At 45.5% G+C, this 106,255-nt stretch overlaps 1 protein-coding gene and 2 pseudogenes across 2 annotated transcripts; 1 reads left to right on the top strand and 2 right to left on the bottom strand.

Moving 5' to 3' along the window:
- Positions 1 to 16,447: 16,447 nt before the first annotated feature.
- On the top strand, positions 16,448 to 56,439 carry C1h10orf143 (similar to human chromosome 10 open reading frame 143). 2 transcript variants are annotated; one of them, XR_005499517.2, is made up of 4 exons: positions 16,448 to 18,579; positions 44,275 to 44,436; positions 44,543 to 44,723; positions 55,887 to 56,024. XR_005499517.2 is itself a non-coding variant. In NM_001401704.1 (4 exons), the coding sequence occupies exons 1-4, from the start codon at positions 18,511 to 18,513 to the stop codon at positions 55,914 to 55,916; spliced, it is 324 nt and encodes a 107-aa protein (NP_001388633.1). In that variant the 5' UTR covers positions 18,463 to 18,510; the 3' UTR covers positions 55,917 to 56,439. The 2 variants fall into 2 exon arrangements, 1 of the variants encoding a protein (NP_001388633.1); NM_001401704.1 differs by having other exon boundaries at positions 18,463 to 18,579; positions 44,543 to 44,605; positions 55,887 to 56,439.
- Positions 56,440 to 58,855: 2,416 nt separating this feature from the next.
- Ncl-ps6 (nucleolin, pseudogene 6) lies at positions 58,856 to 59,675 on the bottom strand (annotated as a pseudogene).
- A 1,837-nt stretch (positions 59,676 to 61,512) lies between these two features.
- On the bottom strand, positions 61,513 to 62,400 carry Ncl-ps4 (nucleolin, pseudogene 4; annotated as a pseudogene).
- Positions 62,401 to 106,255: the final 43,855 nt, after the last annotated feature.

The following is a 106,255-nucleotide window of genomic DNA, read 5'->3' as shown; positions in this document are numbered from 1 at the left end:
GTCATATTGGCAGCCCTGCTCTTGTGATTGCGAACAGCCCTGGGAGCCGTGTCACACACACCTCGAGAAACACAGCTCCTAAAAATGTACATCACAGCACTCCAAATGCAACAGGACAAATTGTTTTGCTTCTTGGCTGGGTGCTAGAAACCCAAACTTTGGACTGTAAGAAATAAAAATACACAAATACCAGTAAAGCCACAGAAACCTCAGAAAGGCATCAGGATCACACACAGACATTATCATTCTGATTATAATATTGTATTATAGGTTTACAAGGTGTGATGGTTTGTGTATACTTAGCCCAGGGAGTGGCACTATTAGTAGACATGGCCTTGGAGTAGGTGTGGCCTTATTGGAGTAGGTGTGTCACTGTGGGCATGGGCTTTAAGACCCTCCTCTTAGCTTCCTACAAGCCAGTCTTCTCCTAGCTGCCTACAGAACAAGAGGTGGAACTCTCAGCTCCTCCAGCCCCATGTCTGCCTGGACACTACCAAGCTCCCACCTTGATAATAATGGACTGAACCTCTGAACCTGTAAACCAGCCACAATTAAATGTTGTCCTTTATAAGACTTGCCTTGGTTATGGTGTCTGTTCCTAGCAGTAAAACCCTAAGACACAAGGTTTTATCAGTGGGAGACAGTACACACATTATCTCTGTGTCTTGCTCCCCCCAACTCACCCCAGCTTTTATTTTGAAAGATGGCCTAGAGTTGACTATGAAGTCAAGGTTGGCCTTGAACTCATGATCCACTTGCTTCTACCTCCCAAATGTTGGAGTTATATATATGTGCCACCTAGTTGACAATAAACTTACTACGAGGTGTGTCTAGTCAATCATAAATTTATTATTGTTTTTAATTGAAATACATACTTAAGTGTCACAGGCTGGCCTCCAACTTGCTGAAGTTGTTGCTGAAGTTTATTGTGTTCTCCTGATCCTCCTGCCCCCACCACCTAAGTACTGGGATTACAAGTATGTGCTCCTAGACCCAGCATTCTTCTTTTCACCTTAAGTATATATGAATCTACATTTTTTTAAAATAAAGAGTGGGTTGACTGAAAGCAAAAACTGTGGGCGAACACTTTGGAGGTAAAATGCACTAGAAAGGAGAAAACCATGTTGCAGAAACAGGATGGGGTAGGCCAGGAATCCCAGCTCTCTGAAAGCTAAGGCAGGAGAATCAAGAGTTTGAGCTCCCCTGTGTTACATGGTAAGTTCCAGAGGGCCTGGGCTTCATTATGAAACTTGGCCTTAATAAAAGAATAAAAAATAAAATTAAGACAGGTTACCCACTCTGATTACTTTATTTAAGTATATAAACTATATAGCTGAATGTGGCATTTAAAAAGGTCTCCCGAAAGTTCCCCAAAGTGTAAGAGCTCGATATGAAAGAACAAGAAGAGCTGGGGTGCTAATGAGAGGCCTTCATTCTCTAACCCAGCAGTTTCCAACCTGTGCAGTTCCCACTCCTTTGGGGTCGCATATCAAATAGCCTACATATCAGATACTTAGATTATAATTCATAACAGCAAAATTACAGTTATGATGTAGCAATGAAATAATTTCATGGTTGGGGGTCATTACAGCATAAGGAACTGTGTTAAGAGGTCCCAGCATTAGGAAGTTTGAAGACCACTGCACTCACTGTACCTGCTTCTGCCTGCCTCGGAAGAACTCAGACTGCTTCTGTGGGTTGAGATTAGTAACATTGTAATTCAGCGAGGCGATGTGTTACAGAGTTACAGAGTTTTGTTGTTTTTTTGTTTGTTTGTTTGTTTGTTTTTTGTTTTTTTTTTTGTTTTTTTTTTTTTAGGATGTGGCCCCACTTCTCACCTGGCAGTTTTAACTCTGACTTTCCCTCTGAATGGAATGTGCTGCACATGGCAGTGGCAGATACCAGCTCCAGAGGAAAACAGCAGGACATATCCTGAGAAACTCTCCCACCACCCTTTCTGCAGTTACCACTGCCAATATTGATAACCCAGGAGGCAGCAGGCGCCTCAATGCCTAGAAAATGCTCTGACTTCAGCATTTAAGACTAGTGAGCTCAGGATGGGTGGGAACAGGCTGCATTTTAGAAAACTGATGTGCTCAAGTTACATCTGTATACAGATCTATGCTGGTCGAGGGGGTAGAGGCTTTTTGCCCCTCAAGGCAGTTAGATGGAGTGCATATTTCTCCCTCAGCATCCCTCAAGCTCTCGCCCCATTTATAGCTAAGGAAGCTGACCACTCACAGCAGTGAGGACAATACCAGAATTCCCCTTGTAACCACTGCAAACTCTCCTCAAGTCAAACCTTTTCCTTCAGACAACCTTGGGGAAACACTGACCACTTTTAGGTTCAGTGGTTTGTGCCTGTTCAGAACAACCCACACTTATAGTGTGCTGGCTAATTTTATGTCAACTTGAAACACACTAAAATTACTTGAGAGGTAGAAACATCAGTTTTAAAAAATGCTCCCAAAAAATCAGGCTCTGGGTGAGCCTGGAGAGCATTTTCTTAGTTAGTGATTAATGGGGCAGAGCTCAGCCCATGGTGGGTTGTGCTATCCCTAGGCTGGGTTCCGTAGGAAAGCACACTGAACAAGCCATGTTGAACAAGCCAGTAAGTAGCATCCCTCCATGGTCTCTGCATCAGCTCCTGCCTCCAGGATCATGTCCTGTTTGAGTTCCTGTTCTGACTTCCACCAGGGATGAACAGTGATATAGAACTGAGTTAAGCAAACCCTTTCTTTCCCAACTTGCTTTGATCATGGTGTTTTATCACAGCAATAGTAACCCTAACTAGAAGCTATTATTGTAAAAGAAAATGGCCAAATGGCCTTTCTCTATGCAGGTGGGGGAAAAAATAGGAAAGCAAGAGATTGGAGTTGATCTGGGCCTATGTCCCTGTAGAGTCATTCTGGGTATAACACTCACTGGTGTCAGATGCCTTTTTAAGGCACTGGGACTCCTAACTGAGAGCCACCTGAGATTGACACCTGAACCTTCAACCCCCCTCTGCTAAGATGCTATCCTGAACTGTTGGATTTGCCTGACCAGAAACAGCCCTCCCAGCACATCAGCTGCTTTTACCTGTAGATTAAGACAATGAAGCTTCCCCAGGAGTGCTGTGAGGTACTTCTGAACATAGAAACAGGACCTGGGATTCTGGCCAGGGAGCTAAAATCCTTGCCTAGGAGAGAGAATGCTTCAATGGGAAGGCAGCCAGGGAACTCCATCTTGTGTTTGCAATCAACTGAAGGACATATGCATGTGTGTACTCCTCTGTGTGTGTGTGTGTGTGTGTGTGTGTGTGTGTCTGTCTGTCTGTCTGTCTGTCTGTCTGTGTGACATGCGTGTGCATGTTCTTGTAAAGACCAGGGGACAACCTTTTCTGCTGGTCCTCAGGAGCTATCCACCTTAGTTTCTGAGACAAAGCCTCACTGACTTGAACTCTCTAAGAAGGCTGCTAGGCTGACTAGACAGTGAACTCCAAGGATCTGAATGTCTGTCTCCCCAGCACTGGGATTATAAGTGGGCCACCACAGCCAGCTTTTTTCTTCTTCTTCTTCTTCTTCTTCTTCTTCTTCTTCTTCTTCTTCTTCTTCTTCTTCTTCTTCTTCTTCTTCTTCTCTCTTCTTCTTCTTCTTCTTCTTCTTCTTTTCTTTTTTTTTTCTTTTTTTCTTTTTTTCGGAGCTGGGGACCGAACCCAGGGCCTTGCGCTTGCTAGGCAAATGCTCTACCACTGAGCTAAATCCCCGACCCCATAGCCAGCTTTTTTCAAGTGAGTTCTGGGCATAGAATTTAGGCCCTCATGCTTGAGGCAAGCTTTGAGCACCTTACCCACTTAGTTGTCACTCAGCCTTCAACTGTGTTATAAACTTGCAGGGGTGCAGGGCTTTGCTGGGTTAGACAGTGACAGCTGATATTTACTGCTCCTGAACAGCCAAGCTCTTTTTAGTTACTGTTGTTAGTGCAGTATTTTAACCACCAGCTTTTAATGATTTGTCCTGCGTTCCTATGGTCAAATCTTACTCAGCGTGCCCAGTGCCAGGACTGCGAGGCCACGAACAAACCATTCAAGGACCATGTCAAGGACCATACCCATCCCATGGGTAGAAATCTGTAAACCCTACCTAGAGAATCAACAAGCATAAAGGGGGAGTTGGGGGGGAAGAGAAACTATGGCACTGAAAAGGGCTGCCGCTCAAGTAAAATGGCCAAGGTTTCCCTTCTTTTAAGAGAGACTCTTAAATTCCAATTACTCCGCCCCCCCAAAGACCAGTTGAGAATAACCCCAACTGGAGGGAATTAATTTCCTTAGGAATTTCACTGGTGCGAGATTAATGGAGCCCCCCGCTGAGCAGCGGTAAAGCTGTTAGTACAGGATTTGCACCTGAAGGATACATATTTTAATTTCAGTTCTCAAGCTGCGATAACATCTTGTGAGCTACCATAAAAGCATAAATGAGCCCCAATGAGCCCTGCAAGTCTGCTGGGGACTTGCAACACACAGCTCCCCAGGAGAAGCCTGGAGCCCACTTGGCCCAGCAGGATCTTTTCTCCCCCACCCCAGCCGGATGCTGCCCACCAGTTTGGGCACAGTGAGAGGCAGCCTGAGCTCTTAGCTGGGAAAGGCCTGAAGAAATCTCCCTCTCCCAGAGTCCTGGAAAGGTGAGGATCAGGTTGACCCAGCCATGAGCAGAATCCTGAGGTGGGAGTCTTCTAGAGAGGCTATTCTTGTTCCACACATAGGTATAGCCGTCCAGACCTTGTGTGACATCTGGCCTGAACTGACAGTGAGCGTGGCCAAAGGCTGGGGTCCTCATATGGCCCCTCTGGAGTCCTATGGGGAATTTTACCCCACAATGGACCCGGAGAGGCAGGTGTCACCAAACCATGTAGGTATATTCGTTGTACATTGCCCAGCCGTGAGGCCAGACTCCTCCTCCTTACCCCACGGCCATTCTGGCGGCTAGACAGTCTGCCTGCCACGCCGATAGACACTTCTGTAGCACAGATGTGGAAAGTAGCTGTGAGCAGTCTCTGGATTCTCAGGAGGAGGAGCTCTGTCTGGGGACAAGACAGCCAATTTCGCCGCTCCCTTCTCGGCATAGGGGCTTTTATTGGAGTGCTCGATGTATGGGCCTGCTATAAAGGTTGTTTATGCTGTCATCGCTAGATGTTTATTGGTTATATTTCTGCTGCACTTGCTTGAAAAATAATTATTTCCAAAGAAAAGAAGAATTACATATCCAGTAAACTAAATAAGGCTCAGTGTTTATTAGGGACCTCTGACAGCTCCTCGAATGTGAACAACAACAACAAAAAAAAGCAGGTTTCCAAGCTGAGAATGGACAATTTATGTGCGAGTTTATTTGTAAAACAGATTTCAAGACATACTTCATCTTGGCTGTGCCAATAAAACGTGTTCCATTTCTTCTCAGGAGCAGGTGCTGTCTGACGGGCTCCGCATAATCTGGCTTCCCCGAAGTAGGTAAGACGGGCTGAATGAGCGGGCATATCCTCCACCAGGAGCTCGTGCTGAACACTGGGGCTGGACGGGGTTGAATGATCAGATCCCAAAAGGCCAACTCAGGAAGAGTCCGTCAGTGAGAATGCAGCTCAGCATACTTAACCCAGCTGCTGCAGTTCCCGCCCCCCACCCCGCCCTGTCCCCGAAGTCTTCAGTTAAAACCATTTAATGGGTCTACAAGTCTTCCATCCTCAGCCTGAATCACCCATATCCTCTCTCTACCCTGGCCCAGAAGGAACTGTGTGGTGTAGAGCCGGCTTCCAAGCTGCAGGTGACATCAGCCTCCACCCGAGACTGAAGAGTGTCTTTGTTGAGTGGATTCTCTCGTCAACCTAAGAGGCCCAGGAAGGATTAACACAAACACCTCCAAGGCTCTGTCCATGCTTGTGGTACTTCCTGCTTTTTTTCTTGACCTACGAGGTTTTAATACCTTCCCCGACCCTTCCCATTCCAGTCAGCTAAGTACTTGAGATCTTACGAATGCCACCACATCTGGACTGCATATTTGAAAGCACTGCCAGCACAGAGATGGAAAGGGTGAGAAAAGGAAGAACTCCTCGCACAATCACTGGCACACACATTTCCATGTGCAAAGCTACTTTCCAGGGGTCCATGCCCAAGGGACCACCCCAGACATACGGCTCAGGATACTGCACAGCCTAAGCTTGCAGCCGTGCATCCTGTCTTTTCTGAGTCAAAGTGCTTTACATATAAACAGTGTACACAGATGCATTTATTCCCCTAGTCCACTGAACATTAATGTTCTGTTCTTATTTGTAAGTCTTGTTTCTTTCTCTTCTCAGACAGGATCTCACCATATAGTCCTGACTGTCTTGGAACGCACTACGTAGACTGGGCTGGTCTCGAACTCACAGAGATCTGCTTGCCTCTGCCTGCTTCAGCTTCCTAAGTTCTGGAACTAAAGGTGTGTGGCAGCTGTAATTTTTGTTCCTTTTCTAAGAAACAAGGACATAGGTGAGCCCACCCTTGTCACAGGCAATAGCGTGTATAGTGGTTTGAATCAGGAGTTTCCCAAAAGCTGCGTTGTTGGAGACTTGGTTGCCTGCTGATGGGCTTTGAAAATTGGCTGGAATAACCCCTTCACGGATTCCAAATATGATGCACGGAGAGGCTGGGCCTAGAAGTGGGAGTGTTCAATGGGCACGTGCCCTGAAAAGACATCCTCTATTCCTGGTCCTTCTTTGCCGCTCTCTGATTCCTGGCTGCTACAAAGTGAGCTGCAAAGCTCTGCCTTGCCCCCGCCCCCACCATGATGCACTCCCTCACGGAAGTCCTCACAGCAATGGCCCTAGTGGACCACAAACTCCAACCTCTGAAACCAAGAGAAAATAATAAATCTTCCCTGCTTGGATTTCCCCCCCCCCCTCAGATATTTATCCTAACAGCAAAACACAAACTAACACAGCCTGTGGAGCTAGAAGTAATTCCTTACAAAGCTAAGAAGCACTAGCCAGCCAGACTCAGGCTAGTGGCTCAAAGAGTTCACATTTCTGCCAGAACCTTCCAGATGCAGGGTTCTGGTCAGCTACTTGAATACACAAGTGTAATGGTTTGTATATGGCCCACGGAATGGCACTATTAGAAAGTGTGGCCCTGGGCTGGAGAGATGGCTCAGTGGTTAAGAGCACCGACTGCTCTTCCCGAGGTCCTGAGTTCAATTCCCAGCAACCACATGGTGGCTTACGACCATCTGTAATGAGATCTGATGCCCTCTTCTGGTGTGTCTGAAGACAGCTGCAGTGTACTCGTCGTATACATAAAATAAATAAATAAATATTAAAAAAAAAAAGAAAGTGTGGCCCTTTTGAAGTAGGTGTGGCCTTGTTGGAGTAGGTGTGCTTCTGTGGGTGTGGGCTTTAAGACCCTCATCCTAGCTGTCTGGAAGCCAGTGTTCTGCCAGCAGCCTTCAGATGAAGATGTAGAACTCTCAGCAGCTTCTAGATCTCACCTGCCTGGATGCTGCCATGTTCCTGCCCTGATGATAATGGACTGAACCTCTGAACCTGTAAGCCATCCCCAATGAAATGTTGTCCTTTGTAAGACTCGCTTTGGTCATGGTGTCTGTGCACAGCAGTAAACCCTAAGACAACAAAACTCTCGCTTGCTGTGTGCGTTCAGAGATACCATCTCCCTGAGTAGATTCCCGGAGCAGCCAAAGGAGACCCAACTCCTGCCCAGTCCTGCTAGCAGAAGGATTCAAAGTAGATATTGTGAGGAACACACTCTCTCTCTCTCTCTCTCTCTCTCTCTCTCTCTCTCTCTCTCCCTTTCTCTCTCTCTCTCTCCAACTCACTGTATGGGCACTCTGTAGACAGAGGCCAACCAATCAGTCATTGACTGATTCTTCTGTAGCAGACACCATCCTAGCATAGAAATCAGATCCGCTGAGACTGAACTAAGCCGATGACCTCAGTCATCATTGCCACATTCCTCAAACATCCACTACCATCACAAGAGCTTCCTCTCTAATAAACAAGAGAAATTTCTCTAGGGTGCAAGAAAAGAAATAAGGACTTCTTGTTCTTGGTTTTTTTTTGGGGGGGGTGGATTCTTCTCCCCAACCCCCAATCCTAGGGCTAGAATCCAGAGCTTCAGCATCCTAGGCAAACACCCTACCACAGCTAAAATCCAGCTGTTTTACCCTGTGAGATAGGCCTTCCCAAATAGCCCAGGGTGGCACTGAACCCTTAATCCTCCTGCCTCTGCCTCCTAGGTACCTAGCATTTCAGGTTTGTGCCACCAGGCCCAAGGAATAGTGATTGATCCTTTGCTACTATTCATTACTGTCATCTGAATTTTTATCCATCCTGAGCTCCCTAGAGTCTGCTGGGCAGATCGGGCAGGAATGTGTCATCCTTAGCACTCCTCATGCAACTCCATGGCCTCGGCAGCAGGGCAGCATTGACTGAAGGAAGTTTGGAAGCAGTGTCATCAGATGACCTGGGCAAGCAGGAGGTGTTTGGACCTGCATTCCCATGGGAAGCTCTCCAGACTGGAGCCCCACCCTGGACTTAAACAGCCAGGATGTTTTCTGTGGTTTTGTTCTATAAAACTTCACTGACAGAGTTCCTTCTTCGAGGATATGAAAACAAGCTTCAGGCAAGATAACCCAGGCCTGTGATGGCAGCTGTCAGGTGGGAGGCAAGAGGATCAGCAGTTTGAGACCAGGGTGGGTAACATGAGGCCTTTTCTCAAAAACAAAAACAAACAAAAATCAACTTGGGGCTGGAGAGACCTAAGAGTGGTTAAGACCTCCTGCTACTCTTTCAGAGGATCTGCATGCATTCCCCAGCATTCCTATGGCGGCTTACAATTGTCCATAACTCCAGTTCTAGGATATCCGGTGCCTTCTGGCCTCCTCAGGTGCCAGGCTCCCACATACTGCAAATGCGTACATCCATGCTGGCAAAACACTCACACACATAAACATACAAATCATTTTTCTTTTTGATGAGAAGAAAAAGTTGTGTGTGGTATCCAACCCTTGGGATCCCACTCAGGAGGAGGAAGCCTGATCAGGAATTCAAGGTCAGCCTCCATTACTTAAGCGAATTTGAAGCCAGTCTAAACTACAAAAAAATATGGGAAACTCACAGAACCCAGCAAGAGAGGAAGGGAGGAGATTGGAATTTTAAGAATGCAGAGTCCTGGGCTGGAAAGATGGCTGTGTTTAAGAGCACTGACTGCTCTTCCAGAGGTCCTGAGTTCAAATCCCAGCAGCCACATGGCGGTTCACAACCATCTGTAATGAGATCTGATGCCCTCTTCTGGTGTGTCTGAAGACAGCTACAGCATACTTATAAATAAATAAATCTTTAAAAAAAAAAAAAGAATTCAGAGTCCTTAGAGAGATCACTCAGCAGTTTAAGATCACTGGCTGCTCTTCCAGAGGACCTGGGTTCAATTCTCAGTACCCACATGACAGATCACAACTATCTATAGCTCCAATTCCAGGAGGTCTGGCATGTTCACAGATATACACGAAGGCAAACCACCAGTGGGGCTAGGCAGATGGCTCACTGGTTAAGAGCACACAATGCTCCTCCAGAGGACCTGGGTTCAATTCCCAGTAACCCACATCAGGAGACTTAGAACAGCCTGTAACTCTAGCTCCAGGGAATTTAATATATCTGACCTCTGGGCACATGCATTCACGTGCATATAGCACCCCCCACACACACACATATGCACATAATTAAGATAATAACTCTTTTTTAAAAAGGACGCACAGTCTCCAATAGCCGGGAGTGTATCTAAATAAATGAATTGCTATGTAATTTTCTTACAATCTCAAGATGAAGTTGCTCACTTCCTAACAATTACACACTCACAGGGGTTCTGAGAGGCACCTGAGTGGGAGGCACGGCCCATTACTTGCTCAGGAACAGGTTTTTGTTTAGCCACTATTTACCTTTCTAGGCTTAGAGACAGGCGGGGAGGGCCCCCAGATGGGTGGTCTTTTCCTTCATGAAGCTGAGGGAAAGAGCAGTGCCCAGCCCTGTTCTGCCAAGTCTACTCTGCTGTCTGGTCAACTGTATAGAGTCAGGTCAGTGACTATTCCTCTGGGTACCAAGTCCATCATAAGAAGTCTGCCTTTGAAGAAGCAGCAATTGCCCTAGCAGTGAATAGCAAGAGGCACAGAGCTGCCTAAAGCCTCGAGGGGTTTCAGGAGCCTGTTACTCAACTCCTCTCTTTCACACCAGAGCTGTGTCTGGTCCCATCTTCTAAGCTAGGTTTCGTTTTGTTTTATTTTTTATGTAATGCTGGGGATTGAACCTAGAGCCTTGTGTGTGCAAAAGCAAGCGCTCTACCACCAAGCTATACCCTCGGCCTTGCAAGTTTGTATCTAATTTTAAATAGTAACCAGTTTGGGGTGGGGGTTAAATTTGTATTTTGTGTACGGGTGTCTTTCTTGCATGTACTGCTTGTGCTTCATTATCTCTGCTTGGTGCCCTCAGAAGAGAGAGTCAGACTGTCTAGGATTGGAGTTACAGAGGATTACAGAGCTTCTATATGGATGCTAGGAATCAAAACTAGGCCCCCTGGAAGAATAGCCAGAGTTTTTAACAACCAATTTTTAAATCATTTGTACGTGTGTGGGTATATGCATATGTATGTGGGTGTGTGCACACATGTGCAGTGCCCTCAGAGGCCAAAGGCATCAGAGTTCCCTGGAGCTGGAGTTTTAGTTGTAATGCATTTGAAGCAGATGCTGGGGACTGAACTCAGGTCCTCTGCGAGAGCAGTATAGGTTCCTAGCCCTGAGCCAGCTCTCCTGCCCCAGGTTTTATTCCTATTGTCCCAAATTCTCTGACCATCTACTTAGACAAGTGGAGATCAAAAGAAATCTTCTCACCAATTTGATGGAAATCTTTATTTTCTGATTTCTCCCCTCTGTAAATCACTGTACAAGTGACATTACAAATGACCAGACCCCCTCTTGGGGTAGTGAGTCACAGATGTGTCCCTCGTCACCCAGTTTCCTCTCCTCGAGAATTGGATTATTAGACCATCATTCCTTATACAGAGCCATTATTATTGGGTATAACTGTATTTACCCTACAGAAATATGTTCTTTTACGACGGAATATAAATATTAACTAACAATGTCTGGCATACCTGGTCACCAGCACAGCTGGGAGAGGTGGGAGTCCCAGACAATCTTGAGGCCCAGCCTTCTACCTAAATGAATGCTCTGTTTTGAAAGATGCTTGTAATCTTTAACATTATTTAACAATCTCTCCAGGAAAGGTTGATCTCTTAGTTACCAGAGATGTGGAATGTGGCCTTGCATGTCTTTGATTTTGTTTTATAATTTTAAACAGTCAGGAAATATTGCATTCTCCAGCAATCAATTTATTTTGATTGATAAAAAGGGGTTAATAAAAACTCCCTTAGAAATAAAAGGAAGGTGAAAAGCAATATATCTTTCATGGTGCCTTCTCTCAGCTGTGCATAAAGAGAGCAAGCTCTTTACTTCTCCTCAATAAGTCTTCTCCCCTTATTTTCTATACCTAGTGAGTCATTTATAATCCTTATTATTTCCAACCCACATGCGAACATAGCATCAGTCATATTTCCACATGCTGGAGATTTCCCTTTCTTATGTGAGAGAGCCGAAAGGCAAAAATACCCCATAATTTATATGAAAATGCATGCCCAAAATGGATTATCTGACATAACTAATGTGACTGCGTATCCTTGCAAGTAAAAAAATTTAGGACAAAATATAAAACCTTGTGTTAAAGTTCCCATCTATTCCCGAAACAAAAGTATAACCCAGAAAGTGCAGGGGCATGTGGCATTTGACAAATGCCACCCGGTGATTAAAGGCAAGGCTAGGTCAAAAATGGGATATAATTAATGCGTTCCACTCAAATATGAAGCCATGATTTTGGAAGACACATTTGTGACTGATTAATATTCTTATGTATTGACAGCACCTGTGACGAAAACACAAGATGACAGGCTGTGGAAGGCTGTCCTTCTGTGTGCAGTCAGTGTCTACTGTGATACTGTAGAATGGATACACCCAACACACAGAGTACACTCTTCTACAGCTCCAGTGTGCATTGTTATCTGTAATGTATTTTCTCAAACGTTAAATCTGATATGTTGAAGTCGCTTTGTCAAGCATATTTGCAGAGACAGAAAATCTTTTAGGAAGTAGCTAAACTCACAAAGGTCTACAGAAAAGTGGAAGCACCACGGGCTGTTTATTATCCTGAGGTTTGCCATTAGGAAGTCTTCCTGGGGGTTGGGGATTTAGCTCAGCGGTAGAGCGCTTGCCTAGGAAGCGCAAGGCCCTGGGTTCGGTCCCCAGCTCCGGAAAAAAAAAAAAAAAAAAAAAAAAAAAGATCCAAAAAGGAAGTCTTCCTGGTCATGAGGACTATGTGTAGGATTTGAAGTCTCACCGGAGGCGGAAGTAGTTTAGAAGCTGTGTCGCTGGTGTTTTTTTGTCAGCTTGACACAATCTGGGAAGAGGGGGCCTCGGGTGAGCAATCTCCATCGGACTGGTCTGTAGGCAAAAGTATAGGGACATTTTCCTCATTAAAGATCGATATAGGAGCACCCAGCCAACTGTCAACAGTGCCACTACTGGACAGGTGACCCTATGCTGTATCACAAAATGGGCTGAGGGAGCCGTGGAGAACAAGCCAGGAAGCAATATTCCACCGCAGTCTCTGCTTCAGTTCCTGCTTCCAGGTTCTTGCCTTGAAAACCTGCCCTGGCTTCCTAGGGAGTTGTAAGATGAAATCAACTCTTTCCTCCCCAAATTAATTTTGGTGATAGTGTTTTATTACAACAATTGGAAGTCAAACTAGCACTGAAGCCAAAACTGAAGGTTCACTGCTAGAGGTTTAACACTTGAGAGGCTGAGGCAGGAGGATTACCATAAGCTGCAGTGTGAGACACTGTCTGGGGGGAAAAAACTGATTTACAATGGCATAGGAAGAAAGCTGTGTCCTTCCTCAGCACAAGTTTAGGAAGAAGGGCAGCTTCCGATCTAACTAACACTCTCGGATGGAATGACTGTCCTGTCTGAGGGGAGAGAACAGAGCCAAAGGTTAGGCTAGAGATGAGCACAGAGTATGAGGTCACCAGTGTGCATCCCAGCCATTTAAGATATGGTGATGGAGACCAGCTGGGGTGTGCCAGGTCTTCTCATTTAATACTCCAGCAGTATCTGTGCTACATGGGTGCTTATGGCACAGAGAACAGGCCATATTGATAGGGCCAATAGAGGAGTAAAGTGGACCCTGGCACACAAAGGGCTCCTTCCTGGTCCCTGAAGTGCTGGCTAACCCCAGGTTTGTGAGTGAGGGGCAGGGAGCAGGGCAGCAAGGACCCACCAGAGTCAGAGATGAAAGCTCTCAGTAGCCACTGCCACCCTGGCACTCCAGCTGGGCTTCAGGGACAAAGGAGGAAAATGAAGTTATTTTAAGTTTTCTCAAATCCACTTGTTTTTGACATGCAGACCAGAAGTCCACAGAGAAGCGGGAAGTAAAAAGGGTCTAGCTTACAATCAGGCGTGTTACTTGATCTTTTTTGCAGATTTGGGCACCTCTGTGCCTCAACTTCTTTTTCCCTCCTTACTCCTTCTTCCTTTCCTTTAAAGTCTCCTGAATCCCAGCAGGCTTGTCTCAGACTCACGATGACCTTGGATTGCTGACCCTGCCCCCAACCTCCACTTCTGGTCACCACATGTGTAGTCACCATGGCTGGTTTTGTTTGTTTTGTTTTGTTGTCGTTTTGATCTAAACATGAGGACAGTCCTGAAATGTCTCGTGGGGATATAGTGAAGTCACAGATGGTAAAGTAAGAAACGAAGCTTGCAGTTGGGAGAGTCCATTCCTGAGTGCCCACTGTATACCTGGCCCTGGTCAGTGGGAATGATCTGTTTGTGGTGTGCGGTCAAGGACATGGGACCTCAAACATTGAACAAGAAAACAACTGTAGCTCTCTTTGTTCTCTTCTCTTCCCTGCTCTTCCTCTCTTCCCTGTCCTTTCTCTCTACCCCCACCCCTTCCCTCCACGTGCTCATGGCCGGCCTTTCCTCTCCTCTCCTCTTCTTCTCTCATTAAACCTCTCCACGTGGAAAAAAAAAAAAAGAAAAAAGAAAACTACTGTACAGTGATCAGTGTCAGAGAGCTGAGATGGGGTCAGGCAGAGGACCAGGACTTTAGGTCAGGTAGTCAGAACTCCTCTGAGGAAGGGACCTTCAGTTAAGGCCTGGAGAATGAAAGGATCAGGCACAGTATAAAGAAGGGAGGCATCCTAAGAAAAGATAATGTCACCTCCATATCGCAAGCAACTGTGAGCATCAAAGGTAGAGCATCCTTAGACTAGCATCTGAAGAGCTGAAACAAGGAAAGCAGGAACATTATTAAACACCTACTGCAAGCTAGACTCCTCACTAGCAGACACTGTAGGTGTCATCTGTCATCTCTCAGAGGGAAGGGCTGAAACGGCAGCTCTTTGTCCAAAAGTCACTGGAATTTGAAGGGTTCTATAAATATGGGGCTATAAATATGCAGCCACTACACACACACACACACACACACACACACACACACACACACACACAGAGAGAGAGAGAGAGAGAGAGAGAGAGAGAGAGAACTGGGACTTTAAGTATGCACAAACACACACACACACATACACACACACACACACACACACACAATCAGCAAGACAGCTCATTGGTAAAAGTAGTTGCTGTCCAAGTCTGATGACCTGAATTGGATCTCCAGAACCCATGGTTGAAATAGGGAACTGACTACTGGAAGCTGTCCCTCCTCTGACCTTCACACATTTGTGGAGAAACTTATCCACTTGAGTTCACAGTCACAACACACATACAACAATAAGTAAGTAAGTAAGTAAGTAAGTTAATACATAAAATAAATAAATAGATTCCCAAACATAAGATTTACATTAAGAGCAAAGACCTTGGTGTGCTGGCTAATTTTATGTCTACTTGACACATCTAAAGTGATCCCAGAGGAGTCTCAGAAAATGCTTTTTAAGATCAGGCTATAGGGGGTTGGGGATTTAGCTCAGTGGTAGAGCGCTTGCCTAGCAAGCGCAAGGCCCTGGGTTCAGTCCCCAGCTCTGAAAAAAAGAAAAAAGAAAAAGAGGAGAAGAAGAAGAAGAAGAAGGAGAAGGAGAAGGAGAAGGAGAAGGAGAAGGAGAAGGAGAAGGAGAAGGAGAAGGAGAAGGAGAAGGAGAAGGAGAAGGAGAAGGAGAAGGAGAAGGAAGGAGAAGGAGAAGGAGAAGGAGAAGGAGAAGGAGAAGGAGAAGGAGAAGGAGAAGGAGAAGGAGAAGAAGAAGAAGAAGAAGAAGAAGAAGAAGAAGAAGAAGAAGAAGAAGAAGAAGAAGAAGAAGAAGAAGAAGAAAAGATCAGGCTATAGGCAAGCCTGCTGGGCATTTTCTAAATTAGTGATCCATGGGGAAGGGGCCAGCCCACTGTGTGGTGTCATCCCTGGGCAGGTGGTTCTGGGTGCTATAAGAAAGCAGGCCGAGCAAGCTAGTAAGCAATATTTCTCCATGGCATCTGTATCAGCCAGAGATCCATCTGCTTCTGCCTCCAAGTTCTGAGATTAAAGGTGTGCTCCACCACTGACTGGCATTATCTTTTTTATTTTTTTTTTTAAGGCCCTGCTTCAAACCAAGTAGACAGGCACAGGCTTACAAAGACAGTGGAAAGATGGGTAGGAACAGGAGTCAGTTTTAACAGGGACATCTTTAACTGGGGAAGATGAGTTATTTTGGAGATGGGGAGAAGTTATATTTGCCTGCACTGTGTGGTTAACTACTGTGCACCTCAAAGTGGCTAAGATGAACCAAGTTTGATGGAAAATCAGCATGAGGAGGTAGGGACAGGAGGATCTACACTGAGAGGTCCTGGCCAGATAGAGCTATAGAATGAGACTCTGTCTTAAACTATCAACAACAAACGTCTGAGTCATTTAACAGGAGAAGTCTAAGACGCATCTTGCAGTCAGTTCTGAAATGACTAGCGTTTGGGAAATATCATCTGAGCTAAAAGCCATCTTCTACAGCACTGGGGATCTACCCTGGGCTACCACTGAGCTACATCTCCAATCCAAACTACACCTTTCTACACATACCTACTGCTGTACCCAGTTCACGGGCTAAGGTTGTGGGGAAATGATTCTGGACTTGGCTCAAGCATCTTGTAAAGAAAAGTGCGCAGGCTCAAAATGGAGCTGCTCCTGAAGCTGTCCAGGATTCCAGACACTTAATTACTTATCTGTAGATTCGACTCTCTGAGAGATCAGCAGAAAGTCAAACTGCATTGAGCTGACAAGACTTCATTCACAGCCTATAGGGAAGGGATCTTGATCAATTTGGCATTCTCTCATCGCTGCTTTTCTTATTATTTTTTTTTTTTTTTGGTCTTTTTTTCGGAGCTGGGGACCGAACCCAGGGCCTTGTGCTTCCTAGGCAAGCGCTCTACCACTGAGCTAAATCCCCAGCCCCTTCTTATTTTTTTTAATAGAAAGATCATTTTTAATTCTAAATTTTTTGAGGGGCTTGTATGTGAGTACAAGTCCAAGATGTTGGATCCCCAGAAGCTGGAGTTATAAGCAATTGTGAGTCAGGTGGCATAGGTATGAGGAACTGAACACATGTATTTTGCAAGAGCAGTTAATGCTCTTAACTAGTAAGCCATCTCTCCAGGCCATGTTATTTTGTTTCGTTTTGTTTTGTTTGAAACAGTGTCTTTCTATGTAACCCTGGTTGGTTAGAACTCTCTATGCAGATCAAGCTGGCCTGGAACTCACAGAGATCTGCCTGTCTCTGCATCCCAAGTGCTGGGATTAAAGGTGTGCACCAACAAGCCCAGCCCTGTTTTGTTTTTAAGACAGTTTCTAGTAGCCCAGACTAACCTCCACCTCACTGTGATGATGACCCTTGAATGCCTGATCCTCCTTCCTCTTTCTACCTTCCTATTTTAAAAATCCTTTCTGTTTCGTTCCTCTAGACAACACTGATTAATACACTAGGCAAGCACTCCAACAACACCAAGACACACTGCCCAGCCTTTTAAAAAAAATTAATAGATTCCAAAGATGCACCAGATAGGAAGGGTGTGTGACACAAGATTTCGACAATCCACCTAATGAGTACTTGGCATAAAATAGAGTACTTTACTTTTTATTTTTTAATTTTTTGAGATAGAGATGCAGCCCTGGAACTCTCTACATAGACCACACTTGCCTCAAATTCAAGAGATCCTCCTGCCTCTGCCTCTCAAATTCTGAAATCAAAGGCATACACCACTACTTCCAGCCTGAGAAGTTCTTTAAAACAGGTAAATATCTCTTAGTCTTGTATTAGTGAATCAATGTTATCTCTTACAGGAACTGAGGTAGAAGAGCCATTTGGAGATCCTGAGGTAACCTAAGGATAGCTTCAATCACTTCACCACAGTGGTTTCCTGTGGTAAGCTCAGAGTGTCTCAAGAGAGAAGTGTGGAGTGTAGCCAGGCACCACATGGTTCAGAAGAACTTGTTAAAAATTCACGCCACCAGCTGCCCTTGTGATGTGAAGGCTGCCATTATCCCAGGAAGCTAACACTGCACTAGAATTGGGAAAGGGGATCTTATGGTCTCTGCTCCAAGCAACCTCTACTTCCCACTGGTTCAAACCAGTTCACATGTTCACTGCTAGACAATCATTGCCAAAGAACTAGCTCTATTTTAATTCGTCAATAAAGCACGGGGGTCTGGGAGCTTTGGTACAGAACAGTTCAGAACTTTGCGGTGGGCCCTGGAGGGAGGGAGAGTCTGCACACGCTTCAGGAACCAGGCCTAGCTTCGGAGAAGTCAAATGTGTAGCTTTCCTCAAAGCCAGGCCGAAAGCCATCCCCAACCCCGACGCCTGTGGCTGTGCCTGCCCCAGGTGGTGTTCCTGTGCCTGCTCACGACCCGCCTGCAAAACCGTGGCAAGGCTTTGCACATTATTCCAGGTTGAGAATTCGAGCCTCTTGTACCTTAGAGCAAAACTAAAAGCTGTCAGACTGCAACTCCCGAAGACAACGCCCAGAGCAGCCTCGGGCGTGCCGATTGGTCCGCGGTGTATCTATCAGGACTCAGTAACCAATCACAAGGAATGAGAGGAGGGCGCGCCTCCCACCGACCAAGGGTTGCAGAAGTGTGGCATATCTTAAACAAACGACCTTTGGGACTGACTTTGTGAACGGAGAAGCGACAAGCCAGTCCCGGCTTGCGAGGCGTCGACCTGTGGCGGGTGAAAGAATTCCCCGCACCTCAGGCCGTAGGAGACTCGGGTTTCGGCTACTCCTGCCTGCAGCCCCTCTGTGAGGCACAGTCTGTTCTTCAGGCTACGCCCCACGCCTCCTTATTGGCTTCTCCAGACACGTGGTCGAGTGGTTCCCGCCTCCGGGTGCCCTGAGAGGCGGTTCGCTAAGCCGCATGGACAGCCTGGCGCCGGGCCGATGGAGACGGCGGAGGACGGAGGAGCTGCCAGCGGCAGGGGACGCGGTAAGCTCCGGGCAGGGCGTGGGCAGAGGGAGGCAGCGTTCTAGTGGGCGCGCGGGCGCCTGAGGCGTGGCCCTTCCGGATGGCCAGCCGGCTGGGCAGCAGAAGCCTGCTGCCGGGGCGGGGCCTGAGGCGGGGCCAGGCAGTGCACAGTCCCGCCAGTGCACAGTCCCGCCTCTCTTGCTGCGCTTGCGCAAAGGTGAAGAACTTTGTTTAAGCTGTAGTATCCTCAGTTTCTGGATCACAACTTGTGCCACAAGTCCAATCTGGCCACCTATCCTCACAAATAAACTGAAAGAGCCAGGTTAAAAGTGGAAAGCAGAAAAAGATGTAATGCAGCTAGTCGGAAGAGGAACAAAGATTGAGGGAATCACTCCCAAGTATGACTTAGGAGTCCCAAAGTGAGACTAAGGTTGAAACAGAGAGCCAAGAATATCTAAGGAGTCCGTGTCAAAAGTGTGGTCTGGCCAACAGTGGCGCAGCTTCAGTGTCATCTTGTGAAGTGGTGTGACAGGTGTGAAATCTCTGTCCCTGAAACAAGTTCCTCCATCTGGGATGGTTTCTTTCTTCCTGCCTGAGATTCCTGGGAAAATTAACATTTCTTCGGAACCTATTGTTTGAGTAGTCTGATAGGGGATTAAGGGGCGGGTCCCTGTAGAATATCTCCCTTCCTGCCACGCCTATAAATGGAGCACTGTGAAAGCCCAGGGGCTCAGTCTATTGCAGGTACCTAAGTTCCTGCCCCAAACCTTGGGAAAAGGCAAGGGAAAGTTAAGCATTCCTCGAAGGAGAGTTGGAAGTTTTGGGGTAGGCTAAGCCAGCTGTGTCCTGTGCTCTGAGCCTGCAAGGCATCTGACATTGCGACAACCTCTCACTAGGTACCTGCACAACTGAGTTACAAAAAAATATTACCAACAAAACAAAACAAAAGAACCCTCAATTGTTGCAGGATATTTGATCACACACTAAATCCACAGATTGTGTTGTTTACTGGGAAAACAGCCTTAGCACACACCTTTAATCCAAGAGCTTTCAGCTTGACTATTGTAAACAGGATTAAATAAAGTCAGCCATGGTCAATAGGCGAAACAAGCAACCAATTGACAGGAAGTGAACATAGAAGTATTAAGACACCATAGAGAGTAAGAGGAAGTCTGGGAGATGGACAGAGAGATACACAGGAAGTGGAAGAGAAGGACATGCAGTCTAAGGGGTCTTGATGAAGGTGTGGGAGAAGGGGCATGGATGCTGGGACATCTACTGTGGAGGAAGGTCACCTGGGTGCTTTCTCTGCCTCTCTGACCAAGGAGACTTTTTCGTGCCAGCATCTGGCTCCCGAGTCTTCATTGGTTAAAAATCTAAGAATTGATTTCCTTACATAAACTTAATTTTACTTAAATCATAAACTTTACTTCAAACAACACTCAATGTTTTAAATAAGTTTATGGTTTTGTGCTGAGACTTGTTCTTATGGCAGGTTTGGAGTAGGCAGTGCATCAGCAGGATGGTGCTGCCTCTTCTCCTTGCATATTGACCAGTTCCTACTCAGTTTTCACCTTCATTTTTTACCTCCTAGTAGTTTTTTTGAGACATAGTCTTCTGTAGTTGAGGCTGGCCTCAATTCTGTTACGTAGCCCAGAATGACCTTTCCTGAGCCTGTGCCTCCTCCCAGAGCTGGGACTACAAGTATGCAGCATTTAATTTTCCTTGCTGCTACAAGGTTGTAGACATAATGTATGCTGATGTGTCTTTCAAGTCAGCACAACAATGTTACTTTTACTCTAGGTTTCATTTTTTGAGACAGAACCTTTCTATGTATCCCACAGTGGCCTGGAACTTCTTTGGTAGCCCAGGCTGGCTTTGAACTCTCAATATGCCTATCTTAGTCTCCCCACTGCTGGGATTCCAAACATAGCCACCATTCCACCAGCAGGCAACTTTGAGATTTTTGTTTTGTTTTGTTTTGTTTTTACCATAGGGATGACTAGGGTAGGCGTGGCTCAGTGGTAAAGTCAGTACTTAGTATGCACTAGGCCCTGGGTTGAACTTCCAGCAGCACACAAAAGAAGAAAGGTGGGACTGGGGAGATGATTTAGCCAATGAAATTCTTGTGATGCAAGTGTAAGGACCCAAGTTCAATCCCCAGAGGTCAAATGAAAAAGCCACATTTGTAACCATAAATTACAAATACCTCTGGGAAGGCAAAGACAGGCAGATCCCTGGGGCTAGTTGATCAGCCAGCCTAGTTTACTTGGTTAGTTCTAGGCCAGTGAGAGACTTTGTCTCAAACAAGATGGACGGTGCCTGAGAAATGATACCCAGGGTATCTTGACTGCTTCTTAACCTTTGATCTAGTAATCCAGAGTGACTTTAGTCAAGTAGCTTCTTGTGCAAAGGCTTTCTGTCCTCTCCTCCTCTCACCCCTGGTGCCCGCCTGCAAATGCATTTGTTTGGTTCCTGTAGAGCTGAGATTAGTAGCCAGCTTCTGCCCACAGTCCCGTAGCTTTCTGCACTGTGTACCTTTGCACTTTGTGTATGGCCTTGCTGGCTAGCATTATGTCAACTTAACAGAAGCTAAAGTCACTTGAAAGGATGGAATCTCAATCGATCGAATGCCTCCATAAGACCAGGCTGTAGGCAAGCCTGTAGGGCATTTTCTTAGTGATTGATGGGGAAGGGTGGCTATCCTGTGCTGGTGGTCCTGGATTTCATAAGAAAGCAGACTGAGCAAGCCATGGGGAGCAAGTCAGTAAGCAGCACCCCTTCCCTCCATGACCTCTGCATCAGCTCCTGCCTTAGGTTCCGGCCCTGTTTGAATTACTGTCCTGACTCTCTTTGATGATGAACTGTGATGTAGACATGTAAGCTGAATAAACCCATTCCTCCCCAACTTTCTTTGGTCATGGTATTTTATCACAGTTAGGTAACCCTAACTAAGACAATAGCCACCAGCAGAGCTGAGAAAACACTTTGGCCAGAATCAGCATTGGGCAAGTGGTTCTTAGGCAGAGCCAGTTAGATACCAACTTCTTGTAGTGCTTAGTATCCTGGCCTTGATAACAGAAGTTTCTAGCACTGAGAATAGCTACCATGGTAACAAGTGTGACAAATGGATATCTACAGTGTCCCTCTGTTCCCTTGGACACCTGCTATATTCCACACATTGCTGTGGGCATTGGTGATGTGATAGCCTTGGTTAGGTGGACCCTAGGTTTGGTTAGGTTTCCTCTACAGAAACCCTGTGCCTACCACAGTATTATAGTTACTTTTCTATTGCTGGTCAGAGGCATCATGACCAAGGCAACTTATAAAAGAAAGCATTTAGTTGGGGGCTTGCTTACAGCTTGAAAGGGTAAGTCCATGACTGTCATAGGGAACATGGCAGGAGGCAGGCATGACTCTGGAGTAGTAGCTGAGAGCATACATGATGAGATGACAGCTACCAGGCAGAGAGAGACAGGTATTGGAAAAATGGTATGGGCTTTTGAAACCTCAAAGCCTGCACCCAGTGACATACTTCCTGCAAAGGCCATGCCTTCTAATTCTTCCCAAACAGTTCCACCGACTCATTCAAATATAAGAGTTTATGGGGGCCATTCTCATTCAAACCACCACACTCAGTCACAGGGATTAAACTGGTCTGGCTGCTCACCCATGGCTAAATTCATGAAAGGAGTCACAGAGGTCTTTACTTAGGCCAGAGATGTGCAGGGCTTCCATAGGGAGGAAATGGAGCAGTAGGCTGAGAAGACATCAGGGGTATCTCCTCTTTCTTGGAACTGAAGTTTACTAAGGATTGGTGTTGCAAAGGTCATGTCAAGTTCTGTGTGTGAGACTCTGAAAGATTTAAGAGTCACATCAGACCATTTGGGGTTGAGTGCAGAGGAAGTTACAGGAATGATAGCAGCTTTGCAGAGTTCTGTTAAAGACAACTCCCTTGAAGAGCTGCTCTGACAAACAGCTCTACACGAGTTTATGAGTCACATTGCTTGCCCACAGCATATGAATGTGCTTGCCACCCAGTTGTCTATCCCTGACTCCTCTCAAGATGGCTCAGTTCTGGCAAGACAGTGGGGCAGAGCCAAACTTGTGATGCCCTGGTGAGCCAAGACATTTTTCTAGCTCATGAGTTCTAGGGAGAAAAGACTGCTTCCTCTTGTAATTTTTCCATTTGTTCTTTAGAAACAGACTCTAAGAATGTGGCTTTGAACTTGTGATGTTCCTGCATTAGCTCCCAAATAGCTAGGATTACAGGCTCGTACCACCAGGCATAGCTAGGTGTCTCAAATTTGATGGCATCTATAACCCTAGAGGTCAGTGAATCTCAATAATTCCAAGCATGATATCATGAAGAAAATGGTAGCAGAGACAGCTAGTGAGAAAATTGCTTAAAGGTACTGGTAGAAAAATGTAAAAGTAGCTAGACACGAAAAGACACACTGTGTACTGAGACACAAATGTAGGGGCTGTGACTTCACACTGGAAATGGTCCTGCAGAACAGTAGAGTTTCATCAGTGACAGAAAAAATCCCATCTACTTAGAATTCTATACCCAGTGAAAATTATCTTTTGTGTTCAGTTTCTGAACTTCTATTGCTTTTTTTTTTTCCTTTTTTTTTTTTCTTTTTTTTCGGAGCTGGGGACCGAACCCAGGGCCTTGTGCTTGCTAGGCAAGCGCTCTACCACTGAGCTAAATCCCCAACCCCTTCTATTGCTTTTTTTTTTTTTTTTTTTTTTTTGGTTCTTTTTTTCGGAGCTGGGGACCGAACCCAGGGCCTTGCGCTTCCTAGGTAAGCGCTCTACCACTGAGCTAAATCCCCAGCCCCTCTATTGCTTTTTTAAAGCTTACTAACCTTTTCTTTGAAAGTGTCTAATTTGTCACTAATTGTATCCCAGGAATTACAACTTTTGATTTGGATCGTGTACACACAATAACTCATGTCTAACATTTTGAGCATATGCAGCTATAGGAACCCTCCCTATGGATAGAGAGGAAGGGACTGAGGACGAGATGTAGGTTTTAAAGGCACACCCCATGACTTATTGTCAGGCCATGCCTCCTATTGGCTCATCAGGCTGCGATTCTATTAATGAGGTTAATAACCTCACTGCCCATCTCTTGGAACATGGTCCAAGAACATAGTTGTGTAAGAATTCTTAGTGCTTGTGAGAAAACTCTAAGAAAACAAGACAAGAGTCTTGTGGCTTCAGTTTCTTCTAAATGTGGAATTGTTCTTGGAATGTGTTTTCGGGTTCCTCCCAGGTATAGCAAATGGGAGAGAGTTTACCTCAGAGAACTCATTATTGCTTGCTGCTGTTAATCCTTTTACGTATCTGTGGAAAAACATGTTTTTGCCACATGTAGATTGTCTTTGTGATTCTATATTGGAACTCGAGAGAACTTAGTTTATTTTTAACCTGAAGTATAAATTGTCTGATGCTCTGGATAAAGTTGGCTACTGCATGAGATTTTAGTCTGCCTCATTTATAGGCGCCATACTTCCAGGCCCACCACTGCTACAGTGGTAAACACCCATCACACCTGGGTGTTCTTCTCAGAATACTGCTGCACTGGGATCAAGCCTTAAGTTCACGAGACTCTGGGGAACACCTAATATCCAAACCATTACAAATCACTATACCTAGTAATTTTTTATTAGTCATACATTGCCAATTAGAGATGTGGTGGTTTGAATAAGAATGGTCCCCCCTAGGCTTATATATCTCAACACTTAGTTGTTTGGAAGTAGCACTTTTTGAAAGAATCAGAAGGATTAGGAGGTGTGGCCTTGTTGAAGGAAGTTGTCACTGGGGGTAGGCTTTGTCCATGCCAAGCCCAGTGTCTCTCTTGCTGTCTCAGCTGTGGATCAGGATATAGCTTTCAGGTACTGGACTAACCCTCTGAAACTGTAAATAAGCCCCCAATTAATGCTTTTTTAAAAATAAGAGTTGTCTTGGTCATGGTGTCTCCGCACAGCAATATAACAGTGACTAGGACAAAAGCATGGGTCACATCTACATTAGAAAAAGCTCGCCCCAGCCTGGTAGTGATTCTTGAAAGCTGCATGCCTGGAGCTCCCTGAACAGCAAGCAGGCAGTCCACAGAGTCTCCTGTTCCCAGCAATTATTTGCTGCTTATATAAACCTGGGGAGGGGCCTTATATGTCTTGTAACTTTGTGAGCTTCCCAAGTCATAAAACTGAGCCTGTTTTCTTAGGTTTCTAAGAAGGAGATATATTTCAATTCATAGGAAATGGCTACACAGCACAGTTGTACCCACTAAAGTTTAGTCTGAAGGACTTTTTTAAAAGTTTGAGCTGGGCTGGAGAGAGATGGTGCACATTGTTTAGGAGTATTGACTGCTCTTCCAGAAGATTCCCAGCACCCATGTGTCAGTTCATAACTGTAACTCCAGTTATGTAATGCCTTCTTCTAGCCTCAGTGGCCACCAGGAGCAGCAAGTGGCACATAGACACATATGCAGGCAAAAACACCCATATATGTGAAATAAAAATAAAAGAGCTCTTAGCCCTGGAGCTTCTTCAGAGCCCTTCATCCAGGTGGATGAAGAAGCCAATGTGTAGGTTGAAGTGCAAAGTTGAAAGATAAAGTGTAGGTCAAAGTCTGCCATGGGTACCCACGGAGACTGAAGGAGCACATGGAAAGGATGCTGGGGCCAGGGACTGCCTTGTGAGGTTTTGGGCTACATGCCGCTGTCAACAGCTTGTCATCAGTAAATCTGGAACTTGTCACCATCTGATCACCAAGACCACCAGTGAAACACCTGCTTTGTTCATGACCAGAGCAGCCCCTGCCCACCTTTGCTCTCAATCTGTAGCATTCTGACCGCCTCTGTTCTCAGGTGTGCACAAATGTAATGTAGGTATAAGAAGTCACCTCTTTTGCTAAAAGCACAAAAGGTTGGAGAATGCCAATTTTAAATGTTTTCTACCTTTTTTTGACTGGGAATATTTTAAAGATTGGTTTAGAAAGAAGTTCAGCTGCAGGTATTTCATAGCTCGCCAAGAGCACCAGGAACCTGACTTACCTCCCGAGGCTGGCCAGGTCAGCCTTAGTGACCCTTTACCCTTGCTATAGTCTCCTCTCTGAATTCTTCTGTGGGCAAGGGCAGCAGTGTGGAGAGCAGTCAAGCCTCTCCTTTCATCTACATACATAGGCTGGCCAGGCTCTTAGATTAGAGAGACCAGACTTAAGGATCTTGAGAGGACAGGTAATTTTCAGTTCAAACCTGGAGTATTTTTAATGCAGGTTCACAGACTGATTGGAACAAACCAATTCTTACTATTATGAACTGGTTTAAAAAAGTGTGCATGGTGGGGGAGTAGGCGGGTGAGAGGGTGGGACTGGTTTTTTATCAATTCATTCAATCTGTGGGTAACTTCAGAACCTACCTTTGCTAACACTTGGGAAATTATCCAATAAAGCCAGTAGTCCTTGTCAGCAAAACCACTTAAATGTATTGATGGCTTTAACACCATCCGAGAAACCCTAAGGGGTCTAACTTAAAAGTGCGAAGATGGAGAGCTGAATCTGCCCGTTTCACTCCGTAGGATGCAGATTTGATAGCTCATCTGCTGAGTGCCATCCCCAGTGGAAGCCTAATGAGCACTCGCTGATGAGGCAGAGCCCCTCCAACAAAACCCTTTGCTTTGCCCTTTGGTGGTTATTAAGATTTTCTTTCTCAGTCATTATAGCCCACTCCTCAAGAAACAAGCTACTGAGCCATCACCCTGCTTTTTTCTCTTAGAGAGAATCTGCTGAGCTGAGTGCCATGCCTTACTTGGTTTAGTTTTGTTTGGCCATGCTCCTCCTTGGTACGAGAAACAGGCCAGTGGCTCATCTTTGGTTGTGACCTGAGTTAACCCTTAACTGACCTAAGTTACGTGGTCTACAGAGAACAGAGTTCTCTACAGTTACAGAATGTCAGTCCTGTCCAGCTGGGGTCAGATTTTATTATAGATGCAGAAAAGCGGAGGGGAGCTAAGGGCCCACAGGAAGACAGCTTTCTCCTGCTAGGGGACCTCCTGCATGTGCCCTGTGTTCAGCAGCCACCTGGGAAGGAGTGAGGGTTGACTTCTTCATCAGGTACTCAGTGCCAAGAGAGGTAGGTATGTATGTAGTAGGTGTTCTGGGAGCAGCACCTGTCTGTGTTACGTGGGAGGGCACATGTGTTTGACAGAAAGGAAACGGAGGAGGCCTAGGTGGGTGTGTCACATTGCTGATATTTTCAAAACATCATCTATTTAGGAAAAAGTAGGATTCAGTTGTGTCATAATGAAATGCAGTATCTTGTACAATTATTACATATTAGTGAAAAAAGAAAAAGGCAGCCTGTGACTCCAGCAGTTGGTAGACCAGGGCAGAGGAGTCACTGAGTTCAAGGCTAGCCTGTGCTATATAGTGAGTTCAGGTCAGTCTGGGCCATGTCTGAAAAACACAAACTAAACACAAACAAAGACTATCATTGTTGGGTATGTGCTTTCCGATCTGGAATCTAGATTGCTTCTTAGAGTTCTCAAGACCATGATGTTGGATGAGCATGGAGTCTTTTTTTTTTTTTTTTTTTTAAGGCTGTGGCCCCAATAAGCTGACTCTTCCACTTCCAGAAGCCATCACATGTCCTTAGGTAGCCTTAGGGATGATGCATGGACCCCTTCCTACCCCATGCTAAAACATTGACCAGCTGGACCTTCTGTAGCAATTCTGTGAATTCATGAGTACAGTGTCTAGAAGACATGTCATGTCTAGAAGGCATGATTTTACTCCGCTCTTCCTGGACCTTTAACTCTTACAATCGTTCCTCCTTTTCTTACAATGACCCTTAAGCCTTGGTGAGAGGGTGTGTCCCATCTGTGGCTGAGCTTTGACCAATGTGAGTTAACCAGAGTCCACTGCACAGACATTTCTCTCCTGACAGTTTGAGAGTATACAGATGTAGGAGTGTTAGGTGAGAATTTAGAGAGATTGAATATTATATCCTCATTTCTTTCTTTCCCATAACAGCCTATTTATGTCTTTTGCACATAAAAAATAACTTCACTAAAAATTATATTTATATTATACTCATGATTATTTTACCTGCATGTACATCTGTGTACCATGTACATGCCTGGTGTCTGTTGAGGTCAGAAGAAGGCTTTGGATTCCCTGAAGTTGGAGTTAACAGGTAGCTGTGAGCCTCTGTGTAGGTGCTGGGAATCAGACCTGCTGTCTTAGTGAAGGTTCTATTGCTGTGAAGAGACACCATGCATGGCAGTGCTATTTTTTTATTTTTTATTTTTTTTATTTTTTTAGTGTTTTTGAGACAGTTTCTCTGTGTAGCTCTGGCTGTCCTGGTACTTGCTTTGTAGACCAGGGTGGCCTCTGAACTCACAGAAATTCACCTGCCTCTGCCTCTGAGTGCTGAGATTAAAGGGATGCCCCCCCACCCTCCATAACTCAAGGAAAGCATCGATAGGGGTTGGCTTACAGTTCCAGGTTTAGTTCACTATCACCATTGTGGGTAGCATGGTGGCACGCAGGCAGATCAGCTACTAGGCCTGGCTTGGGCCCTTGAAACCTCAAAGCTCATCCCCAGAGACACACTTTCTGCAACAAGGCCATACCTAGTCCAACAAGGCCACACCTGCCACACCTCTTAATAGTGGCATTCCCTGATGATTAAGTATTCAAATATATGAGCCAATGGGGGTCATTCTTACTTAAACCACCAGACTCAGACACTCTGAAGAGCACTTTAGAAAAGTCTTTTGAATAATGCTCACAGCTTTACTATTTATTCTTATATGTAGAGTCTGATCTATATTGGGTTGATTTTTTGTGTGTGTGATTGGTACCCAATCCTCAGTCTATCCTTTCACATTTGAGAGTGAATCTTCTTAGAACCCTTTTCTCCTAAAGACCATCACCCTTATGAATTTTCTTGACTCCATCACTTGACTGTAATGGTTTTAATGAAATATGCTAAACGTGAAAGGTTATTTCCCAGGTCTCAGTATCCTTCCACCAATTGCAGGCTTGCCCTTAGACCAGTACTGTACTCTCTTGACAGGGATAATTGTTAAGGTTCTCTTAGGCTTTGCCATCTCCCCTATACAATGTTCATTTTTAGGGCTCTGTCAGTTGTATTTTTCAGTTTTGTCTCCAGATAGTTTAAAAGCACAGGGACAGCCTAGGTCTGTCTATTCAGACCTTCAGGCTTTACACAGGTCGCCAAGGTCTTTGTGCTTCATTCCCTCATTCCAAGGCACAAGTGAGAACTCCTTACCCTCCTCAGTGGTGTGAGGATGAAATGGAGTCTCCTTTTCTTTAAATATGTGGGCGTTTATCAGGTTCTGCTTGCTGACTGGAGATGTGCATCACTCCTCTCCTTAAGATGTACTCAATGGTAGAGTGTTCTATCCCTAACACTGGGGAAATGATCTTCAGTGTCATAATCCAAAGTGATTTAGGCTTCGTGTGTGCTGGGTAAAACTCACAAAAACCTAAATCCAGTCATCAGCAAGTCCTTGGGGGCACACCAGTCCTTCCTGCTCCAACCCCACTTCAGCTTTTTATTCCATGTGGGACAAGAGGGTTGAGCTGTGCCCGAGTCGTCCTGACTCCTCAGGCCCTTCTTCTGTTACTGGTGTCCTTTCACCCGGGATAGCAGTGACAGGGTTGCAGGGTCTCCTTCCAGTGCTGCACAGCTGTTGGGCCAGTCCACTAGGCCCTGACTGCAGGCCAAGCTCTCAGTGTCTGCAGTGGCCCAGGCCTTTGCCAACAAGCCAAGGCCCAGAGATTCAAATTTCTAACAGCGCTTTAATGAGTACTCCAATGTTGCCCTTGGTGATGTCACCTCATTGTCCATGTAGCTGAAGGCAGAATAATTTAGGTAAGCTCAGAGATGGCTGCCAGACATGGGAATAGTCATTGCAAGAAAGGAGGCCCTCTCCTCAGTATATTCTCAGACCCTTGGCAGCTGAGGGAAGGCCTGTATCCTTCCTTTCTATGCTTTGGTGTTTTGAGTCAATATCTCCTTTATGTGGCCAAGCTGGCCTCAAACTTATGGTAATCCTCCTGTCTCCACCTATCCTCTTTTTGAAAAAAAAAGATATTTATTATCTTTAATTATGTGTAGGTGTGTGTGTCTACATGTGGGTATGTGCATGTGTGTGTAGGTGCCTGGGGAGGTCAGAGGCTTTGGATCCCTCGCAGCTGCAGTTGTGAATGGCTTTGAAGATCAGCAAGTGCTCTTAATTGCTGGGCCATGTCTCCAGTCCCCTCCCACACCTTTTTATTAGAAATGAAGGAATGAATTTCTCCCTTACTCTTCTCCATTGTTTCCTCAAGGTAACCATGTGTCTTAGCATTAGTTGGTCTGTTATTTTGACCGTGGTTTACTGATGCTGTAACTTACCATCTCTTTGGCAAGTTGGAGTTGGTTGGGAAGGACTAGAAGATCTTGCCAATTCAGTTGAGAGTCTTTTGAATAATGCTCATGGCTGAATGGGGCTGCAGTATTAAGATGTCACAGTCTATTTGGCAAGAGCCCCTTATGTCCTTGTAAGGTAGAGGCCAAGAGTGAGAGTGAGAGAAGACTAGCCTCCAGCCCCTTTCTGCTTGACATTCAGCCAGATTCAATGTGCTGTAGGAAGCAAACCTCTTAAGAGTGCAAGGTCATTTTCCAAATGAAAATGTCATCATGAAGGAGTCTTTGCTTGATGGAAACCATGCTTTCGCTCTAAATGGCAATCTGTGGGGCCTTATTAATCTCCATTCCCCAGCAGTCCCTGCTCCCTGGGCAGACTGATGGCCATCCAACTGCAGCACAAAGGAACTTCTTTATTATAGTAGATAGAATGGAGTGAAGCTGGGGAAACCCTCAGCGACGTTTCCTGTAGCAGGATGTGAGCAGTGGTGTATGTGCAGAGTGTGCACCAGCTTCAGGATGAGGCCTTTAGTAAAGCTTCTCCACATACCCTCAGACTGAAGGAGTAGATCGCTATTACTGTTTTTATTATTATTATTTTGTTGGCACGTCACTGTGTAGCTCAGGTTTGTCTCAGACTTGCAATCTTCCTGCCTTCCCTTCCCAAGTGCTGGGATCACATGTGTACCTTGGAAATTAGTTTATTTCTCTTATGTTCATTTTTATATAAAATTCGTTTTCTTGTGGACTTGGCATCTGGGCATTACTGATTTCTAATGACTCTTCCTGGTTTTCTAATTTTCTAATTTTCATTTTATTTATTGTTTTGAGACTGCCTCACTTATGTAGATCATCCTGGCCTTGAACTCACAGAAGCCCACCTCCCTCTGCTTCTGCCTCTGAGGTGCCAGGATTAGGTTTTCTGATTCATACTATGCACAGACCACTTACGCTGAGTCACATTTACACACGCACTCTAAGGGCTTCACTTGGCGTGGGTTGATTGGCCATCTCCTTGGTCCGCTGCCTGGAGACTGTGCAGTGCTTTCCCGGTGGAGAATTCAAAGGTCAGTTCTCAGTTTATACTGACTCCACTCACAAGCAGTGGTTCTTAACAGTGCTGTGACCCTTCTAGTACAGCTCCTCATATTGTGGTGACCCCAACCATGCAGTTATTTCCATCGCTACTTCATAACTGTAAATTTGCTACTATTAGGAATCATAATGTAAATGTCTGACATGCAGGCTGGTCTTTGGTGACCTCTGCGAAAGGGGTCATGACTCACCTATTGAGAGCCTCTGCTTTAGAGTTTAAAGTAGGAAGGTGGACTTTGGAAGGTGCCTTAGAATCTGGAGCCATACCCGTGGTGGAGCTGCTGTTTGGCCACCTGGATCCTCAGCCCCTTGTGTATTTCCAGGAACATCAGGGTCATGAATGTCCTGTCTGGTTTCTGAGAGGGCTCATTTCGTCAGCAAAGAAGCTATGCCTTTGAATCTCATTTCTGGCAAATTGCTAAGTCTTAACCCCCTCCTCCCTCTGGACTCTTCATTCATTAAGGCCATTTGGGTCCATCACTTTCAATAAAGGAAGCATCCACATCAACAAAGAGGTGACCTCCTTCCTCCTCAGGGAGGGCAGCCAGACATTCTGAAGCCTGTCCCAACTTTGTCCCATCACTGAAGCAGCAGGATCGCCTGTTCACCTCAGCCCCTGTTCCAGCTGTGCTGGCATGAGACTACCACTCACCTGATCTGCTCCAATTACTGTTAAGTAATGAGGTCTTGGTGTCTACTTGGGATTTTAATTTTGTTTATATAGCGAAGTGTCTTTTTAGTTTGATGGTAAATCTCCATCTGTCGTCATGAAGGCCAATGGGTCCTCCCTGGAAGGGAGCAGAGAGAAGGAAGCTTTTAGCACCGTCAGTCTCCCAGCATCTGTTTCCTAAGGCCCAGGGCAGGCCTTCATAACTGGACTGCTGGCCACATGAACATGTGCATCAATGTCACTTGTGATCAGCTGTCCATAAACAACAAAAATGAGAGTCATCTAATCCTCCCTGATGACTGAGGGTCATCATGTATATAATGTCCTCAAGCCCCGGAGATTACCCAACTACCATGATGTCAGCATCAGCGTAAGCCTTCCTTTTTTCCTGAATCAAGGATTAAGGACTCAGGCCACCACCTAAGCCACCTAAAGAATGTAGACTCATCATGGGGAAAGTCCCAAGTCTGCTGGCCTTCCTGTAACAGATGCTTCACTGCGCACAAACTGTTGTGAATAGTTCTAGAAGCATCTTGAATTTCACTGGTGAAACATAAATTCTAGTTTGTGTTCATGCTTCTGCTTCCCTTTCTAGTGAATCCAATTATGGAGAGATGGGCAAGAGAGATGCTCCTGCCGCTGACTATGTTTCTGACGGGGGAAATCAAAACATGTATGCAAACGGTGTGGGGAATAGTCATTTTAGCCCAGACTATTGACAGTTGATAGCAGTCCTTGCTGTGATAGAATACCATGACCGAGGAAACTTATGGAAAAGAGAGCTTTTTTAACTTAAAGTTTCAGATAGGCCGGCAGGAGGATCATTGTTTGAGCCAGTCTACCTGGGCTACTTTTTGAGACCCCCTCCCCCAACAGAGGTTCTAGCATCTATCAACAAACCTTGTCTAATTATCACTGTGGTACTTACTGTGTTAATTTTGTGTTTCTCTTGTACCTTTGGCATTTAAGTTAGTTCCCTCCTTGCATTCATCAGGTTATTTTCAGTATGGGCAGGTGTGTAGGTGTTTAGTACTCTCTGAATTGTAACCCAATGCTGTCCTTAACTTTATAGCTTAAATTGCTCCAGCCACGAGGAGTCTTCAGGTTGTCACCTGTGCTCTGTTGACGTGCCCACTTCTTTTCACAAGGACTTCGTATGTGTTTTGGTTCACCAAATGTTTCAGGATCAGGCTGTTTGGATGGCTCAGTAAGCAAGGAGTCTTGCTTTCCAAGTTTGATTCCTGGAGCCTACGTGGAGAAAAGACAGAAGCCTTCTCCTGCAGTTGTCCTCTGACCTCTACACAGCTCATTGTCCTTAGACTGGAAACAACTACAGGTGCATCCACATGCACACTCATCTGTGTGTCTGCTGCCTCCGCTGTCATACCATATACATGCATGCACACTCATCTGTGTGTCTGCTGCCTCTCCTGTCAAACCGCATACATGCATGCACACTCATCTGTGTGTCTGCTGCCTCTGCTGTCATACCATATACATGCATGCACACTCATCTTGTGTCTGCTGCCTCCACTGTCATACCATATACATGCATGCACACTCATCTGTGTGTCTGCTACCTCCGCTGTCATACCATATACATGCATGCACACTCATCTGTGTGTCTGCTGCCTCCGCTGTCATACCATATACATGCATGCACACTCATCTGTGTGTTTGCTGCCTCCGCTGTCATACCATATACATGCATGCACACTCATCTTGTGTCTGCTGCCTCTCCTGTCAAACCGCATACATGCATGCACACTCATCTGTGTGTCTGCTGCCTCTGCTGTCATACCGCATACATGCATGCACACTCATCTGTGTGTCTGCTGCCTCCACTGTCATACCATATACATGCATGCACACTCATCTGTGTGTCTGCTACCTCCGCTGTCATACCATATACATGCATGCACACTCATCTGTGTGTCTGCTGCTTCCGCTGTCATACCGCATACATGCATGCACACTCATCTGTGTGTCTGCTACCTCCGCTGTCAAACCGCATACATGCATGCACACTCATCTGTGTGTCTGCTGCCTCTGCTGTTACCGCATACATGCATGCACACTCATCTGTGTGTCTGCTGCCTCCGCTGTCATACCGCATACATGCATGCACACTCATCTGTGTGTTTGCTGCCTCCGCTGTCATACCATATACATGCATGCACACTCATCTTGTGTCTGCTGCCTCTCCTGTCAAACTGCATACATGCATGCACACTCATCTGTGTGTCTGCTGCCTCCGCTGTCATACCATATACATGCATGCACACTCATCTGTGTGTTTGCTGCCTCCGCTGTCATACCATATACATGCATGCACACTCATCTGTGTGTCTGCTACCTCCGCTGTCATACCATATACATGCATGCACACTCATCTGTGTGTCTGCTGCTTCCGCTGTCATACCGCATACATGCATGCACACTCATCTGTGTGTCTGCTACCTCCGCTGTCAAACCGCATACATGCATGCACACTCATCTGTGTGTCTGCTGCCTCTGCTGTTACCGCATACATGCATGCACACTCATCTGTGTGTCTGCTGCCTCCGCTGTCATACCATATACATGCATGCACACTCATCTGTGTGTCTGCTGCCTCTCCTGTCAAACCGCATACATGCATGCACACTCATCTGTGTGTCTGCTGCCTCTGCTGTCATACCGCATACATGCATGCACACTCATCTGTGTGTCTGCTGCCTCCACTGTCATACCATATACATGCATGCACACTCATCTGTGTGTCTGCTGCCTCCGCTGTCATACCATATACATGCATGCACACTCATCTTGTGTCTGCTGCCTCTCCTGTCAAACCGCATACATGCATGCACACTCATCTGTGTGTCTGCTGCCTCCGCTGTCATACCATATACATACATGCACACTCATCTGTGTGTCTGCTGCCTCCGCTGTCATACCATATACATGCATGCACACTCATCTGTGTGTTTGCTGCCTCCGCTGTCATACCATATACATGCATGCACACTCATCTTGTGTCTGCTGCCTCTCCTGTCAAACCGCATACATGCATGCACACTCATCTGTGTGTCTGCTGCCTCTGCTGTCATACCGCATACATGCATGCACACTCATCTTGTGTCTGCTGCCTCCACTGTCATACCATATACATGCATGCACACTCATCTGTGTGTCTGCTGCTTCCGCTGTCATACCGCATACATGCATGCACACTCATCTGTGTGTCTGCTACCTCCGCTGTCAAACCGCATACATGCATGCACACTCATCTGTGTGTCTGCTGCCTCTGCTGTTACCGCATACATGCATGCACACTCATCTGTGTGTCTGCTGCCTCCGCTGTCAAACCGCATACATGCATGCACACTCATCTGTGTGTCTGCTGCCTCTGCTGTTACCGCATACATGCATGCACACTCATCTGTGTGTCTGCTGCCTCCGCTGTCATACCGTATACATGCATGCACACTCATCTTGTGTCTGCTGCCTCCGCTGTCATACCATATACATGCATGCACACTCATCTGTGTGTCTTTGCCTCCGCTGTCATACCGCATACATGCATGCACACTCATCTGTGTGTCTGCTGCCTCCGCTGTCATACCATATACATGCATGCACACTCATCTGTGTGTCTTTGCCTCCGCTGTCATACCGCATACATGCATGCACACTCATCTGTGTGTCTGCTGCCTCCGCTGTCATACCATATACATGCATGCACACTCATCTGTGTGTCTGCTGCCTCCGCTGTCATACCATATACATGCATGCACACTCATCTGTGTGTCTGCTGCCTCTGCTGTCATACCGCATACATGCATGCACACTCATCTGTGTGTCTGCTGCCTCTGCTGTCATACCGCATACATGCATGCACACTCATCTTGTGTCTGCTGCCTCCACTGTCATACCATATACATGCATGCACACTCATCTGTGTGTCTGCTGCCTCCGCTGTCATACCATATACATACATGCACACTCATCTGTGTGTCTGCTGCCTCCGCTGTCATACCATATACATGCATGCACACTCATCTTGTGTCTGCTGCCTCTCCTGTCAAACCGCATACATGCATGCACACTCATCTTGTGTCTGCTGCCTCTCCTGTCAAACCGCATACATGAATGCACACTCATCTGTGTGTCTGCTGCCTCCGCTGTCATACCATATACATGCATGCACACTCATTTGTGTGTCTTCTGCCTCCGCTGTCATACCATATACATGCATGCACACTCATCTGTGTGTCTGCTACCTCCGCTGTCATACCATATACATGCATGCACACTCATCTGTGTGTCTGCTGCCTCCGCTGTCATACCATATACATGCATGCACACTCATCTGTGTGTCTGCTGTCTCTCCTGTCAAACCGCATACATGTATGCACACTCATCTGTGTGTCTGCTGCCTCCGCTGTCATACCGCATACATGCATGCACACTCATCTGTGTGTCTGCTGCCTCCGCTGTCGTACCCAGGAGAGGTAGGCAGCAGTAGTTAGTTCCAGTGCCCCTGTCTCTCTGGTACCTACTACTTTATCATGGTAATGTTAGCTTTGGTCCTTTCATTGTATTTCCTTACCAGTTCACCACCAGTGGCATCATTTCCATACCCTCTTCCCACTGCCTCCAGTGATGCCATTATGAACCAGTTGGTTTTAGATCAGGATCCAGTTAGCCCTTCAGTTCCTTTAGCTGGAAACCTGTGCATGTCCTATAGCAGGCATTTCCTGTTCAAACTGTAACTTTGTTTCCTTTTACACAGATGGGTGAGTGAGTATGTCCCCTTTTTCTTTTCATAATGCTTAAGGTACAGCTAGGACCTCACACAGAGCAAGCCCTTTATATGAGCTCTCTCCATATCCCAGTCTAAGGTATTTTACTTGTGATCTCTTTACAGGAGAGAGAGAGCTCTGTGTATTCTTTTCTCTTACAGTTAGCAGTATATTCTAGAAATTAGTATAAATTCCTCTGTATAAATCTTTCTCCCTTTTTTGTTGTTGTTGGGGTTTGGGGTTTTGCTGTTGTTTGTTTTGAGATAGCATCTAGCCCAGGCTAGTCCCTAATCAATGATTTCCATTTTCTCAGCCTCTCACTACTGTGATTACAGTGTGGGCCACAGGCTCAGCACCTCCTCCTGTCTGCTCAGCATAGGGCCCCAGGCCTGTTCACACCCCATGTTATGCAGCCGCTCTCCCCTGTTGCAGGGCTATGCAGACTGAAGCAGGTGTTCTGCAGTATAAGCAGAACAGCAGTGAGAGCTGCATGCAGGTGCCGCTTCCAGTGTGGGGGATATGCCCTTGTATAGATCGCTAAAGGGAGAGTTGCTGGGTTCTCCTAACTTCACCATATGGCCCTCTTCCTGCCAGCACTGTAGAAGAGGTTTGTTTTTTATAGACTGTGCCACATTTGAAAAATTTTGCCAAGCCAATGATGACAGATGATATTTTGATATTACCTTTATTTGTTCTAAATACAAATGTATTAGTAACTGTTCTTATTGCTGCATTCACAGGAAGCAGGGTGATGAATCCTGGTGCTCAGCCACTTCTTGCTTTTTCCTTTTTCTTCAGTCCAGGACCTCAGCCTTAGAGTGGTGCCACCCACCTTCAGGGCCTAGCTTACCCCCTCAACTAGTCTTCTCCCGGAACACCATCACCTACACCTCCAAAGATGTGCCCACTAATGCCCAGCCTTTCATCATATAATCAACTTGGCAAAAAAATCATTGAAATGATATATTTATTTGAGCATTCTGCCCTTGATGGCTTCTTAATAGCTTGCTTGTAAATTGTTTGTCTGTTTATGGAGGTGGTACCACTAATTTTTTTCTTTTGGTTTTTGAGACTTTCCAGACTGGCCTTGACTCCTAATCCTTCCGTCCCTACCTCCCAATATCTGAGACTACAAATATGCACCAGTACATATGCGCACACGTGCACATATACATGCATGACTTGTTTCTCAGCTCTTGAGTTTCCCAAGTGAGGTCAGTGTGCTCCAAATATTTTCTTCTTCCTCCTCTTCCTCTTCTTCCTCCTCCTCTTCTTCCTCCTCCTATTCTTCCTCCTCTTCCTCTTCTTCCCCTCTTCCTCTTCCTCCTTCTCTTCTTCCTCTTCTTCATCTTCCTCCTCTTCCTCCTCTTCCTCTTCTTCCCCCTCCTTTAATTTTTATTTTATATGTTTGGTTGTTTTGCCTCTGTGTATGTCCTGTGCACCACATGTGTGCAGTATCTGCAGAAGTCAGAAGAAGGCATTGAGTCCACTGGAACTGAAGTTATGGATTTGAACTCAGGTCCTCTGGAAGAGCAGAGAGTACTCTTAACTGCTGAGCTATCTCTCCAGCAACTGTTTTAATTTTTTGAGACAGAGTCTTGCTCTGTAGCTCATGTGTACTCTAAGTTGAACTTCCTTTGGTCTTCTTGCCTCAGCCTCCTACTGCTGGCATCACAGGGCTTTGTGACCTACTGTATTGTTTTGCTTTGTTCTAATGAGCTTTATATCTAGTTTATATCTAGAGTTTATATCTAGTTAGACATACCAGTATTGTTTTTGTTGCCTTCTTTGAAAATCTTTCCCTATACTGTGGTTAAGGAACAAGCCACTCTGACTATTTTTTCTTTTTTTCTAATGACTATACAATTCTTCACACTTGACAGTTTTTATATTTAGATCTCTGATCCATTTGATTTTTAATTTTTTAATTTATATATATAGTGTATATCAATATTTTGCCTGCCTGTATGCATATCTGTATGTGCAGAGGTCAGAAGAGGAAATAGGATCCCCTGGAGCTACAGATGGTTATGAGCTGCCTTCTGGGTGCTGGGAATTGACTTGGGTCCTCTAAAAAATTTTTATTTAAGGTTTATTTATTTATTATATAAAGTACACTGTAGCTGTCTTCAGATATACCAGAAGAGGGCATCAGATCTCATTGCAGATGGTTGTAGGCCACCATGTGGTTGCTGGGAATTGAACTCAGGACCTGTGGAAGAGCAGTCAGTGCTCTTAGCCAATGATCTGTCTCTCTAGCTCCATTGGTTTATTTTTAAATATGATATCAAAACCAGGAATGGTAGTTGCACAGCTTTAAACGCAGCACTTGTGAGGCAGAGACCGGTGGATCTATTCAAGTTGAGGGCTAGCCTGCTTTATATAACGAGCTCCAGGACAGCCAGAGGTACATACTGAGACTGTCTGGAATGAATGAATGAATGAATGAATGAATGAATGAATGAATGAATATCAGGTAAAGCTTTAGTTAGTTGTTTTGTTTGTTTCTTTGTTTTTGTTTCTTTTTTTCAAATGGCTGCCCAGTTATCCAGATAACTTATACTGTATTTAAAAGTCAACCAGGTATGATGGTATGTATCTCTCTAGCCCAGCACTTAGGAGGCTAAGGCAGGAGGATTGCTATGAGTTAAGGCCAGCCTAGGATGCATAGCAAAACCTTGTCTTTAAGAAGAAGGGGTTGGCTGGAGAGGTAGCTCAGTGGTTGAGGTATTTATTTTTGCACAGGACCCAGATTCAGTTCCCATCACCCACATGGCAGCTCACAAGCACCATAACTCTAGTTCCAGGGGATCTGAGGGCCCCTTCTGAACGCTACAGGCGCTAGGGACACAAATAGTACATATGCAAACTTGTAGGTAAAACACTCATTTTCATATAAACAATAAATGAATTTTAAAAAGGCCTTTTTATTTTCTGCACAGTTCAGTTCCCCACCTGATATCATTATACAGTCATGTGTGTTTTAATGTCCAGAGTGGTTTTCTCTGGGTGCTTCTGGCTGCGCCCTTCTTCCTTTCTGGCTGTGTGCTTCTTCCCTGTGCCCTTTACTTTCTGTGTTACTCATGAAATATTTATAGCTTGTTGGTACTTTTGCAGGGATTAGGTAGAATTTTTGAGTTAAATTAGAGAGAATTCTCATTTTTGTAGTCTCAGGTCATTCTGTCTAAGAATAGGAGACTTTGAAAATTAGTTCTTATGTACTCTGTGCCTTGAAGAGTGTTTTAGGCTGGGATGGGGCACTCACCTGTATTCTCAGCACTGCTGAGGCCGAAGCAGGACCATCAGTTCAAAGGGATCCTTGGCTACGTAGCAAGTTCAAGGGCAGCCACATAAGCCTTTATTTTTTAAAAAAACCAAACAACCCCACCCCAAAGAATGTTAAATTCTCTAGGTCCGGGTTTGACAGTGCATGCCTATAGCCCAGCCCTCTGGAGCTTCAGCTACTTATGACTCTAGCTTCAGGGGATCTCTGCACCTGCACGCCTGAGGTGCATGTAAACTCACACAGGCACACATACACAGACACACATGCACAGACACGTAAGTAAGAAGTAAATTAAAACTGAAAGAAGACCTCAAAGCATGTACATCCTTGCTCCGTTTAGCTTAGGCTTTTCTTTGTTTTAATATTTTATTTATTTTATTTATTCAGCTCTCATATATTCTATCCTGACTGCAGTTTCCCCTCCCAGTTCCCCCCCTCTCCCCAACCACTTCTCTTCCAGAAAAGGGCAGGGCTCCCATGGATATCAACCAAACATGGCCTATCAATTGTCTGTAAGACCAGGCACCTGCCTTTGTATTAAGACTGGAGGAGGCAACCCAGTAGGAGGAAAAGGGTCCCAAAAGCAGGCAAAAGAGGCAGAGACAGCTCTGGCTCCTACTTTTGAGATTCCCACAAGGCCAAGCTATAAAATATGGGCTGTCATCCACTGTACTGCCTGCTTCCCTCAAGCATCAGAGGCCTTAATGCCAAACCAGACCCAGGAGAACAAGGTGGAGCCGGAGACAAGTTCTACAGGGCTCTGGTCTGGCTGTGAATGTTGTCAGGAGTATTACAGCTCTTAAAAGAGAAAAGAAGAGGTTTGGGTGGCCTGGGAGGGCCAGGCAGCCAGGGTACTAGGTCTCTTGTCGGCTACCATGGAGGCGACAGTCAAGTGGGTTCAAGATTCAGCAATGAATGTTTTGGGAAAGAGAACTCTTTCCCAAGTGTTACAGCTCAGTAAAAATAGCCACTCACAGATGATCTTTGATGAAATGACTTGTGTGTTTTATTTAGTAAGGACAGGGACTATATAAACCTTGGGGAGTAGGATGGGATTTAGGGAGCAGATGTTTCCCATTGGCTGAGTTTGAGATGTTAGCGATGCTCTATTTGCACTGGAAAGGATTCCAGGTGCTACTTTACAGTGACAGCCCGGCCCCCGTTGTTCTCTCAGTAGGGTGTTGTGGTTTTCCAGAGTGGGTACAGAGACAGGGAGGGAGCAGCTTCACTCCTGCCAGTCTCATATCTCTGAGATTCCTGAGGTCCGAGCTCACTCAGCCTTGCCAGTTCTTACATCTGCCTAGTGGCATGACCCACTTGCCCTACAGAGGGCAGTGCCAGGTAGACTCTCTGGTGGTTGGCTCAGTTTCTGAACTCCCATGAGCCCAGGTTATTGATTCTGTGGCTTTTCTTGTGGTGTCCTTTATGCCCCTGGCTCCACAATCCTTCCTTCCTCTCTTCCACAGGATTCCTTGGCTCTGCCTAATGTTTGGCTCTGGGTCTTTGCATCTGTTTCCATTGGTTGCTGGAAGAAGCCTCTTTGATGACAGTTGTGCTAAGCACCAATCCATGAGCATTGCAGAATATCATTAGGAATTGTCAGTTATGTTAGGTTCTATCCTAGATCTCTGGACTGTCTAGCCTCTGGGTCCTGGCCCTCCAGGCAGTGTCAAGAGTGGACTCCCTCTCACAGCATGGGTCTCAAGCTGGACCAATCATTGGTTGACCACTCCCACAATTTCCATGCCACCCCTCTCCCCACACACACACCTCCTCCCACACTCACACCTTGCAGGCAGGACAAATTGTAGGTTGAAGGTTTTGTGGCTGGTTTGGTGTGCGATCCTGGGTTTCAGTAAGAATGTGTTTTGTTTTGTCATCAATGGGATTTAGTTTCTTTTTTTTTTTTTTTTTTCATTCTTTTTTCTTTTTTTTCGGAGCTGGGGACTGAACCCATGGCCTTGTGCTTGCTAGGCAAGTGCTCTACCACTGAGCTAAATCCCCAACTCCGGGATTTAGTTTCAAATCATGTTTAGTATCTCTGGAGATAATTGTGCCATTGTTTTTCTCACGAGAACTAACATATGAGTGGTGTTCATGGTTCTCCTAGTATTGAGCCTGTCTTCCATTTTTAGAAGTCCTGATCATAGCGTGTGCCTTCCTTAATGTGATGGTAGAGGCCCTGTCTACTCAGATTTTACTTTTTGTCTTGGTATTTGTGATGGTTAGTGTTGATTGTCAACTTGACAGAGTGTGGCATCAGAAAAACCTTTAGGTACACCTGTAAGGGATTATTTAGATTAGGTTAGCTTCTGGGTGTGCCTGTGTTAAATCTAGTAGTCAGTCCCATGTACCCATGGGAAATATCTCTACCAACTCTCTTGACGGAGTTGATGGTGACTGATGGGGTAGAGGGAGAAGTGTCATGTTTGCTGGTGATGTGCCCACTAACAAGTTGTCTGTGCCTCAGTAACAACTTCCTACTCATGCTCATGCAAACTAAATTAAACCCAATCAAAATTGCACAATACATACCCTCAAAGACATGGAAGTTGGAAGGGGACCTCTTTCCAAAGAACATTGATAGCAGTGGAAGAGGTGGTGTGGGGTAAGAGATGGTGCTGCACACAGCAAAGCTGGTGGTGCTAAGCCATCTAAGCCCTATGACATCTTACCTGAAATGACAGCATTTGGAGTTTACTCTGCTGGGTTTCCATCCTGCTTTCATCCCGGAGTTCCTCACTATGTCCATATACACATACATGGTAATGTATATTTTATTCTGTGTCATTATATGCTGTGTCATTGTATGTCATTGTAAGTAGGTGGTTAGCTTTTTAATTTTACAGGGAATTGTGGGTTAAGCGATTGCTTTGAGTCTCAGAGAGACACTGGACTTGTAAACAGTGTTGAACTGAAAGGCTATGGGGACTTTTGAAGTTGCATTAAATGTGTTTTGCATTATCATTTGGCCACAAGCCCATGGTAGCCATGAATTGGAATGTCTTGGTTTGAATGAGGAATGTTCTTCATAGGCTTCTAAGTTTGAATGCCTGGTCCCCAGCTGGTGGAACTCTCTGGGAAGGATTGGAAGGTGTGTTCTTGCTGGAGGAGGTGTGTCACTGGGCTCAGGCTTTGAGAGTTTAAAGACTTACACCATTCCAAGTTTCATGCTTGTGATAAAGAATATGAAAGCTGGGTATGGTAGCACACACCTTTAATCTCAGCATTTGAGAGGCAGAGGCAGGTAGATCTCTGTGAGTTTGAGACTAGACTTGGTCTTGAAAAAAAACAAACCAAAAAACAAAAAGGAATTTGTCCTTTCAGCTTCCTGCTCCCACTGCCATTCCTTTGCTGCACCATTATAACCTCTAAACCTCTGGAATTGTAAGCTCAAACAAATGCTTTCTTCTCTGAGTTGCCTTAGTCATGGTGTTTTATCAAAGTAAAAATAGAAATATAGAAAATATATAATTTTATTATTTTATTATAGCAAAAATAACTAATATAGATGATAATGACTAAAACTCACTATATATTTGAAACTTTTAATGAATAAATAAAATTTAAAAGTCACTGGGAATTATTAAATAAATAATACCATAGATAATAAACACCAATGGGGAAACTCATTCTTGGCAAGGACAGTGGTTTACAACTGAGTATAGGCATTGGAGAGCAGCAGACCATAGTAGGAAATGTTTTCTGAGTTGGGAGGTATCCAGAAATAGGCCTTTCTGGGTGGCTATAGGAGGGATATGCTGGCCCTGGCCCTGGACCTGGTGAGTGTTTACAGGGGTCCTCCTGATTGTCACCCAGAGCATGATGGCTCTAGGACTGTGTCTTGGGGTGTTAGAACATGATACTTTCTTCTGAAGTGTTGAAGAACTGACTACCTTTGTAATTAACCTTCTTTACTTCATGTGGATGCAAAAACCAATGTTACCTTTCCCCCAAATTACCTGGTTACAGGCTGTGTGTGCAGTCTCTGAGATCAATAAAAGTAATTTGTTCTTCCCTGCCAGTAAGAGAATTATTCACAAGTGAGCCATGTGTGCTGCGTTAAGAGTGAATGCAGCTCGATGCTAAGCAAGATGTGTTGAAGCATATAAGTAGTTTCTTGAACAGAATTTATAGGTTTGGTACGTTTTCAATAAACCAGTCACAATAGTTTATTACCAGAATTTCAGCCAAAATTGTTTAAAATGACTATTTTAAATCTATCAAGGCAAGTAACTACAGACAGTGCTGAACTAACAAGGTTAAACGTAAGTGATGGCTGTTAGTCCTGAAAGGCATCTCCATACATGGTCTATAAAGTTTCCCACCTTCACAGGGGTCTGTTTTTGGAGCTGAAGTTTTCCAAACGTAAATTCAGTCAGTGCTATATGTAGTCTGAGGTCATCTGAAATGAAATTTTGTTTTTCAGAAACGGGTGTGCAGGAGGTCAGAAGCAGGTGGACTTGAGTGCAGTGGCCACCTACTAACCACCTGTGCCCTGCTGTCCTGGAGCACAGAGGACCAGGAGCCAAGGCCACTCGTCCTGCCTGCACCACAACCAGAGTGTAGCCAGGAGAGGCTGAGCTCAATGGTATGTCCCTCTTGCCAGCAAACCTACTGTGAGCTCATAGAATTTATTTAATAAAACTGTGACTATCCCTAGACTGAAACACGTATGTCTGTGATTCATTTTCTAGATTCTGCAGAACGGTGGAAGGGGTTCAGCCCAGCCTTGCCTGAGATGTATCGCGGGGGAATCTGTAAGTGTCACCTCACTGAGGCACGAGTGAGAGAGTTCTTAAACATCACATCTGCAAAGCAGTCAATAAGATCTGTAATTACATACATGAGAAATGGCACATGTAAATAAAGCTAAAGGTTGGTTTGAGCTATTCTTAGTATTCTGTTGAGGTTAAAAAAATGTTCTGGCTTTATATTCAGAAATAGAAATTATAAATATTTTTTAAATTTCTCCTAAAAAGCAATGTTCATGGAGTGCTGGTGACCAGAAAGCAACCTTGAGGGAAAGAAGCTGACCCTCTGCCAGGCTCCAATATAGACCATGACGGTCATCATGGAGAAGACATGTGACCTTATTTAAATTATCTCAGTGGCAATCAGCATTGAGTGTTCCCTCTTCTGCATAACTTTTCTAGTGGTTTCCATAAACTTTGCATAAGCTGTGGATCTCTGAAGGAAGCACAGTGTTCACACCATCGGTTCAAAGTAAAGGGAGGTCAAAGACCGCCAGTCAGTTCTCAGCCTCTGCTGTAGGGTGGAATATCATAAAGTATATATTAGCATAATAATGCCTTTGTTATTAATATTGAACTTACTCTAAGAACAAGTTAATATGTTTTTGATAACCTCTGTAATTCTTGGGTTTTTTATTTTAAATTTGAAATCTCAATATTGTAATAAAATAGAACTGTATTTAAATTCCACATAGAAACCAGGAGAGTGAGCTTGTGGCTGAGTCTGAGTGTCAGAGATTGCCCCCTAAAGATCTTCAGAGAAGTGAATTGCTGTTCTGATGAGCAAAAGATTGAGTCCATAACTTACAAGCGTCTTCAGCTGACTGGCTGCTGGGTTTTACAATGACAGGCACTGATTTTTGCACCAGACAGACCTGGCACCCTGCTAGCTGCCATTCACAGGAATCTGAGTAGCTGAAGTCATCAGAGCACTGCAAAAACAAACGTCAGTGTTGCGCTTCCTGCATGGAGGTGTGCGTTGCTACACTCTGTTGTCTGTCTGCAGAGCATCCTGTTGCATGCATGCTGTGGTTCTGATCAACATGCAGTAATTTGAATTCAGTGTATTTAGGTTGGTTCCCATGGCTGCCAGATATACCCTAGGATGCAGATAGGTCATACTTTCCTTGAGAATTGTCCCCCACTGTGGTTAAATTGCCTCTCTGGTTGCAACTGGCTGGCTCTTTTTCTTCCCCCCAACTTTATATCCCTGGGATATAGCTTTCAACTCCTCCTGTCTGTCAGAGGCACATTTGGAATTTGTGTGAGTTCCTGACACTCGGATAGCTTGTGTTCTGGAATGAATGGCTTAAAGGAGAAAAAAAATTAGCTCAAGCACCTGATTGGGTCCTTTTGACTAATATTATGTTTGAACAACAGTACCTGTTTGCTTAGGGTTTTCTGCTCCTTTCTAATTCCCCAAGCTTGCCTCCTTTAGTTTCATAGGAAATGAATCTATGAGCAGAAAACCTACATTGATATGTAAATATAATTTTTTTTGGTTAATGCTCAATATTCTTTTCATCTAAATTTCAGAAACTGACTTTAAAAAATCAGTTTCCTTTTATTTGTAGTTACTCTCAATAAAATTTGACTCAGGCTCAGGCGGTTTAATATTTACACCCACTGTTTCTAAAAGTCTTATGTAAATAAAGACTGAAATGTGAATTTGGAAAGTCACACCTCCTGCTATTTGAACAGACTGCTCTGCCTATATCTTCTTTCTCTCATAATACAGCTAGTTGCTCTCCTAAGCTTTTAAAATAATAAGACACTTACTATTCTTATATTTTAAAACATCAAAAGGTTCAGTGTTAAATAAAAAGCAAACAGTGTTTTTAGAGATGCAGGATCCCAGGGAGCAGTACTTAGGAGCAAATCACTGGTGGGCAGCAACTGCAAACTCCAGAGGACTTTATTAACCTCAGGCTCATTCATAGCCACTTGCCCGCATGCACAGGAGTGCTTCCTTGCCTGCTCACCACTCCCAGCCTGACTCAGGATGGCTCCCCTGTCTCTGATGGAGGCAGAGGCTATGTTAGGTTAGTTCACGTGGAATCCCTAACAGCGGTCTCACGTGTATCTCTCAGCTTGTTTGGTGACTTTCCCCTAAAGCCGCTTGTGACCTAAGCCTCTTTATATGTTTCTGTAGTGTGCTGCTCCAACTGATTTTTCCAGCTCTGAATCCTAGGCAGAGCAAAGCAGTCTCCTAGGACCTGAGCTCCTTGCCCCTCAGCTGCCTTTTATCTGTTTATTTGCACATGTATGTATTTATATGTGTGTGGTGTGCTTTCATGAGTGTGGACATAAATACGTGTTTGAACATGTGTGAAAGCTCTAACCTGACATCGAGTGCTTTCCATGATCCCTGTCCACTTATTTACTGAAGCAAGGCCTCCTACTGAAACTGGAGCTCACTAACTCTGACTAGTCCAGCTGGCCAGATTGCCCCAGAATTCCCTATCTCTTCCTCCCAGGTGTGGACTTCCACGACTGCTTGTCTTTTCATGGATTCCTGGGATTAGAATCAAAGTCCTCATGCATGCATGCATTTTTTTCTGTCAAGCCATCTTTTAGTCCTCTGTCATGGTTTTCTGTTTTCTGAGACAGGGTTTCTTTGTATACCCTAGACTGTCCTGGAATCCACTCTGTAGACCAGGCTGGCCTCAAATTCACAGAGATCCATCTGCCTCTGCCTCCCGGGTGCTGGATCAAAGGTGTGTGCCACCACTGCACAGCACTCTGTCAGGTTTTAGTCACTGAGTTGTTTCTCATGAAGGCATGGACCTTTCCTCAAGATATGTTCAGTCTCTCTACATTTGCACGTGATCTTTCCTTCTGATCTACCTCATTCATACGGTGGCGTCTATTTCAGTGACTGCTGACATGGGAGTTTTGATGCTTGCTTGTTTGATTGACAAGGTCTCACTGCATAGCAGAGCCTGGCCTTGACCTTATCGTGTAGCCTGGACTGACCTAGAGTAGTTGTAATCCTCCTGCCTCAGCCTCTAAGTGCTAAGATCATAGACACGAGCAGTTGCTGACCCTTCCCCCTCTAACTGTCCCAGTTCAGCTTGTGTTATGTGTCATCACTCAGAGCCATCTCCTCTCAGCCCCATGTCACCTGCTCTGAGGATTCCAATGAGTGTGGGAGTAGTGTGGTTCTGAGGCACTTAAGAGTCTGTCCCCACAGTTGTCAGGCCACTGCTTTTCCTTCTCTTACACTTCTACGCACAATGGGTGAGGACTGTTACCTGCAGATTCCCTTTCATTCTGCAAATGACTGGGCCCTCGACTGTCATTCTCTGTAGTCAGCTCGGCCATGGAAACACTGCTGCTCCCTGTCAGTCCAGACCAATCAGGTGAGGCATTCCGATGCTTCCAGGGGGCTGCAGAGTAAACAGAGGATCTGTGAGGGCTTGGGTCATAGTGTAGAGCATGAAGAGGGGTGGGATTATAAACAAGAGCCATGAAATGTGAGAAGCAGAGGAAGCCCTGTCACGAGTCCTCCGAGAGCTAGAGGGAGCAAAGTCCTGAGCAAATGAGTATTACTGTCATAGGCACAGGAGTGAGTGTCAAGGATCCTAGGGCCTTAGACCCATGGAGAAGTGGCAACATCTCCCCGGGAGTGGGGCTCAGAGGGAAGATGGCAAAGCCTTCCCTTTTGGTCCATGTGTGCATGATAGTGTGTGCAGAAAATGCCCACCAGAGCTTTCCCCAGCCAGATATTTAGGGTCTGAACACTGATCCTACCAAGATCAGCTAAACCTGCCTCCTTGATCCAGTTGGTCTTCATGTACTAATCCAGCATCTTCGTCCAGTTGGTCTTTATGTAATAATCCAGCATCTTTGTCCAGCTGCATGCTGTAGCCCCACCTTCACGTTCAACTTTATACTAAACATGCTGTACTTTTGGGGTGCTGTGGTTTCTCCATCAGCGAGCACAGACCACCCAACCTCAGTCTCCTGTCCATTTGTCTGTTTGTCATCCTCTATTCTTTCTGCTCCGGTCAGGTCCAAGTCCCTGGCGCTGTGACTGGACATGGCAATGGGGATGAAGAGTTAGGGTCGTAAAGGATATCCAAGAAAGTAGGGACTTACAATGACATCTGTGACAGGAAGGTTTTTGTAAGGGAGATTCATAAAGAGTGGGAGTTATAAGAGACATCTGTGAAGGTGGTTTTAAGGGAGAGTCACAAAGGGGAAGTTATAAGGGAAAGATTCATGATGTGTGAAGGGGTCTGTAAGAGAGAGGCATTACAAGTGGGGTTATAAAGGAAATCTGTGAAGTTACAGGGGAGAAAACTGTGGGAAGAAAGCCCTTTATGAAGACCCCTCATTCCAAGTTGATTTTGGACATTGTCTTATTCAATAACTTATATTCTCCTTCCCTCCCTCCCTCCCTCCCTCCCTCCCTCCCTAGTCTGGAGAGAGAGGGATCAAGCTCTACATTTGACTAGCTGTGGCCTGCAGGCAGCATGCGAGTGCCACAAGCCACACTGGTGGTGCTGCAGCCTGCCTCACCCCCTCCAAGAGGAGTGGCAATGATGTCCTGATTCTCTGGACTATTCTCAGTGCCCAGAGAATCTTGGTTAAGATCCCATCTGGTTCATTGATCCTGTGAGTGGGTGAACTGGCTCAGGGAGGAGTGTGGCCCAGGCTGAGTTGGGATAGACCAATGGCTTCTCAAATGTCATTCTGATAGCACCTAGCCATTCATGTTTTCTCTGGAATATAGTGACCAGATAAGAATTAAAATTATAGCTGTGTTATTTAGGTCATTTTAAGGTGCTGAGGACTCTAGGGTCTTTGTGTCACTAAAATAAAAACTAAAAACCCTTCAGTTTTGAATTTCCATAGACTTATAAGACCAAGCTGCTACAGGTATGTCCCTTGATCGCTACAAAGATCTGTTAAAAAGAAGTGATGGATTTTCTTTGAAGGACCTCTCACTAGCACCTTGGAGTAACACCATTGCCATGTTCAGGGGTCTGTAGCTTGTGGGCAAGTGGCCTCTGCCCTAGGCTTCTGACTGGAGGGCTCAGCTTCCTTTCTCCCAGAATACATAGTTACCAAAATTATTTCTAGAAGGGAATATACACAGGCCACTAACAGTAGCAGAAACCAAGAAAGTTGTCAAAAATCTACTGTTCCTGGTAGGTTTGTTGTTGCTTTGGCTTACAACTCCCAATATAAAAGAACTCTTGGGTGGTTTAACAGAGAACTGGACACAAGCGATCATTGCGCTTCACTGTTAGATCCAGGCCCTGCTCATAATAATTCATAAGCTGTGTGTGGCACACACCTTTAACCCTTTGCTCCTTAAAAGTCAGGAAGCTGAGCCAGGATTGTGGTGAACTGGACTCTATAACTACATAGGAGTTCTAGGCTATCCAGGACTGTGTAGCAGGACTCTGGTGGAAGGAAGGAAGGAAGGAAGGAAGGAAGGAAGGAAGGAAGGACGGACAGACAGAAAACAAAAACAAATGTGACTTAATTAAGCAAGCCATGAGCAGAATTTATCCTGCTAAAAGTTTGACACCATACTTCCTAGAAGTGTTTCCATTGTCGAGGAGGAAGACCAGGACACTTGCTATGGCTGTTCCTGCTCTGTGTTCTAGAATTTCCAGCTGGCACAGCAAGGCAAGAACAAAGAAGCACAAGAAGTGACAAGGACAACCAGAAACATTTAAGTTGTTTCCAGATTAAATCTACATAAAATACCCAGGAAAGCCTGTAGGTAAACTACTAAGCCAGATGGCAGAACAGAGGGATACGCAAAGCCATAGAGTCCTATTCTCTAATAATAATCCAGAAAAAGAAGCCTCACCAATGTTATCCTTCTCACACAGGTGGTTACTGTCAATTGTCCTTCGTGAATTTCAGGATTTCAGCAGGCCTACCACAGGGGGCTTTCTATGTTTGTTTGTCTAAGAATGTCTTAATTTCTAAATCACTGTTGAAAGATAGATTTGTTGGAAATAGAATTCTTGATTGATAGGTTTGGTCCTGAGGAAGCAGTGAGCACATCTGGAAACCACTGGACGTGAGTCTATTTCCATCTCAATAGTAGAAGCAAATAAGAACCTGGGGCCTATGAGATGTTCCGCAGGGAAAGGTATTTGCTGTTAGTCCCGAGGACCTAAATTCCATCCCCAAGATCCCCAAAAGTTGAGCTCGGACTTCCACATATATCTTGTGGCTTGCACATACGTACATACAAAACGAGTATCATCTTGCTTAATGAGAAAAGCCTGGTATTTTGTCATATCTTCCACCATTGCTTTATATTCCCTATGCAAGTCTTCCCAAAAGAAGCAGACTTTCTATTTGTCTGCAATGAGCTGTACTGCCAAGACACTGCAAGCCTTGGTCTGTGCCCTTAACTTCACCAGAGCTTAGCTCTGCCGAGCAGACCATCCCATCAGACATGCTTCTGGTGTTGGGTGTATGTCACCTTTGAGTCCCAGCATCTTAGGGCTTCAGCCCCTTGATCTCTGTGTGTCATTGTGGGCCTTGTGACCTGACCTGAGAGACTTACAAACTGGGACAAATGTGGAAGACACAGGAGCCAAAGCTGGACATGGTAACATATGCCTGTAATTGTAGCACTTGGAAAATGGAGGCAGAAGGACTAGGAGTTTAAGATCAGCTTTTGCTACATGTAGAGTTGGAGGCCAGACAGGTTTACATGAAGCCCTGTTTCACAAAACAAAATTTAAAAATGAGGAGTGAGTTGGTGGTGAGTGGGGATTTAGGGACGGTGTGAGGGAATGTCAGTGGCCAGCTTCTGAAGACTGGAGTCCCTGTGCTCGTGTTGGTGTGACCTGTCCTGGAGCTTGAGTCTACAGGTTCTGCTTTCCATCCCTCTTCTAAGTCTAAGTGGGCGCAGAAGTGAAATGTCTCAGGGAAGACCATTTTAATAGAAGAGAAAAACTATTTGTTTTTCAAGCTTTGTGAAAGCAATGGCATGATTAGAATGGAATTGATTAAGAGGTGTTCATCCAATCTCATCCCCAGATCCTGGATTTTCCTGTAGGGGAGGCCCCCACCCTCTCCAGTAACCTCCCAAACTTCTCCAGACCTAGTCCCATAGCACACAAGAGCCCCATGGAAGAAGAGTCCTGTGGAGAAATGGGGGACATACTGCATTCTCTTTCTGGAAAACTGTTGTCCTGGTCCCTGAATGTCCTTAAGAACCATAGGAGGGACTTTTTCTTTTCTCTCCTTTTCTTTTTTCTTTTCTTTTCTTTTCTTTCCTTTTCTTTCTTTCTTTCTTTCTTTCTTTCTGAAAATTTATTTGTTTATTTATTATATATAAGTACACTGTAGTTGTCTTCAGACACACCAGAAGAGGGCACCAGATCTCACCACAGATGGTTGTGAGCCACCATGTGGTTGCTGGGATTTGAACTCAGGATCTCTAAAAGAGCAGTCAGTGCTCTTAACCGCTGAGCCATCTCTCCAGCCTGGGGACTTTATTTCTAAAGGGATACCTGTCGTGTGTGTCATTCTTCAAGGATTTGGGCACATGGCCTGTGTGTTCTTTATAATCTCTTATGTTCTCATATGATGGTCTTCTATGATCTTGGCTGTTAGACGATATTCTTCTGTAGTCTTACATGCATTTACTTGATCATAGATATTCTTCTATGATTTTGTATGTTTTTATATGACATTCTTAGAGTCTATGATTTCATGTTTTGTGTATATTCTTATGTTTATGATCTTGTATGTTCTTATGATTTTTTTATGATCTTACATGATGTTCTATGATCTTATATTCTGTACTCTTGACTTTTATATGATCCTTATATTGTGTGATGTTCTGAGATGTTTTTCTATGATCTTGTGTGTTCTTGTGTGTGCTATATGAATATTTTCTATGATGATATATGATCTTATGATATTCTTAGGTAGATATTCTTGTGTGGTTTTTGTATTTACTTATGATCTATGTTATTATATGATATTCTTAGATGTTCTTATATGATCTTTTATGTTGTATGTTCTTAAATGATGATCTTGTATGTTATATATTTATATATGTTCTTTTTTTTTGTTTAGCTGGTTAGTTCATTTTTGTTGTGGTTGTTGCTTTTTGAGACAAGGTTTTTCTGTGTGGCCCTGGCTGTCCCAGAACTTACTTTGTAGACCAGGCTGGCCTTGAACTCACAGATATCCACCTGCCTCTGCCTCCCAAGCGCTGTATATATTCTTTAGATCATGCCTGGCTGTATATATTCTTTAGATCATGTATATAAGTTTTCATATGTCCTCACATATGCTCTCACATGTTCTTGAGAAGCAAACACTCCACCATTCTCTATCATGATATATAGTGTCCTCTTAACCTCAATGATCTTGACCTTTCAGGCAGATATTCTAATCCTGCCTGTGTGCCACATGCACACCAAGCTCCTGTTGTCATGGTTCTAGAACATTCTGACCGTAATGTCATTCTCATTTCCTTAAATGCCTCTGCCTCATAAGATAGTCACACATGTGTGTATTCTGGCTTTCATAGCATTTTTTTTCATGTCACAGATGTGAAATGAGTTTGGCCTAATGTTGTTTGTGTTAAAATGTTAATTTTGGTCTCTAAAAGTGTTTACAAGAGTGCATTGGTACAGAATTTATAGATTGATATAGATTTAAGTTTTTCTTTGGTATAAATTTCTATATTGATACAAAATTTATAATTAACATTGTTACCCTTAAATAGACATTGTGCCTATACAACTCGTTTAAAAATGTAAGGCTTAGTCCTAGTCTTTCTAATAGCTGCTATTACAGACAGTTTAGATGATTAAATAGCACAGGTTAAGGGCCAGATAGTAAACTTACGGCTATACTAGATTCTGATTTAATTATAATGAAGTGTTTTCAATTTAATCAAATAAAAATAGCTAAGAATAGTCAAGCTTTAACAGTTTAGATATAATATACATACATACATACATACATACATACATACATACATACATACATAGTCTTCAAAAACATCAGAAATCCATCCGACATTTAATCATTTTATTATTATTAGAAATTTTGACTAGAGACATGTCTCCTCCTGACAATACCCCTCCTTCACAGTTCAAAGAAGAAATTAAACATCAAAACCTCCACATAGAGTTACTCCAATAATGACAAGGTTGCCACTAGACAAAAATTGCCCTATTCACCTATAGACAAAATACTGTCCAAAGAGGACAAACCGATGTGGGATAGTTGACTACTAAGCTCTACCAAGACAGGGTAAGCTAGTCCTTCCTATTCCTGCTATATTTCAAGGTCTGTCAGTTCTGGGCCAGAAGGGGCTATCCAGGTAGTCAGCTGTCTCTATAATTTTTTTAAGTTTTGGAAGCTATGCTTTTATGCTTTCTTTATATTCAGGTTATATTTATTTTGTTCTCGGATTTCTAATGGAGTTGAAGACTAGTTGTAGTCTCCTAATCAGATTTAACATTGAGAGAGATGATACAGATTTTCAGGTGGTAATGCAAGCTAAAATCAAGACAACTGAAATCTAAAATTATAAGCTCTTTAAGTTAAGATAGATAATAAAGTATCTATTGACTAATAGGATTAACTAGATTTTAATTATATATCGTACTTTGTAATTTACATAATTGCTGTTGTTGTGCTCAATTTATGTTTGAGAGAAAAGAGCCTTTTTAATTGGACAAAAAGGGGGCAGTGGAGAGGGTTTGGCCTAATGCTGCCTGTGTTGTAATATTAATTTTGGTCCCCAAAAGAGTGTATAAATGTAAGCCACTGAGGGATCCTGCCAACAGTTGACTCCAGTTGGTAAATAAAGATGCCAACAGCCAATAACTGGGCAGGACAGACAGAGGCAGGACTTTAAGAATTCCCTAGCTTGGGAGAGAGAAGAAGAGAATCGGGGTGTAGGACACACCAGCCATATAAAAATTCAGGTAAATGGCTCTAATGGCTACTTCTTCAATTGGATCTGGGGTAACAGAGATGAAATACAGATTTTAAAGAAATTAATTCCAGAATACCAGAGGGGAATGTTTACTAGCCATGGGAAGGATTAGAAGTAGCTTTTGAGCTACCTAAGATATCAAAATTATCTGACATATATGTATGTCTTTCATTCACAAATCCAAATAACTCTTGGGCGGGTGTGCCCATGTGACCTGCCCTACACACCCCGCTGGGAACACAGCACAGAGCTGGCTAACCAAATATCGCTACACAAGGTGAGCCACAGAGCCATTGGCATAAAATGGGTATGTGGCCGCCTGCCATTCTTCTCCAGGCAAGGCCTGAGTCTCTCCCCTTGGCAGCACGTGCTTTCTGGAAAATGAATGAGACCTTTGGCTGGATGGTCATCTCCTTGTTTCCTGGCCACCCAGCATTTCTGGATCTTAGCCCCCTCAGCAAATCCATTAGGCAGGGATGTCCAGCCTTCTTTTGCCTTTGGCCAAAAGTTCCTTTGATAGGACCTCTTGTTGCACAGTAGTGCAGTGCCTGGCCAGCTGCCATCCTTAGTCATCTGGTTCTCCCATCTACTTCTGTGTGGCCATGAGAGGCCTGCATCAGGAGGATGGTGAGGTACCCTAGTGGAGACAATTATGATCCTGGGATGCTTCCAGATATCCATATGGGTATCAAACCACACTGCTATTGTTCTGAATCTTGATTAGGTATTCCAATAGCATGTTTAAATTTTTATTTTATGACTAGCTGAATGATATTTTCATTCTTTTTCTCCAAGTAATAGAACATGTAACATTTGTTTATACTATTGTATGTGGTATTAGGAATACTTATAAGTACCTTAGTTACAGTGTAATGAGCATTAATACACATATAAGTTATGACTTAGAAGCCGTTATTTACTAGGACAAGCTGGGCCTGGTATCACTTCTGTAATCCCAGTACTCCATACTCCAGAGGTGGTACACAACAGCTAGCCTATACACTCTGTGTGTATGTGTGTGTGTGTGTGTGTGTGTGTGTGTGTGTCTGTGTGTGTGTGTGTGTGTGTGTGTCTCCCTCCCCTGTTAATATATTAATTATTACTGGTTTTTTTTTTTTTTTGAGATGGACTCACTGTGAAGGCCAGGCTGGCCTGGAACTTATTCTGTAGCATAGGCTGGCCATGCTTTTGCTATAGCTTCACATGTGCTGGAATTATAGGCATCTGTCATCACCCTAGGCTAGCTTAGTTATTCTAGTGTTGGTGACTATCTAACTGAAGCCTGTTAATGAATATAGTGTGAATTAATACTCACAATGTGTTCTTTCACCATTGCAGGGCCATTTTAACCATACCAGCAATCATTAGAAGATGCAAACGGGACAAAGGAAGATTCCAGTTGAGTTTGAATCCTCACATGATGGCCAGTGCACATCCCGTACATCTTGCTTGGATGCCCACCTATTCAAATGATAGTCAGGGCTCCCTGCAGAGGTTGTCTGCCTCTCAGGTAATCCCACTGTCCTCTGCAGAAGGCCAGGAACATTCTGAGTGGGGTGGCTCACCGCAGCCTCTTTTCTAATGTCTTCTGCTGGACAAGAAATTATCTAGAAGTCAGAAAATTCTGTATCAAACTGCCTTGGGCCTCATAGCTCATGTAATCATTAGGCTCAGCCGAGATCTCCCTGCCTGTGGACTTTGGGTTGTTTCTGGACATTACTGGGCTGCTTATATACTCTTTTTAATTAAAAGACTTATTTTTGTATTTTAAATGCTCTATAATGTTGAAGTGAATGTTACTAAATGCTGATGCCCAATCAAACTATGTAATTCTCCAATTGAAGTTATCAGGGACAGAGCCCCATTTATATTAAAATGGAAATTATGGACAGCTGTCTGGCTTTGGTGTACTGTGTAACTCACTGACCTTGTTTTTCCCAGATCAGGAAGCTTCCTGAGCAGATGCCCTACAGAAATGCCTGGATAATAGAACTGATTCCATGTTCTTTAACTGGAAGCTGGAGGTGGGCCCCAGCCCTGTCTCCCATGTGTCCATTATGTTGTTAACTGGGTGTGTGGGGCTGGAGAGATGGCTCAGTGGTTAAGAGCACTGACTGCTTTTCCGGAGGTCCTGAGTTCAAATCCTAGCAACCACATGATGGCTCACAACCATCTGTAATGAGATATGATGCCCTCTTCTGGTGTGTCTGAAGACAGCTACAGTTTACTTATATAATAAATAAATAATAAATAAAAAACAAAACATGGTGTGTGTTCCCTGCCAGGAACACATGGAAGAAGCCATTCTACACTAACCCTGAGGTGTGGTCATGGTGAGGCCCACACTGCAGAACAGGGACAGGGGGAACCAGGCAGCCAGATTAGTGTGATGTTGTTTATGAGGGAGATGCTCCAACATCACAGGACACAGCAGTTAAACTAAGGAAGAAGCCAGCACTCCAGCTGGCTTGACATGACAGCCCATGCCCAAACAGCTAAGACTGAGAGACAGGCTGTGGTTTGTGGCCTTAAAATATTGGAGGAAGGTTGTTGTTTGTTTGGTTGGTTTTTTTGTCTTTCTCAAAAATAACAATTTTATAAACCTTCTAAGTTTCCATTTATTTTCATCTGTAAACTCTGCCCCCAGATTCATTGAAAAGGATGTCCATATTTTTGTGCCAGGTGGTTTTGTGCTTGGAGAAGCACACAGTTCAACCCAGACTGTGAACCTAGCAGTCCTTCTGACTTCATCTACCCCATGAGAAAAATCGCTGCCCCATGCTAGAACTCAACAGACTCTGATTCTATCTTTTGTCCCCTAAAAGTGTCATGAGTGACCTTAAAACTCTTAAAAACTTACATTCAGTGTGTGTGTGTATGAATGTATGTATGTATGTATGTATGTATGTATGTATGTAGTGTGTATATATGGTGTGTGTGTGTGTGTGTGTGTGTGTGTGTGTGTGTGTGTGTGTGTGTGTGTGTCCCCAGAATATGTGTGGAAGTCAGAAGATAACTTGCTGGAGCCAGTTCTCTCCTTCCACCATGTGGGACCTGGAGTTCAAACTCAGGTGTCAGGCTTGGCGCAAACACCTTCTCCCACTGAACCATCTCCAGCCCAAGAAGTTCTTTCAGGCTCTTTCTCCTCATCTGTGTTGGACAGTGATGGCACACAGGATTTTCCATCAGCATTGAAAGCAGCACATTTCCCTTTTCTTCTGTGAAACCAAGCCAGGGGAGATTACCAAGGGGAAGGGCCGGAGGGCAAGGAGAGGTGGGCCAGCTTGTGGAACCAGTTGTTTCGTCTGAGATGCCTGGAATTCTAGACTGTATGGAGCAAGAGCATCAAGGAGGTGGCACTGGCAGCACATGAGCTCCTTTAGAAACAAGTGGGGCTCTGACATCCCGGACTTTCTGTCTTCCCCATTGACAGCTTCCCATCCCAGCAGGAATCCGCCTGTGGCTGTGCTAGCCTCAGAAAGTACCATAGCTTGGCATCTTATGGCTAACTCTGACACCTTCACCATCCTCACCCTCACCTTGACCCCACATGCCCAGCTCTATAATGCTCCCTCTTCATGACTGTGACCACTGGTCATTGGACCCATCCTCTCTTCTGTAGACCATGTAGCTGTGAGGGTGTAGAGACGGGGAGCATTAGCGTAGCATCTTGTTTAAAATGGTCTTTGTATGAGCATAAAACAGTTCATAGCAGAGGAATGGGATAACAAGCCCACCGTGGGAAATCACAGGAGGCAGTGGCCTGCAGCAGCTCTTTGCTTCTAACAAAATGTCACCATTAAGTGTCGTTCACATCAGAATCATTCTCATTTTCTTGTAGGAAAAAGATGGTTTGACACATGGGATAAAACTATAAATTTAGAATATATAGAGAAGCTCTATTACTCATCTTTTAAAAGTTGTGTGACTGGGTAGTGGTGGCACATGCCTTTAATTCCAGCATACAGGAGGCAGAGGCAAGTCGGTCACTGAATTAGAGGCCAGCTTGGTTTATAGATTGGGTTCCCAAACAGTTCAACCCTGTCTTGAACATATCACAAAACTTTTTATGAATATCCAGTTAAAACCAACAGGGTGTCTCTCCTGATATGAGATGTGTGTGTGTGTGTGTGTGTGTGTGTGTGTGTGTGTATATTTCATATTCACATTCCAAGTTAGATTCCACAGTTGTGTCCTTACTGTCTTGGAAAGTCCTCAGAAGACTTTGTCATTGGACAGGAAACAGGAAGTACCCCAGAGTTCTCTCGTTCAAATGAAAGGGGAAGACAGGAACAGAAGAAACTTTTTTAACTTTGACTTCTGTTTTTATGGCTTGAATTCTGTCCTCTGGCGCCTTGGAAGCCTCCGCTACCTCCAAAGCTTCCCTGGCCTCTGCCACCATTTCTGCCTCTTCCTCCTCTGCCCTCACCTCAGCCACGTTCACATGGAGGGTTAGTTGGTCCACAGGTAACTTTCTCTCCATCAATTTTACCATCTTCCATGGCCTCATTGGCAGCTTAGGCATCTTTCCCACTGTGGAAGGGGAGAACCAAACCCTTTGGAAGACCCAGTCTCCTGATCAGTGTCTCTTCTTGCATGAATGTAGCCCTCTAATGATTCTTTTAAGGTCTCTTCAGGGGTTTCCTCAGGCAGACCTTTGACAGAGTTTTGGATGGCTGACTCCTTGTATTAGGCGATCCCCTGGGTCCTTGTAACTCCAGCCTGATTGCTCTGCCCTCAATCTCCATTTTCCTACAGAAGTTTAAAGCTTTAGCATCTTCAAATGAAGCAAATTCTATAAACGCATGCCCTTTAGATTTGCCATTTGGATTCTGGGGCACTTTGATAAAAGTTGCTTTCTCAAATACTTCCCGAAGAGTTTCTTCTGTTGTACTTTAGGAAAGTTACTTTAAGCCGAAGTTTTTACCTCCCCACTCCAGGCACTTTCCCAGCTCTCTCTTGCCTTGTCTTTTCTCTGGTATAGCAGAACTCTGCCCATCAAGCTCTGCCCATCAAGCTCTGCCCGCTGCTTTTCTTAGACTCTTTCTCTGAGTTGACTTCTGCCTTAAACTTACGAGTGATTCCTTTCCCTCTCCCGCCCTTGCTGACCAATCTGATCTCTGGCATCTTCAACACTCCATTCAGCCTCAGTAATGTTGAAAGACGATGTTGGCAAAAAGTGTTCTTGCAGCTCGAACTTTCTAACTGTCTCTCTCTTTTGTTCTTCTGCTTTAATTTTACCAAGCATTTGTTAAACCAGTGAGTTCCCAGGCCTTCTCTAGGTCTTTAGCAGATTTAAAATTCACATACCCAAAGTTTGTAACTGTCTTAATTATCGAATGTTTATACCAATAAAGACACAGAAGGTATATACTGAGGTAAAAACTTGCTAGCTCAGGGAGATAACTTTGAAGTATATATAAATACCTATTTACAAGCCTTAATCTACAACTCAACTGCTAGCTCTTGAGAAATCTCTTTCGGTCTTTGTGTGTCATTCCATCTAGCTAGTCTACCTTTCTCTTGAGTTTCTCCAAACCTATGAAAGCTCAGCTCTCTATCCTAGAATACTGTTTTACCTGTGTCCGGCCAGATGCTTCTCTGTTGTTCCTGCAAGCCCAAAGAGAAAATCCCTCTGTCTTGCCCAGAGCTCCTTCCATAAGGGCTCTTCCTAGCTAAAAGAGAGAGCTCTATCAAAGGTCCAGTTGCTTATAAAAGAAGTCTCTATATTGGTACTCTTTTTAAAAAAAATTTTATTCATTATATATAAGTACACTGTAGTGTACTTCAGACACACCAGAAGGAGGTATCATATCTCATTACAGATGATTGTGAGCCACCATGTGGTTGCTGGGATTTGAACTCAGGACCTCTCAAAGAGCAGTCAGTGCTCTTAACCACTGAGCCATCTCTCCAGCCCTTATATTGGTACTCTTTTTTTTTTTTTTTAAAGATTTTATTTAAGGAGTCTCTAGCTCCTTCCCTAAACCCTTGGCAACTGAATTGTAGGCTTACATTTTTCAAAATTTACTTTAATAAGGGTTTTTAAACCCTTCAATCTCCCTTCTAGCCCATCTGCCAGAGGTAGGAGAAAAGGAAGGTTAATAGGAAACGGGATGTGGATCTGTTTAGAAGTAGCTCTTTGGACTGGATATTGGTAGTCCAGTCTAAAACACCAAACACAAAACAGTAGCAGCAGCTCAGTCCAGAAGAAACTGTGAGGCTCTGCCAAACCAGCATGAATCCAAGGAAGTAGCAAGAAGCAACCAGAATGCCACAAAAATTTCCCTGGCGCTTTTCTCTCTGAAGTCATGACAAGCAAAGATCAACGAAGAAAGCAAGGCAGGCCAATGCAGGAGTGTCATCAGCGAAGACCAGCAAAGAGTTGCAAGGCAAACCAGTGCAAGAGCATCATCCAGTCTTTTGGGTTATACTCAGACTCTGTCTAAACATCACATGACCTCTCAAGTGTCTGCTCCAGCAAAACATCACATGCTTTTTCACCAGGCAGCTTCCAGAAAAACACCCCATATCTATTCTCAACGAAACATCCTCTCACATGTCTGCGTCAGCAAAATATCCTCTCACAAGACAGTTTTCAGGAAAAAAAAAATCACATGGCTCAACTGAGTCTCCAACAAAACCAGAAATTCCCATTTCACTGAGCCATGTCACTGTCGTGGTGGAATGGAGGGCTACCACCCAAGTCAGTAGGGGCCGAACCGTGTCACCTTTACGGTAGGGTGGCTCAAGGCCACCCAGCTGAGTTTGCCTCAGGTCAAAGAACACAAGGCCTTTCCTAAGCCACTTGCCTTAAAATAGGCAGGAACTTTCCATTTTAATATTCCTATTTATGGAGGATTTTAGAGGCACACTCAAACTGCAATTCTTCAGAACATACCCAACTGCGTCTGACAAATACCATATCTATCTAAGCTGTGTACTTTGCTAACAATTATGTTTTCTATGTACAGTCATCAAATAATTCTGTAACGAAAATTTCTGTTTGTACCAGTTCTGACAGCAAGATCAGTTTTAGTAAAAAGTCTTTGGCACTTTTTAACTCTGCAGCAGCAGATCTGCCGGGATTAAGATTCCCAATGAGCAGACTGAACAGTGTGGTTGTTCTTCCACTTCCTATTTCTTGGTATCAGGAGCTTCTTTCCACTTGGCCATTTCCTTCTTTCATTTCCCAGGTGCTGCTAAAACAGGCTCCTCTTCTTTCCCCTCTTCATCATCCTCTTCATCTTCCTCACGGCCCCACTCTTGACTTTCCTAGGAACGACTTTTACAGGAGCTCTCTCCCATTGGGCCAGTATGATCTTTGAAGTGCCTTCTTCATAGTCATCTTCCTCCTCACCTCTCTCCTCTTCCTCATCTTCCTCATCCTTCACCCTTTGAGGCAAGAGCAGCAACTGCTGCCTTTCTGGTTTTCACTGCTTTCACAAATGGCAGCTCAAATGAATCCTTCTCATCTTCGTCCTCACCACCACCATCCTCTCCTCATCACTGTCTTCCTCCTTGGCATCCTTATTGCGCTTCGTCCCCTCAGCTGGAAAGACAGCTTCCTTTCTAACAGGGGTTGCTACCAGTGCTTGTGTGTGTGGTGTGTGTGTGTGTGTGTGTGTGTGTGTGTGTGTGTGTCAACTTTAACCTTTCTTGGTTGTGAAATGATTACCTTCCTTCCTGGGGTTGTTGGCCTGTTTTCTGAGGGATGACTACCTCTTCTCCACTGCTGTCATCCTCATCATCCTCATCATCTTCACTGTCTGCCACCTCCTTTTGGGGAGGAGCCATTTTCTTGGAGTCACTGATTTTTACTGGCCTTTGTGAGTTTCACAATGATGTCAGGTTATGGCTGCAGCATGTATGGTGAGAGAGCAGCACCGAAGAGCCTAGGGAAGCTCAGGCAACTCTCTATGGAAAGCTCAGCTGGACACTGGAGCACATACAACTGAATGCCACCGACAGCTAGCACCCGAGGCAAAAGATGCCAATGTCATCTTAAAAGGCAGCCGAGAGTTGTGTCTTAACCAGGCCTCACTTGGCCAGCCCTATGCTATGCATTCCCTGCTGCCTATTGGTATATGTGGAACTAGCAAAGAGCTGTGCTGATAGATGGATGCTTCTTCAGCTCTGGAAGTCCCTGGGGGTGGAGCATGCAGCCGGCTGGGGGTGTCCAGGTCAGCTGTCCTCACACACAGCTTGCTCTTCTTGCCAAGCCACTTGTCAGCACCACAGGTACTAAGCACAGCCCATTAGCCAATAGGCAGAACCTGCACAGATTTCACTAAACTGGCTTTCCAGCCACCCCTTGAGGAGTGTGAAATGGGATTAGCCCTTCCCAGTGCCTCATTGTTTCTCTGTCAAGTAGAGGAGAGAGACATTTCCTGCCGCCCAAGGAAACACTGGACATTTATGTGTGTGTCTTTAGATAAGTTCTCATTTGTCCCTTTTAATCTGCCACTGTTGGGTTTTACATGAGGGTAAAAGCATGAAAGTATACAACCCTTTAAGCATGTTTTAAAGTAAATTGGTGGCAATTTCTAAACCAACAACTTGAAAACATTCACCCCAGAAAGTTTGAGCATGGTAAATCCTTAACAGAGAAGGACATGTGAACACCATCCAAGCTGCTTTACCTAAAACACAATTGTCTCCACTTCTTTTGTATGTATGTGTGTGCACCTGCTTGCCTGTGGTGACTGGAGGTCAAGCTCAGGTGTCATTCCTCAGGAGGCCACTGAACCTGGACCTTGCAGTATGAGCTAGCCTGGCTGGACAGAGAACCCCCGTCCTCACTCCCTACACACTTAGGTTACAGAACACGTGCTGCCAACCCAACTTTTACATGGAAGGAAGTCGGGTCTTCACGCTTCCTCAGTGTGCTAGTTTGAATAGTAGTGGCCCCCATAGATTCATGTGTGAGTGCTTGCCTCATAGGGAGTGGCACTTTTAGGAGGTGTGGCCTCGTTGGAGGAAGTGTGTCACTGCGGAGGAGGGCTTTGAGGTCTTTTAAGCTCAAGTCTGGCCAGTGTGAAGCAGTCTCCTGCTGCCTGCAGATCAAGATGCAGAACTCTCAGCTCCTTCTCCAGCACCTATCTGCCTGCACACTGCCATGCTTCCTGCCATGATGGCAGTGGACTAAATCTGAAACTGTAAGCCAGCCCCAGTGAAATGTTTTCCTTTATAAGAGTTGCTGTGGTCATGATGTCTCTTCGCAGCAATAAAACATTCAGCAAGACCTTGGCACACCGAGCCATCTCTCTCCCCACATCTAACATGATCATTTCAAACCTCAAGCTGATGATTCTGTGAATTTCTTGAATTTCCTAATAGTCTTTCATGACAAATTCTTTCATGATTAATTTGAATTAGCAGAAAGAATTTAATCTCAAGGATTGGGAATGTCTTCTCAAATTCCCAAAAGTAAATGATGACTATTGATGACCCATGGCATTTAAAGACGTCTGGGAAAATAGCTATTTAACCTTTCAAGCTTGTGTGTGTGTGTGTGTGTGTGTGTGTGTGTGTGTGTGTGTGTGTGTGTGTACATGGATGACCTGTGTGAGGAGGTCAGAGGACAGCTTGGGGGGTGGGGTACTCCTCTCCTTTCACATTTCTATGGGCTCCCAAGACTGAAATCAGGTTCTTGGGCTTCTTCAGCAAGACCTTTTGCTCTGCTAAGCCATCCTGCTGGTCCTGTTTAAGCCTTTGAGCCCATTTTTAGTCAGGCTATTGTGTTTGGGTATTGAGTGCTGTGGATTTCTTGCCTATTCTAGGCAGTAATCCTGCCTCACATCTGTTAGCATCTCTGCACCGGTGTCCTCTGCACTCCTCGTTGCTGTTACAGGTGGGAACTGTTCACTTGTTTCATTTGTTCTTGTTGCTTGTGCTTTGTGTTCATGTGTCTCTGCTGTCATTGCCAGGAACAGTGTCCAGAATCCAGCCCGCTCTGTGCAGAGGGAAGTTCAGGTTCTTCATTTAAGTCTGCATTCCATCTCAGTCTGTCTTTCTTCTCCTCCCTTCCCTTCCTTTCCCTTCTTTCCCCTTCCTTCCCTTCCCTTCCTTCCCTCCCTCTTTCCCACCCTCCCCTCTCTCCCTCCCTCCCTCTCTTCTCCTCCTCCTCCTCCTTCTTCTTCCTCTCTCTCTCTCTCTCTCTCTCTCTCTCTCTCTCTCTCTCTCTCATAAAGATCCAGTTGTTTCTTTTACTATGTGTGCATCCAGTTTTCCTGATTTCACTTGTTGACAAGGTTGGTGTGGTGTTAGTGCTTGGCTGATGGGAGTGTCACTATTAGGAGATATGGCCTTGTTGGAATAGGTGCAGCCTTATTAGAGGAAGTGCATCACCGTGTAGGCAGGTTTTGAGGTCTCCTATTGTTTAAGCTCTGCCCAATGTAGAAGAGGAACCCATGATGGAGAACTCTCAGCAACTTCTCCAGCACCATGCCTGCCTGGAGACTGCCATGCTGCCTGCCATGATGATAATGGACTGAACCTCTGAAACTGTAAGCCAGCCTCAATTAAGCATTATCTGTATAAGAGTTGCCTCGGTCATGGTGTCTCTTCATAGTAATGAAACTCTAACTAAGGTAGCTGGCCTTTCTACATTTTTGTTGAAGTTTGTCCTGCCATTTCAACAAGGTAGGTAAACCTGGGTAACACTATTCTAAGTGAAAGAAGTCACTCACAGGCAAATGCCACATGTTCTCAGGCACATGTAGGATCTAAAAAGTTTGTGTTCAGAGAGAGGGTGTAGAAAGATGGCTGCCGAGGGCTGGGGCTGTTTGAGATGGTAGTTAAGGTACACCGTTTCCATTATGGAAGATGAGTAAAGTCTAATGTTCTGGTGTGCAGCATCACCCCTGTAGGTAACAAATCATATCACATGGGGAGCGATCTGAGAAGAGGGTAGATGTCCAGGCAAGTGCTCCCGTCCTGGAGTAAGGAATGCCTGACAAGCCACACGGACCTTGGCTCCATCCTGAATGTGGAAAAGCAAGGGAAGGAGAGAACACTTCAACAAAGGATCCTCAGATGCAGGTCTGGCCTTCCCAGGGGCTCCCTGGCCTGCAGCACACCAGGCTGGCCTCACCCTGACTGGCAGGACTTTCTGGGCACTACCCCAGCTAGCATCTTGTTCTGAGATGAGTAAGCAAGTTGTATTGGTTTCAGCCTCATGGCCTGGGCTACATCATCCATTTCTACCCATCGTATACACCCCTGCTATTCCTCCCAGGATCACAGAGGGGCTGCCACACAACACTTGCTGTTTGAAAGTGCCTCTCCAGACCTCCTCACTGGATCATTTAATGTGGGTTGGGACCCGATATGTGACATAACTATTTAACCCTAGGCTCACTACACCTGACATTGCAAAGTGAAGCCATAGGCACAGGCTGGAGTTTGATTCACCCTGGCTTTGCCCCAATTGATACCTTTGGGACATCCATGCCTCGGAACCCAGAAGTCTCAGAGGCCACCTGTGGCCTTGCACATTCCTTCTCAGAAATGGACAGGTTAAGGTAATGTCTTCAGAACTGTTTCTTCCTCTCAGAAGCTTTAAAACCAGGCTGGGACCATAAGGTTAGTGAATGGCCCCTAGAGACAGAAAATGGCCAAGATCTCTATGAAGTTGTTGCTTCCCTGGGCCCTCATGAATCTGAACTTTTTCTGATTTAAGGGTTTGCATTGCTGGCTGGGTGCTCTGGCCAGAGCAACTGAGAGGGGCCATGTGTCCCCAACTAGAAACCAAGACAATAATAGGGATGTTAGGGTGCACAAGGGTGCTGGATCTGGAAGCAGGGTCATCTATTTCCTTGCCATTTGCCTACCCCACCAGTAGGGGGAGTCAGGAGGTGCTGAGGCCATGCTGAAGGTAGAGACAACTGGAAGACCCAGGCTGACAGACTGAACACTCCATTTGTCTTTGGGTAGCTTTGGCAGAGCCACTCTGCCAGCTCTGGCGTACAGGAAAGAAACACCTATTCTCTGGGAAGCCCCTTGTGATTGTCCTGGTACTGGGTTGTGGGTGGTGGTACTCATAGCAGATCTTTAAATAAAAGACATGGATGGGGAGCATGCCATCCTTGGCATCCTGTCAAGTGCTCAGCCCTCCCTAGAGACTCTCCAATGTCCCACTCACATGCCAGGATGGACCGCTTTTCTTCTTAGTGAATTAAAGGGTGCATGCTAACGTTTGTCACCTGAAATAACGCTTCCACCATCCTCCCCCACGAACAACTTTTTTGCTCCTCATCACAATGCTGTGGAGGCTCCTGCCAGTCCCAACCCTGCTTCATTGATCATAGCAGGAAGGCCCAAGAAGCTGAAGGATGCACGCCTTGCCCTCTAAGATCACATCTGTGCGACATGGGTGTCAGCCTCTAGGAGCCACATGTGTATCAGAAGGAGACTAGGTGAATCTCAGAGCCAGGGCATGACAGCCAGGTGACATGGTTGATAGACGACACCAGTTCTGTGCAGGCACTTGGACAAAATGTGCACACCTTTCTTTGCAACAGCTAGAACACGTGATAACAAATAGGACCGTCTGCTGGTGTGCACACACACCTGAGAGGGATTCAGACATCCCCCTGGCTAGTAAGGTAAGGTGACCTCTCTGCGGCATGTGACAGGCACTTTCTAGGTAGGCCGCTCAGCGCAGGTGCGTTGATCTATGTGAAACAGGTGAGGGGCTACAGCAGGTGCAGCCTGGAGTGTCGCTCTTCAGAGACTGTGAGCTCAGCTGCAGTGTGGGGTGGCTGGCAGAGGCATCATCGCCCTCGTGACTCACAGGGAGATGCAGCTTTACATATTTAAGAGGAGTGTGGCCGGTTTCCTATCTGAAGTATGCTTCCCCGGAGAGACCACCACCATTTGATCTATTTTTGATTAAAATGTAAAAATTAAAAATTAAATCAAATGGTGGTATAACTCCTTGGGGAGAACACACTTGAGTTATGAAGTATTCCCCATAGCAACCTTGGGACTCTTACGGCAGCATTGTCTCGTCCGTAGGTGGTCTTTTTTATGTCACACGTAATTAAAATGAATCGCAATGAGATCCACCGATGACTGCCTTCCGTGTGACAACCTGAGGCTGGTGCTTCCCAAGGGCGTAGCCTCAGAGGTGAGCTTTGGGGCAGTGGTGGTGAATCCAAGGGTGCCAGGCTTGAGGGAGGAAAGGGCGCCCTCAGCACACCGACTACCTTCCGTTGTAACCGCTTCTGCCAGAGATGGTGTGGTCAGATCTAGGAAACGCGCTACCAGAATCTAATCTGTGGCTGCTCTGTGTCTAAACCCTTGGCTGCCTCAGTACAGGGAAAGGGTGAGTAACAGGGTTGGCGGCAGGGTTCACGTTGGCTTCACACCTAGTGGACTAGGTAGGTCTAGATATGGTTTCTGAGCTACACGTGCTGCTGTGTGGTTGGTCATGCTGTGGCCCCCTGACATCTTGGCTGCCTTTGTATTTTGAAATTAGCTTTGAGTCAAACACTTGTGGGACACAAAACCCTCACTCCACCTCTACATACATATCACTAAGGCATTTCTTTAAAAGTGGTTGTGTGTGTGTATGTGTGTGTGTGTGTGTGTGTGTGTGTGTGTGTGTGTGTGTATGCCTGTACAGGGATGTGTGTGCACCACAGCAAGTGTGTTGAGATAGGAGGACAGCTTTGTGGAGTTGGTTCTCTCTTTTCATCTATGTAGGATCTGGGGATTGAACTTAGGTAATGAGGTGTAGGTTATAACTGGTGCCCATTGTAGGGTTATTGGGTCCTGTGTCTGCTCCACCACAGGGCTTGACTACTCAGGGAGGCAGGATACGGAAGTTTGACCACCTTTACCCCATGCTGGACGGGTGTCGAACTGTGGGAAGCCATGGGACACCACTTTAGAGGTGGGGAAGTGCGGTCTGAGCTTGGGACACAGCCGGAGCTGACTCAGGGGTCCCCAGACCTGCAAGGAGGCCAGGGCCGTCAGTTCTCAGGCTCTCAGGTACCCAGGCACTGCTGGAATACCATGGAAGACCTGAGAATGGATGGGGTCTACAGAACTGGATTCAGCCCAGGGCCGAGGGGAAGAGGGAGAACTCTGGCTGGTCCCTCGGGGGTAGTCCTTGGCTTGATGGCCGTAGGCTTGAGCTTGGTGGTGGAGGTGGCTGGGAGCGTACATGAGATTAGATGGCAGCTCTGTAGTCAAAGGGCTTCTCTACGGCTCCCCACTGCAGATCATGATGAAAAGAGACAGTCTATGGTTTTAAGGCGTTTATTGTGGAAAGTGGATGAGTAAAATCATAGTGAGCCCGAGACTAAATACCTTTTGCAGGGAGGACTGTCTGGGAAGGAAAGGTTATTGGCTAAGCCTCCAGGCCTTTATGTACCTCATTATAATGGAGATCTGTCTTAATCTGATGTGACCTGTGGTCATGTCCTCTACCTGTGGAGGGTCCTGGGGCATTGACTGATAACCACAAATCTATAGAGGGCTGTGGCTAGTGACTGGCCTGGTTTCCTGGGAGTCAGGCGAAACGCCTACCGTCCCTTTCAGGGTCACCTCCTCAATCAGGAACCAGGGTGCCTTTCACGGTCCCACAAGGAGGCATCCGTAGCAAGCACTTTTACCCACTGATCCCAATTGCTAGGACTGCTAAGGCACTTCTCTTGGCAACATAGAATCCATGCCTGGGATTTGAAGCTGGCCAAGACACACCTCCAGAAGAGTCTGGGATTTTTTTTGAGGCAGATTTGTTGGCAGAAGGGCTAGATCTGACCTGCTTGTCTGCTTTAGGACCCCGCGGTCTATCTGGCAGCAAGGACGTGTCCTTCCGTTCACAGCCAAGTTGAATTTTTAGGAGCCAAAGAATTCACTTCCCTGAATGTGTGACCCTGCAGCTGGGTACAATTTGAAGCCCAGAATTAGCAGGAGCCCAGAATGCAGCTGAGCTCAGGGAAGCCCCTCTCTTCCTCTGTGCTGGGCTCCATCTTCAGGAGCTGGTCCACCTACCGGACAGGTAGAAGTGAAAGGGAAGAAAGAGGAGAAGGAAGAAGTGAGGATCCCATTTTTCCAGTCTCTGTGACAATCTTGTTGCCCTCCTGGAATGGGGTGGCTTGGCTCCCAGCCCATGACAGCTCAGTTACTCCACCTTCTCTCTCAGCCTCCTCTCTACCAAGCCCCCTCCTGCTGTAATCCCTGTGGCTAATTCTCAGTCATGTCCTCTGTCAAGGTGCCATGCAGGCCAGATGTTGGCTTTGTCTCAGGCTGGAGTTCTCCCTGTTTCTCGGTCTCCCCCTCACCCCAGCTTTCCCATCTCCCTTGTCTCCTCATTGCTCCCCTCTGCTTTTCCCTCCCTCTGTCTTTCTCTTTGCCGCAGACTGCCAAAACCTGTGGGTTCTGTCAAGGTCACATAGAAATTAGAAAGTCACCAAGGTCTACCTTAGGTTAGACAGACCCCCTTTGTTCTGCAAAGATGAGTTAGGAACACCCCAAAGACATAGGCACAGAGACATGGCAACTTCTGGAAGACTAAGTCATGTTCAGGCTTTGGGCTTCAGGGGCCTGCCTGACGCAGGCCATGGTGTGGTGTGTAGGAGCACTATTGTGGGAACATCCCATCTTTTTTCTAGATCTAGGTGTGTGCTGGGTCTGGGATAAAAGAATGGGGCCCTAAGTCAACAGGGCTGTTTGCAGAGCCTTCCTGATTCTTGTCTTAGTGTAGCACTGAGGAGCCCCAAACCAAAGCAGTGCAGATGACCGGGTGCCCACTGCCTCATGGGAGGCATGCCCATCTTAGTAGGAGGGTATTAGAAGGTTCTCAATCTTGGTGGCTTCTGGATGACCCTGGGAGGAGCATGCTTGTGTTTCCTATCTGATAACTCCTTCAATTTAGCTTTAAGATTTTAAACAATTTTCTTAGAATTTCTAAAACAATCAATATATCATAAATGCCAACAGTCTGTTAAGTATCTCAACTCCTAAACATCACTATTTTTTTTTTTTTTAAATTCACAACCAGTAGATGCTTTGAAAATCCAAAGCACTCGGGCTGGAGAGATGGCTCAGTGGTTAAGAGCACTGACTGGTCTTCCAGAGGTCCTGAGTTCAAATCCCAGCAACCACATGGTGGCTCACAACCATCTGTAATGAGATCTGACGCCCTCTTCTGGTGTGTTTGAAGACAGTGTACTTATATATAATAAATAAATCTTAAAACAAAAACAAAAACAAAAAAAAGTCCAAAGCACTCAAAACCAGGGGCTGGGGAGATGGCTCAGTAAGAGACGGCACTTGCAGCCGAGGCTGGGGACCTGAGCTTCATTCTCAGAATGCACTCGGGAGGAGGAGAGAACCTACTCCTGCGAGTGCCCTTTGACCTCCATATGCACACTATGGTGTGCGCACATCTGCCCTTCTCACTCTTCATTCCCTCTAAAATAATAAAGTGTGTGTGTGTGTGTGTGTGTGTGTGTGTATTATGTGGTGTGTGTGTGTCTGTGTGTGTATGTGTGTGTGTTTGGTGTGTGTGTTTGTGTATGTGTGTGTGTGGTGTGTGGTGTATGTGTGTATCTCTGTGTGTGTGGTATGTGTGGTGTGTATGTTTGTGGTGTGTGGTGTGTGTGTGTATGGTGTGGTGTGTGGTGTGTGTGTGTATGGTGTGTGTTTGTCTGTGTGTGTATGTGTATATGTGTGTGTGTGTGTGTGTGTGTGTGTGTATGTGTATGTGTGTGTATGTTAAGCAACTAAGAAAATGAGCTATGACCACCTTGCCAGGCCTCACGTGAGTCTTTTACTGTCCTGCTCCTTCTCCTTCTTAGATTTTTTTCCTGGACTGCGTCAAGACAACATTTTTTTGATCTGTTCTAAAAGACTTCAGTATGTATCTCTGATAGATATGAATATTTGACATAAATTACTCATTATCACTTGTAACAAAACAAAACAAAACAACACCACCACCACCAACAACTGATGGCTGCTTAGCATAATCCCATACCAGTTTATTTCCATTCTCATCACATCACCCAACCCCTCTAGGCAAGCTCTCCTGCTCCCGTTGGCAGCAGGTGGACTTTCAGAAGAGTCACAGAAAACAGCCAGTGGCTTTGAGCAGCTATGGGTTTCAGAATGAGAGACAGACACTCAAGAGGCTCAGATTTCGACTGTGAGGAACAGCTACAGAAGGAAGACTGAGGGAGGGGACTTGGGAGCTGAGCTTGAGGTGTGAGCAGCACAGGGCTCTGCTCAAATGCTGCCTAGCTGTGAAGAATTAAGGGTATTTTAGAAATCTCCCCTGCATTCCAAGCAAGCTAAAGGAACTTGTGTAGATCTACCTGTGAACTCTTCTAGGAACATGAATGTAATCAAATTAGAGTTTTTGTTGTCTAATGTATTTTTAAAACCAGGTAATTCAGCTGTGTTTGTACTGTGCCAGTTCACTTAACATTTGTAAAATTATCTTCCCTTCCACATGATAACATACACATGCTACTTGGCTTTGATGGTTTGAAAGAAATTGGCCCCCATAGACCAATACAGAGTGACACTATTAGGAAGTGCAGTCTTGTTGAAAAAGTGTGGCCTTGTTAGAGGAAGTGGTCACTGGGAGCAGGAAGTGGTCATTGAGGTCTCAGATGTTCAAGCTATGCCCAGTGTGATTTAGTCTTTTCCTGCTGCCTGTGGATCAAGATGTAGAACTCCCGGCTCCTTCTCCAGCACCATATCTGTCTGCACACTGCCAGACTTCCCACCATGACGATAATGGACTAAACCTCTGAATTATAAGCCATCCCCAATTAAGTACTTTCCTTTAAAAAGAGTTGCCGTGATCATGGTGTCTATTCACAGCAGTAAACTTAACTGAGACACTGACTGTAATCTAGTCCTGAAAGCCAGAAGCCACTAGCCACATTTACAGAGAGAGGCACAGCCTGCATCTTCCCACTGTATACCCATGGTACTCTGTCTACAGATGTGTGAGTGCATACATGAATATGTGCATGTGTGTGTGTGTACATACATGTATACATACATATATGTCTTTATATGCATTGTTTCTGTTTGTGTCCATTTATGAATGTGTGCATATGATTTCATGTGTGTTATATGTCTGTGATGTGTGTATGTTCATCTATGGCCATGGAAGTGAGTGCATGGATGTTTGTGCATGGGTATGTACACAACCTGTGACAATTATATCTGATGTCCTGCATTCTTTTAGAGGTAGTGGGCTATCATGAGCCGTGTATGATTGCACTGAACAGATGCACTGTAGTCCATGGGCCTGGCATCTTACTTGGAGATACTCGCATTGCTCTCAGGTTAGTTTTTTTGTTTGTTTGCTTGCTCGTTGGTTTTCTAAATCAAAAGATGCTAAACCTCTAAGGCTAAGATTCAGATCGAATTTACAGGATTTGAACTTTTTACTGTTAAGGTGGCCAATTTTGGAAACACACAGTACTGGGCGAAGATGTTAGGAAACAGATTCTCTGTTGCCATTCATCAACATGAAACATCAGCAAAATCCCCACTTGTTTTGTCTTTTTCTTTTTTTCTTTCTTCTTCTTTTTTTTAAAGATTTATTTATTTATTACATATAAGTACATTGTAACTGTCTTCAGAAACCAGAAGATGCCATCAGATCACATTACAAATGGTTGCGAGCCACCATGTGGTTGCTGGGATTTGAACTTAGGACCTCTGGAAGAGCAGTCAGTGCTCTTAACCACTGAGCCATCTCTCCAGCCCCTTCTTTCTTCTTTTGAGGCAGGTTCTCACCATGTAGCCCCACAAGCTGTTATACAAACCAGGCTACCCTCAAACTCACGGCACTCTGCCTTTCAAATGCTGGGATTCCAAGTGTGTGCTGTCAGGCATGGTGAAATCCTTGCCCTGAACTATCCTGCTGTCTGGTCCAGCTAATACTGCCCTACGAAGCACTGATTCTGACCTCAGGCTTAAGCTCAGAGATGCCTCCTGAGACTTATTTCCAAGACCTTCCCAAGACCTACCCAAGGGACCACTGACTTCTTTTTAGGGGACACATCAGTGGTGACTATCAGTGTCCTTGAAACTGAGTTTGCAGAAGGTACCTAGATTCACACCCAGAGTGTCAGAACCAAGGAGCTTACTGCTTTGTACTTTATCTTTGGAGAAAAGTCAATCTGACGTCTATAAAAGTAAAGCTAATCTCATGGAACCTTGGCTAGAAGGACAATGATCCTAATGTGATATACCCCATCAAGGTTTGCAAGGGTGCAGGGGTGGGAGACTTGGCACAACCCAAGCTTCCCATTGCAGGGGTTGCATATGCCCAGGACTGCCCCTGAACAAGAAGGCCAATACAGTTTCTGAACCAATCCATGGCCATTGGTATCCCTCTCTACTGGGCTCTCTGCCTAAGCTGGGATGTCTGTCTCTCTGGCCTCACTCACTGATGCTCCTGTCCTTCCACTTTTGATTCAGACTGAGACAGCCCCACTGGCTTGCTGAGTCTCAGGCCTTACAACTTGAGCAGGATTAACCTCATACCTGTGCTCGCACCTCTAGCTCAGAGACCCTGGGAGAGCTTCTCAGCCTTCATAATCCCAGAGCAACCCCTTGTAATAAGCCTCTTGCTTGGAGTCTGTACATCTCTGCTTGGTTCAGTTTCTTTGGGCTCAGGCACCCAGAGCGCTGCGATGCTGGATCCATGTTATCTTTTGGCTTCTGTAGAGAAGTCAGTCACCTGTCCCAGTTTGTCTGAAATGGAGAGTTTCTCAGGCTTTAGGCAGTTGAGTTGGTCACATTACATGGTATCTCTATGACCCTGTTTCCTTGTAGCTGGGACCCAGCCCAGGGCTCTGTGCCCATGCTCTCACTTCAGAGCCCACCACTTCTTTATTCATGGCTAGTTGCCCTTGCTTCTTTATCCCTTTCTTAGAATATCAAGGAAGAGTGCATACAGTCAGCACTTAATGGGTGTGTATCCTCTACTACCCTGAAGTGGCAATAGGTAAGGCCCACAGATAATAATCATGAGGACTGTCACAGACCAAAACTCATTAGCTGAATAGTCCCAGGCCAAGGCTGTACCATACATTCCTTGGGTAAGATGGGAATCAAGAGGACTATGGCACAACCGGACACCCTCCAGCAGCCCTTCCCATAACTCTCCATCAATCCTGCTGGTGCCTTAGCAGCCCATTATTTAGAATGAACAAACACCAATTAAGAAAATGATCTTCAGGCTGGAGAGATGGCTCAGTGATTAAGAGCACTGACTGCTCTTCCAGAGGACCTGAGTTCAATTCCCAGCAACCACATGGTGGCTCACAACCATCTGTGATGAGACCTGATGCTCTCTTCTGGTGTGTCTGAAGACAGCTACAGTGTACTTATATATCATAAATAAATCTTTTTTTTTTGAAAAAGAAAATGATCTCCAAAATCATTCCCTCCAAAGCAGGGCTGTGAGCCTGCACCCCTAGGCAAGGCCTGGGGTCAATGTCAGCCTAGGCTTATAAAGCCCCTCATGTAAAGCCAATGCTATCCTGGTCCAGAGCACCAGCACACAGGGGCAAGCTGACCACAGAGAAAGATATGCCTGGATGAAAAGAAGCAGGGAAGTGGCCACAACAAGGACCAGGCATGCGAAGGCCTTTCTGGAGAAGAGAATTGAGCCCCTATTTCTCTTCCAGGAAACAAGTATGACCAAGGATCTATTCCTCAGGAGCAAGTGGAAAGTTCTGAATGTAAACCTGCAGAGCCACCTGCCACCCTCTGGTCCAGCCACATCGAGATCCACAGTGCTCTGGGCACCTGAACCTGCCGGAAGCAGCCTATGCACGTTTCTCCCTGTCGTGAGAGAATTAAAGGCAACATCTTGGGTAGGAAGCAATCGCGGAGGGTGAAAGTTTCTGGCCAGGCAAATAAATTGGATTTAAGTATATTACAGTCATAATCTTTCCTGCCCCTCTCCAGACGGTCTCTGTACATGGAAAAATGAGAATATATTCGCAGACAAAGCTTGGCCTGAGGGAGAAGCCTGCCGGAATCTGGATTTCCAATAACATAAGACAATAAAGCTCAGACTTCTAACCTGCCGCAATATAGTAAAAGTATAAAGAGCTTAGCTGCTAATAAAAGGGAAGGGTCTCCCCTCGTATTTGAAGATCCGGACCCCCCAGAAGGACACTTCATAAAGATCATGACGGGTTAGCTGGGATCATGCAGACACGAGGCCCCTTGTTGACCGATTGTCTGACAGTTGTCACCTATGGGTCCTATATTAATAAGTCCCGTGTTGATTTCCTTGGGGTATTTTTGTCCCTGTAATTGCACATCGTCCTGTTGTGACTGTACCCTATGCTACACGCTGAGCTATAGTTCCCTGATGCCAAGAGGCTCACCTGTCTCTCTGTTCTTCCAGGAGGGTGTCCAGCTATCAATGGCACCTCTTTCCATGGTGAGGTGGCAGGACCAAGGGTCAGCCATTTCTCCCTGGGGGCTGGGGAGCTGCAGTCCAATCTCCCTACAACATGGGGGCGTTGTGAGGGATGGAATGGTGAGGGCAGCCATGGCTGATGCGGTTGGGGGAGGAAGCAATGCTCAGTTCAAATGTCACTTAGTATGTAAATGCTGACAAGTCACCTCTCACACTGGTGAACTCGGATGTTATGAGTCCTCTTTCCTCACCAACCTGCCCATGTGCAGAGGTGATGGCTCTGGGCTCATGATTCTACCTCTGAGTCTGGTGATCACAGGGACTCTCTTTGATACCATCCACACACTAGCACAGAAGCCAAACTTTCTAGAATGTTCCAGTGTTTCAATTTGGCCTCTCGTAGACATCCCTTCATCCCTATGTCTGCACTTCAGAAGATCCAATTGTATTCCACACGGAACACTGCTCTGTAGAGGATTATATTTCAACAAGGCAGGATGAGGGGCATGTATAGGAGTACTGCAGCTCCAGCCCAGGCCAAGGCAGTCTGCAGACCCTGCTGAAGAGAAAGCAGTGTCGACCATGAACTGGTCAGTGTCCTGCTCATATATCCCAGTGGGGACACTTTGTGCAGTCTTTTGCACAAGAGTCTTGTGCCACAAACTCACATGGGCTTCTCCCTTTCCTTGTCAGTACAGACAGACAGATCCAAGTCTCAGGATCCATGCAGCTATTCAGCAGCCCATGAAGGGTGATTTTCTCAGAGTCATATGGTGACAGTTAGCCAGAAACCAAGCCTGAGGAGCTGCCACCTGTTTTCCACAACACAAATCATGGGGCAGTTCTTCTGTCTGCAGCCCGTGGGCTGAATTGTGACCCCCTAGATTTCCTGGAAAAGTCCTAATCCTAAATTAACCCGGTCGTGGCCAATTTGAGATGAGGTCTTCAGAAGTTAAATAAGATCAGTTCAGTATGAATGGTAACATTATTTTTAGAAAAGGTGTTATAACAGAAAATAGAACCAGGGGATGACCTTATGAGGACACAACAGAAAAATGCCCACCTGCAAACCAAATCAGAAGCTTATACCTGGACGGTGACAGATGTCCCACCTTCAGAGCCCTGTGAGTTAGTTCAGATTGTTAACCACCTAGTGAGTGGGTGTTACTATACCTTCCCTGACAGTCTCACAGGGCAAGTTTGCCCACAGCTGTCTCTACTCTCTCCACAGAGTTGGCTTTGTATCCTCCAAAGTCTTTCCTCTCTCACAGTTTATATTCCTGCTCAAAATTCTCCCTAGCTCTGTGGCAATCGAGAAGACATTGGCAGGTCAGAAGCAAGCATGTGGGCACAGCCAGGTCAGCTCCTACTGCAAATGAGGACTACACATCCTGGACAGACACCAAACTCTACCCAGGCTCTGACTGACCTTCAACTCTACATTCTTCACTTTAGCCAAGGAAAAGCATTCTGAACAGTGATGCTGGGTGATGCTTAAGTTATTTGCAGTGAAGAGTGGGGGACCCCTTAAAACACCCAGAGAAACAGACACATTCCTCACTGCTCAAAAGGACAGCGACTACAGACTTCTCATCAAGACTGTGGGAGCCGCAGGGCAGTGGGACTGAAGTCTTTAAATCCTAAAAGAACACCTGCTAACTTCAAAGTCTGGAATCTGGAATGGCATCCCTCTGGAATAAAGGCAAAATTGAGATGAGAGAAAGCTGAGTCAATGTGTTGCTACTTATCAAAAGCACTGAGAAAAGGAAGCCCTTGGGAGGGGGTGCTTCCTGTTGGAATTTCCAAGTTAAAGAACTAATGGAGGCTGTCAGGGCAGGGAAGATGTGTGAAAATTAGAGAGCTTTTAATGTCTTTCTTTTTTTTTTTTTGAAATATAAAAGATTCTTTATGTAAAAAGAAACATTATCTTATGAGGTTTATTATAGATTAGACTCATTATGAACTGTGACATGGAAAAATGGGCAGGACACAGTCAGTGTAAAATTGCTATCATTAACTGATATGAAATATATGTGTATATATTTTAACTCCTAAGCAGCCATCAGTATAGTGTCATAGAAAGAGGACCAGCTGAAACACAAGAGACTAATATAAGATGGGAAAATTACAAGTATCAAAACAATCCAAAATATGGCAGACCATGAAGACCACAAGGAAGGAAGGAAGGAAAGAGAAAATTAATAAATTAGCACAGTTTATTCAATTGTATAAAAATTACGCTAAATGTTAATGGTCAAAACCCAGTAATTCAATGACAGAGGTTAACAGAATTAATGAAAAGACAGGCCAATAATAAGCCCATTTTACATAATTAATATATGTTAATAAAAGGGTTGTGTGTTGTGGCTTGAATGACAATGGACCCAATAAGCTCACAGGCTTGAATAATTGATCCCTAAATGTGTCCCTAGGGGCAGGCTTTGAGGTTTCAAAAGGCTCATGCCATTCCCTGTGTGTGATCTCTCTCTCTCTCTCTCTCTCTCTCTCTCTCTCTCTCTCTCTCTCTCTCTCTCTCTGTGCTTCCTGCTTGTGGATCAAGATGTGAGCTCTCAGCTATTCCTGCCACCCCGCCTTTGTTCCATCATCATGGACTCTAACCCTCTGAAACCATAAACACAATTAAATGCTTTCTGGTATGAGCTGCCTTAGCCATGGTGTTTTACCACCACAATAGAAAAGAAACAGGTGGAATGGGGCAAGAACTCTCTCTCACAACCATGAAAATAGCAATTGGAAAGGAAGGGAGGTGAGAGAGGCAAAGGGTGACTGTGTGATATAGGGATGGGGAGGGATGGAAGAGAAGCCTTGGGCAAGGATTTGGAGACATTGGAAGCCTTAGTCATTGTCAGTAGAAATGTAAACTGGTACAGCCTCTATGGAAAATAGCATCGTAGTTCATGAAAAATTAAACATAGAACTACTGTACAATCCAGCAACTCCGGGTAGTCCTACGAGAGACCAGAAAGCAGCTTTACTCAGGGTGACCAAGAGGTGGAAGGGACCCACTTGCCCACAGAGAGCTGAGCAGGTGAGAGGCAGCGCACACACAGTGCGGTTTTTCTTACTGTTCTGTTGCCGTGAGCAAATGCCCAGTCCAAAGCAGCTTCTGTTAGAAGGAAATTACCTTGGATCATGGTTTCAGAGGAGTGAGAGGCCACCATTGGGCAGGGAGGCATAGAGCAGACAGCAGGCATGGTGGAGAAGCAGGAAACAGAGCTCATACGTGGAGACATAAGCATGGAGCAGAGACAGACAACTGAAGTAGTTTGAGGATTTAAAGCATCAAGGCCTTCTCCTCTGAGAGTCTTCACCCAGCAGTAGTGACTCACAGCCAAATATGAGGCAGAGCTCAGGGAATCTTGTGGAAGAGTGGGAGGAAGACCCGAAAAAGCCAGAGTCAAGGGCACCCACCTCGGGAAAACCCACAGAATGGACTAACATGGGCCCACAGGGGCTCACAGAAACTGACCCGATAACCAGAGAGCATGAATGGGATGAACCATTCTACATGTATGTAACAGATATGTAACTTGGTCTTCATGTGGGACCCCTAACAACTAGAATAGGGACTCTCTCTGGCTCTGTTACCTGCCTTTGGATCCCTTTCCCTTAACGGGGCTGCCTTGTTTAGCCTCAATAGGAGATGTGCCTAGTCATACTACAATCCATGGGAGGCCTCACCTTCTCTGAGAAGAAAGGGAGGGGAATTGCAGGAGGAGAGGGGAGGGGACAGGAGAGGAAGGGACTGGGAGAGGGGGCAGCTGCAATGAGGATGTAAAGTAAATAAATAAATTTATATAATATAATATATTATATCATATCATATAATATATATACACACTCAAAGCCTGCCCCTAGTGATGTACTTCTTTTGAAACCCCTGAGTCTCCCCAAACAGCACCACCAACTGGGGACCAGATATGCAAATACCAGGTAGTTCTATAGTTAATTTATAGGGGAGGGAGCATTTCTCATTTAAACCACCACAAATGGAGTAGTGTTCGGCCTTTGTAAGGAGGGTGATGCTGACACATGCTACAGTGCAGGTGAAGCTGGAGGCTGTTATACTGAGGGGGATGATCCACGGGAGGACTGGTGCCAAATGATACCACTCTTCCAAGGCAGCTGCTGCAGTTAGACTGCTGCAGACAGAAAGCAGGATCCTGGCCGCCAAGACTGGGAGAAGAGAGAAATCTGATGTCATTTATTCCCAGTTACTTTTGGAGCCAGAACCTTGCTATGCAGCCCTGGTTGAATTGGAACTGGCAATAGCCCTCCCACCTCTGCCTTCCGAGCACTGGGGCTGTGGGCATCGACCACACTAAGCACAGGGGTTGTTTCCTGGTGTGTGTAGCATCTCAGCTCCGTAAGATGAACTCATTCTCGAGATTCCCTGTGCAACCATGTCAACAGAGTTGGAATTGCTGGACTGTGCAATTGGGAATGGCGAAGCTGGCTGTGTGAGGTGGTCCACACATGCAATCCCATCACTCAGGAGGCGTATAGGCAGGAGGATCTGGAGTTGAAGATAGCCTTGGCTATAAAGTGAGTAAGGGCCAACCTGAGCTACATGAGACCCTGCCTCAACCCAACTCCTGTCCCCCAAATGGCCAAGGAAGTAAATTCTGTATCATATGTGTTTCACCTCAAGTAGAAGTAAAGACTTGGACGTTCGAGACCTGCCTGTGATTATGACTCTAAGCATGTGAAGACTGAGACCAGTGGAACAGAAATGGTTGAACTCAGGTACTTGGAATGTTTACACGAGTATCAGACAGTGCACACCGCAAGACACAGATATGGAAGGAGATGTAGAAGGATGCTTCATAAGCACAAAAGGGTCCATTTATCAGGAAGGCATAATAATCAATACAGATGTGCCTGAGCAAAGAAGAACTGGACAGTCAGAAGTCTGCCAGCTCAGAGATCTTAAACACATTTCAGTGATGCGACTGTGCCCGGGGGATGTGGTGCAGGACCGCTTCCACCCAGCTGGTGCTCACACCGCATGCAGCCCTTTCCCTTCGAGGGTGTGGAGGGGGTTCTTTGAGGCACGGCTCCACATGCTGGGCTACACAGAGAATGGTAATGAATGTATGGGCCTGGGATAATGCACAAGGTATCGTCTAATAAAAGTGGAATTAAGTGAGAGAGCAATAACAAGATGATAGCCAGGAAGCCCCTGTGGTAGACAGAATAAGCCCCTCCCCCAAGTTAGCCACATCCTAATCCCTGGGCCTGTATGTTACCTTATATAGCAGAGGGACTTACGATTGTAGACAGAATTAAAGCTGCTAACCGTCCGACCTTAGGATGAAACATCACCTTGGATTATGTTGACGTTAAGGTGAAAGAGAGGGGAGATGGCAGCCAGAGGACCACTGGCCATCACTAGCCTGCAGGACAGGGGAAGGGGCCACAAGCCAAGGAAGAGCAGTAGGCAGAAGAGGCAAAGGATAGTATTCTCGGAAGCATAGCCTTGCTTATACGTTAATGTGTATCAACGAGACCTAGCTTAGACTGTTGACCCTACAGGACTGTAAAATTAGAAACATTAGAAAGTTTTCTTCCAATTTCAATTCGTAAGTGTTGTTACAATACATGTAGTTAAAAGTTAATACTAGGGACTTAGGGAAGCCAGCTCGGTTGGTCTGAATTTAACCCCTAGAACCCTCAGTTGGAGTCATGTGCATGTAATTCTCAGCACCAGGGAAGCAGAGACAGGCAGGTCTCTGAGGCTCAATGAGTTCTATGTCAACGAGAGACCCTGTCTTAAACAAACACTTCCCCAAACAAACTAAACAAACCAAAACATGTGTACGCATACTCATAGGCACACACACACACACACACACACACACACACACACACACACACGCACACACACGCACACACACAGAGTCATTGTCAGGGATGGTGGCACATGCCTGTAATCCCAGCATCTGAAAGGAGAGACAGAGATAGGAAGGCCAGCCTGGGCTACATGGCTGTGAGGCCTGTACCTGTAGTGGGAGCAAGTACCACTGGAATGAGGACTTCACATCAGAGCTTACACCTTCACTACCTAGGCCCTTGACGTGAACTCTTGTCCTACACACTGGGTTACCTGTTCCTGCCTTTCCTTCTGTGGTCCTTTCTCAGGCCAGGTAGAGCTACTTAAAGCAGACCCTGTTATCCTCAGCCCCACTGTCACTAATAGGCAGGGATGCCAAGAGCAGCCCCTCAGCTTGTCAAAGAGATGTGCCGGAGGGTGGAAAGTGATGCTGCAAACCTGTTCCCAACCTTGCCCACTCAAGGCTGGCTGTGGCGCTCTCTCTGTGAGGCAAATGAACTCTAACTAAAGTCCCCATCCTCAGCCTGGGCCTTCAAGCTGACAGTGCCTGATGCGTCACACCTATGTAAGACACCACTGCTCCTGTGTTGGTTGCTTTTCTACTGCCTATTTATATGATAAAACAACAGGACCAAGGCAACTTATAGAAGAAAGAATTTATTCGGGCTTATGGTTTCTGAGAGTTATAGTTCGTGATGGCAGCAGGCAGCCAAAGCTGGAAACTGAGAACTCACACCTTAAACAGCAAGCAGGAAGCAGAGATCCTGAACTGAGCTCTTTAAACTGTCAAAGCCCGCCCCCGTGACATACTTCCTTCAACAAGACCACACCTCCTAAGCTTCCCCTACAGCACCAAGTGGGGACCAAACATTCAAATGCCTAAGACTATGGAGGTCATCTCATTCAAACCATCATGCCCACTGAGACTTAGGTATCCTGGAGGCAATTCCCTTCCTCACACAGGCAGCTGGAGCAGAAGGCCTGAAGTTCCATATTGAGGAGCATCCACACCAGGGCTTCCTGCTGAGGCATCTGAAAGCGAACTTGTATTTTAAGCTTTGTATGTGGCACCCCCAGGACTCTCAGTGGCCAGGTGAATGTCCCTGAGAGATGCATAGTAGTGGAAGTCTTTGTAGAACATTCCAGCTACTTTATTCAAGTAAAAACCACACAGTTTAGGGGCTGCTGTTGCCAGGATATGCATGGCCCTTGCCCATACCAGGATTCTGGCCACCTTAGGATTTAAAGTTGAATCTAATGAAGTCATGACTTTAACTATGACCCCCCCAACTTTGCTTTTAATATTTATTTGATGTGTATGAGTACCTTGCCTGCATGTATGTTTGTGTACCATGTGTGGGCCTGGCATTACAGAAGAGAGTTGTGAACCACCATGTTGTTTCTGGGGACTGACCTAGGTTCTCTGAAAGAGCACCAAGTGGTTTTTTTGTTTTTTTGTTTTTTGTTTTTGTTGTTGTTTTGGTTCTTTTTTTTCGGAGCTGGGGACCGAACCCAGGGCCTTGAGCTTCCTAGGCAAGCGCTCTACCACTGAGCTAAATCCCCAACCCCGCACCAAGTGTTCTTAACCACCAGGCCACCTCTCCAGCCCCCAATCCCTAACTCCAACTTTGATCCCATCTCAAACCCTGTCTATTGCTGGACTATAACCAATTTTATGTTCATCCCCAAAAAGAACAGACTGTGGGTGGGAAGGCAGTGTACCCTGTTCATCCTGATGTCATGAGCTGTACATGTGGCCTATAATCTGCTGGCTTGGGGCATACAGCTACATGGTAGGGATTCTGTCATGATGGGAGGTCCATGGCCTTTCACTAAAACTGTTGGTTCTGCCATCTAGTTTGGCCTCCCTTAATGGAGAATGGAGCAGAATCAGGGAGATATTTTAAATGAGATCCCTAAAGGCAGGCCTCCGAGCACATCAGATATTACTCTCTGCTGATGAGCATTATGACTCTGGTCATTTGGACTTCCCCAATGACCAAAGGGCTACAAACTCAGGGAACTGTCCACATGTTCAGTGCCAGGGAACTGGAAGGATAAAAAGCCCGATGGGCACGGCTGTAGGGGTTACTCACTGATCTAAGTCAGTTCAGCTCCATGGCACCTCCATTTCACTAACAGGCCTAGTTCTCATTGAGCCCATGAGAAAATGACTCACGCTGCTGTTCCCTTATCCCCTGGTCCTTCATACACATCATGCAGAGGTTCCTCTGGTCCTGGTACAGTGCCCAAATTGCCTTCTTTACTTCTCCTGATACAACAGAGAACTCTGAGCCAAAGCTGAACAGTAGCATCATCTGAACGGAGCCTTGGTTGTCGTTAGGGGAAAGATGAAGAGTGGTCTAGAGACTTGGAACATTTGCCATCCCAGGTCACCAGGGCAACCATTTCTAAATGCATTTCAGAAAGTGAAAAAAAAATCAATCCCTGGGACTATCCTTTGTAGTGGTGACAAAGAAACAAACACACTGTCCCCATTACAAATTAAATATCCCAGTGAGCAACCAACAAGGAGGACACTGGCCTCACATGGGACCAGGTCCTCTTTCATCTTGGACTCTCCTTGGTCCTTTCTCATTTTACCTGCACTCCATGCAGCTATTCATGAATACACACGAAATAAAACCAAACCTTTTTTTAAAAAGAGTTTGGAAATCTAGCTGAGCTCTAGCCTGCGTGTATGCTGCTCCTGGCCATGGCTGTGATAGGACCAGCTGTTTGAACATACTGTCTTGCCTTCCCTACAGTGATGGGCCTGGAGTTGTGTGCTACGATAATCTCTCTCTGTCTCTCTCTCTGTCTCTCTCTGTCTCTCTGTCTCTTTCTCTCCTGTAGGTTGGTTTTTCTCAGAGTATTTTATAACAGTGACAGAAACAAAACTATAACAAATACATAGTAGAACACAGCAAAGGTGTGTGTAGGGAAATTAGGAAAATTTGTCCTAATCCCAAGCCAAAATTATTTCTAGTAAAATTCAAATTCTTTTATCAAGCTCCAGCCAGTGAGTCAAATGGCTATTCTAAAAGTCAAGTGTTCTGACATACAATTTGAGTGCAGACTGGCTTGATACCACATGCTGAGCAATGACAGCAAACAGTAAGAGACCTTGTTTTCCTTTGATCAAATTGTTCTGCTCTACAACAGCTGAGCACATTATGTGTGTAGCAAAAATATATTACATGGGCAAGTACTGGCAGAGGTTCGTCCTATGCTTAGCCTTGAATTTGGTTTCAGTCATTGCCTGAAAGTTTTGGCAACTGCCAAAGCTTTGCAACCTCCACATTCAGTTACATGACCCCCGTGTGGGTTATGACCCGCAGTTTAAGAAGCTGGGTGCTATTTGTGACACTGTGGCCAGGGAATGGAATTTGGAAGCCCTGAGCTAATGTCATTTGAGGCCAATTCCCTCTGCAGGACTGGGCAGAGGCCCTGCCTGGAGCTAAGCCAGAAATGAAGCCACTAGACTTACACCTGCTGGGTTCCCAGGGCTCTCCTGCTGCTCTCACCTGAAACAACCATGGGCCTGAGGGGCTTAGTGGCCAGGGAGGGCAGCATAAAGCCTTTCTTTGGACCAGGAAGCCACCTGTTTCCAGCTTGCCCCCAGCCATCTGACAATGGACAGAGGGTTCTATACTTGATCTTAGCCAAAAAGCCAAGAAGCGATGGACAGAAGGTTCTAAGTCCATGAATAGACAGTGTGGGCCCCTGTGGAAGGTAAGTTCATGCTCTACATGCTTTCCAATGCTGCTAAGCAAGCAGAAATACAGATAAGAAAAATATAGGGAAAGGGAGAGTGGTGCACATAGAGAAACCAGAAATCAGCCAGAGGAGCGGAGGAAACTGCCTAGCACCCTAAGCCAGACCTGAGAGCAAAACAGTAACTGTCCTGATGAGGTAAGGGTTTGTGATCATGGCTGAAGCAAAGGCGTGGGGAAGATCTATTGGCTTGAACTAGTTTTGAAACACTAGTGATTTCAGACATAGAAAGCCCCAGTGGAGGGCCTGGCAGATGCTAGCCCACGGGTCTGACTGTCCGAACACTAGCATGTACTTAAGGTGTCTGTGTCTGTCCTCTCTCCATATGGCAGAGCTGTGTTGTTGTTGCAAAGTCCTTTGCCCTATACACAAAGTCTGCGGACCCCTGTCCTGGAGTTGGCTGGCTATGTGACCTGTAGCTTGGCTGCCGGCTGCAGGCCCGTCTTCTGGGATGTCGTCTCAGAGGCTGGCACTTTGATTATGTAATGGGATTAACTTGGCCCCTCCCAGTTGCAGCTGTGTATCCATGGGCTTTGTGCTCAGGTCCAGCACAGATGCCTGCTCTCATTTTCTAGTGCTGTTGAGAGCACACTTAATAAAGCAACTGCTTAGGTATGCATGTGCACTTGACGTCCACAACACTGATGAGAGTTCCCGAGCAAGGACGTCTTCTTGAAGCACTGATTTGGAATTCAGCAAAACATCCCTAATAAGGACTCAAGGCAGAACCCAGGAGGAGATTTGATTCTGTACCTCAGCTCCATTCTTGAGTATCAGGCTCCTTCACCCAGATGCAAAAACAAAGGTTACCTCCCATTGTGCCTCCTGCAGAGGCAGAACTGGATGAAATCTCTGGAGACTATTCTAGAAAGGCTCTTTATTCCTTGAAGACTTGATCAGGAAGTTAAAACAAAAGCTAATGAATGTCTGTTTTAGTCATTGTTGTATTGCTGTGAAGTGACACCATGACTGAGAAAACATTCAGTTGGGGGCTGGCTTACAGTGTCAGGGGCTTAGTCCATTATCATCATGGCAGGGAGCATGCCAGGAGGTAGCCATGGTACTTGACAAATATCTGAGAGCTACATGCTGATGTGAAGGCAGAGAGGGAGGGGAAGGATCTGGTTTGGGCTTTTGAAATCTCAAAACACACACCAGTGACACACTTCCTTCAATGACAAGGCCACACCTGCTCCAACAAGGCCACACCTCCTAATCCTTGCAATCCTTTCAAACAGTTCCACTCCCTGGTAATCAGGCACTCAAATATATGAGCCTATGGGGGCCATTCTCATTCAAACCACTGCCCTTCACTCCCTGGCCCCCATAGACTTATAGCCATATCATAATCCAAAATGCATTTAGTTCAACAGCAAAACTCACCATAGTCTACCAATACTACTTTAAAATTCAAAGTCTCTTCTAGATTCAAGATAATCTCTTAGCTGTAATCTCCTACAAAATCAAAATCAAAAGGCAGGTCACATACCTTCAGTATAAAATGGCATAGAATGTGCATTGCCATTCCAAAAGGGAGGAAATGGAGCATAATGGGAAAATAGTGGACCAAACCAGCTGGAAAAACTCCAAACTCTGCATCTCTATGTCGGATGTCAGTGCACTCTTCCGATCTCCAATTCCTTTCAGCTTTGTTGGCTGTAACGTACCTCTGTCTCTTGGGCTGCTTTAGCACCTGGTGGACAACTTTCCTTTGCAGGTATTCCATCACTTGGCATCTCTAACACCCTGGGATCTCCAATACCATCCAGGCTTCACCTTCACAGATTCATGCAATGGCTTTCTGAGCTTCCATATAGGGAGACCCCTAAAATATGCCTAACTTCAGTCACCTTCCTTAGCTGTGGAAGGAGATTCTATAACCCCTGTCTTGTATCCTTGACTCTAGAACCAGAACCACATGGCCAAAGCTGCCATGTTCTGCTGCTTGATGGGGCTGGAACTTGGCTCCTTCTTTCAGTACATCTGTACCAGCTTCCTGTTACTGATGGCTCCCTCCATGGCTTAAGTTTTGCTTTAATTCCTTTTCACAAGTTGGAAACTTAGCTGGATGGGGTCCTGAACTGAGGTCACTCTACCTTTTATTCTATCTAGCATCAAGCTTTTCTTTAGACTTTCATCTCCTTGACAACTGGACTTCATTATACTTACTGGAGCTCCCTTTCTCCTCACGCCGCACATTTTGTATTTTTCCTTGTCTAGCTTGCATCTTTTCATTATAGGTCTCTCAAATAATAACCATTAATGATCATGTAACACAGTCAATACTAGGCTATCTTGAAATCTCCTCTGCCAAATCCATTAATCCAAAACTTTTCAATTTAGCCTCGGGCAGATTTTTTTGGACAAGAGCAAAAAGCATCTACATTATTTGCCGAAATATTTCAAGAATGTTCTCTAGGTCACTCAGTAATTAATTTGTCCCCTCTGAAACTTCTTGAGGTGGGACATCGTAATTTACATTACTCTCGGCATCACTGTGCTTTATGCTCCTACTAGTATGGCTCATTAAGTTTCATTTAAAGTGTTCAACTGATTTCCTATTCCAAAGCTCCAAAGTCCACATTTTGCCAGCAAGCAGCCTGGTCAGGCCTGTCACAGCAACAGTCCACTTTCTGGTACCAACTTCTGGCTTAGTCATTGTTCCATTGCTGTGAAAAGGCTCAATGACCAAGGCAATTTTTATGAAAGAAACCATTCAATTGGTGGTTTGCTTACAGTTTCAGAGGCTTAGTCTATAATCATCATGGTGGGGAACATGAAAGTACATGTGGTGTGGGAGCATAGCTGAGAGTGCTACAACCTAACATCTTAATCCACAAGCAGAGGGAAGAGAGAAGGGGGGAGGGAGGGAGGGAGTGCATTTGAAATCTCAAAACTCCACCCCCAGTCCTCCAGTGATATACACTGTCTCCAAGGACAAGGCCACACCTATTCCAACAAGACCACACCTTCTAATCCTTGTAACCCTTTCAGTTACACTGCCTAGAGACTAGGCATTCAAATATATGAGCCTCTGTGAGACATTGTCTTGCAAGCCACCACAATGTTCAATGGGCTGGCACATACTATGGTGCATATGCTTACTATGGTTTGTTTGGTAAGTATGTGCATCTTAAGAAAAATTTATTCAAGTATTAACATCCCTTAAGGAAGTTATCAGCAGCATGACAAGAAAATATTATTGTGGTACTGTCCTGGAAAACCTTGCTCAGCAAGGTAACAGAATCAATAAAACACAGACATGTGGTATGTGTGTGAAGGACTGAAAGACTCTCGTGAGTGAGTCTCCCTGAGTTCAAGGGATGTATGCAGGCAGGCCCAACCCTTTTCTCCTGAGTGCCACCATGACCCCAAGATTTCTACCTGGGAGGTCACTGGTCATCTTGACAGTACCCCATGAAGCTCAGAGCCCCACAGGGAAGCCTGCTTTTCTGGTACACCTCATGTGGTCTCAGTGAGAACCCCACATTGTTGAGCAGTGCTGGAGGGGGATTGAGTATAACCCACCTAGAGGTATAGAAGGAGTCGGGAAACAGCCTGTCCTTGAGGTGGATTGGGCTCAGATGATCTGACCATCCCTGAGGCCCTGGGAGAACTTCTCAGCCTTTCGTCTATGTGCCTCACTTTCTCCTTTTATAAAATGTGGATGCTACCATGATTTTCATTTTGTGTGGGATTAACTACTTAATAGGAGAGATGTTCAGAGCAGTCTCTGGTACAGACAAGGTCCCAGGGGTGCTTGCTGCCAATGTTGCTCTGATGTGTTTGATAGCTAATTTTCTTGCTCCAGGCCTCACACTTTTTTTTCCTGAAAGGGAAAGGTTAGATTATTATAAAATAAATTAAATCTACAGATGATTCCAAGTCTCTCACCAATCCTACATAGTTTTGGGAGGCACGTTTCTGTTAGGAACTCTTCCTTCTAGCCACCTCCCACCTCCCGGAGCTGCCCAGGCCCTGGGACACAGCATACCAAAAGACAGACCAGTTAGCCTCGCTGGAAATCTTATTTGGACAGCACTGATGATGTGCCTCTAACGCCATTTGCCACTAGACAGACAGCCACACACACAGTGTAGTCTGAAGGAGAGGTTTAGATGTAGCCAGGGAAAATCAGTTCAAATTGGCGTATCTATTAGGAGATTTTTAAGCAGGAAACATGCTCCCATGGACCATCTAGAGTCTTCTCAGGTAAAGCTAAATCAATACCTCACAATTTGCTTGGATTCATTATTCTGGTCCATGAAACAGCCCTGTTTCTAAATCCTTTCCTAGTTTGCTCTGAAAACTGCCCCCAGGGCTCTCTTAGATGACTGTCAGATAAATATCCAAGTGGCTCCACCCAAAACCTCTCCACGACGATGGATGAGGGGTCAGAGTGGAAGCAACTGAAGATGGATTGCTTGCACTGAAGGTTCTCCTATCAACCATGCTGCCCCACTCCAGGGCAGGCCCTGTCAGGCCACAGTCTCCTTCTCTTCCAGGTTCCTAGACGGCTGTCATCAAGGTTGTGAGACTTTAAGTGGGCCTCCTCAAGGAAGTACAATTTGCTCCCAAGGAGGGGAAGGGGGACACCTAACACCAACCAGCAGGGTTTCAATGGCCTTCCCAACACTCAGGAGACTAAGGGTCAGCAGAGACCAAGGGACAGAGGCATGGGGCAGTGTTGGAACATAGTAGGACACAGTAGTTCTCACCCCACACATGGTACCTCTTCCTCCCTGCCCCATCTCTCCAGCCCATTGGACTCAGGGTGGCTGGGGTCATGACCGGAACACGGGAGCAGTACTCAATTGAAGCTCCCAAGGGTAGAGCAGAGTCTGTCCACAGGATTTTTGCTTTTGAAGCAATGCTTCCACTGTCATCTAAGAACATACCACATAATAGGAAGAACCTGAAATTGGGTATAAAATAAGAGCCTTCTAGTGAACCACTTATTTTGATAAGTATAAAGTAATTATGTTCCAGGAAACAGCTCAAGCTTGTGGCTGGCTCTGTGGCTTCTGCAATTCAACCCCCCAATTGAGTTGTGGCTCAAGTGTACTCTAGCTCTGTGCTTTATGTCTGGGTTTTTGAGGTAGGCTCAGGATCCTTCCTATGAGCACATCTCAGTATCACTGGATGGGGTATATTATTACTACTTTTGCTGGTCCGCAGATGGGGAGAGAAGACTCTCTGGATGCTTGGTGCACAGCTGTTCATGGCAGCTGCCTGATACGGCAGAAGCACAAGTGTCCCTGGACCAGAACCTTCCCTCTTAACACTTTAGGCCTGTGGTCACTGAGCATCACTGTTGTGAGCCCTCTACTACCTGAAAGGCCAAGAAGCCCCACTGTCACCATCCTCTCACTTTGGAAATTTCAGTGACTGTGTGTGCTCCTCTGTGTGCAGCTGCCCTGAGTGACAGGCCTAGGCCCATCTCAGGAGTCCCGGTGGCTCATGCCAGTCACACCAGGGAGCTGTTAACGGTACCACTGCCATCTTCATTATCAGCCTCAGATGGCCAAGCTCTGCCTGCCTGGCCCTGCTCTGGGAGCTTTCCTCACTGACGTCCCGAGTGGTTGGTACAACAGCTTGTTGGCTTCAGAGGACCTCCAAAGGAGAACTTGAGAGTTCTACTTTTTCCCTGGGCTAGATGTGGTCCTAAATATGCCAGGTAGGTGTTTTTCATACCAAACTCCAGATCAACAGTAAAAGCATCAGGGAGGAGCCTAGCTTCAGGCAGACTGTGTTCAGAATGGCCTTAGGCCACCAGACCTTCCCTCTCAACCATGAGGCTGGGTTCTCATTGCAGTCTGCCCAGATGCTGTCATGCTTTTTTCAGGGCCCACTGTGTAGGAGATTGGCAGGAACAAGGCTGAGATCCTGGAGGTCTGCTACCCATCCCGCTCTCACACTTTGGAACTCAAAGCGCTTGGCACACACATGTTAATTTCCCATGATGCTCCCTTGATTATTTTTCTATTGCTGTGACAAAACACCACGGCCAAGACAACTTATAGAAGAGTTTATGGGGCTTACAATTTTACAAGATGATTCCATGACCATCATGGTGGGTACTGTGGCAACAGGCAGACAGGCAGGCATGGTGCTGGAACAGTAGCTGAGAGCTTACATCTGATTTCCAAGCATGAGGCAGAGGGAGCTAATTGGCAATAGCATGAGCCTTTGAAACTTCCAGTGGCACACTCTTCTAACAAGGTCACACATAATCCTTGCCAAACAGTTCTAACAACTGGGGATTAAGCATTCAAATATATGAGCCCATAGGTGACATTCTCATTCAAACCACCACACTCCCTCTCCAGTCATGGAAATGCTGACCCAATGCCACAGAGCTGGTGCCTGAGCACTCAGCTGAAGAAAAAGGAGAAGGAAGAGGAAGGGGAAAGTGAAGGAAGGGAAAGGAAAAGAAGGGGGAAGAGGAAGGGGAGGGGGAGGAGGGGGAGGAGGGGGAGGAGGGGGAGGAGGGGGAGGAGGAGGTGCTTTATGTATTATCATCTTCCAACGATCCAAGGTTTTGAGGTTCATCCCATACCCTTTCAGAACAATGTGATTGACACATAGCTCAAGAATGATTTTTAAAAACCTAGCTGCAATGCCATCCAGACTGTACACATGTATACGTGTGCAGATGTTCACATTTATACCTGCTGCCATGTGCAAGACTGAGCTCTTGCAGTTAGATCACAGGCATTGAGTTTGTACCCAGGGAACTCTCTTGGTCCTATCTTGTGTGTGTGTGTGTGTGTGTGTGTGTGTTGTTGTTGTTGTTGTTGTTGAATATGTATGTAGATGCACAAGCCTGTGCATATCTGTATAAAGGCCAGAGGATGGCACTGAGTGCCTCACTGTATAGTTCTCCACTTTATTCCCTTGAGACAGCATCTCTCACTGTACCTGGAGCTAGACTTCTGATATCTGGCAGATTGCCTGCAGGGTTCATCCATGTTGTGGCAAGGATCAGTCCTTATTTCTTCTTATGACTGAGTAGTTTTCCGTTAACTGGATATACCACATGGTTATTGTAGTAGTGTGTGCACAAACAGACAATTTTTCCCCGGCATTTTCCAATCTGCATTGTGGTTTTGTTGGGATCATATGTTTCAGTGGTTTGGGGCACTCATATTGCCAGGAAACACAGATGGAACCCATTTCTTCAGACCTCCCGGTAGCCCCTCTCTGCACACCGTTACCTTTGCCACACTGAGCTACCTTTGTGTGTGTCGTTCTGCCAGCTGAGTGGTCGGACAGCTTCTACCTGTCTGGCCTTTCTGGGACTCTGGGAGGTGATGACTGCCCAGCATCCTTCTGCACACAGCATGGCTGCTATGTAACAGCTCTGAAGGGCCATCTCTGCCTGTCAGCATAGTGGTGATGCACCTGCTGGGCTTTGATGCATGGGATTGCAATTCAACCTCAAATTCTCCTCGACCGGCAGGAGTTGGGTTGCTTCTACTGTCCATATGGACTAAGTAGAAATACAGTCTCTGAAACTGTAGTAAGAATAACCCAGTTATTATTGACCATTTTGGTAAGTGGAGTGGACAGCAAAGGGATCGTGAATCCACTCATGCTCTGCCAGGGAGTGACAGGTGGCTCTCATATGTCCTGACAAAGGTCAAAGGGACATGTCATGTCAAAGATACATGCCATGGTAAAAGACAAAGGGCCACGGCCACATCTAAACCTGGAAGGTCGCTGGGCATCTTCTAGACTCCCTGGGTACCAGATGGGCTGTAAAAACATTGCAGCACCAGCTCACTTGATGACTTCGCTTGGATAGGACTGAACTACCTTTCATGCTGCAGTTAGAATGTTGTCACTTTCTCTGGTATAAAGTCCCTAGATCGGAGCCACTATGGTTTGCATTGTATGCTGCCCCTCTGCTCACTTCAGCAGCTGAATCAGAGGATGGGCTCCTTCCCATGCTCCAGTCTCCTTCACCAGATAGGCCTCAAACCTGTCGTGGTTTGAATAAGAATGACCTCCATAGGCTCATATATTTAAATGCTTGGGGAGTAGCACTATTTGAAAGAATTAGGAGGTGTGGCTTTGTTGGAGGAAGTGTGTCAAACAGCATCTACCTGTCTGGCATTTCTGGGACTCTGGGAGGTGATGACTGCCCAGCATCCTTCTGCACACAGCATGGCTGCTATGTAACAGCTCTGAAGGGCCATCTCTGCCTGTCAGCATAGTGGTGATGCATCCGCTGGGCTTTGATACATGGGATTGCAATTCGGATAAAGTGGGCTTTGAGGTTTCAAAAGCCCAAGCCAGGCCCAGTGGCTCTCTCTTTTGCTGCCTGTGGATCTGAATGTAGAACTCTCAGCTCCTTCCCCAGCACTATGTCTGCTTGCATGCTGCCATGCTCCCCACCATGATGGCAGTGCCCTAAACCCTGAAACCCTAAGCAAATCCCAGTTAAATGCCTTCCCTTATGAGAGTTGCCATGGTCATGGTGTTTCTTCACAGCAACAGATATCAACTAAGACAGGGCCTTAGTCCACCTCCCAGGCCATAGACACCTGTATGGAGGAGGGCAGAGCAATTAGAATGGGTCTTCTCTCCTCTTCCTCTTCACAGTAGAACCTTCTTTGTTCCAGCTGGGACCACAGCTTATGGCAGACTCAGTTTCCTGCAGCTCTCTAACAGCTGGGATAACCAGGGTCATGACAGTAGTCCTATGCAGAGGTGACAGTACCACTCCTGAACAGGTTCCTTAAAGACTAGTTGATTGACCTGATTTCCCCTTTCATCTGCAGACAAAGGGATGGACACATTAGTGGGAGCTGTCAGCCCATCCTAGGCTTGCTGGAAAAGTAGATCCATTTTCTGGGCTTCCTGACAAAAGACAACAGATGAGTGGTTTTAACACAGTCATGCCCCTTATCCAAGATCCACAGAGGATGCATGGTTATACCAAGCCATGCATGCATTTTGTTATTCCATGTATAGGTGTACCTACGGTCTTTGACTTATAGATTAGGCACAGCAAGGGATTAAAAATAAGAAATAATGAAATTGAGTAATTATACAATATAGTATAGTACTTTTTTTTTTAAAAGATGGGAGCCATAATACAATCTTATGTCACTGGAACAGTAGATGTGGAAACCTTGACAGTTGCTAAGTGACTAACAGGCTGGTATTACATACAGAATGGATACCCGAGACAGAGAAATAATTTGCATGCCAAGTCAGAGAGAGTGAGAAATTGAAGCGATTTCATCATACTAGTGGGAGCCTAGTAATGGTTTCCTCAGTTTCCCACCTGATGTATGCAAAGCAAGGTTGATCACATGTAAATAAAACCACACAAGTGAAGTCACATGTAAGGGAGTATCTCTAAATAAAGACTTGTTCCTTACTTCTGGAAGCCAGAAGTCGAAGTTCAAGGGGAGGCTTTGTTCCCTGTGAGAGTTCTCATGTTGGGATCCTTCCTGGCTACTCTTCAGTTCTAGACTTTGCTGGAGTTTCCCAGCACTCATTGCTTGAGCTCTCCTCCTTCAGTCTTTCCCTTGGTTGTCACATGGTGTTTTCCCAAAATGTGTCTGTGTGTGTCCTGCTCTTTTAGAAGGGGAATCATTAGATCTGGGTGCTTTCCAAGCAAGAATAAAGCCATGGTAAGTGATTCTAAGACCCTGTCTCAAGCAAGGTTACACTCAGGTTAATCTCAAGGCAGGGATTTGAAGGACACACTGTCTATCCAGTACAAGGAGAGGAACACAAACGTCCCCTTACTTAAATGTTTGATCCTTTTTATTCCAGTCAGACACCCACACCCCCATCTGTCACCCTGTAGAAGCAGGTCAGAAGTCTCCTGGAGACCAGCGAGCTGCTGTCCTAAACTCAGAAGGAGAAGTCTCAGGAAATGAGGAGTTCCTATGAATGTCCCCACTCGAGAACCTCGGTCCCTGACATGTCACATACACACGACTTTGCCTGGAAGGCCTTCTGTACCAGCCCCTCCTTGCTGGTGTGCTCTGGAGTCAGAAGGGCTGCCCTATGCACTTGTCTCTCTGCCTTAGAGACTCATCAGTTGGGTCTGTCGTCTTGTTCTGGAGATTTCCACAGCTCAGCAGAGGTTCTGGGCCAGTGAGATTCAGAGATTCCCTCTGAATTCTCCTCAACACTCCACTCACCCCTGGGGTCTTGTTCAGGGTCATGAGGTCAGAGTGCCACTTCCCAGCCTATAGGCCACATCCTGCCTACAACCCAGGGGCCTATTCATACTTCTTGTCCTCTAAGGACAAGTAAAGTCCGATGGTCACACCTAGCAGTCCTAACCTACTCGTGTTATAAGTTAAATGAGTTTGCAAAGTTTTAAAAATGCTTGAACTCTGAATCTTGAACCCATTGGCCTGCTGAAACATCATCATCATCATCATCATCAACAACAACAACAACAGCAACAACAACAAAGCTAAAACAGAAAACAAACAAACAAACAAAAACCCAAACCACCCAGATAGGCCATGCATGGTAGCACATGCCTTTATCACAGTATTTGGGGGCGGAAAGGCTGGAGCAGGTGGATATCTATGATTTTGAAGCTAGTCAGTCTACACAACGAGTTTCAGATCAGCCTAAGGCTACATAGTGAGCCCTGTCTCAAAAACAAAATGAACCACAGGAATATCACAGCCCAAATGTGAACTTCCACTTGGCACGATGGCGTTCAGACTTGTGCTATGACCACTGAGGCCAGTGTACAGCCAGTGCTTCACGGGCATCGCTGGAAAACAGGTTTTGAGGGGATTAGAGAGGTGGCTGAATGGTTAAGAGTGTTTGTTATGAAAGTAAGAGGAGCAGAGTTCAAATTTCACCCATTTTAAAGTCACCCTTGGCCATATGTGTCTGTGCTGGGGACAGAGACAGGCTGATCCTAGGGGTTTGTTAGCCAGCCAGTTACGCTGAGATGGAGAGCTTCGGGGTCTGTGAGAGAGACCTTGGCTTAAAAATAATGTGGAGAACGACAGAAGGTGACACCTAACGTCCTCCTCTAGTCTCTGCAGGATATGCACAGGTGTACACAAAGACACATATATAGATACATACAGATACACACACACAGACACACACACAGGGACAGACACACACAGAGAGACAGACACACACGCATGCACACACACACAGACACAGACACACATAGACACACACACAGACACACAGACACACACACATGCACACACACACAGACACAGACACACAGAGACACAGACACACATAGACACACACATAGACACACACACAGACACACACACACACACACACACACACACACACACACACACACACACACTTTGGTCATGTTATCCAGTTGGCCAACAGAAAGTTGCACTTCTATCTCCAGAGCACAGGGCCCAGGTCTTTATCCATCATGACTGCTTATATGCTTTCTTTCCTCAGCAGTTTTTGTCTCTTTCTTTCTTTCTTCCTTCCTTCCTTCCTTCCTTCCTTCCTTCCTTCCGCTAGGAGTAGAAAAATTAATTATGTGTTGTGTTTTATTTGGCTGTTTTAATTTCCTTTTTCTGGTAAGAGATCCCCTACCCTCTTTCTGCATTGGAATATTTAGACGTTTTCCTTACTTGCTTGATGAAGTCTGTAGGAAGGCGCATCCTTTGCCCTTCGCCTGTCTCCCTGGTAGGTATTTCCCCTGTTGAGGCAAACTTTCTTCAGGTGGGAAGTTTGGGAAGTTTGCAGCATGAATCCTCATATGAGGGACATTAGGGGACATAATGGGCACGAATGTCTTTTATTGCAGTTTTCAGACAATACAAATGTTCTCTTTGGATGGCCATTTTTTATATGGACCCTCTATAAAGTCCAGCGGCATAATACTAAATCATAAATAAGTGAAGGCATTTTTACAGGAAGCAAAGATATTGAAGTCTGTACACATGGCTTCCCTCCACATTTTTAAAATTATAAAGTAATAAACACACAAAGTAAAAATATTAAGGCAACGTAGTCTGATATTAAATGAAAAGGAACCGTTTCTCGCCCCACACCGGGCTCTCAGGAGGAACCATTTTAACGGTTTATGTTTTCAGAACTTGTTGTTACCGCCATATTTCTAAATAAAATGCTTTTACTGCTGCCTCAGGATTGACCAATTTTAGACAATATCTACCCGGTGTCCCAGGATGAAAGAGAAGTCAAGTCATTTCCACTTCCTCCATCGCCCCTTTAATTCCGTTAGTTGTATTATTTTTAGCTCTTCCAGCTTTCCTTAATAGCTTGGAGTCATGTTCAGACACCTCCATTTCTGCTTGGCCATCGGTGGGTCAGCACAGGGCTCCTGGGGGTCAGGGGACAGGACAAGGCTGAGCTCAGAGCTGTGGCTCCTGGGTAGGCCTGCAATCAGTCTTTACCTCTGCTTGGCCCAGAGCTCCTTCTCTCAAGGCATGCTGGGTAGCTGTGAGGTGCAAAGCCCTGCACAGCAGGAAACAAAACACAACAGCCTGGGCTCACAGGGCTCGCTCTCCTGTTTGGAGAAGACAAAAATCCAGACAAAATCAGCTGCTGAAAGACGCAGTCAATTAAGTAGTGACAGAACCTGATGAGGAAACAGGAAGTGGATGAAGTGTGGGAGGAGTTACAGATTAATAAGGAACCAGGGAAGGTGTGTCTGACTCTCCCTTCTGAACCTGTAACTTTGTCACCCCTGAAATTACCTATATCCTACAACTCTTACTATGATTTTATAAATGCAGATGCAACTATTTACGATGGGGTTATGTAGACAAGCCCTCATCATAGATGGAAAATATCGCAAGTCAAGAATACAATTGAGGGGGCTGGGGATTTAGCTCAGTGGTAGAGTGCTTACCTAGGAAGCGCAAGGCCCTGGGTTCGGTCCCCAGCTCCGAAAAAAAGAACCAAAGGGAAAAAAAAAAAGAACCGTGTGCCTAACATACAAAATTAATTATGTGTCTTATTACTGTGATAAGATATCATGACAGAAACATCTTAAAGAAAGAGGGTGCTTATTTTGGTTCCCAACTCCAAGGTACAACCATGACAGGGAAGGCCTGGAGGCAGAGGCATCTGAGTCAGGAGGCAGAGTGATGAAGCCTTTGCCTTTCTTTTTATGCCGTAGCCAGGACCAGAGCCCAGAAAGTGATTCCACCATTCATTCATTCATTCATTCATTCATTCATTCATTCATTCATTCTGATTACACTGTAGCTCTCTTCAGACACACTAGAAGAGGGCATCGGGTCTCATTACAAATGAGCCACCATGTGGTTCCTAGGAATAGAACTCTGGACCTCTGAAAGAGCAGTCAGTGCTCTTAACCACTGAGCCATCTCTCCAGTCCAGTCTCAGCTTCTTTTAGTGTGAGCCTTCCTACCTTAATTAACCTTAAGCACAAAAGTAACTCAGAGGTAAGACCCAGAGGCTAATCTCATCTAAAGAAGATGCCACAGGTATTCTTGAAGGCTTGTGTCCTAACAGATTCCAGGTCCTGTGAGGTTGACAGTCTATACTAATCATCACAAATATCAAGTATCATAACCAGGCCTACCTTAAATTTACAGTACCCATACTAGCTTATAGTAGTATAAGCATCATATACCTTAAAGACCACTTTGTAAATAAAGTGCAGAATATTTCATGTGTTTGTATGTGTTCAGGTATAAAAACCATAAAACACAGTTATCAAAAACAATTGCTGGCCTTTTCTTCCTTGGGAAAACAGCAAACGGCAGATGGACAGGTGCAGCGGGACAGCCCAGAGGACTGCAAGGGCCCAAGGTTGGGATCTGAAATGGCTTCCAGGGAGGACTCAGCAGCAGTTTTAAAAGTTGCAGTGTGGTGGTGTAGGCGGTGGCCATGGCTGAGGCTAGGGGGCTCATGGAGGTAAAGCAGAGGACAAGGTCTGGATCCCTGTCACCAAGTTGGTCTGCCTCCTCCCTGAAGGAAATTTGCCGCTTCTCCCAGTTCACCAAGGCATTCAAAATTACTGACTTTTTCTTAGGTGCATCCCTTAAGGATATGGTTCCAAGGATCATCATACCCGTGCAGTCACAAACTTTGGCTGAGCCAATGGTCCAGGCTTAAGGTTTTCGTCACTTTCAGGGACTATGATAGTCATGTTGCTCTTGGCGTTAGGTGTTCCAAGGTGGTAGCCACTGCCATCTGAAGGGCCATCATCTTGGCCAACCTTCCCATTGTCTCTGTGTGAAGAGGCTACTTGGAAGATAAGATTGGCAAGCTCCACACCATCCCAGACAAGGTGACTTGCCCTTGTGGCTTTGGCTGGTGAGCCCCCTCCCTGCCCTCAGAGGAGCTGGAATCATCTCTGCCCCCGGGTCCAAGGAGCTGTTGTTACTGATGACTACTCTACATCCTCCAAGGGCCGCACTGCCACCCTGGGCAGGGTTGCCATGGCCACCTTTGATGCAATCTCCAAAATCTACAACTGTTTGATCCCCAGCCTCTGGAAAGAGACCGTCTTCTCCGATTCTTCCTCTCAGCAATTCACTGACTGTCTCACGGAAAAAACACACCAGAGTTCCTGCTTTAGTCGATCTAGACTCTAGTCATGGCTACCGCATGGGGTTTTCATACCAGAAAAATAAAGTTCTTTATGTTTGGGGGGAAATTGCTGGTCATACAACAAACTGCACAGCAACAGTGGCTTCCCTTCCTCATCAAGTGGTTGGTTGGGCACTAGGCAGTGGTCAGTTACTGGCCGGCCTCACAGGCAAGTATCTACCTTAAATTTCAAATCCAGAAAGATACAGTTTCTGCCAAGGCTATGAAGCTGAGAAATCATTAAGTTTAGCCATCATAAATCAGGGACCATCATCATTTTCCCTTTCCACGTCCAGGAAGAAAACGGAATCTGATGTAAGATGTGTACCACGGCAGCTGTCAGGGCGTCATTCAGGAGTCCCGCTTAACATGGATTTTTTTTTTAACACTCTTTCAGTTGCTCAAAAATCATACCAGGATGTTTCATGCAGGTTCAGGCTACTCTTCTGTTGCTCTTTGCGTCTCTTACCCTAAGCAGCCCTTTTCACACTGACGTGAGGCAGGAAGTAAGCTTCTCCCTCGTGCTACTCTACGTGCTGGTGGTGCAGACACTCCAGGCCCCCGACTACAGTTATTTCTCTTAGTGAGCTTGCCATAGCCTGGCTGATTTCTGGACCCTGTGCCTCTTTTCCGCATCTTCCTGGATTTATTGGAGTGCGTCAGAAAGAAAGTTGTCAGAGAGCCAGGCATGTTGATGCTTGTCTTTAATCCCAGTACGTGGGAGGCAGAGTTCAAGGCTAGCCTTGACTATATATTGAGCTCAAGGCCAGCCAGGGCTATATAGTGTGACCTTGTCTCAAAAAAAAAAGTTGTTAGAAAGACATAAAAGAAACTTTCATCCAGGGCTGGGGAGAAACCCAGTTAGTGAAGCCTGAGGACCCAGGCACCCACATACAAAGCCAGGCTTTATGATCTGAGGTTTGCCAGAAATTGGGAGCAGGAGAATCCCTGAGACTCACTAGTAAGTGCAGGTGCCAGTGATAGACCCTATTTCAGAAACAAACAAACAAAAGTTTCTAAGGAATGGCACTTGAGATTGACCTCTGGCCTTTACATACATGCACATACACATGTGCACCAGCACACACATGAATATACACACAGAGAAATTTAGATTTCCTGAGCACAACTAATTCTTTGGGTGAACACACACATCTCAAATTATTTCCCTAGGATACTGTATGTTGGTCCCCTTGTGTTGTTACCTTTACTGTGGCACACGAAAGGCTTTTGTTGGTCAAGTCCTATTTCTATGACATCAACCCGATTTGGGGTAGCTTTTTTTTTTCTTTCTAGGAAGTTTCCAGAAGTTTTGCCTAAACTATTGATGCCTTGAGCTTCCACAAGGCTGATGCCAGGAGAGCTTCATTTCAGAAGGAGGAAAAACCAATAGTCTTGCAAAACCAGTAGGTTTGGGTGGGCCTAACTTACAAGTAAGGTCATGTAAGGGAGCCTATTCTGGACAAATATATTCATTCACACTGAGAGGTTGACAAGATGGCTGCCCCTGGGCACGGTGTAGAAGAGCTACTACTGTTCATGGTGAGCAGAATGTACTCAGGTCCCAGGAGCTCTATCTTGGTATCTGCACAGGTATCTTCTGTCGCAGAGAGCCTGTCTTACCACATTAGTACCCTCCATCCATGCCCAAGTACACTCACCCACCGATAACAGTCAGCAGAGATTCTAAAAACACACTAGCTCTACATGACCAGTTAACAAAGCCCACACCACTGGAAGAATTCAGAGCAGGGACATCGGGCCTATAATACACCACATGTCCAGTTGAAGCATTGGCAGGGTCTCCACAGGGAGACAAGATCTACAGTTGTTAGACACCATGCCAACACCACTCTACCTGGCCCAGCCATGTTATCCTTAGCTTTGTCAGCTTGACACATCCTACAGTCCTGTGGAGGGAAACCTTGACTAAGGAATTGCTTAGATCAGATTGGTCTGCTGGCATGTTTTGGTTGCTAATTGATGCATGAGGAAGCAGCCCACTGTGGGTAACACCATCCCTAAGAAGATAGTCCAGGGCTGTGTAAGAAAACCAGCCAAGCACAAATCTGGAATGACTGAGCCCTCAAGCAGCGGTATTGCCTCTGTTTTCTGTTTTGGGTTCCTACCCTGACTCCCCACAATGCTGAACTGTGACCTGGACATGTAAACCAGTTAGACTCTTTCCCTCTCTAAGTTGCTTTTGATTAGGGTCTTTTACATAGCAGTGAGGTGAAGCTCGAACAAGAGGGAAGCCATGGCTCACCCAGCTGGACTTCTGTCATTGGCCAGCAGTGGGAGCTGAGTGCAGCAAACCTGGGACAGTTGGGATCACCTCTTGTAGCATGTGTCCTTGCCAGGTTCTATGGACTCTCTTCAGAACAGACCTTAAATATTACCTCTGACAATTTTTCACCAAGCCTCTGGGCCTGACTCCAGCACAGGAGACTGACAGCATAGAGGAAGATTTCATTGGAATGGTTTGCAGGAGTGTCTGATGACCTTACGCCTGCCCGCTGTCCTTTGCACAGAACCTGGGAGAGGCGGGTGCAGAATTACTACTATGTGTGCCATTGTGGCTAGCTACTTGGCACTATCTCTGATGGGGCCTTCTTCCAGTGGCTCTTGGGGCTGTACAGCTAGAACCCAAAGGGACTATTATTTCTCTTTGCCTCTCTCCTGGCAGGACTCTCTCTGGGGAGTCTGCCCAGTGCTTGGCTGGATCAATGCTGAAGCTGGATGTGGGTTGAATACCTTACTCATAGCTTCCCAGCCCAGCCACAGGGCAGCCAGGAAGAGATTCCTCTACACTTCTGCAGAGGTTAAGCCCCAAATGCTGTTTCTGTAGATAGTTGAAATGCCTGGCTCAAAGTGTCTGCACAGGTGCCTGGAGGCCAGCCTCAGTCTCGGAACCCAGCCTGGGTGAGAGATACTGAGCCAGGCATTGGCAGTGCCAGCACAAAAGCAGGACGGACTCCACAGCTGGCCTCTTTCCTTGCCCTGGCCTCCCCTCTGCAGAAAGGTTAAGGCTGATCAGACAGGCTCAGCACTTTCAAAATCCCAGCCCAGATCCATGGCTACTAACTTTGTGTAAGCATGTTTTAAGTACACACACACACACACACACACACACACACACACACACACACACACACACACATGTGGTGGCCACTAGTTCATTGGCTTGGTTAGTATAAGGTAGCTCTCCGGCCTTGATCCTTGATTTTTTTCATGCTGGATTTGTCCTTTCTGGCCAAGGAGCTAGTTCATCTTTGTGAAGGATGAGGACTTCTACATTCTACCCTCCTGAACCTAGTCAGTTTCCATGGTATGGCCTCAGGATACCTGGCCTGGAATTCCCTGTGGACATGTTCCCAGGCCTGGCTATGACAATGAGGTTTGGGTTTCTAATGTGGTTCCTGAGGTGAGCTAGTGGGTCTGGATGCCCATGGCTGTACCAGTGCCTGAAAGATGAGGGTCTTCTGGCTGCCTCTGTCTTCCCCACAAGCCACTATTTGTCTTCCTGCTGCTGCCCCATGTGTAGCAGCCAGGAGGCCAGGTTTTCCGTGGGTTCTGTTCCTGAACCCAAGACTAGACTATATATTTTTGTTGTTGGTCCAATGAAATAATATAAAACTGACTGCTTTTTACCATTTAAAACACATGCTTAGGTAGTAGTTAGCTCACAAAGCTGGACATATACTGGCACTTACGTTCTGATGGTTTCCTTATAGTCAAGTGGACTTAAGCACTGCTAAGTACTTGCCATAGACTCTTATCCATGGTCCATCTAGAACCATACTTCAGGCAAACCCTTCTTAAAGCTGCTTTGATCTCAGTATTCTATCACAGCAATACATACTAACTAGCACACTTACACAGTCCTGTAAGTTGGTTACTTCAGGAATTCTACAAATCCTATATACAATGAATATAACATATTATGTATATTTATAGCAGTGGATGTGGTGGACCATGCCTGGAATATAACATTTTGATGGAGGGGGCAGGAGGATCTTTGGTTGGAGGCTAGCTTAGGCTACCAAGTGAGACCTTGTCTCATAAAAATAACAAGGGCTGAGGATGGATTTCAATAGTTAAGTGCTTCTGCAGAATGTGCAAGCTCAGGAACCCTAAACCCTGCCTATGTCTCTTCTGCACAGCTATTGGCTGTCAGCATCTTTATTCATCAATCAGGGATAACTTCGGGGACAAGGTCATATAGCTTTACCTGGGTCTATCTACATATTGTCTCTGGGGAGCAATCAGTATTTAGCATAACAAAACACCAGACCTCAACAGTGACAAACTTCCCCGACAAAGCCACAACTATTCCAACAAGGCCTCACCAAATAGTGCCACTCCCCATGGGCCAAGTAGTCAAACACATGAGTCTATGGGGCCAAACCTATTCAAACCACCACAAGGGAATATGTAGCAGAGGTGGGATTTGAGAATTTGGAGCCTTACCCACGTCCTGATCTCATCCTTTTGCACTTTCTCACTCTTTCAGTTTCCTGTGTGCTGATGAAATGTAACCGGCAAGCTTTCTGCTCGGGCTTGTGTGTCATCATGGACTTTAGCCCTCTAGACCTGTAAGGCAAAATAAACTTTTCCCTAAGTTCCTTTTCTCTTGGCATTTCATCACAGCAAGAGAAACGTAACTAACATGCTGGTTTTGATATATTTTTGCTTTATTCTTTCTGCTTCTTATTTCTCTCATTTGCTCTGCCTTCCTTTGGTTATTTGAATACTTTCTTAAAATTCCATCTTCACTATTGGGTTCTCTGTTTTTTCCCAGGATCCCTCTTTCCACTGTTTCTTTTGTGTTTATAGAACTCCCTTTACAGAGTATCTTTGGGCAGGAGTTCAGGTAGCAGTTCCTCTCAGTGTCCACGTCTCAGGGACGTCTTCACTGCCCCCTTAATGCTGAGGAACAGTTTTTAACCTGTGCACAGGACTTGGTGGACAGTTCTTTTTCCCAGCACTTGAAAGGTTTCGGGCCGGTTCCTTCAGGACCCTGTGGTTTCTGATGAGAATCAGCCACAGATCTCCTTTCTCACACAAGGAAGGTATCCTATCCGCTCCTATTTCCAGAACATTTCCCTTGTTCCTTAGTGTTCAGGGGTTGGATTGAATGTACATTGGTGTGGATTTTTGAAGTCTGGGTAACCAGTCTCTTGAATCTGCAGGTTCATGCATTTTTGCCAATTGGATAGTTTTTCTTCCTCAGGTCTGAGTACTTTTTAGCCTTTTTTATTTTGTCTCTTTATGCCTCCAACCCCACCCCACACACACTCTTGGCTCATCAGTGAGAAATGTTCTTTGTAAAACCCCACATGTTCCTCAGATTCTCACTTTCTGTTGGTTGGCTCGTTTTCTTTTGAGTCAAGGTCTTGCTATGTATTCTTGGCAGGCCTAGAACTTGCTCTATAGACCAGAGTGGCCTTCAGTGTGCACAGATCCACCTGCCTCTGCTTCCCAAGTGCTGGGGTTAAAGGCACACACCACCACACGTGGCTCTGTCCACTTTAAAACTCTATTTTCTCTCTACTTTAGATTGGGCAGTGTCTCCTCTTTCTCCTCCTCCTCGCCATCATATTAGTCAACAACTCCTTGTATTAAAGTGGGCTTTTGGTTGTTTCCATTTATTTTAATTGACAGAGTATTACTGTGTGATGTGTGTAAGTGCTGGTACAAGCATGTCATGGTGGGCAGAGGTCACAGGACAACTTTCAGAAGATGGTTCTCTCCTTTCACGTGTGGGTTCTGGGGATCAAATGTAAGTCAACAGACATGATGGCAAGTACCCTCACCCATCATACCTTCTCATCAGCCTGATTTATCTTTTAATGTACCATGCGAGCCTTTGTATCTGTGTCCATGTTATAAGAAAATCCAGGGGCTGGAGAGATGGCTCAGCGGTTAAGAGCGCCCGACCGCTCTTCCAGAGGTCATGAGTTCAATTCCCAGCAACCACATGGTGGCTCACAACCATCTGTAAAGAGATCTGATGCCCTCTTCTGGTGTATCTGAAGACAGCTACAGTGTACTTATATATAATAAATAAATAAATCTTTAAAAAAA

Source organism: Rattus norvegicus, chromosome 1 (assembly GCF_036323735.1).
Source record: "Rattus norvegicus strain BN/NHsdMcwi chromosome 1, GRCr8, whole genome shotgun sequence".
Classification (NCBI taxonomy): domain Eukaryota; kingdom Metazoa; phylum Chordata; class Mammalia; order Rodentia; family Muridae; genus Rattus; species Rattus norvegicus.
This window is presented reverse-complemented; position numbering and strand designations above follow the sequence as displayed.

Coding starts and splice junctions, on each gene's coding strand:
- C1h10orf143 (NM_001401704.1), top strand. CDS start 18,511: ATGGACAGCCTGGCGCCGGGCCGATGGAGACGGCGGAGGACGGAGGAG. Junction 44,437..44,542: donor AGGAGAGGCTGAGCTCAATG/GTATGTCCCTCT, acceptor TTCATTTTCTAG/ATTCTGCAGAACGGTGGAAG. Junction 44,606..55,886: donor GATGTATCGCGGGGGAATCT/GTAAGTGTCACC, acceptor TCACCATTGCAG/GGCCATTTTAACCATACCAG.